Source organism: Hylobates moloch, unplaced genomic scaffold, assembly GCF_009828535.3.
Source record: "Hylobates moloch isolate HMO894 unplaced genomic scaffold, HMol_V3 SCAFFOLD_4, whole genome shotgun sequence".
In the NCBI taxonomy this organism is placed as follows: domain Eukaryota; kingdom Metazoa; phylum Chordata; class Mammalia; order Primates; family Hylobatidae; genus Hylobates; species Hylobates moloch.
In genome coordinates, this window is record NW_026652279.1 from 6176496 (window position 1) to 6305901 (window position 129406).

The 129406-nt window shown below is 42.4% G+C and overlaps 1 protein-coding gene, 1 long non-coding RNA gene and 1 pseudogene across 2 annotated transcripts; 2 read left to right on the plus strand and 1 right to left on the minus strand.

Moving 5' to 3' along the window:
• Window positions 1-13635: 13635 nt before the first annotated feature.
• PRICKLE2 (prickle planar cell polarity protein 2) lies at window positions 13636-115397 on the minus strand. The gene is made up of 7 exons (XM_032149436.2): window positions 115202-115397; window positions 78946-79059; window positions 75893-76030; window positions 73109-73312; window positions 69104-69290; window positions 62756-63628; window positions 13636-14980 (listed from the first exon to the last, which is right to left on the minus strand). The coding sequence occupies exons 1-7, from the start codon at window positions 115343-115345 to the stop codon at window positions 14106-14108; spliced, it is 2535 nt and encodes an 844-aa protein (XP_032005327.1). The 5' UTR covers window positions 115346-115397; the 3' UTR covers window positions 13636-14105.
• Window positions 90257-91032, plus strand: LOC116466626 (thioredoxin-dependent peroxide reductase, mitochondrial-like; annotated as a pseudogene).
• Window positions 103989-117978, plus strand: LOC116466627 (uncharacterized). Its single transcript, XR_004247612.2, has 4 exons — window positions 103989-104050; window positions 106718-106771; window positions 110619-110741; window positions 115127-117978. It is a non-coding gene; the product is annotated as an uncharacterized LOC116466627 (long non-coding RNA).
• The last annotated feature ends 11428 nt before the right edge of the window (window positions 117979-129406 follow it).

Consider the following 129406-nt stretch of genomic DNA (forward strand, 5'->3'; position numbering starts at 1 on the left):
ATTAGTCACAATAGGCTGGGTTATGCTGCAGTAAAAAACTAACCCTGAAATCTCTTCAATTTAAGACAACAAAGGTATATTCCTTGTTTAAGCAAAGCTCCTTACGGATGGCTGCTTCCACACAGTGACTCAGAGATCTAGTCTGCTTCTATCGAATGATTCAGCATCTAAATAAGTGGCATCCATGTTACCATGACTTGAGATCAAAGATTGTAGGAAAATACCTAGAGGCTGTCCACTGTCTTAGTCTGGAAGTGGCACCTCCACTTCCCCTCACAGTTCTTTGGCTATGACTAGTCACATGACCACATGCAACTGGGAGGGGGCTGGGAGGTGGGTGGGAACACATGGATATTTGATGAGCAGTAAATGCCTCAGCCACACTCATTCTTTACACAAAACTCCCCCTGAATCATCATTCTGAAGAATTGAGAAACAGCCTTGAAACAATTGATAGATGAGATTTAGAGAATAGATTCTTTAAATAAATGAGTCAATTTCCTTTCTAGGCTATTTATCTGAGACTAATTTTGAAATTAAAGGAATATGGTTAGTTATTCCTCTTTCTAGGTCAGAGGAATTCACTACTGACTTTGTTGTACATCCATCACTCTTTGATTTCTTTCCTAGGTCAGGAAAACTTCATCTTATGCTGCATATTTTCAGGTGGTAAGGTTGATTTTTTCATCCTGGTAAAAAGAGATAACACTCTAGATTGTAAATTTGTTTTATTATCTCTCAAAACTCTGTGGTAGTAGCATTACCTGCCTTCTGCATGCTTCCTTTGCAACCCTTTGTCTACTGGACTCCTATTTATAATAAATATTTAGCAGATTGTGTCTGAAATGTTAGAATAACATTTGCTTTTTCTAGATTCACTTTTTGTTACTGGATAGAAAGCATCAACTTGTTTCTTTGTGTTTCTTCTGCCACTGGGGCTTTTATTAAATTAAATGTTGTAGCATCTCATTTATTTCTAATTCGGAGGCAGATTTCTGCCTAAGTGTACCCTGATTGTGTTCTTGCTTGCTCAGGCACATTCTCCAATGGACTATAGTCCTGTAGTTAGCACTAGACCCATGAAAGAAATATGTTGAAATATGATAATTTATTCCATTTGCTAATATAAGTTTATTCCTTGGTAGCATTTTCCAGAGCCACATGGATTTGATTATTCTTAAATCTTCACTTCCTAGTGATGGTTCTTTCATTATATTATAAATTATCTGATTATAATTCAGTGGCATACACTCTTGACTTCGTGTTTTCTTTTTTTTTTTTTAACTCGTAGTTGATAGTACTTGAAATGTTGGTAGCTTCATTATGGAATCCAAAGGCGCTATTACTCTTTGAAATTGGAAAATGCTGTTGCCTAACTGGAGTTTATTAGAAAAGAAACCAACTTGGGGGAAATTCAGTAAAGCAAACTTGATCTCAGACGTAACCACTAATAGGAACTTTGAGTGAAATTTTGCCTTGCAGCAACTTATCCAGAGAGAAAAAGACTTCTCCTTGGAAGGAAGGCTGAAACTTTTTTTTTTTTTTTTTTTTTTTTAGTGTTTCACACTCAAAGGTTTGAGGTGTGTAAGGTTAAAGCCATACTCCCTCTTCTTCCTTTTAATTTACTGAACCAGAATTTTTAGGAATTTTTCTTTTGACACTCTCTTAAAATTTTTTGAATATCTACTATGTGTTAGGTCCCAGAAGAAAAGACAGCTGGGCTCCCTACCCCCATGGAGTACTGATTCTAACGAGGGGGAAAGGAAACTCGGAATTACAAGATGTTGCTAGCAGATATGCAGAATCCCATGGGGGCCCAAGGCAGAGATCCTATTTCTAACTTGCTGAGACCAGATTTTCATCCTAGAAGAAGCGTATCTACGTTGAAACCTGAAGAATAAGAAGTAGTTAACCAGGTGGTCAATAGGTGGAAAGGGGAAAGTACAAATATGAGTACTTTAAGCGGATGGAACAGGAAGTCCAAAGGTCTGGGTGCAAGGGACAGACCATGATGAGAAACTGAAAGATCGATTTGGATGGACATTGATGGCATTTGTTCATTGTATGCACATTATGCAATGCTTTCCAGCAATTGTGGTTTGTGTGAGAGGGGTGACGAGACAGAGAGAAGGTGCCAGACCTGTGACCTTGTCTACCATAAAGGATCCTAGAGGGTTTTGAGTCTTGACTATGAACAACAGACACAACTTTGCCACAGATATCCTCTTACCTGCCATGATGTCACCAGCTGGGTGGAATTCATACAGTCCATGAAGTAATAGGAAGAAGACCTCCGTGGTCCCTGCAGCCCAGGAGAAAAGAATTCATTCAGGGTCAGAAGTAACACAGTCCTGAGGGAGTCGGGGTATTGAGTGAAGCAGAGATGAAAACAAAACAGGACACAGTGGTGAATTTGATTTACATGATAAGAGCAGGCAAGGAAGACTGGCAAGTGTGACAGAAAAGACCTGTGCACTAAATGTCTTTGGGGGTGGAAGCTGAGAATAGGAAAGAGACAACTCAAGAGACAAGCTGGCATTCACATGCAGGGTAGTGACAGGGGCAGCAATGGTTAGAGAGACTTTTTTAATGTCTGCTATGCATTAAGAATTTACCTCCTCCTTTACTGTTTCCTTGATAGACAGGACAGATTTGAAATGCTGAATATAGACTTGTGATACTTGCTGGTTGTATTTGTATTTCTTTGAATGCAGTACTTGGCTGAGACTGGACCAGTTGGAACTCTAGGGCTCATAGGGTTGTAGAAACTTTCTCATGAGACTGTAGCTTCAACTTGCTAATTAGAGTGCAGATGACCGTTTAGAAATATAGCCAATAGATAATCTCAGTTCCTACTCTTGGGTTATTACTAGGATAGTTCCTAAATGAGATACACATTTGGGGATGTCTGCCCAGCCCATGAATTTCTGCATCCAAAAAACTATTCCCTCACCCATAAGAACTAGCACTCTGGCCAGGCGTGGTGGCTCACTCCTATAATCCTAGCACTTTGAGAGGCCAAGGCAGGCGGATCACCTGAGGTCGGGAGTTCGAGACCAGCCTGACCAACATGGAGAAACCCCGTCTCTACTAAAAATACAAAATTAGCTGGAAGTGGTGGCGCATGCCTGTAATCCCAGCTACTCGGGAGGCTGAGGCAGGAGAATGGCTTGAACCCGGGAGGCGGAGGTTGCGATGAGCCGAGATCGCGCCATTGCACTCCAGCCTGGGCAACAAAAGCAAAACTCTGTCTCAAAAAACAAACAAAAATAAAAAACAAAACAAACAAAAAAAATAGAACTAGCACTCTGCCAGCATGCTAGCGCCTAGCACTTCACCGCTGTTCCAACATTGGTTGATCAGACCAGGAATGAGTACCTGACCCAAACTGGGCCGATCAGAGTATTTTTTGAGAATAAGATATTAAATGAAGAAGACGGCAACTTGGGAGCTGTGGAGAACCACATATGTCCATGAGTTCCCCAAAGCTGAAAAAGCAAAGTAATAAAGGGAAAAGATTAAGCAGACTACAGGAGAGAAGCTGAACTTTAAAACTTAGGGTAGAAACTTTCTGATCTCTTGGTGGCTTTTCTATTTCGGGCTCCAGGCCCTCATGAAACTGTTTCCCTTAGCTTCTTGCAAGATATGCGGTATCTTTGAAACAAGCTTTCCTTTTTTTTTGTTTTTTAGTGGCCCAAGTTAGTTTGAAGTAAGTTTTGATTACTTAAAATCCAAAGAACCTAGCCTAAAAAAATTGCCCTTTATGGCCCAAATTCCTTAGGTTATTCAGTTTACTTTCTAGTATTTCTAGACCCATGTGTTTGCGAACTTCTTGTGTGTTAAGGACACAAGGCCATCCATCAGCCCTGATGATCTGTTTTATCTTCAGAATCAGCCAGCCATGCAGAGGAAACAAGTATCTGCTAGTATTTTGCTGAGAAAGCTCTTAAATCATCTCATCTCCTTCTGGGTATAATTGTGTCATTTAATAGCTTAACCATTTCCCCCTAAACTTCAGCCTGTGTTTGCCTTTATTTATCTATTGCATCTACTAATGAGCTTTCCTTTTTAGGTTCGTGACTGGATGTCTGTCTCCGTCAAAATTAGCTATATTTAGAATTTAGGCTGGGATGGGTTTTCCAAAGGGGCTGATGTTTCTCGTTCTAAGCTAAAAGTAAAACCAGTATCTACTTTACACACAGGGCAGATGAGTATTTGAGAAGCAGACCCTTCAACCCCAAAGCTCTATAACACAAACAGGACTGAGCCCTTAGCATACAAGGACTCACAGAAAATAAAGGCTTTCCCATGGTGAGAGGGGTGGCCCTAGATCTCCAAATGTTTTATGAAAAATGTGATGACCCAGGGCCCTACTGAATCAGACTCTCTAGGGATGGGGCTGGGGGATCCTGAATTTTACATAATCTACCCAGTTAATTTTGATGTGTGAAAACCATTGGCTATGAGCCCCAGTAGTAATTCTCAAATCCAAACATAATTGTTGACTGTGTTTTACAATAAGCTCACTCTCTTCTTCAGTGCAGCAGTGGTATACATCTATCATAAAAATTAAAGCCAATTGAAGTATGTTCCTTTTTTGATGACTGCCACTCCTGAAAAAAAGTAAACCCACTCCAGATCCTCCAGAATTGGACTGGAAGTCACTGGCTCAAGCTTCTTTATTCAGACTAATAAGCTTGTTAGATTCTCTTGAAGCATCAGGGACTAGGGGACGTGTTTTTGTTTGTTTGTTTGTGATAGGGGCAGGAGGCAGACAAATGTCTAGGCAGATAAGGGTGGGTCTCCAGCAAAACCCCACCTTCAAGCCACACATAGTCCCGGGTAAATCCTCGAACTGAATTGAGAACCCGCCTTTGCACTTGGCACATTGTCCCCTGATTTTTTTTTTTTTTTTTTTTTTTTTTGAGATGGAATCTCGCTCTGTCACCCAGGTTGGAGTGCAGTGGTGCAATCTCAGCTCACTGCAAGCTCCGCCTGCTGGGTTGTCTCAGGCTCTTGTCTCAGCCTCCCGAGTAGCTGGGATTACAGGCATGTGCCATCATACCTGGCTAATTTTTGTATTTTTAGTAGACATGAGGTTTCGCCATATTGGCCAGGCTGGTCTCAAACTCCTGATCTCAGGTGATCTGCCTGCCTCGGCCTCCAAAAGTGCTGGGATTATAGGCGTGAGCCACCATGCCTGGTGGCTTTCCTCTGATTGTTCCCCACCCTTCACCTATTTTACATATACCTACCCTTTCCTAATTGGTTTTCTACACTGTCATGCCCACCTTTGAGTGGTGTCTTTGCTTTAACCTTTTTTGCATGCTCACAAACCAATCAGGATGCACTCCTTATTCTGAGCCCATAAAAAACCTCAGATCCACTGAACCAGAACCTCTTTGAGGAGGACAAGGAGTTTTCATTAAGTTCTGTGGGCATTTTTTACATGTAGTAAAGATTCAGGCCTTCCTTGAATGTCTCTAAATCCTATTTAATGCTTACATTAAAAAAAGATAACAGCATTCTTAGACTAGATATGGCTCAGTCATATTAGGAACTCTCCTGCCTTCAGGAGAGTCCCCTCCCCTCCACGAGCTGTTGCATCACTCAATCAAACTTCTTGCCTAACTCACTCTTCGAGTGTGTGCGTGCCTAATCCTTCCTGGTGGTGAGACAAGAACCCAGGCCTAAGCTATGGCGCAAAAATACTGCATCATGTGTTTATTTGTTTCAGAGACTTGGAAGAAAACAAGAAATGCCAAGGCAGAATTTCTTGAGCTGTGATTCTCAAACCACCTAGATCATGAAGATATAAAGGGCATTGTTATAAAAGCAGATTCTGGGGCTCTACCTCAGATCCACTGAACCAGAATGTCTTTTAGGAGGATGACAAGTTTTCAGTAAGTTCAGTGGGCATTTTTTACACATAGTGAAGATTCAGGCCTTCCTTGAATGTCTCTAAATCCTACTTAATGCGTATAATAAAAAAAAAAAGAACATTATTAGATTAGATACCACTGGTATCTAGTTCTTGCCCGCCTCTCTCTTTGAGTAGACTAGAAATACTAACGACAGTAATAACAACAGCTAATGTGTTTTGAGCTCCTATAATGACAGGTAGCACTAAGAGCTTTACACGTATTATTCCAGTACATCAGCACAACAACCCAGTAATGACTCTTCTCTTATTATCTCGTTTAATAGATTAAGAACTGAGGCTCAAAGAGGATATGAACATTTCCCAAGATCAACAACTAGCAAGTGGCTGAGATGAGATTTAAAATGTTAAAGGAACATGGGGCCAAAATAAAAGGTGCACAACTGGCATTTAGTGCATATGGGATCCTTCATATGTTTTAATTAGGATTGCAAAGAACACTTGAGCCCAAAGAAGAGGTTACATAGGTGTGTATTGTCACAACACATAAGCACAATGGGGAGGGGTATGCGAAGGACCAAAATCAAATGGTAACCCTAGAGGGGTACCTCCAGGGCAGGAACTAGGATCTGTTTGGAGGTGAGGAAGTTCTGAGGACCAGTTCCTCTGGGTCCATTCTGATCTCTTATCTTTGCTCTTGGATCTGCTCTCAGCCTAGACTTTTGCTTATTTGTTGCTTTTGCTTCCTCATCCTTCCTCTCACCACGTTGCTCCTGTGCCGGACTCCATCTCCTGGTTCCTCCCCATACATTCTCTTAGCTTCCACTCCCACTGCCAGCTGCCTCATTCTCTCAGAATTTCTTAGTTTATAATCTTATTTAATCTTATTAGAGACAAAGTCTCTTACTGTGTCACCCAAACTGGAATGCAGTGGCACAGTTATAAGTCATTGCAGCCTCAAGTTACCTTCCTGCTTCAGCCTCCTCAGTACGTGGGACTACAGGTTTGCACCACTATGCCCAGCTACTGGTTTTTGTTTTTGTTTTTGTTTTTTTCCATAGAGACGGGGGTGGCGGGGGGCGGGGGCGGGCGGGTCTTGCTATGTTGCCCAGGCTGGTCTTGAACTCCTGGCCTCAAGTGATCCTCCCACCTCAGCCTCCCAAAGTGCTGGGATTATAGACATGAACCACTGTGCCCAGCCTGTATTCTTGAGAGATGGAATCTGATTAGTCCAGCTTATCATGCTTATAAGATTGCTGGTAGGGTGCTATACTTGACTACAATCATTTTGGCTGAAGAGGAGAAACAGGGAGGCTGTATATTAAAAACCATGGTTGCCTGCAGGCCATGCTCTACGGCAGGTCTGTAAGCAGAACAGGCACAATTGCCATTTCCAGTTCAAGTTTTTATTCAAAAGCTCTTAGAATGTCTTAGAATGAAACAACTCTTGTTGCCTGCCACTCCCAAGTGCTTGCGATTAGTTAGGGTGGGTAAGACTACATACTGTTCCAAATGTCTTGCCTTGTTGAAAGTAAAGTTTGTGAGCTCCTCTAAGGTAGGGATTTTTGTTTGTTTTGCACATTATTGTATTCCAAGCACCTAGAACAGTTCCTGGCATAGAGAAAGCCTTTGACAAATATTTGTTGAATGAATGAATAGATGATATTATAGCATCCAGCAACTCCCTAATGTTGTGGATCAGACACGGGGAAATTGAACTTACATGCTGCCTTGGTCCTGGCTCCCAGTCAATGTTAATGCCGCCCTAACCAGAACACAGACATGGATGTCATTCTCCAGACAGACCACTTATTATTTGCCTAAAAGCAAACACAAATATTTTTGGGTCATCTGCTGGTTTCAATTCTTGCTAGTAACTGAAAATTAAGTGTGTGGCCTGGGTAGGAATCAGTTTCAAGAATCCTCAAGGAAAAAAGATACTAAGAAGGCAATGCATTGAACCCAGTGGTTCTCAACAAGGGGCAATTTTGCCCTCAGGAGACATTGACAATGTGTGGAGACATTTTTAATTGTGGTTAAACATACATAATATAAAATTTACCATCTTAACCACTTTTAAGTGTACAGTTCGGTAGTATTAAGTTCATCTGCATTGTTCTGCAAGCCATCTCCAGAACTCTTTTCATCTTGCCAAAATGAAACTCTATACCCATTAAATAATAACTCCCCATTCCCTCCTCCCTTCAGTCCCTGACAACCAATCACTCTTCTACTTTCTGTCTCTATGAATTTGACTCTAGGTGCCTCAGATAAATGGAATCATACACTTACTTGTCTTTTTGTGACAGGCTGATATCACCTAGCAAAACGTCCTCAAGGTTCATCCATGTTGTAGCATGTGTCAGAATTTCCTTCCTTTTTAAGGCTGAATAATATTCCATTGTATGTATACACCACACCTTGTTTACACATTCATCCATCAGTGGACATTTGGGTTGCTCCCACTTTTTGGATATCGTGAATGCTGCTTTTATGAATATCAGTGTACAAATATCTCTTTGGAGACCCTGCTGTCAATTCTTTTGGGTATAGCCCAGAAGTAGCATATGGTAGTAATTCTATTTTTAATTTTTTTGAGGAACTGCCATACTGTTTTCCACAGCACTGCATCATTTTGCATTCCCATCAACAGCGTACACATGTTCCAACTGCTCCACATCCTCACTCACACTTGTTATTATTTTTAATAGTTGCCATCCTAATGGTTGTGATGGGAGACATTTTTAGTTGTCACAGTTTCCGGGGGCTGCTACTGGCATCTAGTGAGTAGAGGTCAGCGATGTTGCTAAACATCCTACAATGCACAGGACAGCCCTCTGCAACCGAGAATTAACTAGCACAAGATGTCAATATTGCTGAGGTTTAGAAACCCTGATTTAAACAATCAGGTTAATATTTCATAGTAAAACTCATCCCTCCATACCTGTGTCCTTTCTTTTCTTTGCTGAAGTGCTCAAAGGCAGAGACCACCCCTAAAATCTGGAAAGTGAGGGAGGGCTGAGAAGAATGGCAACATTTCTTTTATTCAAATTTTATTGGAAGTTTACAAATGTACTACAGACATCAGTAAAACATCATATCCATTTTACAGGGCACGGATCTCAAGCAAAGTGTTCAGAACAGTCTCTGGCAGAGCCCACACCAAAGGCCTGTTGCAGACCTTCTTAACAAACAGCTTGACACTCAACACAGAACACAGACTCTGGCCTGCCTCACCTTCCCAGGCCCTTTGAGGTTTTGTTTATGCAATTGAAACGAAAGCAGGAGATGGACAAAGCAATCCTGTGGAGGAAAGAATGAGTTTAGGAGAGGAAAACCTGCCAAAGTCCTAATTTGCTAAAAAAAATTTAATTAAAAAAATGGAGGACTCATAGTCCTTACAATGTTAAGTCAGGGTCCATGATAGAATCATGACAGTTTATGGAAAGATATGAAAATCAACTAGGTAGGTTTGAGAACAGACCTTATTGGTAAGTAACTCTCTCTGAAAAATTTAGAAAAGCTTGGTCAGTGACCTGTTGAACATCCATGGCCAAATGCCGAGCAGAGTGAAGGGATATCTCAGAGAACTCTCAGAATAGAACAAGAAGATTTTTCTCTATCCTATGGATTCATCATATTCAAAACACAGAAATGTTTTCCTAACACTACGTGACTTTCCCCTCCTTTATATTACCTTGAGGAAAGTTCGTTTTGTCAGCAGGAAGTAAGCTTATAAAATAGTATGGCTCCCAATAGTGAGTCGTATTTTATGGGAGTCTTGTGTTGACTAGGCTACTATTATGAGAAAATGGAAAAAGAATCCAATTTTTTCTTGATCTTAACTTTGAGGACTACTTCCAAATGGTCATAAGAATAAGCTCTGGTATCTGCTGAGGCACCAGAGGGACAAACCACTGGAGACAAGGCAAAGGCCATTTCCACTTCTCTTGTGCTTAAAGAAATGTACCTCAAAAGGTGGCCTTCCGAAACTGCCTTCAACAATTGGCAGTGGAGGCTTGGCTACTGAGTCTTGCATATGCAAATGCTATCTGCAGAGCCCATTTTAAAGCCCTGAAGGTGCAAAACAGTTGCTAATAGCAACTGTCCTGGCATGAAGTATTCAGATAACCGGTTCAGTTTTCCACTTTCCTTCGTCATGGACGGATCTTCCTTCTTAGGCTTAAGCGTCTGTTTTCTGCTAGAAATACACAAAGAACACTTCTCTTTGGAATTTAAATATTTATTTATTTTTTGTTAGAAGGTGGGATTACATGAAGAATAAGATGAAGTCTTACTTCACCTCTGCAAAATGAAGACTGTCTATAGTAATTGGCAGAGAACATGAAAATGGTAAAGGAGGTAAAGAGATTTTTTGTCCTTTAGCCTAAGAAGTCAGCTTCCTCGAGCCTCCACAACCTGGGATGGGCGAGGGGCGGGTGAATTGGAGTCTCCGAATTACTTACACATATTGGTTCCTAAATGTTCGTAATTATGCTTCAGGTCTGGTTCTATGGCAAGAGAACCAAGAGTGGAAAGACAGAGACGAATCAGTTCACAAATAAGATGTGTTATCAGACCAATAAGATCAGTTCTGATCAACTGGTCCTGGCTGGTTGGAGTGTTGCAAAGATCTGTGAGGCTGCACCCACATTCACAGCGAGAGTATACAGTGAGGCACTGGTTGTATCTGCTCAGCTTGCAGGGAGCGCAGAGCACATGCCACATATATGTCATCACAGGCCTCACCTAAATTCAACAATAGCTAGTAGTACCCAAGAAGCAGAAAGCTGCTGCAGAAGGAAGAAAACATTACCTTGTTATAGTGCAGGAACATCCTACAGGAAAAGAGGATTAGAAAGCACAACTTCCAGATCCTGTATTAGAAACACAAAATTGCTCATTTGCTTGACTGGTTGGGGGTAGAAAGGAAGGAATAAAAAAATAAAAGGTGAAAGCGGAAAGAAGGTGTCAAACAACCCACACCAGGACTTCTTCCTTGGACGTATGAAAAACCAGGGAGCATGGTTCTGATCTCCCTTACCTCATTCACCTTCACACTTGGTAGAGATCCCACAACTATATGACAGAAGGAAAGCGCCCTGAATACCATCCTCAATGCCACCTGGCTGCCAAGAAGCCTTTTCACAGTACCAAGGGTGGTATGGATTGGCAGAGCCACTCAGGAAACTGTCAATGACTTATACTTCCTGGGCCTGGGAACAAGCCAGCTATGTTGCTACTGAATTGAGCAGCAATAGGAAATGAACTGAACTCCGAAGTTGCAGTTCTAACCAAAAGACAAGAAGATCAATATTAGGAGAGGTAGGAAAAATAACAATCAGGGCATTGGAGAAGAGAGAACACTGGAAAAAGATTACTATTCTGGAAATCAGTCTGTTGAAGATGGAATTATGATCTAAGAGGAAGTGAGTACAGGCCCCACTCACAGAAGGAGCTTGTCCAATAAGAGTTAATGGTTGTGATGCAGGAATTAGGTGAGGACCTTAAGTTCTTGCCTCAGGAAAGAATGTATTGGGAGTGGGATTCTGGGATGTGATGTGTGAGCTATCACTAGCAGGTGGAATTCCAAATACAATGATGTCCTTCTCCTCAACAGGGCATTCGTTTGGAGGTTCTGCCATCATTGTAAGGAACTGGCCTTCCTCATTCAGCATTCTCTGTAAGGTTGCATTTGGGGTCAGAAGAAATCTGCAATGGTAGAATAGAGGGAGGGAATCTTGCTAGTAGACAGTTTTACCCTGAAGCTTGTATGTCATTTCATCTCAAGCTCTGAGCAGTTCAGCGCCTGGATGCTCTCTGGGCATCTAGACTTATGCCTCCAGACCCCTCTGGGCACTGGCCAGGTGTCAGTTTTTAGGCCACCTTCTTTCTGCTGATGGTGGTTGAAGCTTTCTTTGAGAAATGTAAGAGGTATTCTGAGAGAAACAGAGTTAGGAAGCAACTTTTACTGGGAGAATTTCTTTCACTGGATTTGGGGCCACAGAGGACAGACATACTTTCAACCGTTTGCTAAGATAAGTGATCTACTTTTCCCCCTCTCTTTTCTTTTTCCAAAATTGCCTTTTTAGTTTCATCAGTCAAGGAACTTAAAACTCCAAATTGGACTCGCACAATTTCTACCAGAAACCTGCCACTTTAGTAGCACGGTATTGCAAATTATTTCTTAATCAGTTTGCCAAGCAGTTTACAAACTTACTATACAAACGTAATAGAGTTAATTCTCCGGAGGCTCGGATAATTAATGAAGCATTTAGATATGAAGATAGCATGCGGAAAACAGCCACAACCAACATGTGCATTGCTTTTTCAAAAAAATCAGTGACAATGACAAATGTCATATTAATACCTGAAAAGCAAATTATTTTAATACATCCCGAATGGAGTGCCATTACCATGTCCTTTACAGCCTTCCTTTCCTCAGACCCATCTGGGACGGGGTCTGAAATGCCGCTTTTGACATTCTCTCCATAAAAAATACTAGAAAATGTTAACTACTATACTGAAAGAGATCACGCTCACCTCACCATGGCAGATGGCCACTGAGATACACCGGGCACTACATCGACAGTACACCTCACTACAGGTGGGTCCTCCGATGGATTATTTCAACTGCCACAATCCACTAAGGGGAGGAGGAGGATGGAAGAAACCAAGTGCTTCATTTTTAACTGAAGCAAGGTAGGGAGTTTTATTTTACTATAAACAGCACAACCGTTAAATGTCTTCATTAAGCAAACTCACTTTTGAGCCCATTTTCTGACCAACAGTCCTCAAAGTTCAAAATGGAAATATCGTTCCAACAAAGCCTGTTTTTCAAAGACATTGCACCACTGAAATCTCAGCAGCTCAACTTTCCTGGGTAATCCAGATACTCTGGTTACTAAGCTGGTTACACTGGATTCTTCCTACAATCTCTGGGAGCTCTTCGAGGTGGTTGTCACCTGCCCTCTGTTTCATTTCCAGTTTTTCTTTTCCCTGACCTGCCTTCAGATTCTCCTTTAACTTCTACCCTTGACCTGCTTTCTGTTTTCAAATAGTCTTGTTCCTTCTCCAGGCATGACACGTCACACACCGTCCCTCCCAGAGCCCCCTCAGAATCCTTCTGTCCCTCAATCCCAAATGCTTAAGTTCATTTGCTTTGAGGACAACCGGTTGTCAGGCTAAGGCAGCAGTTCTGTCTGCCTTGGTAAAGGAAAGCAGATAATACAATCCAGGAAACATGAGCACCAGAACATAATGCCACATTCAAAACAACGTCATGCTGACAGCACACAACGGCACCACTCACAGTCACTTTTACTTTCCCCAAGGGATAGATCAACATTAAGTAACTTCAACATTCCCAGCAGGGATGGCATTTCTCACAGAATTTTACTGACACCGGTTGGTTTCTCTAATTGGCAAAAATTACATTTGCAATTTAAAAAAAATTACTACCACTTTGTAGAAAATAAATTCTACTGAGGGTGGGAGCAGACTTAAGGATGGCTCCTTAAGACGGAACAGAGCATAAAATGCTTTGGGTCTAATAGTTATTTTTTTCAGCCACAAAAAGCCAAATTGAATATATTCCTTTGAAAAAGGTCTCACTGACATGTAACAAATTGGTATAGAAAAGAAAAAAAAAAAAAAAAAAAAAAAGGTGGTACCGGGCCACCTTTTAATACTACTCAAAGACAATGGTGCATGTGCATGCAGGTCCCCACTGAGTACTACGATATAGAAATTCCTTTGATATTACAAAATACAAAAATATTTTATCAGAACTCTCATTTACATTGCATTTACAATGGACATGTAAATAACTTAGTCTTGGGTCCTGGCTAATAAACAAATTACTTACTGAAAAAAGGGTCCTAAAAGTAAGAGAACCAGAGAGGATAAAAGCGAGCAGGAAACAATTTACCATCTTGAGAGATGGCAACTCAACACAGAACTGATGGGAAGGAAGTGACCAACCCCTGGCCTCGATAGAGTCTACTGTGTTTCCAAAGTGAAATGTGCAAATAATATTCAACATGCCAAGAACTGTGACTACCTATTGAGTCAATCTGTAACCTTGCCTCCATCTACTAACAGCGTTTTCCCTTTTCTCCCCCATAAACCACCCCCAAAAGCGCTTTAACGTTGAAAACAGTGCAAGTTTCTGAATTTACATTCTTAAGCTCCCATCTTCTCCCATTCCCTGATCCCAATCATATTAAGAAATGATACAGTTTTTGCTCTTCTGTCTTTTCCTGCTGTGCAACTGTCCTCTGCCACCTAATGTGGAAGATTTGGGGAGGCCGTAGGAGCTGTATTTGTGCAGCAGCTCATCGCTCGTGACGTATCGCAGGCGCGCTGGCTGGGGGATGGGTTCTCCTAGGAAATAGCCCTCGTTGTCAGACTCTGAAGAGGAGGAGCAGGTGGAACACCAATCATACTCGGCGAAGTAGGGTCCCCAGCGGTCCCCAAAGGCATTCTGCAAAGCCAGGTCCGACACAGTCCTAGGGCACTGGCCGTACAGGTCCCTCCGGGACCCGTGCCCCATGCTCTCCTGGAAGCTGCGCTGGCGCACGAATTGGTCATAGTCCTCCCTGGCTCTCAGAGGGGGCCTATCTTTTAACCGAGAGATGGCCTCGCGTTCGCTGGCCAGGTGGAGGGCGTTGTCGGAGCGAGAGCGTCGGGAACGCCTGGACCTGTGAGGTCGGAAACGGCGGTTGTCGTCGCGTGAAGTAGCTCTTCTCCGCGTGCGTTCGCTCATGGGCTGGATTCTCACGCCCTCCTGCCCTGGCAGCTTGCTGCCCGCCATCCCTCCATCAAAATCAAAGCTCTGATGCATCCTTCCGTGGGACTGCAGGTCTCTGTAGCCAATGGGGTTGCTGAGCTGGTGGAGGTTTCCCTCCATCTCCTGGTACTGCTGGGCAGAGAGCAGGCTGCGAACCGACTCTGCGCTCCGGAACTGCATGGACGAGTTAAGAGTGCCCATGTTGCTCAGCTTCTCAGACACATTCATTCCAGAGTCTTTGCTGAGGTCAGGCATGGAAAATCGGGATAGGTGCTCCTGGCGCTTGGCACCACCATCAGCAGAGAGGCCTGGGGGAGAGAGGAGGGGACCACAGAGATTAATACAGATGTGCAGCAATGGGTATCACTGTCACTGCTGGTCATCTATCTAGGGTCATTATATACTGTTGTGCAGTTGTGTGCTGCACAAAGGCCCTCTCAGGGGGCACATGTGCCTGTGAGGGGGTTCTCCCCACTCCACAGTAGGTCACTATCTACCTAGAGGGGGCACTTGCTTAAAATGCATCCAGAGATGTATTTTACCAGTTACTAGTTCCTCCAAAGGCTCATCAAAGTTACTAAGAGCCCACTGTGTATCTTATGCATGATGCTTCCTCTATTTGGAGTTTCACTTCGCAAAGTACTTTAATTACATTTTTGATTCTAATGATGCACTGTCAGCTCTGTAGGACAGATATTTTGGATGAGTAAACTTTAAGCTATAGAGGCTGGATCATGCCCAAACTGTTTCTGGCAACACCGAACACTGGTTCCACAATACTGGGCCAGTTCACTTCTCTGTTAGCCTGCAGCAGTTGCCTGCTTTGCCTGCTGTCCCTAAGTGGCAGGTGGCTCCCTATCAAAAGTGTCTTGGACACTAAGTGACTCCCTAGGTATAGATAGAGAAATATTTACTCTCTCAGACCATTCAGTGAATGCTCCAAGGTTGTAAATGCGTCCCTAACAGCCAGAAGATGTGGGTGGGACCCCAGGGGACCTGTCACATGGGGAGGGACTTTTAAAAGTAAAGCAGTGGGTCTGATGCTCTCTAACAGCAGGTGCCCCAGCAACGGACCTCCATTTCCTAACTGCTGTCAAATGAGCTCCTGACATCCCTGAGATGAAAACCATCTTGAAGGTAGTGGGAGATACTGACTGCAGTAACTTCCATGTTGCTCATCTTCAAGCAGAGCTCTCTAAGGAGATGTTTAAGAATGGGCCAGGTGGCAAAGTCTCAGCATTTTCCACTCATTATATATTGCAAGGATCAGCAATTTGCCATTTCTGGTCATACACAACATGCCTTTGGATTGCAATGGCCCATTATCGCCCCTGCTCCTGATTATTCCTGTCTCCTTCCAGGGCTTCCAACTTCCTCTTCCATGACAAAACCTAAAGCAGTGTTACGAGCACTGTGCAAAATTACTTGGCAATATTCACTAAAGCTAAATACACATATACCTATATGAATTATGAATAAAGCCACTCTAAATATCCTTGCCCATTTTTTGTGGACTTACGAATTTCTGTTGAGTGTATGACCAACAGTAGAAATTCCACAATTCTCCATCTTCACTCTTGGTTATATATTAAACAGAAGTTAGTAGGAAGATTCAAGAAATGGACAAGGGTATTCAGAGAAGCTTTCTTTTAAGAGCCCAGAAATGGAAACAACTCAAATGTCAATCATCAGGAAAATGGATAAATATATTGTGGTCTTTTCTACCATTCCCCACTAAAAGGAATCTAGGCTCTTTAGAAAAATGGCCAATTACAGGATAAAGGCAAGGAAATTAAAAGAACCAGGATCGTGTTATGCCATAAAGTTAAGAAAGTATTAAAAATAAGATATGGTAGGGGTTTGTCAGAAGAACACAGGGCCTAACTTGAAGGTGCCCCCACTGGCCAAATCTGAACAATCTGAGCATTAAAATACTTAAGGGAAGTAATGATTTATAAACCACTGAAACAAATAGGAATTCACAAGTCCATACTGATAACAGATAAATAAAAACATAAATAAATATACAAATGTGGAAAAGAGAGGGCTCTATGTATAGTGGAATGCCAACCGCTGTCAGTAGAGTAAGTTCACAAGGAGGAAGGGGGTGCCAGATTTGGAAAGTCATTTTATAACCATTGGAGGTAGAGTGCTTCACACAAGAATCAAAAAGTGTGCTAAATTTAGGGGGTAAAATTTGATGGGAGACAGCATTGTTTTAAAGTGTTTCCCTGGCTGGGCGCAGTGGCTCACGCCTATAATCCCAGCACTTTGGGAGGCCGAGGTGGGCGGATCATGAGGTCAGGAGATCGAGACCATCCTGGCTAACACGGTGAAACCCCGTCTCTACTAAAAATACAAAAAGTTAGCCGGGCGAGGTGGCGGGCGCCTGTAGTCCCAGCTACGTGGGAGGCTGAGGCAGGAGAATGGCGTGAACCCGGGAGGCGGAGCCTACAGTGAGCCGAGATCGTGCCACTGCTCTCTAGCCTGGGCGACGGCGAGACTCCGTCTCAAAAAAAAAAATAAATAAAAATAAAAAAATAAAAATAAATAAAGTGTTTCCCTACACGTTGCTTATTAGTTGCAAGGGAAGAATTAGTAACTAAACAACGGTAAAATCAGACAACACCTTGACCTTAAGTTCAAACTTAACATCCCTGGTGAGATGCAACTGCACCCTGCATGCCTCCAGTTGAGATGTACTGAGAAGGGCACACTATCCCTTATGTAGTATTCCAGTCAAGAATGTATTTCTTGAATGTATTCAGGAGGAAACATTAGACAGATCCCAAAAGGAGGGACATTCGTTATGAAATTTATTTTTTTATTTTTATTTATTTTTTTTTGGAGCGGGACTCTCGCCGGCGCCCAGGCTGGAGTGCAGTGGCGCAATCTCGGCTCACTGCAAGCTCCGCCTCCCAGGTTCATGCCATTCTCCTGCCTCAGCCTCTCCGAGTAGCTGGGACTACAGGCGCCCGCCACCACGCCTGGCTAATTTTTTGTATTTTTAGTAGACGCGGGGTTTCACCGTGGTCTTGATCTCCTGACCTTGTGATCCGCCCGCCTCGGCCTCCCAAAGTGCTGGGATTACAAGCGTGAGCCACCGCGCCCGGCCGGGACTGTAGTCTTAAGACCAGACAAGACTGAGAGAATGTTCTAGATGAAAGGGTATGAAGGAAACATGGCAATTACATATAATACCTGATCCTGGACTGGAACCTGCTCTGTAGGGAAAATAAATGCTATAAAGTAGGGGTTCCCATACCTCAGGCTACAGACTGGTTAGGAACCGGGCCACACAGCAGGAGGTGAGTGGTCAGTAAGGGAAGCTTCACCTGTATGTACAGCCACTCCCCATTGCTCCAACTGCTGCCTGACCTCTGCCTCCTGACAGATCAGCAGCAGCATTAGATTCTCATAGGAGTGTAAACCCTATTGTGAACTGCTCATGCAGGATCTAGGTTGTGTGCTCCTTATGAGAATCTCATGCCTGATGATCCATAACCGTCTCCCATTACTCCTAGATGGGACTGTCTAGTTGCAGGAAAACAAGCTCAGGTCTCCCACTGATTCTACCTTATAGTGAGTTGTGTAATTATTTCAGTGTATATTACAATGTAGTAATAACAGAAATAAAGTACCTAATAAATGTAATGCACTTGAACCATCCCAAAGCCATCCCCACCCCCTGGCCCCAGTCTATGGAAAAATTATCTTCCATAAAACTGGTCCCTGGTGCCAAAAAGGTTAGGGACTGCCTCTATAAAGGATAATTTTTGGTCAACTGAAAAAAAAATGGAACATGGGCAATAGATAAAAGTATTATGCTAAATTTACTGTGGTCAATTAATAATGGTGACAATGTGGGAGAAGATCTTTATCCTTGGGAAATATATATGGAAGGATATGGCAGTAAATGGCCCAGACGGATGCAATTGCTCTCAAATGGTTTATAAATAAAATGTGTGTGTGTGTGCGCGTGTGTGCGTGCATGTGAACATGAAAGAACAAATGTGGCAAAAGGTTAACAATGGATCAATCTACGTAAAGAGCACATTATAGGTGTCGTTTGTTCTATTTTTATAACTTTTTTTAAGTCTGAAATTATTTCCAAATAAAAAGTTTCTTTAACGTTGGAATATATTCATCTGATATGATGGTTTTTAATTCTGAAGGAAATTTGGAAACATCTGGACACATTTCTGATTGTCACTATTAGGATGGGATTCTACTGGCATCTAGTAGGTAGAGGCCAGAGATGTTGCTAAACATCCTACAATGTGAAGGACGGCGTCCTTGCCTCCACACAGAATTTTCCAAACCAAACTGTCAACAGTCTCAGAAGAAACCCTGATAAAATGGAATATTACACAATAATGAGAACGAATAACTACACCCAAGAACATGGATGTATCTCGTAGAAAATGCTTGGACATGCGAAAAGAATATGTGCTGTATGATTCCATTTACATGAAGTTCAAGAACAGGCTGAGGCTATCTATAGTGATACAGGTCAGGGCAGTGGGAAGGGGTATGAAGAAGGCTTTTAGGGCACTGCAATTGTTCTATAACTAAATCTGGATGTTGGCTATAAAACAACACACGTGTAAAAATTCACTGAGGTGTAGTTTTAATATTTGTTTGCTTTATTTTGTGTAAGTTATATCTCAATAAAATGGAGTAAAAGTAAAGCAACGTTTGGCCAGGTTTGGTGGCTCTTGCCTGTAATTCCAGCACTTTGGGAGGCCATGGAGGGTGGATTGCTTGAGCTCAGGAGTTTGAGACAAACCTGGGCAACATGGTGAAACCCTGTCTCTACTAAAAATACAAAAATTAGCTGGGCATGGTGGTGCGTGCCTGTAGTCCCAGCTACTCGGGAGACTGAGGTGGGAGTATCACCTGAGCCCAGGAGGTCGAGGCTGCAGTGAGCCGAGATCGTGCAACTGTACTCCAGCCTGGGCAACAGAACGAGCCCCTGTCTCCAAAAAATAAACAAGTAAATAAATAAAAAAGAAAGCAATGTTTGTTAAAGGGTCAAATTTTAACATTGGATATGCCTATAAAGAAATTAATCTGCTAAATGTCATATACTCCAGTCATTTTTTGTTTTAATTTCATTCCTGGGATAACTGTCAGGGCAATAGCATTTGGGCCCTCCAGTTGCTTGCTTACTCTGCTGCTTATCTCTGACATACAAATCACAAAAGCTGATTTACAACAGCCTAATCACTTCCAGAGCCTCCCCAGCATGAAAGCAGAGGGGAGAGGATAACAACCTAAGACGATGAATGAGTGGTTTGAGTGGATGAACTCTAGTAAGAAAGGAAAGAAAACGTCTTCAAACTCACGTCTAGAAACAAAAGGTGGACACAATGATCGTTGCAGGGCTTTCCACCCTAGCTCTTGAGCAGAATTAGGGTCAGCATAAATAACTTAGCAAATACTATTAATTCCCCAGCATGCTGTTTTCCCGAACCTGTCTTTCATAAGCCCAGAAGTGAAATGTTTTTGAGAGCATCCTGCTCGTGAACAGGTTCCTATTTCCGTGAAGAGGTGACCTCGAAGAAGAGCAGCTTCTATTCTGCTGGGAGGTGTACTGCCTTCTGGCATCAGGCTTCTGCATCCTGGGAAAGCTCGGGATACCCTGAGGCACCCCCTTGAAAAACAAAAGAGCTTGATCAGAGAAGGAGGGTCCTGTTGCACAAGCCCAGCATCTACTATCAGTTTTATCTAAATGTAAGCTATTCATGCCCCTGGAGTATGTGTGGGTGGGACTGGAAATACTACCTGCTCACTCTAGAGAGGAGAAATGCCTCTCTTCGGATTCATTAACTCAGATTTCCCTCCAGGGTCTTCTTGCATGCAGGGCATGAACAGAAAGGCCAGTGTTGACCAAAGATGAGCAATAATGTATACTTGCCTCTAAAAAGGGTAGTTCTGTGGTTACTTTCATTACTGGCAAAATCTAGAATCCTTATGCAGACCTTAAGGCCCTACGTGACTTGGCTCCCTTCTCTCTCTCCAAGATCATCAACTAAACACTCCTCCTCGCTTAACTCTGCTTCAGCTGTGCTTACATTCCTCCCCCTCACCCCAAACACAACAATAAGCTTATTCCAGCAGGCCGTGGAAAACTCTTCCCTTTGCATGCCTGACTTGTGTTTGTTAAAATCCTCGTGTAGATGTCACCTCCTCAGCAGTGTCTATCCTGAACACTCCTTCTAAAGTAGCAAAGTTAGTTGTCTTCTGGCCAACCACTCACTATTGCACTTGACCCTTTTTTAAACTACCCACCCTGACTTATTAAAGTCATATGTAAGTTTGTAGCTGAATGAATCCCCTGGGAGCTGGGATCTTCTCCCCACTCTTCACTGTATTCTTGCAGAGCTAGCAGTGCCCAGCACCCTTTGGTGCTCAATACATATTCATGGAATAAACGTAAATGGATTCTCATGTTACCCACAGCTTGGAAAAAAGCAACCACCCTCCGACCTGGAGTGGGTCAGTGCTGTGATCTACATGGGTGGGATTCCAAACATCAGGAAAAAAATACTGTGATCACACCTGTCAATCTCCATCTCTGGTGATTCATTATATAGCCCACCATCTGGGGTTTCTCCAATTTTAAAGTCAAAGTACACGTGATTTATAATGAGCTCCCTGCACTGCAGGAATGTTTTCTCCTTATTAATCACAGCTTTGTTGATGTGTTTAAATTATCAGCTGATACTCTCCCCAAGATGGAACTGTACTGTCACAGGTCACACTCCAACTTGAGAAACACTTCTTCCCCCTCTAACTACAAACAGAACTGGAGAGCTACTTTCTGGCTGGGTGACTTGGGGAAATTTTTAAACCTCTTGAGATGCATCAGTAAGATGGGCACAATGACAGGATGTGAGTACTAAAGCTGTAGTGATGATTAGATGAGGAAAAATATACCTTTCCTTTTTAAGGTTCATCATGACTATGGTGCATCTGTGTAGTTTTTGTTTCATCTCTGTCTTCTTGATAGATCAGCAGCTCCAAGAGGGCAGAAACTGTGCTCCTGTTTGCTAGCCCTGACCTCAGTACCTGGTATTCAGTATGCAGGAAGAAGGTTTAGTAAGGCCTAAAATTCCCCAAGGAAAGAAAGCATGCCTCAAGACTGTGAATGCCCTCCAGACATTTACAACTCATACTGATGATTTAGCTCCCTTTCAGTAGGGTCTTTCCTATATTATTTATCTATTATTTATGTGCTGGGGCAGAGACGTGAAGCAAATGCAATTGTTTAGAACAGGGGTTTGCAAACTACAATGGCCAGTGAACCAAAATCCAGCTCACTGCTCACTGCCTGTTTTTGTAAATAAAGTTGTATTAGAACACAACCATACCTATTCATTTGCATATTGTTGAGGATTGCTTTCTGAAGTTGGGAGTTGTGACAGAATGTATGACCTGCAAAGACTCAACTATGTTACAGGCAAACAAATACTCATTGAATGCATGATTGTATGGATTAACGAATTTGAGAAACAGGGCCTGACGCGGTGATATTCACTTGAACACCAGCCACTGTTGTAAATTATCTGTGCCTCCAAACCGTGGCTGGGATTCCTCCTCCACACAGATGAAGCCCAACTCTTCATTCCATTTGTCTGTGCTGAACAAGACACAGTGTCAAAATATTGCAAATCAATAGAATCCAACCTAATGGGTCTCTAACATGCCCTTACTCTCCTGTAATAAACACATTTTTCTTTTCTTGTTTAAGCCATGGGGTGTGTGTGTGTCTGTGTGTGTGTGCTCAAGCACATGTGTGATAGGGAGGTGGGAGCTGCAAGCTAAATTTGCCAGAGAACTCTGGCTGCAGCACATAGTCTAGGGCAGTATCAGTACCCCCACATCCTCTGGAGGATCTGGCAGAAGAATCTCACCTGATGGCAAGAAGACACAGATATCAGGTCATTTCCCTCTCAAGCAGAGCTCTGTTTTCTTAATTAACAGAGAGGGTTTTTCCTTGCCAAATAATGCAGGCTTTATGAGAGGTGCTCAGGGTGATGATAGAGTTAAACGCAGTGATTTATCCACATCCCAAGGGTCAGTGTGACTGGGAGCTACGCAAACGTCCACGCACCGCAGGGGTGCAGGTTCCCACAAGATCCTTGGCTGTCCTTCTACAAAGAGAGGTCAGCATCCAATTCAGCCTGCGGTTCTCCGTGGTTTAACTGCCAACACGAAAGTGCAGTTGGGGCATTCTATGGTACATTGGCATTTCTGTCTGAGAAATGTTTCCCTCTTTACAAATAAGAGGTCTCACAGAAACTGGCGTCTGCAAGAAAATCAATGTTCTTCAAAGAATGCACAAGGTCTGATGGAACAGAAAGAAAATCTTTGCTGGCTCCCCTCCCCCATGTCTTTGGGGGCAAAAGGTATGCATGCAAGTCCAGAAAGAAGAAAAAGACTAAGATTGAACGGCAGACTTTAGGCACATCTTTCTGTTCCTTATTTATTGTCCTGTCTCATCCCACTCTGCACCAGAAGACAGAGAGCTGTGTTTCTGCCAACTTCAAAGATACATTACCAGGCACGGTGGCTCACTCCTATAAGCCCAGCGCTTTGAGAAGCTGAGGTGGGAGGAGCTCCTGAGCCCAGGAGTATGAGACCAGCCCTGGAAACATACTAAGACCCCCTACCTACAAAAAACAAAAAACAAAAAGTTAGCCAGGCATAGTGGTGTGCACCTGTAGTCCCAGCTACTGGGGAGGCGGTGGCAGTAGGATCACGGTTACAGTGAGCCATGATGACACCACTGCACTCCACAGCCTTTCAAAAAATAATTTTTTTAAGCATTCACATGTCACATTTCTGTGCAGTAAAGAAAATAGGATCTATTCAACCATGCCCTCCAGACATTTACAACTTATACTGATGATGTAGCTCCCTTTCATTAGGGTCTTTCCTATATGATTTTTATTTTCTTTTTTGCTGAGATAGAAACATGAAGAACATGGAATTGTTAAGAACATGGAATTGTTTAGAACAGGGGTTTGCAAACTACAGTGGCAATGGGCCAAATCCAGCTTACTGCCTGTTTTTGTAAATAAATTTGTATTCAAACACAACTACACCTATTCATTTGCATTTGTTGGTGATTGCTTTCCAGATTTGGGGAGTTGTGACAGACTGCATGACCTGCAAAGCCTCAAATATTTACTTTCTGGCCCTTTATAGACACAGGTTGTCAACCTCTGGTTTAGCATGCTGCTAAACTGCTACACAGTTGAAGCCTCGCAGACCATGCAAAAAGTGTCCCGAGGTACAGATTTGTTTGTTTGAAGCATGTGTGGTGGTAGCTTGATCGGGTCTCTTGGGATCCTTTTTCCAACTAAGTCAATCGATTTCATCAACACCCTGAACTTCAAATTGGCAACGGCTGGAGAGATACTGTCATCTGGGCAGCAGAGCTTAAACGCCACCACATGTTTCTTGGTGACAGGGCATGGAATGGCTCAAACAGAGTATGACAAAGAAGGCTGGGTGTGGGGACAGAAAGAGGAGAGTGGGACAATATGAATGCACTCGAAAGTGTGATCTGTGGACCAACCACAATGCCATCCCTTGGGAGCTGGTTGCAGACTCTCAGGCCCTCACCAGACTTGCAGAATTCAAATTCACATTTGAACAAGATCCCTGGTGATTCTCATGTTCACGAGAGTTAGAGGAACACCAAGATGATGGGAGTTTCAAGGACGATTTTCTTTGCAACACAAGGGTGCCTCTACTCCAGGAAACAAGACCCTCATACTCTCAGAGACTCTAATTCAGGGTTTCCCAACCTCAGTACTACTGACAATTCTGGCTGAATAATTCTTTGTTCGGTGGGCTGTCCTGTGCACTTCAGGATGTTCAGCGGTCTCTCTGGACTCTACCCACTAGATGCCAGTTGCACATCCCTCTGGTTGTGACAGCCCGAAATGCCTCCAAACAGTGCCAAATGTCCCTGGAGGGCAAAATCGCCCCCAACTGAGGACCTCTGCTCTAACAGATCCTGTCTTTCACCTGCTGCTTGACCATAGCCCAAGGGGAGCTCTGTTCCTGCCCACCCAACTGTTGCAGTGAGTTAAACCTGCTCTACCCCACCCTGCAGACAGGAGCCTTGGCATGATGGGGGTTTCCGTTCCTTCTTTCTAGAGAAGGATTATCAGGGCTCTGCCTGGTCGGGTGTGGTATGTCCCCAAAACCGGGGAACTCTAAAAGTTATTTTCTCTCTAAACTCTTCTCAGAAAATTCACATTCCTTTCTCTCAGTGGGTATCAAGAACTCCCCAGGTAAGGCCTTTGCTGTCTAACTTTCCTGGCAGGTTTGAAGCTTTTGAAATCCTGAGTTTTGATGTATCTTTTTTACTTCCTTACTCCAGCCACCGGCCTATCTAGCAGGTCTCAGGTGATCAGCAGATCACAAGTTGGCTTGCAGTCAGCTACACATCTGCCATCTGCTCTGGTGCTACCAGGAGCAGCGCTGGTAGTCTAGGGAACGATTTCCTCTGCCAGCTGCACTGGGGAAGGGAAAGGGAAGTGTGAGGCCAAGCCCTGGGGCAGGGGTCGGGGAGGAGGGGAGTGTGCATAACTTCTTACTTCACACTCCCACCCCCCCAGGCGTGGCCTGCCTTCCCTCTCAGGGACGGGCTGTTTAGGCTCAAACTAAATAACAGCCTCTTTACAACCAGCTGCTTCCAAACAGGGTCATGGACTGATCTTGGTTTTCCCAACAATAGCGGCTTTGTTTTTTAGCAGCATTCATTCTAGGGACTTGCCTTTGAAATGGAGGTTGGGGAGTGACAAGCATTATAATGGGACTCGAATCACTTCTCTGACAGACCCAGTACAGTTACAAGGACAAGTCAGATAAAAACTTGAGGGTGGATTGGAGGTTTCTTACCTTCTATCCCTTTACTTGCTCATCCTATTAACTTCCTGATAAATCAGTGACCCCAACAAAGATGGAGTCAATTTTAACTAATACCACTTGTAAAAGTGAAGGAGGAAACCAGGAAGGGACATCTTCCAGAATCATGTGGAGTCAGTTTTAACTACTATCACTCAGCTCCATGGGGGATTCTGGTTGTATTGCCACAAAGCATATTGCTAATTGAAAGGATGCACAACAAATTCAGACCAGTTGAAGATTGTTTGCCAGAGTTTGTTCTGGGTTTACAATGACCCCACGCTGCTTTCTAGAACCCATTAGTCTGGGTCAACAAGCAGACCATGCCGTATTTACTTGGGAAACACTTGATTACATGAGAACAAAAGCTAAATGGCTCCCAAGTGGTAAAGAGTGGGCAGCCAAGAACCTGGGGACCCACTGAGTTGCTTCAAAGATCTTTGACAAAGCCCTGCTATTGCCAGGCACTGTGAGCACAACTGTGACCAAGGCCCTTTAAAAGGACATCGTAGCAGGATATGACCTAGTGCAGGGAAAACAGATAACCAAGTCAGCATAGCAAGGTGACCATTACAGATAATAATCACTAGGAAGGGAATAAAGGGGATGCTATGGCAGAGAATAAAGACTGGACCTACTTTGAGTGCTGGAAAAGAACTCTGTGTTGGTGATGACTATGGGGAGACCTAAAGGATGAGAAGGAGCCCACCCAGCCAAGGGCAGGGAAAAGTGTTCCAGGCAGAGGGAGCAAGAATATTTTGTACTAGAGAAGGTGCCACATGCTTTAAGATGTAGCAGAAGGGCAATGACACTGGAGCGTTGTGAGCAAGGAGGACAGCAGCACGAACGAGGCTCAGAAGGTGAACAGGAGCCACACGAAGGTTCTTCCTAGGCCACTCTGGGTTTTGAAAGTGTCGGGAGGCTGAGGCAGGAGAATGGCGTGAACCCGGGAGGCGGAGCTTGCAGTGAGCCGAGATCGTGCCACTGCACTCCAGCCTGGGAGACAGAGCGAGACTCTGTCTTAAAAAAAAAAAAAAAAAAAGAAAGTGTCTTTCATGTGCTGCTGACAAAGTTAAAAAAAGTAACTGGGAGGCAGCACAGGGGACTGGTGAAAGCATTGGCTTTGGAGTTCACCTTCCAGCTCTGTCCCTTGAAGCTGTGCCTTCTCAGGCAGGCCTGGACTGTTTTGTGCTCAGTTCCCTCATCTGTGAAACGGGAATAATCATACAACCTAAGGGAGAAGGTATTAAACGGGTTAAAACACAAAGTATTTAGAACAGTGCTGGTGCGGGGACACCAATGAAATGTTCAATCTTCTTACTGTCCTTTACTCCATATTTATCTGTCACTTTTAAAGCATTTTTATGCATGTTGTCATATATGAAATTGCTGGGCTTTGTTATACAATCTTTCTAAGTGGGAAAAGGGAGTTTGGATGATTTGCCCAAGGTCATACAGAAGCTATTTGAGAACTCTTCTCCCACCTCCTGCCTTTTATTACTGTGAATACAAAAAGTAAAAGGAATGTGGCCAGAGTGCCAGCAGTCAGAGATTTGAGGGGGCAGGAGGCAGAGAGAAGTACAGATCCAGTGACACTCCCCAGCTTCTAACCAGCAGCTGCAATGAAAAAAATCCTTTTTATTAATGCATAGTTTTCTATTGTATAAATATGAATTACATGCAACATGGATGAATCTCATAAAGTAAAAGATACCAGATATAAAATAACATGTACGGTATATCCCATTTATAGAAAGTTAAAATCCACCCCAAATCATCTATGCTGTTAGATGTCAGAATAGTGCTTACTTTGGAGAGGAAGGAAGAGCAGTGGCTGGGAGGGGGCATGAGGGAGCTTCTAGGGTACTGGCACTGCCTATTGCTTGACTTGGGAGATGACAGCATCAGTGTAATAATTCACTGAGCTGTCACTTGTGATTTTTGCATATTTCTATTTGTTATACAGCTATATAATGTTTATGAGAAATTATCACTGAGAGGCAAGAATGCACTCATGACAATGTAAAAGGTAAATATGCAGAACTCACTATCCCCTACCCCAACACACACACACTTCCTCAACAGCATGTCTCATACACTAGACTTGTATGGCTGGCACACATGGTTCCACCTGGTGGCCAACACACTAAGCTTTATTTAATCTCAAGGGTTAAATTTCCTTTTGCCTTTTTAAGTTGGGATACACCAGGACCTTTATCACCTATGCTCTTACCCCTGGCCAAATTTACACATTTATTATACCTGCTTGTCCACACCCCTCCTTTCCCCATTAGACATATGCATTTCCCAATGGTGTCAGCCAACTTGATGAGGTGGGTTAGATGTTTGGATAAAAGTGGTTTATGGATTTAAAAGGCAAAATACAATGTACTCTTTTAGGCTTGGGATCGTTGCTTCTCCAGATCTCCCTTCTCTACAGCTAGGGGTTGATAAAGTGCCATTTGTGGGACAGCAGTTCATGACCTCATGCACAAAAGAACCAATTACTAGATTGGCTGACAGATGGATAAATGGGTACAATGGACAAGAAGATGGAATAATTTTTAAATGGATGGGTATATGGTATGAAGGATAATAAAGGGTGGGGATAAATAAATGGAAGGATAACTGAATTAATCAATGAATGGGTGCAACAGTTATGTAGGTACAGGAGAGACAAAGTTTTGGGCTCTCAAAAAAAAGTTAATCTCCAAGTGAGACCTAATTAAACTAAAGAGCTACTGCACAGCAAAATAAACTACCAACAGAGTAAACAGACAACCCACAGAATGGGAGGAAATATTTTCAAAGTATGCATCTGACAAGGCCTAATATACAGAATCTATAAAGAACTTAACTGAATAAGCAAAAAACAACTCCATTAAAAATGAGCAAAGGGGGAGAAAGCAAGATGGCCAACTAGACGGAGACAAGTGGAACAGCTCCCACAGAGGGACTGAGATGACTGGCATGCTTTTAATAGATCTTCAGAAGGAGGGCACTGAGAATGGATGGAGGTAAGACACAGAAAGCTGGGAACCCTGCATGGGCTACCCTGCAGCAGGACTCACTTTTGAACAACAACAGCTCAGGGGGAATGGGTGAGTTGAACTGGCAAGGACCAACCTGCTCTCGTCACAGGCCTTGGGAACCCTAGAAGGAGGGGACCCCTTGAACACCATGGACACTTGAGGTAGCAGGGAGGGCTGCTTAGAGAAGTGTTGGGGCAACAAGCCAGCCAATGTGGAGCCCAGAGGGTTTGCTGTGGGGGTGTCTGTAGTGCAGCACAGCCAGGGGTGGCCATCCCCCTAGACTCAACTTGCTCCCATAAGAGACTTCAGCCATAGGAGAATTGTTGGACCTGATCGCTGAAGGGTGGTCTTGCACATCAGATGGAGCTGGTCTGACCTGAACACCCCTTAGTCTGTTGGCCTCTTCCGGGGCCCCAGCCTGGCCACACCTGCTTAGAGGGCAGTCTTGGGTACCTTGGGGGCCCACAGCATAGCTTCTGTGCCAGTGAACCTTGCCTGACTAGTGGAGAAGTCCAGTGAGGTGTGGCCTATACAGCCATGCATATGCTCCCTCCCCATACTGCAGCTTCCCTAGGGCCCATGGCAATGCCCTACATCACTTTGCTGGCACATGTCTGCACAGATAGGTTTTGCTTTCCTTGCCCCGCCAGCACACTGGAGTGTAGTCTGCACCTACCCAGCCCCCAGCCACCATTGCAGATGGAGCTTTGGTGGGCATAGAGCCAGCAAGCCCCACCCCTGCCAGCACCCTGCCCTTATACTAATACTGCACAGAGAACAGCAGATACCCCCACACCCTCAGGGATCACTCCTGCTTGCAGGGCACAGAGAAGGCACCCAAACCTGCCCCAGCCAGCACCCTGCCCCAAGCCAATATCACATCCAGTACAACCACACACATAATCTCCAGCAGGGGCCCCCCACTCCACCCAGCTGTGCTGCCTCTGTCATTGTGGTGAACACCCACAGGGAGGTAGGCACCCCTGCATCTGCTAGCATTCTATTACAGCTGCCACACCTTGGCACCTCCTGTGCAGTGGACTCCAAACATCACAGAGCCAGAGAACAAAGCTGGGGCCCAATACAAGTCCCCTGGAATAAGAGCACAGTCTAGGAGTTGGGAGCTGGGTGTTGGCCCCCTAAAATCTCCCCAAAATGAAGCCAGTCAGCTGAATCCATCTTATACCAAAATCGAACCCTCAAAGTCATCAAATAGGATTAAGAAAAAAAAAAAAAACCCATGCAAAGGTCAGCAACCTCAAAGATTAAAGGTAGATAAGCCCACAAATATGAGAAAGAATCAGGGCAAGAATGCTGAAAATATGAAAAGCCAGAGTGCCTTCTTTCCTCCAAACAACTGCATCACCTTTCCAGCAAGGGTTCATAAATGGGCTGAGGCTAAGATAGCTAAAATGACAGAAGTGGAATTCAGAATATGGATAGGAATGAAGATCATTGAGCTGAGTACACTGAAACCCAATGCAAGGAAGCTAAAAATGATGATAAAACAATGCAGGAGCTGACAGACAAAATAGCCAATACAGAGAAAAACATAACTGACCTTACAGAGCTAAAAAAACCCATTACAAGAATTTCACAACACAATCACAAGTATTAATAGAATAGATTAAGTGGAGAAAAGAATCTCAGAGCTTGAAGATTGTCTTTTTGAAATAAGACAAGCAGACAAGAATAGAAAAAAAAATGAAAAGCAATAAACAAAACCTTTGAGAAATATGGGATTACGTAAAGGGACCAAATCTATGACTGATTGGTGTCCTTGAAAGAGATGGGGAGAATGGAACCAACTTAGTAAACATACTTCAAGATATCATTCATGAGAACTTCCCCAATCTAGCTAGAGAGGCCAACATTCATAAGATACTTCAAAAGAAGATTATCCCCAAGACACATAATCATCAGATTTTCTGAGGTCAAAATAAAAGAAAAAAATGTTAAAGGCAGCTAGAGGAAAAGATCAGGTCATCTACAAAAGGAAGCCCATCAGACTTCTCAGCTGAAACCCTGTAAGCCAGAAAAGAATGGGGGCCAATATTCAACATTCTTAAAGAAAAGAGATTCCAATCCAGAATTTCATATCCGGCCAAACTAAGATTCATAAGCAAAGGAGAAGTAAGATCCTTTTCAGACAAGCAAATGCTGAGGGAATTTGTTACCACTAGGCCTGCCTTACAAGAGCTCCTGAAGGAAGTACTTAATTTGTAAAGGAAAGACCATTACCAGCCTCTGTAAAAACACACTGAAGTATACAGACCAGTGTCACTATAAAGAAACTACATAAACAAGTTTGCAAAATAACCAGCTAACATAATGATGACAGGATTAAATCTACACATATCAGTACTAACCTTAAATGTAAATGGGCTGAATGACCCAATTAAAAGACACAGAGTGGCAAGCTGGATGAAGAAGGAAGACCCATTAGTATGCTGTCTTCAAGAGACCCATCTCACATGCAATGACACACACAGGCTCAAAATAAAGAGATGGAGAAAAACCTACCAAGCAAATGGAAAACAGAAAAAAGCAGGAGTTGCAATCCTAGTTTCTGACAAAACAGAGTTTAAGCCAACAAAGGTCAAAAAAGACAAAGAAGGGCATTATGTAATGGTAAAGGGTGCAATTCAGTAAGAAAATCTCACTATCCTATATATATATATATATATATATATATGTTCCCAACATAGGAGCACCCAGATTCAAAAAAGCAAGTTCTTAGAGACCTTCAAAGAGATTTAGACTCCCACACAATAATAGTGGCAGAATTTATGGCCCCACTGACAATATTAGACAGATCATCAAGAAAAAATTAACAAAGATATTCAGGACCTGAACTCAGCTCTGGATCAAGCAGAACTGATAGACATCTATAGAACTCTCCACCCAAAAACAACAGAATACACATTCTCTCATCACCACATGGCATATATTCTAAAATAGATCACATAATCGGAAGTAAAATTCTCCTCATCAAATACAAAAGAACTGAAATCATAACAAACAATCTCTCAGACCACAGCACAATCAAATTAGAAATCAAGACTAAGAAATTCACTCAAAACCATACAATTACATGGAAATTGGATAACCTGCTGCTGAATGACTTTGGGGTAAATAATGAAATTAAGGCAGAAATGAAGAAGTACTTTGAAAGTAATGACAACAAAGATACAACATACCAGAATCTTTGGGACGCAGCTAAGGCAGTGTTAAGCAGGAAACTTATAGCACTGAAATGTTCACATCAAAGAGTTAGAAAGATCTCAAGTTAACAACTTAATATAAAAACTAAAAGAACTAGAGAATCAAGTGCAAAGAAATCCCAAAGCTAGCAGAAGACACAAAATAATCAAAATTAGGGCTGAACTGAAGAAGACTGAGACACAAAAAAGCTATTCAAAAGATCAATGAATCCAGGAGCTGGTTTTCTTGAAAAAATTAATAAAATAGATAGACCACTAGCTAGACTAATAAGAAAAGAGAGAAGATTAAAACAAACACAATCAGAAATGACAAGAAGGATATTATCACTTACCCTACAGAGATACAAACAACCATCAGAGAATATTATGAAAACCTCTATGTACATAAACTAGAGAATCTAGGAGAAATGGATAAATTCCTGGACACATACACCCTTCCAAGACTGAACCAGGAAGAAATTGAATCCCTGAACAGACCAATAATGAGCTCTGAAATTGAGGCAGTAATAAATAGCCTACCAACCAAAAAAAGCCCAGGATCGGATGGATTCACAGCTGAATTCTATCAGGTGTCCAAAGAAGAGCTGGTATCATTCCTACTGAAACTATTCCAAAACACTGAGGAGGAGTGACTCCTCCCTAACTTATTCTATGAGGCCAGCATCATCCTGATACCAAAACCTGGTAGAGATACAACAACAACAACAAAAAAGTCAGGCCAATATCCTTGATGAACATTGATGCAAAAATTCTTAACAAATTACTGGCAAACCGAATCCAGCAGCACATCAAAAAGCTTATCCACCACAATCAACTAGGGTTTATTTGTCCTTGGCAAGCAAGTTTGGTTCATCGTATGTAAATCAATAAATGTGATGCCTCACATAAACAGAACTAAAGACGAAAACCATGATTATCTCAATAGATGTGGAAAAAGATTTTGATAAAATTCAACATCTTTTCATGTAAAAAACTTTCAATAAACTAGGTACTTAATGAACATACCTCAAAATAATAAGAGCCATCCATGACAAACCCATAGCCACCACCATACTGAATGGGCAAAAGCTGGAAGCATTCCCTTGAAAACCAGCACAAGACAAAGATGCCCTCTCTCACCACTCCTATTCAACATAGTATTAGAAGTCCTGGCCAGGGCAATCAGGCAAGAGAAAGAAATAAAAGGCACTCCAAATAGGAAGAGGGGAAGTCAAATCATCCCTGTTTGCAGATGACATGATCCTATATCTAAAAAATCCCACAGTCTCAGCCCACAAGCTTCTTAAATTGATAAACAACTTCAGCAAAGTCTCAGGATCAAAAATCAATGTGCAAAAATCACTAGCGTTCCTATATACCAACAACAGTCAAGCCAAAAGCCAAATCGGGAATGAACTCTCATTCACAATTGCCACAAAAGAATACATTACCTAGGAATACAGCTGACTAGGGAGGTGAAAGATCCCTACAAGGAGAACTTCAAACCACTGTTCAAATAAATTAGAGATGACACAAACAAGTGAAAACACATTCCATGCTCATTGATAGGAAGAATCAACATCATGAAAATGGCCATACTGCCCAAAGTAATTTATAGACTCAATGCTATTTCTATTAAACTACCACTGAGATTCTTCCCAGAACTAGAAAATACTATTTAAAAATTCATATGGAAACAAAAAAGAGCCCAAATAGCCAAGACAATCCTAAGCAAAAAAGAATAAAGCTGAAGGCATCACACTCCCCAACTTCAAACTATATTACAGGACTACAGTAACTAAAGCAGGATGGTATTAGTAGAAAAACAGACACATAGACCAATGGAACAGAACAGAAAACACAGAAGTAAGGCCACACACCAATAACTATCTGATCTTACACAAACCTGACAAAAACAAGTAATGGGGAAAGGATTGCCTGCTAAATAAATGGCGCTGGGATAACTGGCTAGCCATACGCTGAAAATTGAAACTGGACCCTTTCCTTACTCAAAAATTAACTCAAGATGGATTAAAGACTTAAATGTAAAAACCCAAACTATAAAAACCTTGAAGAAAACCTAGGCAATATCATTCAGGACATGGGCACGGGCAAAGATTTCATGATGAAGACACCAAAAGCAATTGTGACAAAAGCAAAAATTGACAAATGGGATCTAATTAAACTAAAGAGCTTCTGCACAGCAAAAAGAAACTATCAACGGAGTAAACAGACAACCTACAGAAAGGGAGAAAATTTCTGCAAACTAAGCATCTGACAAAGGTCTAATATCCAACATCTACAAGGAACTTAAACAAATTTGCAAGAAAAAAAACAAACCACCCCATTAAAAAGTGGGCAAAGAACATGAACAGATACTTTTCAAAAGAAGACATATATGTGGCCAGTAATTATGCAAAAAACTCAACATCACTGATAATTAGAGAAATGCAAATCAAAACTGCAATGAGATAACTATCTCATACCCAACAGAATGGCTATTACTAAAAAGGCAAAAAATTACTGATGCTGGCTATTATTAAAAAGGCAAAAAAAATACGGATTATGGTTGCAGAGGAAAAGAAATGCTTGTACACTCTTGGTGAGGGTGTAAATTAGTCCAACCATTGTGGAAGAAAGTGTGGCGATTCCTCAGAGACCTAATAACAGAAATACCATTCAACGCAGCAACCCCATTACTGGGTATATATCCAAATAAATATAAATTGTTCTATTATAAAGAAAGATGCAGGTGTTTATTTTTATTGAGCACTATTCACCCTAGTGAAGACATGAAATCAATCTGCATAACCATCAACGATAGACTGGATAAAGAAAATGTGGTACATATACACCATAGAATACTATGCAGCCATAAAAAAGAATGAGATCAGGTCCCTTACAGAGACATGGATGGAGCTGGAGGCCATTATCCTTAGCAAACTAACGCAGAAACAGGAAATCAAATACTACATGTTCTTACTTATAAGTGGGAGCTAAATGATGAGAACACATGGACACACGGAGGGGAACAACACAAACTGGGATCTATTGGAGGGTGGAGGGTAGAAGGAGGAAGAAGATTATGAAAAATAACTAATGGGTACTAGGCTTAATAGCTGGGTGATGAAATAATCTGTCAACAAACCCACATAACACAAGTTTACCTACATAACAAATGTTTGCATGTAACTTTGTGAACTTAAAATAAAAGTTAAAAGAAATGGGCAAAAAACATGAAAAGACACTTCTCAAAAGAACACATACGAGCTACCAACATACATGGGAAAAAATGCTCAACGTCACTAATCATCACAGAAATGCAAGTCAAAAGCACAATGAGATACTACCTCATACCAGTCAGGATGGCTACTATTAAAAAAGTCAAAAAACAACAGATGCTGGCGAGGCTGTGGAGAAAAGAGAACACATGTACGATTGGTGCAAATGTAAGTGAGTTCAGCCACTGTGAAAACCAGCTTGGAGATTTCACAGAGAACTTAAACCAAACTACCGTTCAACCCAGCAATCCCATTACTGGGTATATATCCAAAAGAAAATACAACATTCTGCCAAAAAGACACATGCACTCGTATGTTCATCACAGCACTGTTCACAATAGCAAAGACATGGTATCAACCTAGATGCTCATCAATGGTGGACTGGATAAAGAAAATGTGGGGCAGGTACACCATGGAATATGATGCAGCCATAAAAAAGTATGAGATCATGTCCTTTGTGGCAGCATCGATACAGCTAGAGGCCATCTTCCCAAGTGAATTAAGGTGGGAACAAAAAATGAATTACCACATGTTCTCACTTGTAAGTGGGAGGTAAACACTGGGTACTCATGGATCTAAAGATGGCAACAAGAGACATGGGGGCTACTAGAGGGGAAGGAGGAAAGGAAGCAAGGTTTGAAAATCTAACTACTGGGTACGATGCTCAGTACCTGGGTGACAGGAGGAATCATACCCCAAACCTCAGCATCATGTACTACACCCAGGTAACCTGCACATGTACCCCCTGAATCTAAAATAAAAGTTGAAATTATAAGAAAAAGTCAACTTCTAATAAAATAGAAGCTATGGAATAAAGGTCTTAGGTAAGAATTAAGTTTTCAGATAATCATTAGTGCTTGTATTATTAACTTGCATTTATAGAGCTCTTTATACTTTTTAAGAGCATAAAATGCACTGGTGCTTCCAGAAATCTGGAAAGACAGCAGATGGACCATCATTTGGCAGATGAAGAACAGAAAACAGAAAAAAGATGAGCACCTTGCCCAAGGTCATGGGTGAGGGTAGGAGTCAGTGATGGAGGCAAGAATCAAAGCAGGTCTCCAGACTCTAAGGCAACCTCTTCTCAAGCTTCGGAAGCAGCAAGTCACCCAGGGATCTTCTTAAAATGAAAATCTGAATCCACTAAGTCTGAGATTCTGAATCTCTGAATCTCTGACAAGCTTCCAAAAGATACTGGTCCACAGACCACATTTGGAACAGCAAAGGGTCTGGGGTGCTTTCCTTTATGTCATGAGTGTGGAAAGAAAGCCTAGCTCCCCTCGTTTCTTATAACACATCCAGGAAGGCATATATCATAGAGACCAACCAGGGGCTGTACCTGAGCATGCCACATTCCTAGGCTTCTGGCCAGGCAGCTAGGGAACCTCAGGAATAGGGAGAGAAAGCATGGCTTTGCACTATGCTGTGTCCTACTTCCCTCTTCAGCAAAAGTGAAGCTGCCGTGAACCCATTATCCTGTCTCTGCCAACAAACAACAAAGCCAGGAATGGATTCTTGGAGAGCATAAAGACCTTGAACAAGGCCATGAAAACTTCTTTTCCTGCTCTTGGTCTCCAATTTCTGTCTCAGCCAGGCTGTGCCCTTCGTCTGGCTTCCTGAGGCAATGTGGGTTTGGCTGGGCTTCCCCTCTGCACAGATGGAGTAAGCAGCTGCTTACCTGGTAGGAGCTGAGTACCTGGAGAGTCCTCCCGGGCCCTCAAATCTCTTTCCTTCCACCTTGCAAATCTTTATATCGATCCAGCTCGTGAGCTAAGGAAGCGTTTCCAAACTATCTTCTCTGGATTATGCAAAAAATGATTGGGTTAGCAATTAGGTTTGGGAATTTCTACAGCACTTCTCAAAAACAGGCTTCAGTGCAGTAGGAATTTTCAGAAAGAAGATAGAAAATGCATTGTTTTCCATACTTTGGAAATAGAACCCCTTCTCTACCCAGCCCCACCCTGACTCAAAAACATGTTTTGAGAAATAGTGGTTTACCAATATTGATTCCCGTTAAAATCCAAACATATCTGCTTAAAATTTCTGTCTCAGTTACTGTGATTTGGCTGTGTTCAGCCAAACTGGAGCCTAAGGCAAAAGAAAAAAATATCAGTAAAACAGATCCTGTCTTTATTTACAAGTTGTATTTTTTTATTAGTCACAATTTTTTTGTATGAATTTTAATGCCTAAAATATTCCTTATCTTGATGGCTAAGTTTTTTGGCACCCCTTTAAATTATGTAGCCATGGGGGAGGGTGCTGCTTGCCTCACCCTAGTCCCATGCTGGCCAGAAAGGCCACTCCCCTTACACCTTAGTCAAATCTTTAATTTTCATTTGTGAAGTTCCATGTGTTGTATATTTGCTATAAACTGTCCTTTCTAGGGTAGCAGAAAAAAACGACTGGCTTGGAAAGTAGAGCACACTGCCATAAATACCAGTGAGATCCTGAATAAATCACTTCTCTCCTCTGAACCTTGGCTTTCTTCTGAACCTGTAGCAGAGACGCTCCAAGCTCCTCCCAGCTGAGAGTCTGATTTTGATTCCAGATACCACCCATTATCAGATCAGTCTGGATTATGGTTGAGGAATATCTGCAGAGTATCATTGCAAAGGGAATGTTATCTGGCAAAGTAAGTTTTCATAAAGGGGGTAAAAGGGAGGGAAAGAAGAGCTATGAATGCTGCCAGAGAGGTCAGAACAGAAAACACTTACGAGGTTCCTAGATAACCAGGGGGTAGTTTGTTGATAGAAAGGAACGTAAATGAGAGAAAGAGAAACCTAAACCCAAGATTTGTCTACCTCATCATCTGTCATTAGTCAAAACCTGCTACCAGGTCTCAAGTCGATGTCCCCGCTAACCCACCCTTTGCCCCCAAAAATTCACAACCCAATGGCCTAGGCTACTTCAGGGTGTCGTCTGGGAACCACTGCTGTGCCAGAATCACAGAATCACCTGCAAGTTCCTCAGTCCTCTCCCAGACCTAGTGAACCAGAACTTCTGGGAGTGAGGCCCAAGAATCTGAATTTTCAGCCAGTTCTTCAGTTGATTTTGATGCCTTTAAAGACCCAAAAAATGACTGCTTTGAAGTCATGTGGGTGTGAACAAATGATCAGGTTTCCCAGCACTGGCTGCCCTCACTTGTGGGTGACCTTAGAATTCAGACTCTGAAAAACTGCCTGTTAGGTAACTCTGCCTTGTCAGTGCCAAGCAAGGTGTGAGGATTCTGTGACCTGCCAAAGCCCCGGGCCACTGTCAGACGCAGGCTTTCCAGGACAATTTGTGTTACTCCTCCCGCCAAATCCTGGCTGGTGAAGACTGATGACTTAATTCCCTGCTCCTGTCACTAAATGTGGTCCCTATGCCAACCCAGCCAGGGTAGATGGTGACCCAGCTCCCCTGGAAACTGTTCAGATGGTCAGAACCCGAGAAACCCAACAGGATGCTAGAGACCTGGAAGACAGGGAGGAACTTTGCTTGGTTTGCCTCCAACTCTTGGCCATCAGAGCTGTTCTCTGCTCTGTAGGCACTTACAACCCCAAAATATCAAAGCAGGTGTGTGAACACTCTGGGAATGCTGTGTGGTGCCTGTCCTCAGCAGGATTTGTGGTTCTGTCAAGCACCCAACTCAGAGCTCCCACCCTTTTGATGGAAGTGCAACCAATCCAGCCTTTAGAAGGACCATTTGCTATTATCTGCACAAATTTATAATGCGCACACTCCTTGATCCAACAGTCTTATTTCTACGAATTTATGCTATGGAAAAATCAAAATATCCAACAAGAAGAGGTAGGTTAAAACAATTAGGATACAATGTAATAAAGCACAACTTCAGGTGACTTTGAGCTATATGAACCAGCAGTGAAGGATGAACAAGGTACAAGTTGAGTATCTCTAATCTGAAAATCCAAAATGTTCCAAAATCTGAAACCTTCTGGGTGACAATATGATACTCAAATGCTCATTGGAGCATTTCAGGTTTTGGATTTTTGGATTAGTGAGGCTCAACTGGTAAGTAATATGCAAATATAGATACCATGTTTTACTGAGCGTCACTTTATTGCATCTCGCAGATACTGTGATGCTTACGAATTGAGGGTTTATAGCAATCCTGCATTGGGCAAGACTATCAGCACCATTTTTCCAACAGCCTGTGCTCACTTTGTGTCTCTGTCATGTTGTGGTAATTCTCACAATATTTCAAACTTTTTCATTATTATTATATCTATTATGGTCATCTATGATCAGTAATCTTTGATATTACTATTGTAATTGTTTTGGGGTACCATGAATTGCACCCATATAAGATGGTAAATTATATCGTTAAATGTTGTATGTGTGTGTGTTCTAACTGCTCCACTGACCCACCATTCCCCTTTTTCCCTGTTCTCAGGCCTGTTTCCTGAGACAAAACAATATTGAAATTAGGCCAATTAATAATCCTATAACATCTTCTAAGTGTTCAAGTGAAAGGAAGAGTCGTGCACCTCTCACTTTAGATCAAAAGCTGGAGATGACTAAGCTTAGTGACGAAGACATGTTGAAAGTCAAGACAGGCTAAAAGCTAGGCCTCTTGCACCAGTTAGCCAAATTGTGAATGCAAATAAAAAGTTCTTGAAGGAATTTAAAGGGATACTCCAACACATGCATGAAAATAAAGTGACCTAGCCTTATTGCTGACACAGGGAAGGTTTACGTGGGCTGGATAGAAGAACAAACCAGCCACAACATTCCTTTAAGTCAAAGCCTAATCCAGAGCAAGGCCCTAACTCTTCAGGTCTATGAAGCCTGAGTGAGGTGAGGAAATTGCAGAAGAAAATCAGAAACTAACAGAGGTTGGTTCATGAGGTTTAAGGAAAGAAGCCATCTCTATAACATAAAAGTGAAAGGTGAAGCAGCAAGTGCTAATGGAAAAGCTGCAGCAAGTTATGCAGAAGGTCTACATAAGATCACTGATGATGATAGCTACACTAAACAGATTTTCAGTGTAGATGAAACAGTCTTCTATGGAGAAGATACCATCTAGCACCTTACTAGCTAGAGAGGAGAACTCAACGTCTGACTTCAAAGCTTCAAAGGACAGGCTGACTCTTTAGTTAGCAGCTTATGCGGCTGGCAACTTTCAGTTGAAGGTAATGCTCATTGACCAGGACAAAAATCTTAGGGCTCTTAATAATAATGCTAAGTCCACTCTAATTGTGCTGTATATATGGAACAACAAAGCCTGGATGGCAGCAAATAAGCTTCTAGCATGGTTTACTGAATATTACAAGCCCACTGTTGAGACCTACTGTTCAGGAAAAAAAATTCATTTCAAAATGTTACCACTTATTGACAACACACCTGGTCGCCCAAGAGGTATGATGGAGACGTACAAGGACATGAATGTTGTTTTCATGCCTGCTAACACAGCATCCCTCTTTAGCCTATGGATCAAGGAATGATTTCAAATTTTAAGTCTTATTCATTAAGAAATAAATCTAATAAGGCTGCATCAATAGTGATTCCTCTGATGGATCTGGGCAAAATAAACTGAAAATCTTCCAGAAAGAATTCACCATTCTAGATGCCATTAAGAACATTTGTGATTCATGAAAGGAGGTTAAAATATACACAATAATAGGAGTTTGGACGAAGTTGATTCTAACCCTCATGGATAACTTTGAGGGGTTCAAGATGGCAGGTATAGCGGAAATAGCAAGAACACTAGAATTAAGAGTGGAGGCCAGGTGTGGTGGCTCACGCCTGTAATCCCAGCACTTTGGGAGTCAGAGGCGGGCGGATCACGAGGTCGGGAGATCGAGACCATCCTGGCTAACATGGTGAAACCCTGTCTCTAGTAAAAATACAAAAAATTAGCTGGGCGTGGTGGCGGGTGCCTGTAGTCCCAGCTACATGGGAGGCTGAGGCAGGAGAATGGCATGAACCTGGGAGGTGGAGCTTGCAGTGAGCTGAGATCGTGCCACTGCACTCCAGCCTGGGTGACACAGCAATATTCCGTCTCAAAAAAAAAAAAAACTTAAAAAAAAAAAAAAAAAAAAAAAAGAGTGGAGCCTGAAGATGTGACTGCACTGGGGCCATCTCATGATTGAACTTGAATGGATGAATTGTTGCTTTTTATGGATGAGGAAAGAATGTGGTTTCTTGAAATAGATTCTACTCCTGGTGAAGATGTTACAAACATTGTTGAAATGACAACGAAAGATGTAGAATAGTACATAAACTTAGTGGATAAAGCAGTGGCAGGGTTGAAGAGGATTGAGTTCAATTTTAAAATAAGTTCTACTGTGGGTAAAATGCTCTCAAATAGCATCACATACTACAGAGAAATCTTTTGTGAAAGGAAGAGTCAATCAATGTGTCAAACTTCATTGTTGTCTTATCTTTGGAAACTGCCACAGCCAAGCCAACCTTCAGCAACGACTACCCTGATCAGTCAGCAGCCATCAATATGGAGGCAACACTCTCCACCAGCAAAAACATTACTCACTGAAGGCTCAGAGGATCATCGGCACTTTCTAGCAATAAAGTATTTTTAAATTAATATACACTTTTTAGACAGAATAGTATTGCACACTTAATAGACTACAGCATAATGTAAATAAAACTTTTATATGCATTGGGAAACCAAAAAATTTGCATGACTCACTTCATTGTGATATCTGCTCTATCGAGGTGTTTCAGAACTGAACCTGCAATAGCTCTGAGGTATGCGTGTATTGCAAAATCTGACAAAAAATCTGAAATACAAAACACTTCTGGCCCCTAGCATTTCAGATAAGGGATACCTAACCTGTATAATGTTAAGTGAAAAAACAAATTGCAAAACATTATCATGAGTCTTTTTTTTTGTTTTTAATTATATACGTGTCAGCATATGCCTAACGACAAATACCAAAGGAATAGTCAATGGTGGGAGAGTAATTATGGACAATTTCAATTTATACATTATATATTTCTGTAGTTTGTAATTTTTTAAACTATTTTTGCTTGTAATTAGAGAAAACAGTAAAATTTCATGAAAAAATTGGGCGCCCTATCCTTTTCCATCTTGGCCTATCTCCCAAGAGAATCTGAAGCTTTTTCTGGGGCTGAAACAGTCCGGGACAAGAATGTTTAGCCCACTATTTATCATTTCTGAAACACTAGGAGATGCAGCAAAGAAAAATTCCTCCCCAAATCTTGTGCTAAGTTATTCACAGCTGTTTTACAACAGAAAATCTAGAAGTCATGGCAGGTATGAGAAACCACGGCAGGTAGTTTCAGATCTTGCAGGCATCTTAAACCATCCCATCTCAACCCACACCTCTACCTCAAAGCTCAAAACCCAAAGAAAGGATCCACTGCCTCCGCAGCTGGTTTTAATGGTCATCGAGACTGACCAAACAACACTGCATGACCGTTAAAGGCTCTGGAGTCGGGCTGCCTCTCATTAGCCATATAACTGTAGGCAGGTTTCTTTTTATTTTTCCTTTTTTAGACGGAGTCTTGTTCTGTTGCCCAGGCTGGACTGCAGTGGCATGATCTCGGCTCACTGCAACCTCCGTCTCCCAGGTACAAGCTATTCTCCTGCCTCAGCCTCTTGAGTAGCTGGGACTACGGGCGCGCACCACTGCACCCGGCTAATTTTTGTATTTTTAGTAGGGACGGGGTTTCACCACGTTGGCCAGACTGGTCTCGAACTCCTGACCTCGTGATCTGCCCACCTCGGCCTCCCAAAGTGCTGAGATTACAGGTGTGAGCCACCGTGCCCAGCCTTGTAGGCAGGTTTCTTAACCTAAGCCTCTGTTTTGTCCTCTGTAAAATGGAGGCTCATTAATTCGCAAAGAGAAACCACTCATCTGTCAGGTTTATCAAATGCCTACTATGCATCAGGCAGTGCTCCAGCTGCTGGGGCAACAGCAGCAAAATAAAATCAGATAAAATTCCTGCCCTTAAGGAGCACTCATTCCAGTAGGGGAGACAGGCAATAAATAGAAAAATAAGTAAAATATACACTATGTCAAATGGTGCTGAGTGTCACAGAGAAAATAAAGCAGGAAAGGAATAAGAAGAGCAGTTCATGGAGGACTACATCCAGGCAATACAAACCCAGCCTTACCCAATAAGATAATGTGCAACATAACGCTCTAGGGAGAGCCCCCATCCCGTAGTCACCACTGTACGACTCATGCCATGACTACCATCACTACTATTACTACCACCTTTGTCCACGGGCACTCTCCCTCCTGCAGCCAACGCTGGTCCTCTGTAAGTTTTCCTCTATTGGTACTTAATGAGAGGTACCATTGTTGAGTATCTTCCATGGGCAAGGCATGGTGCTAGGCAATTTTACATACCCAACCTCATCTGACTCTCATGAACCCCCTAAGAGCAGGTATCATTATTCTCATTTTTTCAAAAGAGGAATCTGAGACTCAAAGAGGTTGGGGGCTGCCCTGATCACACAGGGAACATTCAAATCCTGGTTAGCCTGACTGAAGGCTTAAGCTCTCAGCTGGGGAGCTCTTCGGCCTCCCAGGTGCAAAAGTAGGGCTGTACCCAGCATCCATCTCAGGGCAGCCTCAGCCCTTCCTGAGGACCTGAGCCGTCAGCCCACGGTGCCCTCCAGCGCCATCTCCTGCTTGGTGAGCCATGCTAGGCCCCGATGCTCAAGATAACCTGTAAAGGCAACTTGGAATCTTGACTTGTTTTGTCTCTCTTGGTCCCATTTTGTGATTTTGGATCTCCCAATCAAAGAGACTCAGCTGCCTATCTTGAATGTTTTCCCCTACAGGAAGAGGGCAGCAGGCACTGATTAAACCAGAACGCTTGAAAAGACAGTGAGGCTTCAGCAAGGCAGATTTATTGAAGAGCTGAGGTCAAGCAACCAGAGGATTTCCTCATATTTTATATTATCAAAAAAAGTTCCACTTCTGTTCACTGCCCTTGGCAGCAGTTGGGGGTTGCTCCCATGGAAGGAACTCCCAGGCTTAAGGAGAGGAGGTGGCTTTGGGGGCGTTAGAGGTGGCAGGAGGAGTCACAGTGTGGGCAGGAAGGGCTGGCCTGGTGTAAGAGTGCCCACAGCAGATTCAGAGGGTGACAGGCGCCTATCGCTTTCTCTATACCTGAAACAACTGAATTACTGGAGCTGGGAAAGCATAGTAACTGAATGTCTCTGCAAGCAAAAAGAAATTTCTGAAAACAGATTCAACTTTAGCTGTTAACAGGATGCAGTGATTTTGCCAAAGCCAAAGCCAGGGATTCTCAAAGTGGGGAGTGGAATGGCTAATGCTTCCCTGCCTAGAGGAGAACTGTAGAGCAAGGGGAGGGGCATGAGCAATTTAAAAAGCGTATTTGGCCAGGTGCGGTGGCTAATGCCTGTAATCCCAACACTTTGGGAGCCCACAGCAGGCGGATCACAAGGTCAGGAGTTCGAGACCAGTCTGGCCAACATAGTGAAACCCTGTTTCTACTAAAAATACAAAAAATTAGCCAGGTGTGGTGGTATGCACCTGTAATCCCAGCTACTCAGGAGGCTGAGGCAGGAGAATAAGGTGAACCCGGGAGGCAGAGGTTGTAGTGAGCCAAGATCACACCATTGTACTCCAGCCCAGGCAACACAGTAAGACTCTGTCTCAAAAAAAAATTAAAAAAAAAAAGGCATATTCAATGTTTTCATACCATAATTACATTTTAAAAGAAAAAAAAAAGTGTTATTTTCACAATACATATCCCCTCCCTCTCCCCTCCACCAAACAAACAAACAAACAAACAAAAAACCTTAGTAGTTTGGGGTTATGGCAGGGATTTCTTTTTTTTTTTTTTTTTTTTTTAACCTCCACACTGTTGATATTTGGGGCAGGATAATTCCTTGCTGTGGAGGCTGTCCTGTGCATTGCGGGATGTTTAGCAGCATCCTTGGCCTCTACCCACCAGATGACAAGCCAGCAGCATCCGATTCTCTCTTGTGACAACCAACAATGTCTACAGATATTGTCAAATGTCCCTTGGGGCACGGATCGGGGGGGTAAAATCACCCAGGTTGAGAACCATCGGATTATGGTTAAAAATACAAGACTCAAGTGTTGAGATGCCTGGTTTAACCACTTGCTAGTCTGTGATCCTGAACGTGTTACTTATGCTCACCCAGTCTTGGTTTTCTTATCTATAAAATGGAGATGACATCATGCATATGCTTCACAGCATTAATGTAAAGATTAACCAAGATAACAATATGTTAGTAGTTAACACAGTGTTCCAGTTGGAAGGCTTCATAGCTGGTAGCTCTATGTATGACAGTAGATCTTTGTCACCTTGGGGATGAAAAGAGGATAGTCTCTGGACAAGAGATTGGGAATGCAAAGAATAAAAAATGCGGGAGGGTTGGGGGGTGCGAGTCTCATGTTTAGTTAAAAAGAGGGCATTAAAAAAAAGACTTGAGAAACACTGGTCTGAACCACAGCTGCTGAAAGCAGAATTGCAGAGGATCTTGCTTCTACCTGGAGTGACAGAAGGAACAAGGAGAGGAGAGACCCACTGAACCTAGGAGTTTAATCTTGCACTGGCAGCTACTGAGGTTGTTTGGGCTGAGACTTGGCTTCAATGTATAATCAGATTTATGTATTAGTCAAGGGCTGTGTCCTGGCTGCTGGGGGGTGCCACAGGGGCTGGAGAGGTGTGAGGAAAGGAAACAAACAATGAAAGCGAGGGAAGATGATTTTTGAGGTGTCTGTGGCAGTCAGTGGACCCAGCTCATTTTGGCTTTACCTGCTGATCCCTTTCTGGGGAACCCCTTCCCATCAGAAAGACTTGAGCTTTGTGTCAAGCCCCTTTTATCAGCCAAGATTAAGGGCTGATGTCACCAAGAGTTTTTATTTTATGGAGAGAAATGTGGAGTAGTGGTTCAAACTGGCAAACTGCTCTAATCCTCACTCATCCATTCACTAGCTGTGTGACCTTAAACTCTGTGATCCTTTGTTCGCTCATCCCCAAGATGGGGATAATCACTATCAATGTGGTTGACGTTTATTGTAGTTCACCTGACTTTTCCACTTCAACCCTTAGCTATCGCAACATTAACATCTGGATGTCCTGAGAGTATTCCACATCTCTGTTGGTGATAATTATGGCAAATGTTTTTGAGTGTTTACTGTGATCTAGGTGTTGTATTAAGTTTTTCTCACTTAATCCCATGAAAGAGTTTTCATAGGTGGGGAAATTCAGGTTCAGAGTTTACATAACTTGCCCATGGCCACAGAGCCAGTAATGGACAGAGCCAAGGGTGAAGAATGGCCTATCTAACTCTCAAGAGGCAATGTAATGCTGCACTCTGCAATTTCTAGGTGTTTTGGGTAGATTTTCGTAGGGCAAAGGTTACTAGAGGAGAGCATTTTGTGTGCTCACATATAAGCTCTCTTTCTCTTAGGATGAGTGCCAATTCTCTCTCACACATGTACATCCAGAATCAAACTAGGGCACTAGGAGCAGAACCACCCACAAATTTTCCCAGAAGCTGGAAACATAGGCACCTGATAAAGAATTTGGTTTGGCCTTAATACCATGGTTCTCAATATTGTCTGACTGGTAGAATTATTGGACAATTTTAAAACAGTCCCTCACCCAGGCCAAATACCAGACCAGTTAAATTGGAATGTTAGGGGTGGGGTCCAGGTATCAGTATTTTTTTTTTAAAGCTCCCCAGGTGACTCCAAGTGTGGCCAAAGTTGAGAACTAGTGCCTGAGTATTTTAGCCTCTGCCTTACATCTTTCCAGTGGGTACCCAATCTAATTCTCTCTTACAAGAGATGGAGAAGGCCTGCTGACTGTTTAGAGTAAGTGTGAAGTATTCACTCTAAACCTTTTGAGGTTGAGGTTGGAGTTCCAGTGAGATACTGTCTCCCTTTTCCATGTTGACCAGAGCAAAGCTGAGTGTGGTGAAAGGCCTCAAACCTGAGATGGCTCTTGAGATTTGTAAGGCTGGGCCTTGGTCCCAGTCACTGAATTTGCCTCAAATTGTGAGCCTATTTGGTCTCACTTCCTGTTTCATCACAAGCGATAAGATTGTAGGAGGACAATATTCCATATGACTTCCCCCCAATAATGGAAACTCTTCCTGCTGAACTCCTGGACCTCAACCTTAGAAAGGGATTTTTGAGGTAGGATGGAAGGATCCAGATCTTTGAGAGACAGGTGAAAACCTTCTGTAACTATGGCAATACTCACCTGGGAAAAATGACAACTGCTCAATCTTTCTTCTTAAGGACCAACAGATCTATCCAAAGAGCCCTGATAACAATCTGCCATGGCTAATACTGGCTAATTGGTGCAAGAGAAGAAGAAAAATAAGGGGATTTGTGAATCAACTTCTGTTTAGCCATATGTTTTCAAGGCTTACTGTTTACTTAAGGAAAGGTTTTGTGCTTTAATCAGATTTGTATATCAGTTACTTGGCTAAGCCAGGACACCTGGGGTAAAATTCGAATGTACTGTGTATATGAAATCCAGGATATAACCAAGAGAGAAATCAGCCTTGAAAGGAAAAATAAGCTATAGCAATAGAAAGAACAGTAGAAAGAGTTCACAGATCTTTTTTCTTCTGTTCTAAATGGAAAGTTCTCCACCCTGTACTTCTCAATGCACGTGATATTTCCGACCTACTGCCTCTTTGTAGTCTTGCATTTGCTTTCTCAATCCCCTCTGTAAATCATCTGACTTTTTCTACTTTAAGACATCCCACTAAAAAAGGGGACCAGGGCAGTGTTCTCAGAGGGATATCAGGAGGTGGAATTTGAGCCAGCAAGAAAATGTGAGTGCTTTACCACTCCAAATATAGCTCCTTCCTCTCGACAACTATACTCTCAACACACTGGCCTCCTTTAAGTTCCTAGAACTGGACAAGTTCTCTCTTGCCTCAGGGCCTTTGCATATAAGATAACCTTCTTCCTTTGCCAATTCTTTCCTTTACAAGGCCGAGTCCTTCTCATCCAAGTCTTAGCTCACACATCACTTCAGAGAGCTTCCTTGACCATCCTTTCAATGCAGTTAACCCTCAATGTTCGCTCTTCTTTCCTTTGCTCATTTTTTTCTTTGCAACTTATCACAGTCTGTCCTTCTCTGTGTGTTTGTATGTCCCCTCCTAGATTATAAGCCATTCTCCACCCTGCTCTGCCCTGAATGGCTCTCTTGCTCTCTGGCTGCTAGTTGGGTTTGACCAATGGGAAAAGATCAGAGGGCAGAAAGTCTTCATTGTCCTGGCTCCTTCCTGCTAGGCTGCAGCTTGGCTGTAGCATTCTACTTAAGGCCTCAGTTTCTATCTATCTCCTTCATTAGGTTTTCTTTAATTACCCCTTGAATATGGCATCTGTTTCCTGCTGGGGCCTGACCCACAGAAGGACTAGTCTGATTTATTCACCAATGTACACTTGGCAACTAGCAGAGTGCCTGGCACATGGTAGACACTCCATAAATATTTGTTGAGTACATGAATATAAAAACTCAGAATCAAAAATTTAAAACACCTTTCTCTTCTCCACTCTTTTTGTTTCCAAAAAGATCTTGATCAAACTCTGGTATAGAGAATAGATAAAACAGTGTGGCTGGGGTTGAGGGTAGATGGGGTAGCCCACCAGCATGGCCCCCTCTTAAATTGCTACTCTAGAAACCCAGTACATTAGAGATATATTTTGGGCAGATGCCATGTGGGAGGATGTGGCACCTTACACAGTTTCTGTAATTGAGGTACACAGTATTAGGGGCTGAGTTCAGACTAAATGATATTTACAACTCCATGTTTCCAGGAAGACTTTGAGTTCATCTCTGGAAGACAATAGGGGTAGGAGTGGGAATGGAAATGGTGCTTTATGAACCCACTAAGAGGATTTAAAATTCTTCTTTTGCAACAGTCCCTGGGCTCAGAGGAAGCTGGAATAAAAGATCTCCTCTGATTTGATGTGCTTCATCCAGTATTGCCAGATAAAGGTGTGTCATCCGGATTCCCCTACCCTAACGTGCCCCTATATTAAACAGCTTCAGAAGGCAGAAAGTGACAGAGGAAGCCATCTGCTTTTTAGGTAGTCCTAACTCCTGAGTAGAAAGAGAGGCACAATGGGTGACAGAGGACCTGGACATGTACGGCTCATGGTTCACTCAGGGATGCTGAGCCTTGGATTGTATAAAGGGAGCTTGATGGGAAGCTCAGGCCAGGTTCGAATTTTTCTCCTGGAAGAGGAGCCAGAGTTTGAAACAGATCTGCAGCCAAGGGCCTGGCTGGGCTTGTTCCAGGAGCTGATAATGATCTCAGTGGAAAACTTCCATTGTTGTACTCTCCTCATTGTCTTCCTCACTTAGGGACCAAAGCTGGGCCTGTTTCTCATCCACAGACTCAAAGAACAAATTAACTCCTCTAAGCTGTGGCAAGTGGGAATTCTCTGTGAAGTTAATTGATACTGGGGTGAGGGGCCAGGGGGATCAGTGCAGGGAGGCTGAGCTCTGTGAGCTGACAGTCTACTTTCTCACATGTGAAGGCTGGGCTCTATTAGCATTAATAGGTGTAACATGGGCATAATTAGACCACAGATTCTGGTAGCCTCTTTTGACTCAGACAAGGTTGTAAATCAGATTCAAGGAGACAAGGCTCATCTTTCTGGCTGCAAGCATTCCTAGAAATGCAAGCAAAGTGCTCCCCAGTTATGGGGGTCAACATGGGTCTGGATCATTGACATGTACAGAATCGCCAAACCTCACACTCATCCATTGATGCTCGTTCTTGCCTTCTATCCCTTTCTATTAGAATGATTCCTGAGTTCTGGTCAATCTTCCTTCTCCCTGTTAAGTGAGCAATGGGCTGAGACAGAGTTAAGAGGAAGGTGGCAGGAGGTCGGGGTACCAAATAATACAAGTAATAGTTACTCTCAAATAATGAATTTGCCCATGTTCTGGGCAGGCGGTGAAGTGCTCCACGCATGTTACCCCACACCACCCAGTAGCCCCACTGCAGCAAACATTACATTTACTCAGGAAGCTGAGGGATTGAGAGATTTAAGCCACTTGCCTGAGTCACACAGCTAGAGAGGTGGTACGGTTTCAATCAGGTCAACTGGGCCCTTAAACACTAAGTGTGAATGTGTGTTGCAGCTAGGGACAGAGCAAGAAGCAAAAAAAGCTCTCTCAGCTGCAGATGGGGCTTCCAAAGCACCCAGCTGAGGAGGTCCCTTCCCGTGACATCATACTCTCCTCAGATGTGGTTCAGAATGACTTAGATTGGGACTAATGATTTCCAGTGGAATTCCCTGTGTCTAGGCCAGGCTTTCTCAGTCTTGGCACTGCTGGCTTATGGAGCTGGATAATTCTTTGTTGACTGGGTGTAGGGGGATGATGTTTTGTTCACTGTAGGAGGTTTAGCGGCACCCCTGATCTCTACCTACCAGAAGCCTGTAGTGTCCCGCATCCCCAGTTATTACAACCAAAAATGCCTCCAAACTTCGAAGTGTTCCCTGGGTGGGAAAAATCACCACCCCTAGTAACCACCCCCACCCATCTCTGTTGAGAATCATTCATCTAGACCACTCTGTTTCCCCTGGGGTAGTGTTTATGGATGAGTGTGTACCTTATGCCAAAGGAATTTCCCCCCTCATCTTTTTACCTAGGACCCACTATTCGAGTATAAAGAAAGAAAAAGGGTGAGTTATTGCAGTCTGTTTCCTCTCCTCTCTCATTTCCAGCTATGAGCTCAATCTGCTCCCCAAAGTAAAGACTGAACTGGACTTTTCTGCCTTTTAAAATTGGCACCTTTGATTTCAAAGGCAGCCATTGCGAAGTCTGCTGCTGCCAGGATGAGAAACCCTAGCAAGGTCTGAACCGCTCACTGCTAGGCAGTAGAGTCACTGCCAGGGATGCTCTCACCAAAAGCCCAATGGCAGAATCAGAAACAAATCACTGCAGGTGTCCTTGGACTGATAACACCTGCAGGCGGGGCAGATATGAGTGGGTTGGATAAATGACTCAAAGAAGCAAGAATACGCAAGAATCTGTCAGACTTAGCACAGCTAAGAGTTAAGGATTTATTCCACGGAAAGACCCAGAGAACGGAAATGCACAGAGGTACAGTCTCTACTCTGCTGGGCAAGAAGCAAGATGAATGAGTATTTTCCTCTATTCCTTGTGCATGGGAGAAATAAGAGAGAAAAGAGGAGAAAGGGTCTGAATAATCTGCAAAGTAGAACACTAAATCCTTGGGTAACAAAGAGTTAAGAAAGGCAATTTTCTAGGAGAGAAAGAATGGGAGAAGTATGCCTGCTTTAGCTAAATGGATGGGGGAATTCTGGATGACATTTTTAAGCCATTAAAAGTTTTTGCACCAAGCACAACACTACGTGTTTTCTTAGTGACTTTGAAGTGGAAGACCCAGACTTTACTTTTAAATGGTGCCCTGCCTGTTTGCTCAGCCTTATTTGTGATAGCTGCCTCCCTGAGATGTGTCATGGTCTGATTTTGATTTGCGGTGGGCAGGCTGAAGGAGATTCCTGGCAGAACAGGACGAGGAACGATCACAGATCACACACACACCCGCGCACACACACACACAGAGCTATCTGGGTGCACAAGGTAATGCTGGTAGAAAACTGGGGAGAGTGAAACTTATTGGTGGAAACTATTCTAGGTTAAACAATCAAACACACAACAAACCAAGCTACCTTGAAATTTTATATGCAACCTTGGGCTCATGATCTTTTGATTTTCACATTGATTCTAGAGTGGAAACAGGTCCTATTTCAAGATTAGAGTGTTTTGTTGTCCACCTTTTCTGATGCAGTCAGTGACGATTCCAAAACCACCAAATGCTCTTGGCAAGTATTACCCTCTTTCCTATTTAATCCATACTATGTAATTAAGACATGTATCATCCACATGCTTCAGATAATGTGCTCTTAACTCACTAAGGTGCTATTTACTATACCAAGAGTGATTTGATGTCAAGGACATCTTCGGAAATTTTGAGAGGAGATATAATCCACTTTTTCTTTTGTCTCAGCAGGAGGCTAGACTCAGGGCTAAGAGAAGAGGCAGTGTAGGACAGATGCAAGTTCTAACTACAGGCGAGCTCATGAGTATGGTACCTCACCCAGATATAAGATGAGGAGTCTGGGTTTCCTTAGCTCAGCGGTCCTCAAACTTAGTGAATCTATGAGTTCTCTGGGGGCACGTGTTTGAAATGTTGATTGCTGAGTCTGAGCCCTGAGAGATTCTGTTTGTGGGTGTGGGATGTGGCCCAAGAATTTGCACGATTGACAAGCATCCTAGATGAATGCAGTGTAGGTGATCCCTGGAATACTCAAATTGATGGAGTGGATAGTTTACTGTTTACATGGAGAAATAGACTCCCCAAAGCCAGCTTAGGCTGCTTGTACTAGGAAGTGGGGTTTTAGTCATGTTAGTTTTCCACTGCTCTGGGAGGCACTTTACATATAGGCAGAGGAGGGGAGGTTAAGGAAGGTGATGGTCGGTGCAGAATCGCTCATAAGTCTCATGTGACCACTAGAACACTGTGGGATGGAGATGCTGAAGAAGTTTTGCCAAGTGGCCAGGTAGGAAGGTCAAGAATCTACCCTTGAGACGAGATATTTAGAAGGGTTATGTTTATAAAAAAGGAAGTCAAAACAGTATATTTTGTTGATGGCAGACAAAGGAAATCAGGATTTAAATACAGATCATTTAAAAAAACTACCTATATGTCCAATTCTGGAGGTGAGGTAACACCCATTCAATTGAATATTAATGCAGTCATTAAAAATGATGGTTACAAAAGCCACACACATAAGCTAAAGATAGAATGCAAATGAAGAAATGCAGGCTGCAAACGATTCACTATGTTTATAATCAAGTTAGAGAAAAATAGTGAACTAATACGTAGGGAAGAAACTTGCAAATTCATGAAAATATGAACACTGGTCAAGTGGTACGATTTGCGGTATATTTTCTCTATTTCCACCTTTTTCCAGAATTTTTCTTTTCTGTGTTTTCCTTACTCTCCATATTTTAAAAACTAAATGGCTTGAGTTTTAAAGCCATTTCCAAGTGGATAAGAGCTTTCTCATTTCCCTTTGTGAGATTAACAAATTCAAAAGTTCCAAGAGAAATGTTCATACATTCTTAAAAAAATTCACTCTAAAAAATCTTGCACCAGTCTGGGGAACCCATCACGACACACCACGCCCCAACCCCACCACTGCCGGCCTCCACGCTGGACCTGTTTTCTAGTGTTGCCTTTTCAGCAACAAAGTGAATAAAATCAGCAATCTTTTCTCCCTGTCAGCAGCCGTGGTTACTGACTGTGGGTATAGATGACTGCTCACGCCCAAGGAGGTTATAAATAAGCCTTTTGAACAGTTATCAAAAACCAGGACACTGGAAAAGTTTCTCCGGGCCCAAAAAAATGTCAGTGAGACCACAACATTGTAGCAGGGGTATATCGCCTGCTCTGGGCTGAGCTCTCTTCCAACTGCCCACTGATTCCCTGTTCTCCCACCTTGCTCTGACGTTGTCCTCGGCTTCCCACATGCCAGGAAAGCAAAGCAGAAAAAGAAACAAGGGATAGATTCTCCTGGGACTTTCACTCTGCTGGTTTTCATCCGGCCGCTGGTCTGTGAGCTAGGGGTAACGTTCAGAGTCATGAAATGCCAACAACAGGGCACAGCTTCCTTGGGGATCTATGGGACCAGTCAGAAGGTGCTCCTCAGGATGTACTAACCATTGAGTGAGAAGGCTGGGCTCCATCTAATCTGTCCCTCCAAAATATCTCCTCATAGCCTGAAACCCCTACATTAAAATCACCACAGGCCACACCCCAAAGACCAGAGCTTTGTCTGCAGAAAACCATAGCTGAAATACACAATGGCTGTTTGATGTTAAATTCAAATATGGCGGGGCTTTTAGAGGAGGGCATCAGATAAAAATGTCAGTCCTGGATGGATGGGATACTTATTGTGCAAGAATAGATGCCTGTGGTTTTACCTCCTTGCAGCATAATCCGTCTTCCTTTGAAAATATGAACTTGATTTCCCTTTGAACATCTTCCTTCTCCATTGTCAGTCCTGAAGTTTTGATGGGTTTGACCTCATTGCCTAGTTCCTGGGATGGGACATGACTCAGGTCTGACCTATCGGAGCTATCATTCTCCTGGCCACAGTGGTTAGTTTAAGAATTGTTGGATGACCAAAGTCAGGAAAATGAGAAGACTCAATTCTGGTACTTCTGGTGACACTACTGGGGAAGATCAATTCTTTTTCCCCTTCACCTGATGTTGATGGACATTGGTCTGCAGTGACCGACAGCCCTCCTGGCTATCCCTGGGAAGATGCTGCCTGAGACTGAAGCCAGTGTACAGGGAACAAGAACTCAGAGACAGAAAGAAACCAAGTCCTGATGACATCATTTGGGCCCCTGGAACTAAAGATCTGTGAAGTCTGAAGTAACTTGATCAAAAAAATTTTGTTAGAATTCTGACACTTCCAAACAAAAGAGTTCTGCAATACCAACAAACAAAGGCAATCTCTATGCATTTCCCAAGTATATCCCAGGCTGGCCCTGTGGTCAATGGATAGGACTCAAGGTGAGTTCTAGGTTTTAAAATCTGTGATTCCAGACTGGACCACACATCTTCCCCAGTGACGGGAATGAACAAAAAGATCTGGGCCACACAATTCATGAGCACATCTGAGGCGTGGCCAGTCAAGTAATCGGTGCCAGCTGGTTAAGAGGTTTTACCCAATTATTTAAATAAAGAAATTGGGTTAGAAGATGGTTATCCAAGTCATGCAGAAGAATAGACCTGTACCTTCCTTAAATATAGAAATGTTTTGCATTACAGGGATTAAAAAACATTTCAGACTTTCTTGGTAAAGTGAATGGTTCTAGTTGTTGCTTTATATCCTCATGTTGTTGTTTTCTGGTTCTTTCCCAGTTTGCCAGCAACGCTGAAAAATTACCCTGTTACCTTGTGGCATTGCACAGCTAAGTTTTCCTTGTCAAGGTGTGTAGATGAGGTGTGTAAACGGCATTGCCTTGACACAACAATGCAACACTGATCAAAGAAGGCAGGAAGCCCTTTCAGATTCCTGCTCCGTGTCTCCACTTATTCAGGCCAATAAAACATGCACTTGCAGCTGATGCTGGCCTGAGTAAAAAATCACAGAGTAGCCAAACCTTTATCTATTGCTAATTTTTTCATATCTATTTTCCTCTGTCTCCCAGGACCCACTCCCCCTGGGACACTGTAGACCTCTGCCAATTTCCTCTCCTAAGTCACTGTCATATCCATCCACTTATTTTGGACTTTGCCATTAACCTTCACCTCTAGCCTGGGCTACAAAGCCCCAGATTGCCTCCTAACAGGTCTCCCTGCGTCAGCACTTGCCCTTTTCCAATCAATTCCCCACACAGCAGCTGAAGCCATCTTTTCAAAATGCAAATTGGATCATGTCACCTCCCTCACTGCAGGGCCTGACATTTTAAGGGCTTTCCATTGCCCTTATTAGAAAGGCCTACACCATTAATATAGCCCTAAATGGCTCTGCACCATCTGGCCCTTGCTTTCCTTCCAAGTCTTATTACTCTATGTGCTCACCCAGACATAGGACCTTCTGTCAACTCTTCATATATTCCTACCACAGGGCCTTTGCACATGCTGCTCCTGTTGCCTGGAATGCCCCTTCCCTTATCCCTGAAGCATCACTTTTTCAGGATGTCCTTTGACTCAGCCACATCCCTCTTTGTAAGCCCTCCTAGCCTCACACTTACTTATATCATACAATTGGATGGTTACTGTCTATCAACTTCAATAGACTGTGAGGTACAAGAGGGCAAGGCCCATGTCCAATTCAGCTCAGCATTGCCTTCCCAGCACCTTGCATAGGTGGCACCTACAAATATTAATACCAACCAATATTCAATGAGCACTTAGAGGGTGTGAGACACTGTTCTAAATTCTTTCTATGAACTCACTCATTTAATTCACATTACAACCCTGAAAAGTAGGGTCATTCCATTTCAAAGATGAGGATAGTGAGGTGCAGAATAGATAAATCAGTTGCCCAAGGTCATAGAGCTATTACACTATAAGTCCAGTTTCCAGCTCTGGCATACTGGTCTACAGCCCATGCTCTCATACTATTCTGCTATAACTCACAGGGTAGGTGCTCATGTCATATTTGCTAAGTGAATCAAAAAATAAACAGAAATGTTCTTTCCCCTTCCCTCGCTCCCATCCTTACCTGGAGGTTCTTCCTATGGGACCCAGCTCTCTATGACCAGCCACCCCTTACAGAATGTGGCTGATCCTCAAGGAATGGTCGTGTTCCCAGCCTCATCATTCCACACCAGCATCCTTCACCAGGGACCAGCTCACAGTCTCCAGTTGTCCTGTGGTGGGGCCTCTGCCTAAGGCAGCCAGTTCCAATTCCAGCTCTACTATATACCTGGTCCCAGTGTGTGACTTGAGCCCTGACCTCTAATTTGCAACTAATGCCTTGGTCCCCACCTCTGCCCTTGGTGTCTCTTGCCCGGGCGCCAGCCCCTGGACCATCTCTGCTTGTCTGCCTTGTCTTTCCTACCTCTGACCTTGGCACATCATCTTGGACTGCCACTTCTGACTTCTGTCATTCACAGCTGTGCTCGCATGCTTCTCTTTAGCATTGGCAAACAGACAAATCAACAAGCCAGCCATCACAGGAGAGAAAATGCCTATCCCTTCGGCTAAAGCCATTGTGCAAATCTTCTGACTGTGATTATGACCCTTCTTGTGAGGAATATCAGGCCAGTTAAGTGCATGGCTTTGCAGTCGATCACACCTGGGATCAAGTCCTGGCCATCTGTGGTGACTATAAAAAGGTGACTTCTATGCACCTTAGTGTACCCATATGTAAAATGGGTATAATGATCAGATTTATCTCACAGCATTTAAAGAGGCATTCTACACGAAGCCATTAGCGTGTCAGGTCATAGCCAGTGGTCTATTATGATTATCATTGGTTACAATCAACATCAGCAGCAGCAGTACATTTACCATAGTCATTCACATCGGCCATAGCATAGTGTTTAAGGGCACAAGCTCTGTAGCTAGAGAATGCCCAAGTTTAAATTCTGCTTTTCTACTTCCAAGCAATGTGGCCTTGGGCTACTCAGCCTCTCATGCCTCGTGTATACCACTTGTAAAATGGGAATAACAACTGTGCCTACCCCATAGGGTTGTTGTGAGGACTGAGTGAGTTTAGTTTATGGAAAGTGCTTAGAAAAATGTCCAGTCCATATAAACACTCAATAATGTTAGTTGTTCTTGATGTTGTTATTATTTCTACTTCTAATGCTATGATTACGCAGGCTGCAAGCTGCTTTACAGGCATGTTTAGGGACTGGCAAAGTTAAAGCGCTTCTGCAAGGCTCCTGCATTGCAGTGCTATAAATGGTGGCTGTGCCTGCCTGACTCACTCTGTGTAAGCATAAGGGATGAATTGTGTTTTCCAAGGAGAAGGGAACGGTACACTCCCAGTTCTAAACACATCGGGAGGGGCCAAATCCCAGATCTGAGGCTGACAAGCCACTGCAGCTATCTTTTTTTTTCCAGATCTGTTCTGAGGAAAAATGCTGCCCACAGAAAGATCACACTTCATGCCAGATTAAACACTACAGACTTATTCAATAACATAAGTTACTGACCATGGAAGAAAAAAGAATCCATCATCTTGAAATCTAGCTTTATCTGAAGGATCAAGGTGCTTTCACTAAGCCTTTTGTGGCACGTACCTGGTATTCAGACTGTGATTCTAGGATTTAAAGATATGCAGATAGTTTAGAATGCTACTAAAAAAAAAACTACTGAATTTTCCAGCAAAATTCAAATGTAAACAGTGAGGGACAGCAGCAAAAACACCAGCTTTCGAAGTCTAGTCGTCGGTGTATGTATGCGCAGCGTAGGATGTGAAAGGCTATTTAGGGTCTGCTCCAGTGAGGAATGATGAAGCTGTGCTTAGAATATTAGCCACCATCTTTCTTCGACACTGTCATATCTGACAGAACCATAGAAACGCACACAAAATGACTTTCTTTAATTCCCTGTTTTTCATAGTTTTCTCAGGCTGGTTAGGAAAAAAGGAGCCTGCAGGAGTATTTTCCTTTTTTTTTTTGACAGAGTCTTGCTCCGTCAAAAGGCTGGAGTGCAGTGGTGTGATCCTGGCTCACTGAAACCTCCGCCTCCTCTGTTTAAGTGATTCTTGTGCCTCAGCCTCCCAAGAAGCTGGAACTACAGTCGTGCACCACCGTGCCTGGCTAATTTCTGTATTTTTAGTAGAGATGGAGTTTTGCCATGTTGGCGAGGCTGGTCTTGAACTTCTGGCCTCAGGTGATCTGCCTGCCTCGGCCTCCCAAAGTGTTGGGATTACAGGTGTGAGCCACCATGCCTGGCCCATGCAGGATTATTTTCAAATGTAAAATGCAAACCTGCACAGCTGGTGGATGGTGGGAGAAGTCAGCAGCCACAACAGGTCAAAACTTGAATCAGTGTGTTTGGGAGGAGAAAGAATTACTACTAATAAAAAGTAGCAGGAAACCATTACAGAAGGTCATATGTGTCAAAGACTATATTAATGATTTTAAATGCATTTATCATTTAATCCTCACCAAAGCTATACAAAGGAAGTACGACAGGAACACCTTTATCCATTTATTCACAAAATTCCATGGATGAGGAAATTCAGTTTTGCAGAGTTTAGGTGACTTGTTCAACGCCACACAACTCCTAAATGATGAAGGTTTGATCTCATCCCAACAAGTGTGACTCCAGAACCAGTAATCCTAACTATTAATTAATTAGAAAGACAAAAAATTAGGGCTCATGTAAGAACTTCAGAGACTAATGATGGCTTAATATCATGCCCATCTTATCAGTTCACTCTGTCATCTGCACCTTCTAGTAGGGTCACCGCTAACCACAGGAGGCTACTGAAATTTAAATGAATTAAAATTAAATAAAATTTAAACTTCAGGCCATTGCTGCTGAGTACTTAAAATGTGTCTAGTGCAAGTATTGGCCTGAAATTTTAATTACATTTAATTTTAATTCATTTAAATTTCCACAGCCCCATATGGCTGCCATATTAGACAGTGTTGATCTCAGGAGTTTTTTTTCCCTCAGTTTTATCAGGCATGGTCAGGGTTGCTTCCCAAAAATCTGAGGCAAAGGGGCATTCGTTGCTTTGCCCAAAGATCCTAGAAAATCATGAGAGTAAATCTCCCACGATGTCTTCTTTCGGAATGGAAACTGCGTCCACTCCCTCCTTAGGAAGGGAAATTGAGTGTCTTCCTCACTCGCCCTTTCCAGCGTTCCTCAACCTCTAGCCCTCCTGATTTCCTCATGAGCCACAACGTGAGGATGATACAGTCAGAGCAGACAAACCCAGGCACATCTCCCCTCAGACAATGGTGCACATCCGCCTCAGCAGAGATCTGCTTAACACGCAGATTCCTGGGCCCCACCTCTTTCGAGTTCTGATACAAGGGGTTGGGGGAGGCCCAGGAGCCTATGATTGAATCAAGCACCCCCAGGATTCTAATGCAGGTGGTCCAGCTTTGAGAAACTCTTCTTCAGAGGCTGAAGTATATATTTATCTGCTGTCCTCTTAAATAATTATAGCACATAAATCTTTCGAGAATAACATAACCTGGGCTGGAAGCCAGGCAGTCATCACTCTGCACTAATTGCTCACTTCTAAGACATCGGGCAAGGCGCTTAGTCACCAAGGCCTCATTTTTTTTTTTTCCATCTGAAACATGGGGATGAGGATATCTACTCTTTGTTCTTGGACAAATGGGAATACAGATGTGGATGTATTTGAGGAGGATAGAAAGTAAAACCCACTGCATGGACAAGCTACAACTCAGAGCCTCGTTTTGTTTGTCCAGCAGTGTTGAAATAGATTTCATATTTTAAAAAATCCACATTTTTAACTTCTCTGGAAAAACTGGAAGATCTGACAGGATGGGGCTTGTATTAGACTGGCAGCCTGGTGTGATTAAGAGCAAGGTTCTGGAATCATATGCACAGGTTCAAATCCCTGCTCTACCACTCTAAAAGCTGAGTGACTTTGGGTGAGTCCCTCAACCTCTCCATTTCTGTTTCTTCAACTCTGAAATGAGAATCGTAACAATATTCCTCCCTCACAGTGTTATGACAATGTAATTAAGCAAGCTAATATTTATGACGTGCCTAGAACAATGTTTGACACACTGCAAGAGCTACATAAGGGTTAGGTGGATACATAAATATCCCGCACGTGGCAACAAGCAGCTGGAGCTGAGCAGTGGCCGTCCCCTTCGAATGGGGCTGACATTATCACAGTCTCTACCCAGACACCACCGAGTATGGAACCTTGCTGTAAGGGGCAGACGTATGTCTCCCTCCTCTGGTACCCTGCCCACAAAGGGGCAGATATACTTAGCGCATCTTAGAGCACTACTCTTCTCCAGCTATCAGTGGTGAAGGACCAGTTTGTTTTTATTTTCAATCCCTTGTGGACTGACATATGGCCCTGCTGAGCATGTCTGCGACACAGCACAAAGCACAAAGAGCTCAGTATGTGAGTTCTATAACACCCTGATTGGTCTACACCCTGATCAATATGACAAGCCTGCTGAAAACGCACTTGGATGGCAGCGCAACATCGAACTGCTCTAAGAGTTTCTAAACACTTTGAGTTTCAGTACTAATCTCGCTGCTGATGGGTGATAGTTCTCAGCCAGTGTTATCCTCAGATTCTGCTTTAAGTAGCACCATCACAGAGAAAATCTACATTACTCTATTTTTCCCACATTGAAAAATATTTTTAAAATAATATTTAAAATATTAAATCAATAATATTAATTTTTTTTTTTTTTTTTTTTTTAAGAGACAGGTTGTCACTCTGCTGCCCAGGCTGGAGTGCAGAGGTGGGATCATTGCTTAGTGCAGCCTCAACTTCCTGGGCTCAAGTGATCCTCCTGCTTTAGTCTCCTAAGTAGCTGGGACTATGAGCACGTGCCACCAAGTCCAACTAATTTTTATATATATATTTGTACATACTATATCATATATATTTAAATATTATATATAATATATACACACACGATATATGTTATATATAATACATAATATATATATATGCACAATATATGTATTTTATATATATATATACACACATACATGTTTGTAGAGACAGAGTCTCACTATGTTGCCCAGGCTGGTCTCAAACTCCTGGCCTCAAGTGATCCTCCTGCCTTGGCCTCCCAAAGTGCTGGAATTACAGGCATGAGCCACCATGCCTGGCCAACATCAGTCTTCCCACACACACAAAACCAGCTGGACAACTTCACTGGAGAGAGAAGCATGCCATTATCTCTCTCTCCACTTCTGTTCTTTTCAGCCTGCCTGTCTTCTCCTTGTCTAGCCAGACATTTCTTACGTCTTTATCTGCACTTTGAAGCCCGTTTCCTGGTGAGAAACAGGTTCAGAACAGTCTCAGAAGCTGTCATGGATGCTTTGGTGCCCCAGGCAGCACCAGGCTGGGGCAACTGGGCTCCAGGTGCTGTGAGTACTGCCATCAGCTCACAGCTACACCTTCTCCACCTTCATATGGTAGGAGGGGCAAACAAGTTCCCTTGGGCCTCTTTTATAAGGGCATTAATCCCACTCATGAGGTCTCCACCCTCATGACTTAGTCACTTCCCAAAAGGCCCCATCTCCTAATGCCATCACCTTGGGTTTTAGGATCTTAACTTAGGAATTTTGGGGAAAACATTCAGACCATAGTATTTTCTTTCTTTAATGCTGCCTTTGGCCAACAGGAGCTGCCTTGCCCCAAGCCCACATAAACAATCTCATCCCCTTGTCACTCCTCAGCAGCCCAAAGCTGATGACCAACTGACACGATGGTACAAAACATCAGCCCCTTTGTCACAAGAAGCAATGACTCTATAGCGCAACTCATCCATCAGAGTCCCCTGTGGGATCAGGCAGAAGCCAGACCCCAGTGGAGACACCATTCCTCACTTGGCTCCTCCCCATGCCCTGTCCTCTTTCTCTCACTCCCCTTCTCTTGGGAGCACTCCCTCAATATATCACAGGCATCTGGACCCGTCTCAGGCTTTGTTTACAGGGAAGCCCATCAAAGATAGAAGCCATCCCAAACTTGGGTTTACCTTCCTCAGCAGCCTATTGGAAGAGGGCACATGGCAGAAACAACATTAAAATCCTGAGGACCAGGCTGGGCACGGTGGCTCACGCCTGTAATCCTGCCACTTTGGGAGGCCAAGGCAGGTGGATCACGAGGTCAGGAGATCAAGACCATCCTGGCTAACACGGTGAAACGCCATGTCTACTAAAAATACAAGAAATTAGCCAGGCATGGTGGCGGGCGCCTGTAGTCCCAGCTACTCAGGAGGCTGAGGCAGGAGAAAGGCGTGAACCCAGGAGGAGGAGCTTGCAGTGAGCAGGGATCGTGCCACTGCACTCCAGCCTGGGAGACAGAGCACGAGACTCCATTTCAAAAAAAAAAAAAAAAAAATCCTGAGGACCAGCATCCAGTCATCCAGAGATTACCCTCTTGCTATCTGTTTTCGAGGTGAACAGGACCTACCTGTTGCATTAGACAGGGCCAGGGATTCCATGGAGCCCCGAGGGGTCTGCTCTGTGGGCGTCATGTCCTCTGTGTATTTCAGGGAACTGATGGGATGACGGGTCCGACACTGCTGAGTGGACATGCCCCCTTCCTCTTCCTCTTCCTCCTCATATTTGGGGACTTGGATGCTGCCTCGGGTCTCACTGAAACTCTGACTAGACATATCACTGTAGCTCTCCTGAGATCTCAGCCTGCCCGGGTAATAGTCTTCTCGGCATTCCTTGATGAAGCTGCCAGCATGTCCTGTCATGGCCAGTGACGAGCTCCTTTTGGGGTTGCTGAAGTGCTTGCCCCACATTTCGGACTGGGCCCCAGCCCCTTGCCCTCCTGGACTGTAGGAAGTTCTGATGTTGCACTGGCTGAGGAGCTGCAGAGGGCTCTGGGACTGGTTCTGCTCCATCTTGTTCCCATAATGGTAGGGCTCTTCCCGGCTCCTCCAGATGGGGTCCCGGTTGAGGCTGGGTGTCTGGCTGGACAGGCTGAGCATGTCCATCTGCAGTGACAGGGGGTCTACATCGGCTGACAGCCGGTTGGAACTCACTTGCAGCTGGCTGTGCTGGTTCAGCATGGGCTCCTCCGTCTTGCCCTTGTTCTTGCCAATTTTGGCACTGCGCCGGGACTCCTTGGCCCTGGCGTTCTGGAAGGCGGAATCGGAGGAGTCAGAACCATTGGGGTCTTCCCCAGCACTGCAGGCCCGTGAGCAGAATATCTGGCCCTGCTTTGGGAGGAATGGCCGCCCCAGGAGGGATTTCTTGCAGTGAGCACAGCAGAAACAGGTCTCGGTGGCGTGCCAATGTTGGCCGTCATAGGTCATTTGACCTTGGTCGATACCTAAAAAAATGAGAGACATTGGAGAGGCTGATGAGCTGGCTCAGAGCTCCGCCCTGGGACATGAAACACACAGCACCGTGGTTTGTCTCAGGATTCCAGGTGTGGCAGGATAAGTGGTCAATAAATCAACAATCAGACCCTTATGTAAATGGTATTCATGTCCTATGACGAGAACTCCTTGTTATACTAGAATGCACCTTAACTCATTTCCTCCAAGCACAAAGACTCTAGGTTAAAACGGCTTGTCTATGAATCCTTCTGCCTGGGACACATTTTCCCCTGACAAATAGCAATAGTAATATTAACATATGATCTTGTACTGCTTTAAGAGCTTTATATATGTAAACTCATTTAATCACTCAGCTCCTTGAGCTAGCTTTCTAATACTATTCGCAGTTTTCACATGAGAAAATAGAGGCAGATGAGGCTAAGTACCTTGCACAGGGTAACATAACTAGGAACCAGAGACGAGATCTGTACCCAGGAAGTCTTATTCTCAACCATGACATTGACACTATCTCCTTCACTCTAGTTAGGCATCTGCTTGAAAGCCAACTCCTCTGAGAAGTCTTCCTATCCACACTAAATAGGGATTCTCCATTACTCTCCACCCTTACCTGCTGGAGTTTTCTTGATAGCATTAATACCGCTTTACATTGCAACAGTATACCTATGCATCTGTTTATTATTTCGCTCCCCCACTAAAAGTGAAGCGCTATGAGGACAGACTCATTGAGTTTCTACAGCATCTCCAGGACCTGGAACATGGCCTGGTGTATGACAGGGCTCTTTGTGTATAGATAGACCGAGTGAATCCCATTACTAACATATGCTATTCCAATGGGTAAGTCACAGCAGCAACTCAGTGGATGCTACGGTGAATGTTTTCTCCAAAACTCCTAAGTTGAAATCCTAAATCCTAAAGTGATAGCATTAGGAGACGGAGCTTTTTGGGAGGTGACTAGGTCATGAGAGTGGAGACCTCATGAATGAAATTAGTGCCCTTATAAAAGTGGCCCAAGGGAACTTGTTTGCTCCTTGCACCATATGATGACTCTGCCAGAAGGCATCATCCAGGAAACAGAAAAAAGGCCCTCAGCAGACACTGCATTTGCTGGTGCCTTGAGTTTGAACTTCCCAGCTTTCAAGCTGTCAGCAATACATTTCTGTTACTCAGAAGCCACCCAGTCTGTGCTATTCCGTTAAGGCAGTCTCAACAGACTTAGTGGGAAATAAAAATGTGGATTTCCACTCTTGTTAAGGAAAAATCCGCTTTTGGTAAAGAAAAACCTAGACGTGGTATTGCCAAAGCTATTGCCCCTCTGGGAGCATAAGTACCCTTTGCTTAATTTCATCAGGAAAGGAAGAGGTACAATTCCTCCCTGTGACAGGACTGTGCCAAGTTTATACAGCCTGGCCACACTGCATACTAAGGGAGACTCCCACAGCTCCGGGGGTTCTGCCTTCTCATCATCTCTGCCCTCTTCTGGTTATAGGACTTCATCTCCCTGTGGGACACCATTTCCCTGCCATCTTCAGGCCGTGAGCTTTCGGTGGGGCAAAAGCTGACCTGGGGCCCAACATAGGCCAGCAAAAAAAATCTGCTCTCCTGGCACCCAGGGACTGATTCAGGGGTGGGCAAGTGACCTGCACTAAGCCAACACCTCTCATTGCTTTTTCTAAGGCAGGACTTTTGCTAAGGCAGTCACACAGCAGGCTCTTTTTATAGCAGTTGTAAAACTGGCAGAATGGAAACTGGGAGCTGCTGGGGCCCGCTCCCGTGGGGAGGGCCTGCTGGGAATATAGCCTCAAGCTATGACTGTAGGGTGGACCAGGACCCTTGCAGTCTCCTGATGCATAATGATACACGGCTTCCCAGAAAAAAGGACGAATGTGGCCTTTATCTTCAGTGGTTCAGAGTTCCTGAGCCTGGACTTTCAAGGAAGAACTTCTGGAAACTTGTCTAAAGAGGCAATGAACAAGAAATTAGGGAGAAGAAGAGAAATGCAAGAACAAAAGGCCACCGGCCCAAGCAGCCTACATTTCTCCTCCGCTGTCTATCCCCGGACTCACTTCTGTGTCTATGGAGCCCAGGGAGACAGGAATGAGGGCAATTCTTCTTGTACTAGCTCTTTCCCAAACTATGGGATTCTCTTTTCATTTTGGAACCTGGCCTTAGAGACTAAGAGGGGATTTTTTTTATAGGGATAGGAGCAGCCACAAGGGTCACCCCAAGTGGGAGAGAGGGAACTGTGTGAATCAACTGAATCAACTCCATCTTTTTTTTTTTTTTTTTTTTGAGACGGATCAACTCCATCTCTCACAGCACCAGTGCTCCCCAGCAGAGTGAGAAATAGCCAGCTGTGGTGGGGCTAGAAACAGACAACCCCAAACGCCATGGACACTTCCTCCCCAGACTCTTGAGAGAAAGCCAGGGCAGACATCACAGGGACACGGGACTCTGCAGTAGTTAAGCATAAGGCTTCGGGACCATGATGAACACAGGTTCAAATCCCACCTCCATCCCATTGCAGCTGGTTGTAAAGATGCTGAAGGCCATCTGCTTGGGTTCAGATCTTGACTCTGCTGCATTCCAGCTGTGTGACCCTAGGCAAATTGCTTCATCTCTCTTTATTTTGGTCTCCCCATCAGTACAACGGGGATAATCACAGTACTTGGTAACTGAGTTAATAGGCATGGAGTGCTGAGAACTGGGCCTACTGATCACTCTTCTTTTATTGCATTAGGTCTGAAAGCCTGTCTCTTTGCTGAGGGTCACTGCCCAGATGCAGTCCAAGAAATAACTATGAGGCTGCTCTGTCTCCCCTGCTCTCTCCCACCCTCCTTCTTCCTTCTCCTCCTTCTCACTCTCTTTCTCAAATGCCAAGAGTGCAGAGAGCTCATGAGGGCATCCCTGGGTCCTTTGGTGAGCTCTAATCAGCACAGCATCCAGAGCAGCTGCGGCTATCCCCACTCCCTGTTAGAGGTACACAGGAAGTCCAGTACCTCGGGTCTGTCTGCCACCAGCTGCTTCTCCACACTTTGGCAAGGACATATGCTCAGATGCAGCAGCAAGGGCCTAGTTCCTCAGGATGGGGGCCTCATGGAAGGAAGGGCTCAGGTTGGGAGAGTGGAGGGGAGGCATATCATAAAGCGGCCTGGCAGGCAGCTGAACGTGGTCCCCGATAAACATTGATGTCAGATGGTCCTGTGAACTGTTCCTGAACTCTAAACATCTGGAAAAGGGCTCTGCTGTTCAACATCTAAGCGTTCCTTTTTTATTCCTTCTCTAAGCCCTTTAAGTACTTCTTGGAGGGTGTGTGTGTCTACTGCTGCCACAGCCTCGGTCTGTTTATAGGACTGTTTACTCTGCTGTGCACAGGCAAAAGTACTGTTGCCCTAGCAACGGCTGCCTGACGCAGGGCCTGCTCTGAGCGGCTGTATAAATATGGAATATTTGTACAGTATGGTCAGAGGTAAAGCACCCAGTGACTGAGGTATGCATGCTATATAGAGCGTGCTCTTTCACTGTCACAGGAAAATTATGTTTGGTAGAAAAGTGGATTTAAAACAAACATTAGGGACAGCATTTTAACTATAGCAGCAATAATACTGCAGGCCACCCTGGTCACCTTTTCTGATAAAACACTGACACCCTTTTATGGATTTAATAGGAAAGGAGGAGGGAATGCCAATAAATGTGCTGGGCAGCCAAAGGGAGACAGTAAGAGAAGAAAACCAAGGGGCTATCTGAGGTGTACATGCAGCAGCAACAGAGAGATTTTTCTCTCTGCCAAGCACTGAGCAAAAATTCTAAGTGGCAGTTTCTGGAGAGGCTCTTAGCCTCCAAGGACAGAAACAGGAAAAACAGAAATATGGATGGGAAGGGGTATTGTTGCCATGGGCTGGTATTCCGCACACACGGCCCCTCTCATCTGAGCAAGTGTGCACTTGCGGACTTGAATCCTCAGTTGGGCAATGCCGAGTCAAGACATTGCACCATTTTCCCTGACACTGTCTTACCTCTCCCCTTCCTCACACGTCTTGCCACTTGTCACAATTGATCTTCGCATTTCCTAACTCTTAGTAAAAAGAAGGTTTATCTGTTTGACTACTTTGATCTTGCGAGACATGAAAGCTCCTGGGTACTGAGTTGAGGCAACAGGCTGTGAGAGGGGTGAGGTTTTTAGAGGTTAGGGGATGGGGAATTTGCCATCACCTAAGCCCCCAGAAGGAAATGCAGCTGCACAGAGGTCTTCACAGCAGAGCTTAAGCCCAGGCCTGAGTATGTGGGACAAGAATGCCCAATGACAAAGCACTGTTGAGCACACGATAGATGTCTTGTCTACAAAGCCAGAGTTTTTATCAGCACACAGAGCTCTCCAAATACTAGCTAATTTTTTATTTGAATACATCACTTCTTATGAACTAGGAAGACAAAGCCACTTTTTTTTTTGGTCCTAATAAAACCTTTTAAGTGGGGCAAAATGGGCTCCAAAATGGATTATCTCTATATCTGCTCACTCTAGCTAAGAAATTGGCAGCTTCTGAACAGACTTCTTGGGATTGCACAAGCCACTGGATGATCTGGCTGTGATCTCACAGACATTCAGCCACTGCCAACCTTTTTTTTCCCCCCAAGGTTGGCTCCTTCCCAAGGTGCCAGAAAAGGAAAGTTGAATGAATAAGCCACAATGCAGTATGATCTGGAACAGCGTTAAAGGGTTGAACAAATTGGTTATTTGCAGAGGGAAAATGATGTTCACCATCTCATATCTGCCACTTATTGGGGGAGTTAATAGTTTACGAACTATTTGAGGTTCATTTGCTTTGCATTTGGCTGGAGCAGCTTTTGCTATTTTTTTTTTTTTTTTTTAAAGAAATACTTGCCAGAAGCCACTGGGTTTCCCACCAAGAGGACCACTTTGGTTCTTCCTCTGCAAATCCCCGACTTGTCCCAAGGAGGCTATGGAAGATATCTGTTTAGATTTTCCTTCTGAGCTTCCCCCACTGCCCTGAGCCTCGGTTGTGGGACTGTATGGCACATAGTCCCCACTTGGAGGTGGGCCCTTGATCAAAGCAAGGCTGATAAGATTCTTATTTAGAAGAACTGACCTGAAAACTGGAAGAGACACAGTTTCTCTCCTTTTGAGAATGCAAATACTAAGACTAGTATCACCAGTGAGTCATCTCAACCATTAGGTGAAGACAGTTTCTCCCAAATGATGTTAACAGAAGGCATATTAAGTTGAGATACAGAGAAAAAAATCGGTTTTGTCTGTACCCTTGATCCACCCCTACCTGAAGCCAGTATACTCCTTTGCCTTTCTAGTGTTGTGAATCAAGAAATTTCCTTTTTCAGTTAAGTTAGCATGAGTTGGGTTTCTAACATTTGCAATCAAAGATATATTAACTACACCCAAAACAAAGGTGACCCCATCACAGGACCAAGCTGACTGCCAAGTATTGCCTCACCTATATGTTGGGCACAGGTGTCACAATATTCTGCATACAAGGACTCGAAGCAGTGGCAACAGTAGGGTCTTCCCTCCTTCATGATGTAGCGCTGGCCGCCCAGCACTGTCTCACACTCGAAGCAGCAAAAGTGTTTCATGTGCCAGTGTCGCCCCTCAGCTTCTGTGCATTCATCTGCAAAGATGATCTGGAGATGGGGAAGCCAAATGGTCAGTGTGTAAGACCCATCCAGAACATACTTTAAAGGAAGAAAGCTATGGGGGCCTTGAACTAGAAGGGTAAGAAAGCAGATCCCACTCACAAATAATTAAACAAAAATCCATATGGATATGTTTATTCTATATGTATATCAGTTCCTATACATGGATTTACCTAAAGCATAATTAAACATGATTTCTGGCCTAGCCAGTAATTAACCACATTTAATAAGAGAAAGAATGTTCTACCCTGGAGAATATAAGGCAGGATCAAAAACTGACAGCTCACAGGCACATTGGACATACATATCTGCTTCATTTGGCCTGGACATATTATTTTTTTAAATGGAAAATATCGTATTAACACTTGTAATCCTGGTTTATCTTTTGAAAACACAACATTTGCAATGCTCAGTGCACATTCCTACATGGCAATAATAAACTAGAGCTAAGAAGAGAGGCTGCTGCTTTCTAATGAGTGGCAAGTTCTCCAGTTTGTCATATTCTTCACCCTTCCCTATTGCCTTAAAATAAGTCACCTTCATTTACAGCACCTGCCAGGCCCTCACAAGTGTTTGCATTTTCCCCCAATATAGAGTTTTTAAAATTTCAAAATTTTAAAGTTTTTTCAAGTTTTTAAAGATTTCAAAATTTACCATAAAGCTACAGTAATCAAGCCAGCATGGCACTGGCATAAGGCTGGGCATGTGGATGAATAGGTATCCAGATTTAAACTCATACATACATGGTCAATTAATTGTTGAAAAGGAGGCCAAGACCATTCCACGGGGAAAAGAATAGTCTTCTCAACAAAGGGAGCTGGGACAACAGGAGAGCCTCATGTAAAATAATGAATTCAAACCCCTACCTTACATCATACATAAAAATTAACTCAAGGCTGGGTGCGGTGGCTCACGCCTGTAATCCCAGCACTTCGGGAGGCTGAGGTGGGTGGATCACAAAGTCAGGAGATTGAGACTATCCTGGCTAACACGGTGAAACCCTGTCTCTATTAAAAATACAAAAAAAAAAAAAAAATAGCTGGGTATGGTGGCGGGCACCTGTAGTCCCAGCTACTCGGGATGCTGAGGCAGGAGAATGGCGTGAACCCGGGAGGCGGAGCTTGCAGTGAGCTGAGATCGCGCCACTGCACTCCCGCCTGGGTGACAGTGCGAAACTACGTCTCAAAGAAAAAAAAATTAACTCAAATGGGGTTAAAGAGCTAGGGGCAAAAAAACAATAAAACGCTTAGAAGAAAACACAGGTGTAAATCTTTATGACCTTGAACTAGGCAATGGTTTCTTAGATATGATGCTAAAAGCATAAACAACAAAAACTAAAGTAGACTTCATCAAAATTAAAAACTTTGTGCTTCAAAGGACATCATCGAGTGGGTGAAAATACAGCTATAGAATGGGAGAAAATATTTGCCAATCATCTGTCTGATGAGGGACTAGTATATAGAATACATACAAATCACTCTTACAATTCAATAATGAGAAAAATAGGCCAAGTACAGTGGCTCACACCTGTAATCCCACTGCTTTGAGAGGCTGAGGTGGGTGGATCACATGAGGCCAGAAGTTTGAGACCAGCCTCACCAACATGGTGAAATGCCACCTCTACTAAAAATACAAAAATTAGCTGGGCATGGTAGTGCATGCTTGTAATCCCAGCTACTTGGGAGGTTCAGTCAGGAGAATCGCTTGAACCTGGGAGGTGCAGGCTGCAGTGAGCCAAGATCATGCCACTGCACTCCAGCCTGGGTGACAGAGTGAGACTCTGTCTTAAAAAAAAAAAAAAAAAAAAAAGAAAAAGAAAAATAACCCAATTGAAAAGGTAGTCAAAAAATTTAAACTAAAAAATTTTTTTAGACATTTCTCTGAAAAAGAAGATACACAAATATCTAATAAACACATGAAAAGATGCTCAACATTATTAGCTGTTGAGGAAATATGAATCAAAACCTCAATGTGATACAACTTCATACCCATTATGATAGCTATAATGAAAAAAACAGATAATAACAAGTATTACTGAGAAAGTGGACAAATTGGAATCCTCATTCACTGATAGCAGGAATGTAAAATGTTATACTTGTTTTGGAAGACAATTTGGCATTCCCTCAAAAAGTTAAACTTAGAATTATCACATGACCCAGCAATTCCATTCCTGGGTATACACTCAAGAGAACTAAAAATATACGTACACACAAAAACTTGTACGTAAATGTTCATAGCAGCATTGTTTAGAGTAGCCAAAAAGTGGAAACAACTTAAATGTCCCTCAATTGACACATGGCTAGACAAAATGTGATATATACATACAACTGAATATTATTCAGCCACGAAAAGGAATGAAGTACTTACATATACTACAATATGGATTAACATTGGAAACATGCTCAATCAAAGAAACCAGACTTGAAAGGTCACATATGATTTCACTTACATGCAATGTCCAGAACATGTAAATCCACAGAGACAGAGATAGATTAGTAGTCGCCAGGGGCTAGGCAAAGGGGGGAAATGAGGAGTGACTGCTAATGGACGCAGAGTTTCTCTTTGGTTGATGAAAATGGTCTGGAATCAGCAGTGACACTTGCACAGCTTTGTGAATATGCTAAAATCCACAGAATTATTTACTTTAAAAGGGTCCTTAATGCTATGCAAATTAGATCTCAATAAATTTCAAAGTGTGTGCTTCAATCATACTCTAATTGCCATTAGACAACACAAAGTTGTATTCTGAGAACCAATTTTCAGATGTGGAAACTGAGGCATGAAGGTAAAAAGGTGTTCTAGAACCACAGAGTTGGACCTGAATTTAGTTTTCCAGCTATCTTTCTAGAAGGTCTCTCCAGAACATCACCATTAGTGTTAGAATCCAAATTAGTTAAGTCTGACCAGCTTCCTCCTAGAAAGTGAGTCCCTCGTAGGTAGTTTGTAAGAAAGAAATGTCCTTGTAACAGTAGGCTCTCTGGCTGAAAAAAGGGAGTGTTACTCACCTCCCACACTGCTATTTACAGGGAAAGACAGACGCAAAAAACTCCTTTGCACAGGAGGAAACCTCTGTCTAGGACTTTTACCCAAATTACTCCCATAAAAGTGGTCAGATTTAGAACATTCTTTTTTCTGCTCCCAACTTATAAAGCTAAACCAGGTTTTCTATTCTGTCAGCTTACACGGTAGGGTGTGCTTCTAGTAGGGGAAGAAGGCCAGGCAGAGGTCTTGCGTTCTATCCTGCTTTCTTACATAGGGTACTTCTTAGAGCATGGGGCAGAGACATCCAAATGAAGTATCCATCTGCCTCCTGAATTTTCACCCAGAACTTTTATAAACTGTAGAAAAATCAAATAATGCTACCCACTTTCTTCCCTTTTCGAATCATTTTGCAGCACTGAATCTTGGAAAATGAAACAATTTTAAGATGTAAGTGGCACTCCATTACTGATTATTCCATGAGATTAGGGTTAATATCTAAAGATGCACAACGCAATTTTGTTTTGTTTTGTTTTTAGAGTTCTGAACTTACTTAGGGCCAGTTATATGTCACTTGGGGATCTTCATGGATATAGAAAATGCCTTCCCAACAGGAAGCTATGAGACCTCCACGCTCAGTAAAGCAGGCCACACCCCCAGACATTCTAGTAACCAGGGATGGGTGGAGCTTCTCTCCCAAAAGGGTTAATTCAAGAAAATGAAGTTGCCTATGGCTTTCTTCAGTGCAGAAAGCCAGAAGACCACGTGTTGGCTATGGTGCAACGAAGGCGTGATGGGCAGGTAAACCTGCTGGAGTTTGCTCTAACCTCATCGCAGGCAGCACAGCGCGGCTTCAGGCACTCAGCATGGTGCCTGCCACAGTATATCTTCCCATCTTGGTAAAAGTAGATCAGATCCACCAGGAGCTCACTGCAGACAGTGCATACGAAGCACGGTGGGTGCCAGCAAACGCCGTGGCCAGCGCGTGACGCAAACACAGCGATGTCTCCACCATTGATCTGGCCTCCGCACTGTGAGGCAAACAGAAACATCAGTATTCACACTAGCCCCCATCTCCCCGTGCTGTGCATAAATGAAAAAAGGACAACCACCATTAGCTGGCTACTGAGTGCTTATGTTCAAAGCAGTCACTATGCTTCCTGCTTTACACAGGCAGCAGGGCAGGTTTTTCTTGTCCTGCCTGAACTCTCCTTCCCTAGGGCTTACAAATAATGTAGAGATAAAGTCATTGGGAGAATGAGGAATCACAAAGATGGGAAAGAAAGAAAAGCTCTTTTAGCACAATAACGTACAGGGGCTCTGCAGGCAGGAGGCAAACTGGCACAGAGGAAAGCCTCATTATCTTTTAGATACTTTAAACTCCATGCAGAGACACAGCCAGGTTTAACACCAGGAAGAGTGGCTGGGGAGGGGGGTGGGCGGGAGGACGGGGCTTGGAGGAGGTGGGGCCTATACTTTTAGATGGGAGGGAGGGTGGGTACATGACAGCACGCTCACCTTTAACTACCTTCTCTGTGTGCCTTTCAGACATGCTTTTAGTCTGCTTCCTCTAACATCTTTCTACATAGCCTTGATTGACACGGCACCACTTCTAAGGCCAAACTATGGAAAGGGTTTCTTCCTATCCCTTCCCTACCTTCTCACTCATTTTCTCAAGTTCCCTCTTGATCCTGAAAGAAAAAAGGCAGAATCACTGGCCACCTATGCTTACAGTTGGGGTTGGGACAAAAAGAATATGGTTTGAGGGACTCTGAGGGAAGAATAAAGCGTGGAAAGTGGGTCTAGGGAGATACTCCTGCTGACCATGGCATGGGCCATGAGGTTCACAGGTTGAGTACAGTTCTAGGGTCCTACAAGACTGGCTGAGCTCAGGGGACAATGTCTAAAGAGCAGACAAGCTACCTCCAAAACTTTCCCATGCTATGCATTGAAATGCATCTTAGAAAATCAAGTAAAGACCCCACAAATAGTCTCTGGGAGCTCATCCACATGTGTGACCGGAGAAAAGAAAGGCATCATGTTATCCTTACCTTCCGCGATAATGTTAGCAGAGCTAAAGCATGCAGACATAATCCTATATAACCCTCACATGAGTCATCACTCACCCATTCTATAGATGACAAAACCAAGGAAAAGTAACATGGTCAAGGTCATCTGGAAGAAACATGAGTCAAACTTATGAAAGCTCTTTCTGCCTTCACACTCTTGGCATTATTCTACACAATTCTTGGCACCTGTCCACAAAATGCCCAACCTTCCTTCTCCCTTAGGCAAACTCCGCTTGCCTGGTTCCAGGAGACTGATCTGAGAGTAGCAAGGATTTCAGCTTGTCTGGATGGAGCACAGTGAATCTCAGATCACAACCACTGACCACCTGTACCTTAACGGTGGGTCCCAGATATATTTCATAAGAATAAAGATCCTACTGCCAAATCTCTGGTCAATTAGCTCCCCCATCCCATGCAACTGAACCTTCTCAGTCTACCCCTCTGGAAATCTCAAAAAAGGGCCTCAAATGACATCTGCTTCCCTTGGGCAGCATCCCATCTCCTCTTCGTTGATCCAGTTAACATATCTTCAGCTCTCAAGGGGTCTATGCAGAGCTTAAGGAGTTAGATAGGAATGTTCAAAAAGCTGTAGGACTTAGAGAAGTACCAAGAATGACGATCAGCACTGGAAAGCCTGTGGCAGCTGAGAGGTGGGGCAAGGTGTATTCCTACCCTGCAGTCTCTAAAACTCTTCTTCACCACACCCTGAGCACTCAACAGGAGCAGAGGAGACAGGAAATCCAGAATCTTGAACTCAGTGAGGTCCCAGGGAGAATGCCTCTTCACTGCCCTGAACCCACTCTCACCTGTTCACAAATAGCTCCTGTCAACATGACTGGGAAGGGCTTCATGCACTTCAATAAGGAACTCTCAATTCTCGGGAGAAGATCATTTACCTCCCCTTTAAATGGCTCTGGTTCTGGGACGATCCTGGGAGGGAGGCTGACCCATGGCCCAAGCCAACTCCATTTTCTAAAGGTCTCTTTTTAAAATATAAATCTATCATGCCATTGCTCTCTCAATCCTTCCAATGGCTCACCCAGAACTCTGACTTTATCTGAATTCTCTCCCTTCACTCCCTCTGCCCCAGCCCACTGGCCAACTCACTGTTCCTTGAACATAATAGACACCCTCCTGTCTCAGGGCCTCTAAGCTGGTCATTCCTTCTGCCTTAGCATTCCCTCTGCCCTAAAATCTGCAAGACTCACTCCCTCTTGCACATCTGTGCACATCTTTGCTCAGATCTTCTAAGTGGGGTCTTCCCCATCAACCTTCCTTAAAACTGCAGCCTCCCCACACTTCCAGTACATTCAAGTCTCCTTCCTTGCTATATTTTTTTTCTATTTTGTTGATTACATATATTGTCTGACTTCCTCCCCTAGAATCCAACTCCTTAGAAGGGCAAGATGAAACTTTCCCGTCTTTTGTTCACTACTGTATCTCAGGCACATAGTACGCACTCAGTAAAACAATTGTTGGATGAATGAATGGGTGAAAAGATGCCAGAACAATGCCTCTTCACTCCCCTGAATCCATGCTTACCTGTTCACAAATAGCTCCTGTCATGGTGACCGGGAAAGGCCTGACATTCCCGCGGCCCAAGTTTTCGCGTTTCCTCTGGCTGCTGAAAAGCTTCAGCTCCCTCTTCTCTTCCTCATCCAGGGAGTTGCAATATCGAACCTGAATAGACACAGACAATGGCATGGAAGAAGGCACCCTTCCTCCTTAAGATTTCTGAAGCCCATGACTCTGAGTTTTCTCATAAAATACACTCTCATTTGGTTTTATAGCCCTCGCCTGAACTTTAACCACAACAGCCTTGGAGAGATTTAAGGTGAGTCTCTACTAAGATTGCTGACAGCCAAAAGAGCTTACCAAAGGCTCTGAATTCTGGATCCCAAGCCTTGGGCAGGCTAAAGGTTCTGTGGCTGCTCCTTATCTTGACTGCCTCACTCTGCTCACCATGTTAAGATCAAATCATCTGGGGTGGCTCAGCTGCCAGGAAAGAGCTGAGAAGTTCTCCTTCTTCTAAACTGCAGGAACCTGATACTTTCATCTCCATGTGCCCAAGCAAGTGATCCTTGACACCAAGAACGACTCTGAGTCAGTGAGCTAGAGCAGGTGTCCATGTGCTCACAGCTTCTGTTCTCCCGTCTCATTTTGGAAAAATTGGGAAACAAAGGTGTGAGCCTGAGGAGTTGGACCAGGCATCTGTGATGCTGCACGAAAGTCTCTGCATATTTATCTTTGTAGAGAGGGGAACAAGCTGCCTCCTAGGCTTCAGTTGAGTCGACTTGCAAGAGACATCTTCCTTCTTGTTAAATATAGAAACTCAGAGAATTAAAGGAGGAACATTAAAGATAATTTGAATCCAGTATCTCCCCTTACTTATGCACATCTTGGGAATTGTGCTATATTCTTGTACTGTTATTTACTTAATGCTATTTTTAATACTGACTCAGTTTTTTGGAAACTTGGATGCATTTATTTCAAAAGAAAATATATTATGACTATAAATGGAAAACCAATATTACCTGTAAAACCAAAACCAAAACCAAACAAACAAACAAACAAAAAACAGAAGAACCCTAAATAGAGTGGGAACAGAACCATGTTGTTAGATTCTAGCTGGTCACTTTGCTTGCAGGAAATCCTCAAACAGAGATCCCTGATGCTCCTACTTAAAAGTGGAGGCCAGTGTGAGTTAGAGAGATATGAGGCACCTGCTAGCACTAAATAGAAATTTCCTCCTTGATTATTCAACTACTCCATCACAAGGAATACAACACAATTTAAAAGACAGTAACTCTCTCAATATGTGGTTTCGTTTCATTTACTGCCATGTCCACGTAACACTCAGAGACATGTATATACCATGCTTTGGGAAACACGGTCCTAATCCCGTCTCCTGTCATACTTTGGAGTAATCTGGACATCAGAAAGGTTAAGTGAATTGCTTGGATGATTTGTTACACAGATGGTTAGAGGGAAACCTTTGAACTAGGACTGTCACATCCTAATTTGAGAACCAGGACAGCTGTGGATATCAAAATTGTCTTATCTATGCAAAAAAGAAAATGGTCAAATATTTACTTTAGAATCACAATCACCCTTTGTCTTCAAAAGAGCCATTTCAAATAGGCTAAACCTGCCCACTGGATCACACACACACAATTCCTACCAACAGGACATTGTAATCTGAATGGTGTCTCTTTTCATAAAAGCACAGTTAACCACAAACACAACAAACCACTAAAATCAGAGAAGAGCCAATCCCTTCTCTCTGTCAAATAAAAAGAGTTAAAAAAAAAAAAAAAAAAGTCTTCATGTAAATGTCCCAGAGAGAACTGCAGTGACCTGAACAGCCCAGAATATATGGTTACACCACTGACATTTTAGGGACATGCTTTCAAAGGAAGGCACACCCTTCCTGCTTGTAAAAACCCGCATTTTCACTTCTAAATTAGTTAACCAGGCATCAGATTACAATGCTTGCTCTCAACTTTAAAGGAGAAAGCACTATTTATATTTGCTTTATGATAGCTGAAATAAGCAGCAGTAAAGAGGATCATAGCTCTCTTTCTAGGGAACTGCTTCAGTTTTAAAGTTTTTGTCCTGCTTACTCAAACTTATTTTTGAGGCTCTCAAATGATCCTCTTTCATTCTAATGTGGGAAAATAAGACTGAAAAGCACTCATTTCCCCTGGGACAAAGCTGCTGGGCTCCAGCTCGTGGGTGGGCGAGTTGGTGGAAAGCTGGTGTCCAGCTCTCTAAAGGGGTTATTTCTCCTATCAATTTAAAATTACATTTTTGTTTTAAATGCAGTCAAAGTAGACAGTTCAGTTCCATAGGATTACTATTTTTAAAAACCAGATACCTAAAAATGAATTTCTAGCATGTAAACTGATTTCCCTTCCAGCATAATGACCTTTTAAAACCACGTTAACAAATTTCTCTTTATAAGCAATCAGATTTCAAGGATAAGAGATGCCCACTTACAGTGCCATGTCTCTGGGTTCAGAAAAAAGGACAGTCTGCTAGTCCACACTTTCACGAGTACAAAGAACAACCTCGGCAAGTCAGACTTCACCATGACAAAAACACAGATGTTCAAAGCTACAAATCTGGGCACGTAATTCTCCTGCAGTGTAGTGTGGAAAACTTGCACACTCATTTAATATGAAATGATGCTGAAAATTCAGGAGAGTCACAGAGCTTTTGTACGGCTTGAAGTGGTCCAGGGGATCTCAATCATCTCTCCAAAATACACAGGCAACCCACGTGGCATATTCTCCAAGTAAGAAAACTTGGAATCATAGCTTTTGAATTTTAGTGCTCCCTGGTTACCCCCAGATAGCTAGTAGTGACAGGCATAGAGACCAATCCAGTTTATAAGGAGATTCTGCTTTTTTAGTAATATTCTCTAGAAGTAAATTGTTGGCCAACTTATTTTGGCTCTAATTAAGGAAGCTAAAACCTAAAATAAATTGCCAGAGTTGTTCTTCGGCTACCTCATTGGTGGCAGATTATGAACAAGGTAACGATTCATGGAAGGCACTAAGAAAACTCTGCATAAGCCCCCTCTGGCCCCTTACCTCATTGTCATGTGGCGGCAGCTGGTGTAGTAGCTGTTTGATTCGCAGTTTCTCTCCAGGACTGTTGACATAAGGGACTTTCTCTTCTGGGAGACAGCTATAGTACTGGTGTACCTGAAGGACAGAAAGCATATAGATGACTTGCCCATTACTCAAACCACGTGCCTATTCTCACTTACTGGGAAGATGATTCCCCCAGCAGGATGTAACTGACTTCTGCAGTCCTGACCCTTTATGAAAGTCAACAGCAGATGAGTTTCCTATGGTAAGCAGAGAAATTCATCCTTAAAGCAAGAGTCAGGCAAATCATCCATATCTGGGATTTTTCCCTCTCTCTGTGAGGGAAAAATAAAGCCAGCAAATTTTCCTAGAAACAGAGAATTCAGCAGACACGCTGGTGAACCAGAGGGTAGGGCTTTCTCGGCAGACTCCCCTGAGAGCTGGCTTTACCATTTTCTCTGTTAGTCTCCAGCATGTGACGTGCCTCCCTAGCCAAAGGGATATGTCAGTACCTGCCTCAGCAATGGAGTTAAAGCCAGTCTTTGGCACTCGGCAAACCCCTAGGTACCTCAGCCTCCACCTACATTTAAAGCCCTCCAGGTTTCGAGACTTTTGTAAGGCAGGCAGCAGCTGACATCCATCAGAAATAGACTCGCTACATCTGGGATGCAGAGCATGTAATTAAAAATTGTCGCTAACATGAGGATTTTTGCATATCCCAGAACATTCCTGTTTACGACTGTTAGGACATATTCTTGTACTTTATGAGGCTCATTCAGCCCTAACAACAACTGGAGAAAGCACCAAGCTGCTAATTTTGCCTGAGAAAAGAAAACAGACATTCCACCATTCAGCCACATGCAAAACTACAGAAAGAAAAAACTGGCTAATACAGAAGGTATGTTATTATATAGGAGAGGCAAAAAAAAAAAAAAAAATCCCACAAGCCCAGATGACATCATGGAAAATACTCTCAAGTATCCCTTATTTAACAACATGACCACCTCTTGCGAAACACGGCATTCATTCAACAAATGGAGAACATGGAAGACTGGGGGCTCTGAAAGTCATCATATTTGGCTGGGCATGGTGGCTCACACCTGTAATCCCAGCACCTTGGGGGGCTGAGGCAGGCGGGAGAGCCACCTGAGGGCGGGAGTTTGAGACCAGCCTGGCCAACACGGTGAAACTCCGTCTCTACTAAAAGTACAAAAATTAGCCTGGCCTGGTGGCGCGTGCCTGTAATCCCAGCTACTCAGGAGGCTAAGGCAGGAGAATTGCTTGAACACGCCACAGCCTGGGCAACAGAGCGAGTCTCTGTCTCAAAAAAAAAAAATAATAATAAATAAATAAAATAAAATTTGTTACATTCTACAGACTTGGTCTAAACTTGGTCTAATTCCTTTGCATTTAGGCAGCCGTGGGTATGAACACATGTTTTGGGAATGCTGGGGTGAAGAGTTGCGAAAGCTCTGTCTACTTTGATCTCCAGAAACTAAGTCATAAATGTTAGAAGAGGGGTGAAAAGGCTTTGTAATGACAAGGCCTTAAAAAATGTGAAAGCTATCTTTATTTTCATAACTAATGATGGTAACCATTAACCATCACGTGCCTATCATCCTTTTAATCAAATCCCAGAGGCAACTATAAAAAGAATTCTTGTCCTAGACTACCTAGATTTCCAAAGGCAGGGTCTGTATAAGCCCCTCCCTATAGGCAGCTGGCAGAGAGCTATGCCCAGGGGCAGGAATGAATGGTGCTGGGTTCTGAAGACAGCCCACTGTTGACCAGTACTCTGAGAAGAAGTAAAAGCCCAGATCACTAGTTAGTTTGGGATTAGAAGCTGGCAATTTGCCTACTGGAGACTTGCATAGCATTCCATCCTCAGAAGAGTCCCTGTGCCATATGCCTCATCAGACAAAGGCCAGATATAAAAAAACAGGCCGAGTCTCATGTCTTGGGGAATGGGCTTTGACTCCCAAGTCAGAAGATTGCTTGTAGAAAGGCCTTGTTCCATCATTACTTTGTCATTCTCACAACTTCCATTGTTGTTATGGAACATTAGGGACAATTGCTAATATGAGACGAATTACTATGGATGCTTGAAAATGCAGAGTCTAGTTGCGGTTCCATCGACCCTCCTCTTAATCACCTCTAATGACTCACATACCCCCTGTCCATTGCCTAGAGCACAGTCAGGCCTGAGAGCCCTTCTGAACTGGTACTTTGAACCAAGCCCTTTCTGATGCTAAGGCTGGCCCAAGTTGGAATCTTCCCTGCACCCTCTAGGGCACGGCCGGTAGATCTGGACCCCAAGTCAAGGCTCTGTTGTTTCCCATCTCTGGGTTCCAAGCAAGTTAGTGGCTGTTCAAAATACTCATCATAAGACTGTGATGATTAAATGAGAGTGTAGGCACAAGCATGCAGCTCTTAATAAAAATAAGTAACACGAATACATGACAATAGTTATACTATCAAGCCTGACCTACTCTAAATGGAACAATCCAGATGCTTGCTGGACTAGGTCTTGCTCTGCCACCCAGGCTGGAGTGCAGTGGCACGATCATGGCTCACTGTAGCCTTGACCTCCTGGGCTTAAGCACTCTTCCCACCTCAGAGTAGCAGGAACTACCAGCGCATGCCACCATGCCTGGCTAATTTTTAAAATATTTTGGAGAGAAAGGGTTTTGCTATGTTGACCAAGTTGGTCTTGAACTCCTGGGCTCAAGCTATTCTCCTGCCTTGGCCTTCCAAAGTGCTGGGATTACAGGTGTAAGACACCCCATCAGGCCCACTTTTGAATGGGCAGCAACACTGCTGGCTTGTAGAGTGAGACCAAACCCTGAAGCCACTTATATTAGTCAAAGCAAGAAAAATAGGGTGCAAGGAATACAATGATATTAAAGCTAGTTTGACTTCAGGGGAAAAATGGCAAACTGTTATAAAGGTGTGTGTGTGTGTGTGTGTGTGTCTATGTTTTGTTTTTGTTTTTAGAAACTTAGCCATGTATATAAAAGGGTCTCATGAGGAAAAAGAATATGCCACTGGAAGGTGATTGTACCAAGTTTCTGTTTTCTCTGAGCCCAGTGTCCTCTTACCTCTGCTCTCTTCTCTTCCTGCAGATCTGCTTCGCACCTTCTCAAAGGTTAAGGTTTCCCACAGCACTAGAGTTTGCACAGCATCAGTTCAAGAGTCTGTCCTAGAGTGACTTGCTTTTCTCATTTCCAAATTCCTCAGAGAAGGACCCTGATTACCCCGTCTTGGGCAGCGTCCACACCCAGAAATGAGATTAAAGACATTCGATACTTTGAAAACTGGAGAATAAATGAATCCCAACAGACATGACTGAGTGAAGGTGCAGCCAGCAGTGATGGAGGACTCTGGAGAAACTTAAGAGTAAATAAGTCCCTTGGTGTGCTGAGATCCATCCTAAAGACTGAATTCTGAAGTCAACAGAGGCAGTGACTACCCTTTGGGAACACTGCTCTATCTTTCCTGGACATCTTTTGTCAACTTTTATAATTCAAGCCTACTGATAACCACTCAAAATTATTTCAGTAATTCCTCAAAAATAGAATATGCTAGAATATCTTCTCACAAGGCAACTAATGATTTGATGGATGACTTAAGAACTTACCTAGGTAGCAAGATGCCCCATTTCTAAAATAAATCAGTTAATATTAATTAACAACCTACCAAATAACTCCCATATCACATGGTAGGTGATGTGGCTTGCTCTGAGGAAGGAGAAAGAGTTACTCCTTTTAGGACTTCCAATTCTCTTCAAAGTCCATTGAAGTCCAGGAGAAAAACGCATCCCTCTAATGTTAGCTTTGTGTCGCCTCCTGGTGTTTAGATGCTGGACTTTCCAAATTTTTCATCGAGCAAAGGGGATTAACAGATGGATGGGAGGGAGGGAGAAACAGCTCTCCTGAATTCTTTGGCTGGATACAGGAATGCTGCCTGCATTTTCCTCTGGCATTCTCCATAATGAAACTACTGTATAGCCCAAAACAAACATCAAGTGAACCAAGGGTAATGGGAAAATACTGAGTATACTTTCTGGCACTACAAAAATTAAATTTGGCACAATCCCTGAAAATCCTGCAGATTGTTCATTTTAGTCCAAACATGTTTCACTTGTTCATTTTTTGGAGTAAATAAGCAAATCCAATAGAATTTTGTCAATGATGATCATTACCAAGCTATTACCCATTATGCTGATAACTGTATTTTTCATTCTGTGTGTATTGAGCATATTTATTCAAAAGCACGCCTCTTGAATGTGCTAAAGACTTTGCTCCATTTAGACATTCCCAGATAAAGGTGCCCTGTGATTCCACCCCAGGTGAAATCATACTAGGTACCTTTCCCCTAAACAAAAGCATTTTGAACACAATAAACTGGCTTATGAAAATGAAATAGCTGAAGGCCTTTATTTAAGGTGTAACTCTGCAACAGGAAAGTTTGGCAGCAACTTCAGTGTGTGTCAGACAGATCGCAAGCGCTTTAGTCAGTGCGCAAATAAAGTCTACAAAGCAAAGCCTCGCCCAGCTGGAAAGATGAGGCTTGTTGGAAGGAACTGCACGTTTGATAGCATTTCTGCCTGGGCAGAAAGATGGAGGCTGGAGAAGCAATGACTCTGCATTTGGGAGAAAAGTGTACTAAAAGTAAGCTGATTTTTTTTTTTATAAAGAAGTATGCAAAGCACTTTATTTAAAGCACTGGTTCTCAAACTATAGCATGCATCAGAATCACCTGGAAGGCCTGTTAAAACACAGATTTCTAATTTAGTAGGCCTGGGATGGGGACATTTGCATTTCTGACTCCTCTTCAGGTCCTGCTGTTAGTCCAGGGAACACACTTTGTGAGTTTTAGAGCTTTCTACTGTTTTCCCTCAACAACCAGCATTATGCAGTTGCCAGGCAAATGGTAGGATTCCCATTTTCTTCAACAGATCTAGGAAGCCCAGAAAAGGGAAGAGAACTTGTTGGACCTCACCCAATTTTTCAGGTGTCTCCTTCCACACCTAGATATATGACTCAGCAGGGGATTCCACCGGCTCTGGCAAGAACAAGAAATCCTAAGGGCAAAGTGCTCACATTTTTGGGTGGCAACATTTTCCTTATCAAAAGCATCCTTATTTTCTTGGAGCAGAAACCCACAAAGGAGAAGTCAGACTTTCTTGGCCGATTTCAGAATCAATTGTTCTTCACCACCTAGATGGGGAGGGGGCCCAATCTTTTGGCTTCCCTGGGCCACATTGGAAGAAGAAGAACTGTCTTGAGCCACACATAAAATACACTAACACTAATGATAGCTGATGAGCTTTAAAAAATTGCAAAAAAAAAATCTCATAATGTTTTAAGAAAGTATATGAATTTGTGTTGGGCCGCATTCAAAGCCATGCTGGGCTGCATGGGGCCTGTGGACCACGGGTTGGACAAGCCTGATCTGAATGAAGGAAGCAGTCATTGAACTATTGACTTACTGAGTGACCCTAAGGCTTGAAGCATTTTTATATACAGTATTTCATAAACCTTCTGCACACTCTGGAGGTGGGTATATCACACTCATCAGATTGAATATCACATAGTTACAAAGTGACAGAGCCACCTTTGAGCTTGACTTCCCCATCCTCTCCTTCTGTTCTCCTTTATCAAGGAAAAAAGAGACTGAAGAGACTGGCAGATGGATGGGAAAGAAGGAAGAAAAAACCAAATCACACCCAGATACAGTAGATTCCCAATAGGTCTGCATGGCTGACCACAGAAACGATGAACACATTTTCCTTTGGTATTCTCCAGAACATAACCAACACACAGCTCCAAAATAAAGCCAAAATGAACAGACAGTAAGTCAAAAATCTCCAAATTACACAGTCTTTCCAAAACACCATGGCATGATGGTAAGAGAGTTGTGGCAGAGTTTTGCCACCCATATCCATTTTTTTTCTTCCTTAACAATACCCTCATTTTACTGAGAGCATCAATATACTCAGCTAAGAATAATATTTCTGCAGCTCCTTAGTAGCTACATGTGGCCTTATACATTCTGGCCAATGATATGGAAGGGTGTGACTTCTGGGAGGCTCTTTTAAAGGAGGCTAGACAGCTGTTAGCCAAGACCTTTTTTTGCCCATTCCCCCTTCTTCCTGCGTCCTGTCTGGAATGTAAACATGATGGCTAGAGCTCCAGCAGCCATCTTGTGCCATGAAGTAACCTTAAAATGGGAATGGAAGCTGTAACCTGAGGATAGTAGGACAGAAAGTTATGAGCCGGGACTTCAAAAAATTTAAAAAATTTTTATACCATGGAGCCGCCAGACCAACCCTGGATTGCCTCTCTCTGAACTTGTGAGTGAGAGAAATAAACTATTTCTTTATTTACAGTCTCTGCTGCTAGGAAGTGAATGCAATTCCTAAATGATACAGCAGTGGTTTTCAAACAGTAGCACACTTTGGAATTATCTGAGGCCTTTATTAAAGATGATTGCCATTTTCATCCCTCTGGGTCTGAAAAGGAGGCCAGAACTATGCACTCTTAACACCTCAGACCACACCAGGAGAAACACTAGTTTCAGGAAAAGGCAAACACAGCCACAAGGTAAAGGCCAACCCTCCTGAAGTGTAATCTCAGATATGAGCTGGTACATTTGGAAGGTTTTATAAAATCCAACTTAACCCAGGGACTAATTCGAACACTGAGCCTTTATTTCACATTCCCCCTCACCTGCAGTTTGAGAAGCTTGGAACCTTGTTTAATCTACCTCAATTCGGGGAGGTAATATCTAAAATGCACCTGAGCATCTCAGAAGGCAGGTTGTACAGAGAAGGGAAGGATGCTGCCTGAATTTGCTGCACGTGGTGGTCTTTAAAAAAGTACACAGCGGTTCCCAAATGGGGACCTGGAGGACCATCAGGTAGCATTACAGCTGTGAGCAAATAGGGATGGGCTGCTGATGAGGGCCCCTGTGTTCATTTTGCCCCTATTTGCCAGAATTTCATTACCCAAGCAATAGGAGAAAAGTGCCGTTAAGTGGCATTTAAGAGGTGAAATTGTACCAAGTTTGGCTCCTTCCCTTTTCTCCTGGAGACTCACATTATAATTTTAATTGGTTTACTCAGGAAGCAATTTAGGAAACAACAGTCTAATGCCTAATGCCTAGACAATGTCTCCATCATGTTGAACTCCCCTAGGATCAGGATCAAAATCAGAAATAAAAGCTCATTTGCAGTATTTTCATAGAAGAATCTTTCAAAGACTCCTTTCTTTTGTTAACACTTGATGTCTAATTCAACAGTGATTCTTGTTGGATGTCGGTTCAAAACATATCCAGAATCCAGTCATCTTCCACCACCCCTGCAGGACCAGTCTAGCTATGACTAAGTGCTCGCCTGAGCTATTGCTGTGGCTGCTTCTGGACCCGGCTCTCACCTTTGTGCCTCTGCAGTCGAGTTATTCCGCAGCAATAACAACTCCATTGGAATATAAACCAGGGTGTGTCACTGCTCTGCTCAAAACCCTGGATGGTCTGGGTGCAGTAGCTCATACCTGCAATCCCAGCACTTTGGGAGGCTAAGGCAGGATAATTGCTTGAGCCCAGGAGTTCGAGACTGGCCTGGGAAACATGCCTCTAGAAACATTAAAAAAAAAAAAATAGCCTGGCTGTGGTGGTGCACACCTGTGGTGCCAGCTACTCTGGAGGCTGAGCTGGGAGGATCACTTGAGCCTGGGAGGTTGAGTCTGCAGTGAGCGGTGAACGCGCCACTGCCCTCCAGCCTGGGTGACAGAGTGAGATACTATCTCAAAAACAAACAAACAAACAAACAAACAAAAAAAACTCAAAACCCCCCAAAAACCCTGGATTATCTCCCACGCCTCTATGATGCAAAGCCAAAGTCTTCACTATAGCACCATGACCTCACCTCCTTATAACCTGGCTGACTCTGTCTCTTACTGTATTCCTTTTGTTCAGGTCTTTTGCTCTCAATGACCTCCTTGCTGTTTGTTTCACCTCACGGCCTTTACACCAGCCATTCCCTCGGCCTGAAAGGTTATTACCCCAGATATTTACATGGTGTCATCCTCCTTTCTTCCAGTCTTTGCTCAGTGGCCACCTTAGCTGCCTTCCTTGACTATCCTAATAAATTAGCACCTCTATCCCTTATCTCCCAACCCAGTACTTCTCAAATGGGGGCAGTAATACCCCCCAAGAGATATTTGACAATGTCTACAGACATTTTTTGTTATTGCAACTTGGGGAGAGGGCCGCTTTGGCATATATAGTGGGTAGAGGCCAGGGACGCTGCCAAACTTCCTACAATACATGGGTCAGCCCCAACAGCAAAAGATCTCCATCAAAATGCCAACAGTGCTGAAACTGATAAACTCTTCATCTGCTTTTTGTCAAAGAACTTATCAGTTGTTGACAAATGATCTATTTGTTTGTTGACTTTCTCTTCCCTCTAGAATGTGAGTACTTAGGACTGTGTTTGCTGTATACCCCCAGAAGAGGGTCTGGCATGTACTAGATACTCAATAAGTGTTGGCTGAATGGATGCATGCTGTATTCAAACCTTACCTTTCTAGCAGTCTGGGTTATCGGAGGATCTAGACAGACACATATAGCAAGAGAACACACAAGTGAGATTTCAAGAGGAACCAGAGTAAAACTCATTAAGTTTCTCTTCCATTCCATCAAAGCATTTGCTTTTTCACCAAAGATTAGTGCTGTGGGGTGGGTGGAGGAGATGCTAAGTAAAGGATGCATGGAATAACTGTCAATATACTGTTTATTTCAGAGGAAGTGACAAAAGCGACACCCATTTGTATTTGAAGCCAGAGAATTTTTTCAAGTTGAGTTAACTTTGTTTGAACAAATTAAGGAAAATAATTATGTTATGCCCTAAGCCGGTACCATAATTCAAAATCACATGAGTTGCTTTGCTCCTATGCCTGTTAGTTCTCACATGCCCACTCTTTCCAACTCTGTTTATTCTTTTATTTAGAATATTAAACTTCAATGTTTTGTTAGAAAATACATTCCATTTAGTTTGGAGCATTATCTCACATTTATTTTATCTTGTGTTAAAGAAAAGGTTGCAGAGATGGAAGAACTTGGGGTTTGAACATTTTCTACTTAAGCTACACTTAAATAGAATCCCTCAACCCAATTTTATCAAAACACCCCTTGCAGATTGTCTACACATCTGCATATATGCCCTATTAAAAATTCCCCAACAGTGGCTAACTTCATTTGACAATAGTTTCAATACTGCCTTTCGATAAAATACACACATACATAAGAAAGAAAAAAGCAGGATGGCAGTTTCTTACAGGGGTTACCTATTTGGACTCTGGAGTCAGATTGTTTGGGTTCCACTAACAGATGTAACACTTACCATCTGCATGTAGTTGGGCAAGTTATTTTATCTCTTATAGAAAGTTAATATTTCCATCTGTAAAATGGGGACAATAGTATCTATCTTGAAGCATTAATAAGAGGCTCAAATGATATCATGTAACTAACAAAGAGAGAGGCACAGGCTGAAGGCTCTATATTTCTTGGCTTTGAAGCAGTCTAATGCATAATTCGTAGAGGTCTATGTTATAAACAGAATTGTGTACCCCCTGTGATTCACATATCAAATCCCTAACCCCTATATGTGACAATATTTGCAGACGGGGCCTTTAAGGAGGTAATTAAGGTGAAATGAGGTCATAAGGCTGGGGCCCTATTCAATAAGACTGGTGTCCTTGCAAGAAGAGGAAGAGATAACCAGGAGTGTGCACGGACAAAAGGCCGTCTGCAAGCCCAGAAGAAAAGCCTCACCAGAAATCAACTCTGCTGACACCTTGATCTTAAGCTTTTGGACTCCAGAACTGTGAGAAAATAAATTTCTGTTGTTTAAGCCGCCCAGTCTGTGCTGTTCTGTTATGTTATCTGTGACACACAAGCGTAAGGAACTGTTGCGTGCTTGTGGGGAAAGCACACACACATGAATGAGAAACCACCTCTAGGTGGAAAGAAGTTATATTTGGCAGAGGGTATAAGACAAGTAGACAAATGACTACAATACAAAGTTAAAATAATGCAAAAGCCATAAGAGGTAGACAAAAACACTACAAAGATTCAATAAAAAATAAGAGGTACCGATTTGTAGCATTTGCCAATTTCCATAGGGTATGTGATCCCACTATGAATCCCACATTCAAGCTACCAGTGTGATGTCATCAGATGTGGAATTGGGAAGAGCTATACATAGCACACCACCACACAGCACTCCCACCATACAGATATAATAGGCAAAACAGTCTCAGGAACATAGACAACAGTGGAATAGGATAAATTAATTAGGAAGTGATGAATTTCAAGTATTTATCATCTTTAAAAAATATAATTTATTTAATTATAAGTTTATATAATTAAATTTTCATCATGGCTGTATTTAACAACTGATTTACAAAATTCCTGAAAACTGACCAATTGGCTCTTGCAAGGCAGTATGAGGCCGGCTCTAGCATATCACTGTCAGAAGCTTAAACGGCCAGTATCCTTGGCAAATTCTCTTTTAAAAAGTAAAAAGAGCAGTAGAAGAGCTATAAAGGAGATTAAACAGCTAAAGAGCACTTCAAAGAGTATGATGACAACTTATCTGTTGCCCAACTCTGTCTTCAACAGTCCCAGCAAATCACACATTAAGCCAAGTTGTCTATCTCAGCTGACACATACTTCAGAGTAGTCACAGCTCTTCTGTCTCCCAGTCTTTTCCAAATCCCCAGAATTTTGCCCTTTCTCTAAACTATGCTTTTCTTTTCTCCCTTCATGTTTTCTTTCTAAACTCCCAGGAATAATAAGAACTGATGAACACTCACAATTATTTATGTATTGGTGGGTGTTGTGTTTTCTCAAAGTAAAGAGGATGTGAGTTAAACATAGTGTAGTTCCCCATGAAGAAGAAAAACAACAACAAAACCCCCACCCAAACCTTAATAAAACTCCTTTTTTATGCCAGCATGTTGTTATCAAACTGTTTTCTAGTAGGTAAGTGATTCTTACTTAATAGAGAAAGAAAAGATTCTCCACTTTGGGAATAGCTACTCCAGTATCAACTAAGTTAATATTTACCTACAGTATAGAAGAAAGAAATTGCATTTGACGTTGAATGTTTAAGCCCTAACCATGACAAGTTCTAAGTGTGCAACTTTGGCCAAGTTAAGTACCTTCTCTGGGCTTCAGTGTCCTCATCTCTAGGACTAGAATAATTGTATTCATCTCATAGAGTTATTGTGAGTATTTAAAGTGATGAAAAGGTGGTTCCTGCATGCACTGAATATGGTGGCTGCTGGGGGAAGGTTGTTCCTCGCTTTGGTTGCCTGACATGTGCACACCATCCTGTCTCTGCAGTCCTTAGGCCTGTGGCTTCTGGGGAAAACATGCTTGACAAACATATTGTGGTCTGATTCTGGTCCAGCAGAATTCACCTTTGGCACAAGTTTCCTCATACCATGCACTTGCTGTCACTCTATTTTAAAGGTACAGCCTTTGTCAATGGAAGAGTTCAAAGATCTAAGCCTTGATGATAATAGGGGGAAATGTTTGGTGCTTTTCTTCTACCCTTTGGATTTCACCTTTGTGTGTCCACAACAATTTCTTGCTTTTAGTGATAAAGAATGAATTATACAATGTGAACTGTGAAGTTGTTGCAGTCTTAGTGGATTCTAACTTTAGCCATCTTGCTTGGATAAATATACCAAGAAAGAATGGTGGTTTGGGCCACATGAGCATCACACTTTTGTCAGATTTAACTAAACACATTTCCCGAGACTATGGTATGCTGTTAGAAGGTCCTGGTTTGCACTAAGAGGAGTCTTCATAATTGACCCCATGAATTTATCAAGCATTTGAGTGTCAGTGACCTTCCAGTGGGCTAAAGCGTGGAAGACACCCTCTGCTTGGTAAAGGCATTCCAGTTTGTAAAAAACCCATGGAGAAGTCTGCCCAGCAAACTGGACACTAGAGTCTCCCACAATCAAGTCAAATCAAACTGTTTCCAAAGAATACTTTGAGAAGGTAAATCAGTAGATCACCCCATGTGTTTGTGCACCTTCTCACCACAGAGAGGAACCCCAGTTGGAGCCTGCTTTTAGCATTTCAAAGATGATTATTTTTGTAGAAGGCAAGGAACCTATTATGGTTGTATTCATAAACACTACTCTACATGTTTTGTTTTTGTAATACTGGCTAAGGTTTTTTAAACATGGTTAGTTGCTAGTATAAGGAGTCTTCAGTGGAAATATCTTGATGGCTAGCTAGTTAGTTTCTACAGAACACTAGTTCACCTTTTCTTAGATCACGTCTTCAATGGAAACACTCTTCTTTCTTAGCCTTATTTGAATATTTGTCTACACCAAAGTAGTACAACATGCATTGAAAGCTTCTGATCAAGGGTCCTGAAATTTTCTTCCTGAATTTCTTCATATGAAACTGAATTTTTTCAAGTTAACAAAGATCACAGCTTTAAGTTCCTAGCTTTATAGTTTAGTCATTTTGTTCATTACATCTACATACATTTCTAGATATTGACTGGTATAATTGATTATATAGGATATTTATTGAATCCAGGTATTGCATTTTGAAATTATTACAATTATTTTCTTTGCTGGTGTTCAATATAAAATATAATAAAAATAAACATTTTTAAATAAAGTGACAAAAGAATGAAAATGCACTGTGAACTATAAGGCTGTACATAATTGTCAGATTAGTTTTATTATTATTAAAAATAACAACAAAACTAGCAATTAGAATTGCTTTGGGCTGCTAGTAATCATGACCTGAGAATAGTGGCCTAGGACTGGTTTGGCATTTTATAAAAACCATGAAGCATCTAGGCTCTTCCTGTCTTTCTGTACCCACCATCCATGTGTTAGTGACATCTATGCTCAAAATTGCAAAATGGCCACTGGAGTCTCAACCATCACATTCACGTTCCAGGTAAAAAGGTGGTAAGAGTAAGAGGCAGATGGATCAACAACATTTAAAGAGTTTTACTAGAAGTAATAAACTCCTATTTATAATTCTTTGAATAGGACTAGCTGCAAGGGAAGCTAGGAAACAGGGTCCTTAGTAGGGCATACTGCTGCCCAGAATGCAATCAGGTTCCGTTAGTAGGAAAGGAGGAGATGCTAAAACTGGGTGACACCTAGCAATCTGTCTGCAAAGAATATCTGAATTTTGAGTTATCTGTTTCTTATGTTTCTTATTAACACTCCTTAGGAGTGTCCTACATGGTATCTTTTCTGTGCATTTTAAATCATTGTTTTTGATTCTGCACTTCACATGTAACATAATTAGTCCATTATCCCCCTCTATTATTATTAGTTTCACAGGGTTATGCAAAGCCAGTTTGAATAAAGCTTAGGATGCAAAGACAGGAGGAATTCTAGGACCAATTCAAGTTTTCAAGTGTCCAAAGTGATTCATAATGACACATGCTATAATCCAAAGAAAGAATTCTTTTTGCAAGAGACTGGAGCTTGCTGATCACAGGACGTTGTTGGAAACACATTTTAGAATACAGGTAACCTTTGTTTCAAGTCAGTACATTTAAGGCAGTTTCATTTCTGAACATTAAATACATGACTGAGAAATGACCAGAAAATATGAAAATGAAGGAACTCACTTATATATTGCAAAGGATATATTTCTGACTACCATGGCTACTTTCAGCCTGAGTAACTTGCCTTGCCCACTAAGTTTCAAATGTATCGTAAAAACAATTGTGAGAATTCAGTCTTTCCTGTCCCAAAATGCCAAAAGATCAGTGAAGGTAATACCTTGGCCTGCGGGTTATAGTTTGCATATAGCCATAAAACCCTATAGGGTCTATATTATGCCACTTTAGAGAAACAGACAGGAAAGAAGGTTTGGTTTGGATGAGCTAGAGTATGCCACAATATCTCAAATACCACCAAAATATCACTAGTTTCATACTGCAGTGTTTTTTAATTAAAAATTTTTATTGTGGTATACATATCACAAGATTTGCCATTGTAACCTTTTTTTTTTTTTTTTTTTTGAGATGGAGTTTCACTCTTGTTGCCCAGGCTGGAATGCAATGGCGTGATCTCGGCTCACTGCAACCTCCATCTCCCGGGTTCAAGTGATTCTCCTGCCTCAGCCTCCCCGGTAGCTGAGATTACAGGCACTCACCACCACACCCGGCTAGTTTTTTGTATTTTTAGTAGAGACAGGGTCTCACCATGTTGGCCAGGCTGGTCTCGAACTCCTGACCTCAGGTGATCCACTTGCCTCAGCCTCCCAAAGTCTTGGGATTATAGGCATGAGCCACCATGCCTGGCCTCATTTTAACCATTTTTAAGTGTACAATTCAGTGGCACTGGGGACATTCACAATGTCATGCAATCATCACCACTATCTCATCACAAAACTTTTTCATCATGTTAAACAGACACTCTACACCAAATAAATAATAATTCCCCATTTCTCCTCCCCTCAGCCCCTGGTAACTTCTAATTTACTGTCTGTCTCTATGAATCTGCCTAGTCTAGATACTTCATATAAGTGGAATCATGCAATGTTCGTCCTTTGTGTCTGCTTATTTCACCTAGTATGTTTCCAAGGCTAATTTCTTTTCTTTTCTTTTTTTTTTGAGACAGAGTCTTGCTCTGTCGCCCAGGCTGGAGTGCAGTGGCGCAATCTCGGCTCACTGCAAGTTCTGCCTCCCGGGTTCACGCCATTCTCCTGCCTCAGCCTCTCCGAGTAGCTGGGACTACAGGCGCCCGCCACCACGCCCGGCTAATTTTTTTTTTTGTATTTTTAGTAGAGACGGGGTTTCACCGTGGTATCGATCTCCTGACCTCGTGATCCGCCCGCCTCGGCCTCCCAAAGTGCTGGGATTACAAGCGTGAGCCACCGCGCCCGGCCTTCCAAGGCTAATTTCTGTTGTAGCATGTGTCAGAACTTTGCTTCTGGCTATTATTTCATTGCATGTATATACCACATTTTGTTTATCCATTTTTATCAGTTGATGGAATTTGGGTTGTTTTTACCTTTTGACTACTGTGAATAACGCTTCAGTGAACGTTGGCCCCCAATTATGTTTGAATCTCTGCTTTCAATTATGTCGCATATATACCTAGGAGTGGAATTGCTGGATGATATGGTAATTCTGTTTAGCTTTTAGAGAAACTGCCAAACAGTGCTTCAAAGTGGCTGCACCATTTTACATTCTTACCAGCAATGCACAGAAAGTCCAGTTTCTCCACATCCTTACCAACATTTAGTTTCCAGTTTTTAAAACTATAACCATCTTAGTAGGTGTGAAGCAGTATCTCATTGTGGTTTTGATTTGCATTATATTAATGACTAATGATGTTGGACATCTTTTCATGTGCTTATCAGCCGACTGTATATCGTCTTTGGAGACACGTTGATTGAAGTCCTTCAGTCATCTTTTTTTTTTTTTTTTTTTTTTTTTTTTTTTTGAGATGGAGTCTCACTCTGTCGCCCAGGCTGGAGTGCAGTGGCGCAATCTCGGCTCACTGCAAGCTCTGCCTCCCGGGTTCACGCCATTCTCCTGCCTCAGCCTCTCCGAGTAGCTGGGACTACAGGCGCCCGCCACCACGCCCGGCTAATTTTTTTTTGTATTTTTAGTAGAGACGGGGTTTCACCGTGGTCTCGATCTCCTGACCTCGTGATCCGCCCGCCTCGGCCTCCCAAAGTGCTGGGATTACAAACGTGAGCCACCGCGCCCGGCCCAGTCATCTTTTAACTGAGTTGTCTTCTTGTTGAACTGTATATATTCTGTATCTTAAACCCTTATCTATAGCATGATTTTATTTCTGTCTCACACTGTATCCTCCTATAGGTAGGCAGAGACCCAGGTGATGGGGGCTCCATATGGAGATATGCCTCCATGAGGATGACAGCAGAGAAAAGGATGGTTGGAGCTGAACACTGGCAGTGAAAAGCTTTTTCCTGGATATATGTGACTTCTGTTCACATTTCATTGGTGAAAGCAAGTCTCATGGACATGCCTAACTTTAAAGGGACTGAGAAAGTACATTCCCCCTTTGTGCCTGGAAGAAGAAGGAACCAACCATTTGTAAATAGCCATGATCCCTGCCACAGCAGGGAAAGAATAGAGTACTCTGTAAACAGGATATGACATTTTGCAAAGGTAAACACAAGTGATTCTCTTTATTCATGGCAGTTATGTGCTATAAAATCACAGCAAACACTGAATTTCTGAATACTAAACATTCCTCCTAGGAGAAATATGGGGTTAGGTTCCTGTGAGCCTCTGGTCCCAACATTTTCGTTAACCAATTAATCCATAACCTTGTTTCATGTGTGTTTCTGTTTAAGGGCAACTTACTTAATATGTATTGCTGATTCATTAACATTTAACTCATGCCCAACAGCACTATAACTCATGCCTGACTGAAGATTATCTAACATACATATTTTCTTTCTTTTCTTTTCTTTCTTTCTTTTCTTTTTTCTTTCTCTTTCTTTCTTTTTTTCTTTTCTTCCTCTCTCTCTTTCTCACACTCTCTTTCTTTCTTTCTTTCAGACTGAGTTTTGCTCTTGTCATCCAGGCTGGAGTGCAATGGCACGATCTCGGCTCACCACAACCTCCACCACCTGGGTTCAAGTGATTCTCTTGCCTCAACCTCCAGAGTAGCTGGGATTATAGGCATGTACCACCATGCCTGGCTGATTTTGTTTTTTTAGTAGAGATGGGGTTTCTCCATGTTGGTCAGGCTGGACTCGAACTCACTACCTCAGGTGATCCGCCTGCCTCAGCCTCCCAAAGTGCTGGGATTACAAGTGTGAGCCACCGTGCCTGGCCTAACATACATATTTTCTCCATAAAGCACATCACAGCCTTCTTGCTTTTAGAAACACTAGATGGCACTTCACTATGCTTGGGGCTATTTTAAACAGTGAAATCACCAACAAAAAGCATAAGATGCAAAAAAGTGGCCCTAAATAGATCACTTGTTTATTCAGTCTGTGAGCTGGAATAAGAAAGCACAGAATTAGCTGTTCTACCTCAGCTGGCCATGTATGCATTGGGCAATTCAAATTTTTTATCCGTCTGTGTATGCCTGTTAATGACCATGAGAGTGCTGCAAATATTGATTTTGAGGTTACAGGTAAAGTCTGCAAATGACCATGAAAGTGCTGCTGCAAGTATTGATTTTGGGGTTACAAATAAATTTTGGCAAGTGGGCACATCTGCAAATACAGAATCATGAAAAATGGGGATCAACAAAATTATAAACCATTTGATCATCAAGGAGTAAAGGGCTGAGCCAGGATTTAAATTTAGGTCTGACTTCAAAGCTCATTCTCTATCCATTTCACCCCACTGTCTCCAAAAACAAGTCAAAGGATTATACTCTGTCCTACGTATTTGATGAATCAATGAGCAGTGTAGTCACAGTTCATTCTTCAAGTTTGCAATTCCTGCTAAAACCTTAAATACTCAACAGGCCAGAGTGGCTGCTTAATCATGAAAGCCACATGGATCAGTTTGAACTCCAAAGAAGGCAGAAATCAACTGCATTATTGAGTAACGTGCATGCTTTGAATGTTCTGTGCGTACATTATATAACGAGGATTATGGGAACTAACTCAGGCTTGGTGAATTTGTTTCCCCTTTGGTCTGTGCAACAGAAGTTAACGTGCCCAGGTTCGTCCCCAACAAAGGCCATGTGGTCCCTGAAGGGACTGCTCCAATTCCTGAGAGTTATTTTATGTATGTATGTGTTTATTTATTTTGTGGTAAAATATACAGAACATAAAATTTAGCATTTTTACCATTTTTCAACAGCATTAAATACATTCACATTGTTGTGCAACCACTACCATGATCCATCTCCAGAACTTCTTTTACCTTCCCATACTGAAACTCTGTACTCATTAACCACTCACTTCCCATTCTCCTCCCCTTCAGCCCTTGGAAGCCACCATTTTCCTTTCAGTATCTACGAATTTGACAATTTGAGAGTGATTTCTTTTTTTTAATAGAGTCTCACTCTGTCACCTAGGCTGGAGTGCAGTGGCACTATCTCTGCTCACTTCAACTTCCACCTCCCGGGTCCAAGCAATTCTCCTGCCTCAGCCTCCTAAGTAGCTGGGATTGCAGGCATGTGCCACCACATCCGGCTAATTTTTGTATTTTTAGTAGAGACGGGGTTTCACCATGTTGGCCAGGCTGGTCTCAAACTCCTGACCTCACTTGATCCACCCACCTTGGCCTCCCAAAGTACCAGGATTACAGGCGTGAGCCACCGCCCAGCCGAGAGTGATTTTTAGTATGCGTTGGGAACAAATGTTTTTCTGTGGTATATTCTCTGAAATTACGGTGAAAATCAATGGGGAGAAAATGAGTCAGACAGTGTATCTACACTTAGATTTAAGTCCTTTCCTAAGCAACTTTCCTTCTGTTTTTAATAAGACAAGGATCACGGGGAAGATGCTAGCCCCAGCCATTAGAATCTATAACAAATGAAATGATCTGGGAACTCAGTTGAGTGTAGCATTTTCATTGAGAAGACCTAGGAAATAAATCACCACTGACAATTCGGCAAGTTATAGCTTCTGAATTTAGTCTCAGGCCATTCACTTTATTATATTTTACAGATTATAGAATTCCGTTTATACAGTACCTCTTCCTGGCTCACGACAGAGTCTTCTGGTTGCTCTAGGAGTGGCATGAGAAGCAACGAAAGGTGTTAGCCAACAATTGTGAGAGACAAGCACTCAGTATCAATGAGGCTCAGGCCCAAAAAAGCAGTTCTGGCAGGCACCCTTCCGCATCCCGACAGTCCCAACATCCAGCCTAAAACAACGCTCATCCTCATGCTATCACAGTCTTCATCCAAAACCGGAGATACTGTTAGGTGGGTAGCCAACAACCGTGCCTCACTCTACTAGTGCACTTTAGTTTTGGTTATCGATTATAAGTCTGTCCTTTCTCTTTGTCGCTTATAGCATGCTTTCCCCTTGTTTTAGTTATTCTACTGACAGCTCTTCTAGACCTCTTTCTGAAAATAGGCAGACAATGGATTGAAAAGAAAAAAAAACAATCTTAACTTTTCTACCACATGTTTAGGAAGTAACCTTTGAAAATGGGAGTTTCAGAATCCGTCGTTATGTGTTAAGTGAAAAGAGCAAAGATGTGCGAAAAATAACAGACATAAAATGATCTTAAAATTCTTAGTATTCATACGATTTCGTTTTAAAGAGAAACTACCCCAAATTATATTTTACTTTGGCTTGAGTGAATATGAACCCAAGGTCTGGTGAATTGGTTCAGAAGTATATTGAGATGCAGGCTACTCAAGATGGGAAGAAAAATCTTTCATGGGTAATCTAAGATGTGGCACTAAAACGTGTGTCACAGAAGATCACTATTAAGAAGGAAGACAAAAACGCTGAATAACTGGAGCTTTGTTAAAAGTGAAAGAAGGAGGAAAGCACAGCAAGTGCAAAGGCATGAGGTTCCGGAGGAAGCTTGGAGTTCTTGAAGAGTGGCCCTATGATCTGAATGTGTTCCCCCAAATTCATGTGTTGGGAACTTATTCCCCAATGCAACAGTGTTGGGAGATGGGACCTTTTGGAAGTTGCTTGGAACAGATTAATGCCGACATAAAGAGGATTTGTGGCCAGGCATGGTTGTGGTCACTCACACCTGTAATCTCAGCACTCTGGGAGGACAAGGTGGAAGATCCTTTGAGTCTGGGTGTTAGAGACCAGCCTGGGCAACATGGTGAAACCCTGTCTCTACAAAAAATACAAAAATTAGCTGGGAGTGGTTGTGTGCATCTACAGTCCCAGTTACCTGGGAGGCTGAGGGGGGAGGATGGAGGATCATCTGAGTGCAGGGAGGCTGAAGCTGCAGTGAGCTGTGATTGTATCATGGCACTCTGGCCTAGGTGACAGAATGAAACCTTGTCTCAGAAAGAAAAAAAAAAAAGGACTTGCTGGACAGTGGGTTCATCTCTTCTGCTCTTCTGCCATGTGGAGACACATTCCCTTTTTTGCCCTTTTGCCTTTCACCACCTGAGGATGCAGCAAGAAAGCCCTCACCAGATGCTGGTGCCTTGATCCTGAACATTTCAGCCTCTGGAATTGTGAGAGAATAAGTTTCTGGTCTTTATAAATTACCCTGTCTCGGGTATTCTGTTATAGCAGCACAAAACAGACTGAGACAAGTGGCTAACAGACTAAGACAAGGATCCAGTGTGGCTGGATGTTTAGAAATGGCGAATAACTACTCTAAGAATAGAAATATATTCTACAGCTTTCCACCAAGCAAAGGAAAATGAAGAAAACTGGGAAGGCTTCATTAAAAAAAATAGAACCCAAGAAAACAGGAAAAAGCAGAGGAAAAAAGATAGCAAATAGAAAATAAAGTGGTAGGAATGATTACATAAGTTATCATAATAAATTTAAATGTATTATACCCATCAATTAAAAGATGGATTATCAGTTTGGAATAATAGGAATGCAATATCCATCATGTGCTGCTTGCATAGTCCCACTTAAAACCATAAGAAAAGGCTTAAAATAAAAGAATGGAAAAGCATAGTCTTGCAGTTACTCACCAAAAGAAAGCTAGGATGCAATATTAGTATTATGCAAACCAGAATTTGAACAAATACATTTAGGCAGTATATAAAGGGATGTTATAATTAATAGATCCTTGGTCATTTCAAAATTATTAGTGATACAATTTATTGACCAGTTTTATAATGGCCACCAGTTCACTACTTCTATTCCTGAAAAATATTATGTAGCTGTTCATAAACTTTTTAAAAGTTATTTTATGTTAAAATAAACTAAAAATAAATAACATATTTATGTATAAGGAATGTTACAAAAGAATAATCTATCAAAACTATAGTATAACCATAGGTTATGTTATATATTATATACTATAACTTGTAGGCACCTAAAAACATAGCCTCAAATGCATAAAGCAAAAACAGAAATATAAGGAAAAACAAATCTATAATTACAGAGAAAGATTTTAAGTTGCCTTCGTTAGGCATTGATAGGCCAAAAAGGCAAAAATGATGAAAGCTATAGAGTGTATCATAGCAATAGTAATCACTGTTCATGAACTCTATCATCTTTCTTCTAACAATTTGGAAACATTGCCATGTTTATTTTTACTTTATAATGGAAAGAAAATATTTCACATCTTTACATTCCAAATGGGAAATAGAAGCTAGAAGACGCAAAGAAACTTGGTCAAGGCCACTTGATCACTGTCTGAAAAAAAACTTTTCTGATTCATGACTTTTTCTGCACTTGAATGTTCTCTTTTCTGTGTATCTTCCCAGTCTACATTCCTTGGGTATTTCCCCCAATGTCGAAGGGGAAGAGTGGTATATTAACTGCTCCCTAAGCACTGGCCCTATGTGACAATGGGCAAGTCACGTATGTTCTCTGAGACTGTTTCCTTAAATATTAAATCCAAGGTTTGGGCTTAAGAATTTCTGTTCTGTCTTGTTTCGCTTATATCTTAGAATGCTGTAATTCTTGCCCCCAACATCTATGGACAAGAACTTCAGACTTAGATCTCAGTCTTGTTTCCCCAGATAGGCCTTACCAAGAAAAGTGTTTTCAAAACAATTGGCCATTCTAGTCTGGAAAGATATACGTTTCTTGAAATGCCAGGTACTGATGAAGTGCTCTGTAAGGCAGGAAACATTACTGTCTTCATTTTATAGATGAGAAAGAATGACCTCAACAAGGTAAAACAACTTGCTCCAATCATAAATATAGCTGGACAGTGGCAGAACTGGATCAGGTCCCAGCTGCGTCTGATACCACAGCCATGGCTCTTAATTACTGTGCTTGAGAAAGACCACAGTAAATGGTCCCACTGACCATATTTCAGCAGAACTGTTTCTTTTACTTATGTTAGTTATTTTATTTTTTTAAGACACAGGGCCTTGCTTTGCCACCCAGCTGTAATGCAATGGTGCTATTATAGCTCACCGCAGTCTTGAACTCCTGAGCTCAAGCAATCTGCCAGCTTCAGCCTCCTGAATAGCTGGGGCTACAGGCCCACACCAATGACTGACTGATTTAAAAAAAAAATTTGAGATGTAATCTTGCTGTGCTGCCCAGGCTGGTTTCAAACTCCTAGACTCAAGCCATCACTCAAGTGATCCTCCTGTCTCAGGCTCCAAGTAGCTTGGATTACAGGTATGAGTCACTGTTCCAGGCGAGAAGAGCTGTTTCTCATGGCATATTCACCATCCAGATGAATTCTTGACTATCCACACAGCAATGGGGCACAAAAGAAGATGGATGTTTCAAAACTATGTTCAAGCCCAACCTCAAATTTGTCCATGCCATTTGACCTTCTCTCTGAACACACATAGAATTGCTAAGTGGTTGGCAAACTTACTTGGTTGGCACTGCAGCTTTTTTCCCTGGTTGCCTCTCTAAGGCTATGATTCTTGCAATAATTTACAGAATGATGGAAGAGAAAGGAGACTATAATAAAAGCCCAAATGTTAGGGCCTACATGTTGGATATTGTCCTTGGGAACATACAGAGATTAAGTGTTCACAATTTTGACCATCAACCCTGAGGGAATTATCACCCTCTCACCAAACCCCGGATCCAGTGAGGATGGAGACACCACCTCTTTTTTCCTAACACCCTTTGGCAAGAGTCAGAAAGGTTTCTCAGGACCCCAGGATTGTAGGGAAGTTAATGTTTACAGACCCCCTTAGGTTGCTGCTAGAATTTTGGGTATCTTTCAGTAAGTTAGGAAAAGACAGCCTTCCCAACTAAGAATTAGAAAAAGTCAGTCCCCAAGCTAGATTATCTGATAAAAGTAATGGCAAAAACAGCAATTACTTTTGTACCACTCTAATAATTGCCATAGCAATAACAACTACCACCACTATTTACTGAGTGCCAACTACGTGTTAGTCACTGTCCTTGGGAGCTCAGAGATTATGAAATGAGCCAATCTGTGGAACTCATTTTTTTGTGCCATCCATCTGGATGTTGATGAGTTTCTACTCCAAATCTCCTTTTCATTGTGCATGATTAATACTGAGCAGTTCTTTCTGACAAAAGCTTGGCAAAAGACTTAGCTACTCCCTGAGGCAATTGATGAAAACTTAGGAAGTCTCCACCATTGGCATGGGAGGAAGTTTGCCTTCCTGTTTGCTAAAGAGTAACTTCATTCATTCATTTATTCAATCACTTTATCGAGGTATCAACATATAATAAATCACATGTAAGTATACAATTTGGTAAGTTTCAACATATGTATATACCCATGAAAGCATCAACATAATCAAGATAGCAAATGTACCTATCACCCCCAGAACTCTCCTCGATCCTTCTGTCGTTCCTCCCTCTCATTTCCCCATCCCCAAGTAAGCACTGATCTGCTTTCTGTCACTATAAATTAGTTTGTATTTTCTAGAGTTTTATATAAGTGAAATCACATAGTGTATACTATTTTGCCTGGCTTCTTTCATTTGGAATAATGATTCTCAGACTCTGATTCACTTTGCATAGATCAACAGTTCATTCACTTTTACTGTAAAGTAGTAGTATACTACATGGATATAATACAATATGTTTATCCATTTACCTGTGGATAGACTTTTGAGTTATTTCCAGTTTTTGACTATGGAAAAGAAAACTAAGAGCAGCCACTTTAAAAACCCCAAATGTTTAAAGCATTGTTTCATTTAATTCGCACAACAATGCTGTAGTTAAGTACTGACATCCTTATTTTTCAGAAGATGAGATGAAAGTTTGGGAAGGTGAATTAACTTGGCCAATGTTGGAAAGCAGCACAGCTAAAATTTGAACACAGAGCTAGTTATCATCAAAGCTTAGACTCTCAAACACTTATGAGCCCAGAAGGATAGCTGTTCAAAAGACAGAAGTTATCGGAGGCCAGCACAAAGTCTGATGCCTGCATGGGTCTTCCGTGAGACACTTTGTACATCTACCTGTGTATGGCTCCAGGCCACCTAAAGCAACATATAAAGACTGGGGTTGGAAAGCTCCAGTTTTTGATTGGACCTGGAAAACTGCTATATTGAAATCACACCTATAGTAACAGCTTGCACATATGGGTACTTAATAAACAACTGTTGAACTAATAAATGGCTGAATGCACAAATGAATGAATAAATGAATGCACAGGCAGATAAATAGACTGAGGAAGGAAGTTAGTTACTTGCTGATTTGGTGGTGGATTAATCCAATCATCCCATGAAATTACTCAAAATATCTCCTGCGTCATAAGGCAGAGGAGATCATCTTGATACTACAACAACTCTCACACCAGGCTACAGTGTAGACTGCCCAGCCAGCAGAAAGGGTGTACAGCTGTGAATTTATGCAGGAAGTCTAAGTAAGGGGCCAAGTCTGAATCTTTAGGACCCCAGAGTGAATTTTCTGTAAAGGTTGGAGATATCTGTCTTGAAAGCTAGAACTCCAATTGCAGGTCTCTCTTCCTGTATTTGCAAATGAGCCTTGGCCTCTCCAGGCCTCATAATCTGCATGCGAGCCTTGACAAGTCCCTGCTGGTGGAATCTGGCCATGTTGCTGCTGACTTCATCTGGCAGAGGCCCTAAAGCCTGGGAACCCGGGTTCTAGTCCCAACTCTGACAGCTCCATTGAAAACAAGTTTATTAACAGGCAGTTTTATTGAAAGCTGCACACACAGGCATATTTCCCATTGCCATCTGATGACATCAGTGTATTTCTGGAGCCAAGATAAATACAGCATTGTTCATGTGACTACCTTCCCGAGAAGAGTGAGGTGGACTGCTTTGAAGCCTCCTCCTGCCCTGCCCCCTTCTTCCCTCCCTTCCCAACTCATCTCTCGAACTGCATTGAAAACACCGAGGTCAGTGACAGTGAAGGCTAACTAGGAGATGCAGCTTAGGGGGAATTTAATCCAATTCAGTTGGAGAGACATGCATCTTCCTGTACCATGAAATTCCATTTTGATCTCAGCATGTGCTGATGGAGTAATGAAATAAAGACAACACTCTGCAAATGGCTGGTGAGTCTAATGATGGTTTTTATGGGGGTTTTAGAAGGGCTATTAGATTGCGCATTCCTTTCCTATAAGGCAAAACCACCCAGCAGACCTTGGGAGATGAACCGTTTTGTCATTCTTCTCTCCCTTCCCCCAGCATCTGCCAGCCTTTGTCCCTCCTGGTATAAATAACTTCACACATAAAAGAGCAAACTGTCAGTAGCCTGAAAGCTAACGGTAAAGCTGGACGCCTGGCACTGTGGCCCCAGCCGGATGGTGGTGAGTCACAGCTGTATAATTCATGGTCCTGCAGTGAAAAGGATCAGCGCATGCTCTAGGTTAACAGGCCAGAAAGGGAGCTGAAGAAACAGGGCCAGTGAAAGACTTTTAAAAGCATCTTGAGTTTTCCTTTAACAATCAGCCTTGTATTTGGGTGATATCCAGGGCATGCCAGTAAAAGGCAAAAAGACAGGAATGGGATCAGGTAGCTTCTGGAGCACACCCTTCATCAGTATCTGCACGCAAATCTGCTTCAGTGTCTTGAAGATTCAAATAATGATTCTGATGGGGACAACAGCTACCATTTGCTGAGGACCTATTTTGTGTCGGCTTTCTCCTAGGATCCTTACAAAGATGAATTCACTTCTTCTCTGTTAGCTACTTTAGACTTGGGCAGAAGCATCCCCATGTTACAGCTAAGAAAACTGATGCTCGAGATGCCCAAGGTTACAGAGTTAAGTGACAGAGTCAAGATGTGGCCTCATCTATTCCTCGCAATGTGGCTTTTCCATTAGCCAACAGTAATGGCTCTCAAGCTTTGTCATGCATGAGAAACACCTAAAAGCTCTCTTGAAACAGATTGCTGGGCTCCATCTTCAGAGTTCTGGTTTATTTGGTCTGGGGCAAGTCCCAAGAGTCTACATTTAACACGTTCCCCAGTGATACTAGTGCCACTGGTCTGGGAACCTCATTTTGAAAATCACCGGACGAGGCAGACCAAATCTGCGTAATCAAGCCATCATTCCATGTAACGACCCCGCTCAAATGTCACTTCTGCAGAGAGACTTTTCTTAGCCATCCAATATAAAGTAGATAGATTCTCTAAATCAGGGGTCTGTGTTTCAAATCAGTCCCCCTTCCTGTTTTTGTAAGTAAAGTTTTATTGTCACATGGCCATGCCCATTTGTTCACCTATTGTCCATGCCTGCTTTCATATTACAACATCAGAGTTGGGTATTTGCCACTGAGAATGTATAATCCATGAAGCCTATATTTACTATCTAGATCTTTACAGACAAAGCCTGTCAACTCCTTGCTCTAGATCATATCTCCCTTTCTTATTGCTTTGTTAATAGACATCAGTCTCTGAATGTGTCTTGTTATTCAGCTATTAAGTTGTCTGTCAGCTCCACAAAGGCAGAAGTACTTGTTTTTCTATTCACAGCTGTCCCCTAGTGCCTAGGAAAGTACTTGGCATACAGTTGGCAGTCAATAAATATTTGCTGAATGAATGCCACTATTGAGTGCCCAGGTACGTGACGCTGTCTGTACCAGTAACATGAGAGCCCCTGGAGGAAGTACAGTAAAGCCAGGGTAAGAGAGTGAGAAGAGATAAGGATAAACAGAGATTTGTCGATAGGGAAACAAATCTTTGAAGCAATGCCATGCTGCTTCCTGCAGTGGTGGGGAAACTGGAGGTGGGGAAAAGATGAATTCCTTAGTCACCAAGGTCAACCTCAGATTAGGAGAAATTTCCCATCCCTAAGAATGAAAGAGCCTGTGTGACTCATGCTGCTCCCCTCCTCCAACTCACACCAAGTCTGCTCTCTTGGATCTGATTCCCCGAGTGGAGCAATGTGCACGCTCTTCACTGTGCATGAGGAAAGGGTGGAGAAGAAAGAGCCTGCACGGCACCGGAATCAGACAAATGGCCAGTTTAAGTCCCGTCTTTGTCCCTCGCTGACTGTGGCATCTTGGTCAAGTTTCTGATCCTGTGAACCTCAATGATTTCAACGGAGAAATAGAAGATTTTGTACCAAGGATTAAATGGGATTGTTTATTCATGCAAACCCTGTTTATTAAATGGCTAGTATGTGCCCAGCATTATTTTTGGTACTGAGCATAGAGTGGTGAATAAGACAATGTCCGTCTCTAACAGACTCACATTTTGGAAGGTAGTACGGACATAAATAAATGTAAGTAGAGTACTAGCTATGAATTTAACATATGGAAGATGTTACCTCTGTAGTCAAATGGGGACTCTCTGTTGCCCTATCTGCACTTGGGGCAGAAACATCAAGGGGATGGATGATCAAGCGCCTCCAATTTCCCAGGGGCAAGCAAGGTAGTAGGACTGTCCCGCCTTCATGTCCAGGGGTGTCTTGGCAAGCACTGAGCACTGCATGGGCTCCATTCATTTCTCCCCAGTCTTCCAACATTCTCCCCAAATTCTTTGTGCACAAAGTTGGTACTGATTTTATTTCACTTCTGAGTTTCACTCAAATGAATACATTAACTTCTGTAACAAATGAGATCTCTGCATAGTAGGCTTCTTCAGTAGCAGCTCAAATACTGCCTCCCCAGAGATGCCGGACCTGACCCATCAGGCTAAATCAGCCAATCCCCCCAGCACCCTGCTTCACATCAATGATCTCAGAAGCTGTTTATTTTTGTTTTGTTTTGTTTTTATAGGATACATTAAGTGAGAAGCAACTTGTAAAGCACCCAGGAAAATATCTGACACATGTAAGAGTTTTCTAAATATTTACATCCCTATTCTTAATATCACTATGTTTTTCTAAAAAAATCACAACCTGAAATTATCTTATTTATTTGTTTTCTAATTATTTGTCTTTACTCTTCACATAACTGCAGTGCAGCAGAAACCTTAAGTCTCTTGTTTATTGTTTTGTCCCCAGTGCCCAGAACACTGCCTGACACATAGTAGGTATAAAATAAATATCCTTAAATAGGTGAATGAGTGAACAAAAAAAGCCCAATGACCATTTCCTTTTCACCCAATTTTCTAGCATGCTCTCTCATTCATTCCTTGGACTCTCACAGGGAAAATCAAGCGGAATGCTGCCAAGAAGCCCATAGCCAAACCATTAGAGACAGGTACTAACAAGGTTCCAACTGGCACAGAGGCCAAATCAAGGAGCCCCTGCTGACCTGTTGATCCCCTAAGGGAGATGTGTAGAATATTCTTTGTGGGAAGACTCCCTTTGCACTCTGAGAAGCCTACAGAAAATTCCCCAAGGACTCATTCCTCCCAGGTCTGAGGACTGTGATGTTACAGGAGATCTCAGGCACCAAGGAAGGTGGGTGGCAGAGCTCAGTACTTCAGCAGATAGTCCCAAAGCCTGCTTGGGGCATTAGAGAATTCAGAATCAAGAGGCTCCATCTGGGGCCCTGAATAACTTCTTCAGGCTCCACAGAGGCAGAGAACTTCACTGGGACAAACTTGTATCTTTATAACAATCCCGCAGCAGAAGGCCTGGGAAACAGAAAGCTTCCCATATTGGCAGAATTCAAAACTACTTTATGAAAACCTTTTGAGAAGGCTGAGAAGGACTCTAGGATTCCTACAGACCCTATGCTTAACCCGCCTTCTCCATCTCCATGTAACCTTCCTCTTTCGCGGAAGCCAAACGTTCCTTCTGCTCCTCTTTGAGCTGGCTCAGGGCAATAGTCATTAGTTAGTCACACACTATACTATTTCACAAGAAAGGTGGGAAGGAAACAACTGACGTATTGAGCAACTTCTATGTGCAGACAGAGGGCCAGGAGCATTATAAGCACTCTCTCATCCGTGGCCAGATCAGCCCTGTGATCTCCAGGTCTAATAGTACCGGCTCCAAAGTCAGGTTGTCTGAGATTGTATCTGTCTCTGCTACTCACTAGCTGTGTGATCTTGGGCAAGTTATTTAACTTCTCTGAGCCTTGCTTCACTCACCCTACAGTGAAGACAGGAAGAGTAATGACTAAATAAGGTCGGTTGAGTATTAAACGAGATAACACATGCAAAGTGTTAAAAAGGATGGTGGGTCCATAGCAAGTGTTCAATGAGAGTTTAATAACTTTTCCATCATCATTGTCATCTTCATCAAGAGGAAACTGAGGGTCCCAGAGATTTAACAACTTTACTGTGGTCAGAAAGTGGTGGAGTAGTAGAGAGATTTGCCTGATTCCAGCAGCAAGGCTCTTCCCGCTGGACCGTGCTGTTTCCTCCTCATGCCATGGCTCCCACTGGGCTCCTGAGATTCGGATTGGGACATAAATGGTGCCTGGGTTTGGATACACAGTGGGCTTCTGCCAGACCCACTGCTCCTTCCACCCTGCTCCAGACCCAGAGACTTGGAGCTGGTGGAGCTGCCTCAGGTTTGCTAAGTGCAGCCCTTGGCAAGATGTCACCCTCTCTGGCCTTTCACAACCTAAGCAAACTCTGAAGCAGTTGGGATGGTTAGGGGAATCTGCTTAGAATACAAATCTTTAGGAGCAGCTGAGGGAACAGAAATAATTGATATGGAATAATCCTTTATGTCGAAAATAATGCCACAGGCTTTTATCTCTTCAGTGTGATGCGACCTGAACATTTCTGCTTCTACAGAGGACCCCTGTCGTCGGCCTATCTCTTAACAAATGTTTGCTGGGTGCTGGCCATGTGTCAGGCACTGTGCCAGGTGCTGGGAGGATTCCTAAACAACAAAGCATGCAAGATTCCTGCCCTCCTGGACCTTAAAGGAAAGTAGGGAAGCCAAACATTAAACAAATAACTATACCAATAAGTATCTAATTACAAGTTTTCTAAGTGTTAATAACAAAAATTGCTGGGTTTGCTACAAAGCATGTAACAGAGAACCTAATCTTGAATTAGGGGCTAGCCAAAGTAGTTCTTTGAGGAGATACATTTAATCTGACACCTGATGGATGAGTAATAGTCACTAAAATAAAAGCCAAATAAAGAATTTTATACACTCTCAAAAGAGATATTTTATAGCTTTACAGGGCTCAAATCCAACTAATTCATACCCCTGTCTCTGGGTAGTACTGGACGTTCTATTTTACCACTTACGAGACAATGCTTTGGAAAGCCAAAAACTAGGCAATCACACCTGGTATCTACTCTTCATCCTTCCTGCGACAGTTTGAAGTGAAAGTTGAGTGTTCTGGATGATGAATCTAATTGCAACTTATTCTGTGCTAAAACATAGTTATGGTCAAGGTAAAATTACTAACCTTTGGAGATATTCATATTTGAGAACCCTCCATGAACACTTGGGAGTATCCAAAACATCAATGAAAAAGACATCCACTCAGGAGAAGCAATCTGATGGCCTCTTCAGAGTTTCATGGAGCAGCAAGGAGGAGAACTAATATAAAATCCACAGGCATCCAATGAAAACTATCCACCCACAGGACACACCAGTTATGCCCTTCCTGGAGGGTGGTGTAGCATCATGAATCTAAAACCTTAGAGAAGCTTACACATGACCACTACACCTCCAGAAACTAAGCTTATGGAGAGGAGCAGGCACATGTATAAAATGCATAAGGTTAGCTGCTGCTGTCTTGTAATATAGAGGAAAGCCACCAATAAATGCAAGTGGTCAAAACTAAACCCTCAGCTCCATGGTGCTCAATGATGGTACTCTTAGCATTTGGGATGGGTCCATTCTCCTTTGCGCAGGATCATCTGGTACTTTTTGGGATGCTTAGCATCTCAAGGCCCCATGCATAGGCTAGTGGAGTCCTCTAGTCATTTAGACAGTAATTGCCCTCTCCCAAACATACATTTCCGAATGCCCTCTAGAGGTAGTGGTATCACTCCAGGTTACAACCTACCAACAGAAAACTATCGAACCATTACAAAGGATAATCCAGATCAAAATATACTGATGCAGAAAAATGTTCACAATATATGGCCTAGAAAAGACAGCTCAGGATAAGTGGAGAGCATCATCACATTTTTGTCCAAATCAAAGCAGAAATATACTTCTACACACATAGAAACTTGAATATACAGGCTGATATGGTTTGGCTGTGTCCCCACCCAAATCTCATCTTGAATTCCCATGTGTTGTGAGAGGTACCGAGTGGGAGGTAACTGAATCATAGGGGCAGGTCTTTCCCATGATGGCCTTGTGATAGTAAGTCTCACGAGATCTGATGGTTACTATAAGGGGGAGTTTTCCTGCACAAGCTCTCTTTGCTTGCTGCCATCCATGTAAGACATGACTTGTTTCTCCTTGCTTTCTGCCATCATTGTGAGGCCTCCCCAGCCATGTGGAACTGTAAGTCCAGTTAAACCTCTTTCTTTCGTAAATTGTCCATTCTTGGGTATCTCTTTATCAGTAGTGTGAAAACAGACTAATACACAGGCAAAAAGGTTGAAACACAATTTTCCTTGGTTGGTGGAATTATGAGTGATTTTCATTTGCTTTCCTGGATGTCTCACATTTTTTTCTTTTCTCTTTTAATGAACAAGTCTTCCTTTTATAAAAGATGAAAAAGTTATTTTTGGTTCAGAGAACAAAAAGGTGACTCTCCACGGCCAGCTGGTCATGCAGTTCCAGTTCTCATTTTGATTTAGTGAAGATGGCAGGATCTGCCTCAGGGATCTCCTCAAGCAGCGTGGGATCCCCACTTTTTCACTCTGCTGAATATTCGACCATATTACAAGGCAGCAACTGTTGTAAGCTGGAACTAGAGCATGGTAGGTGCTCAATAAATACTTGGTAAATTGAGTCATCCTTTTTTATCTTGATTGGGCCAGAATTCTGCTGAGATATCCTCCAGTTTTTAACATCACTTTCACCCAGTGGTTCTCCTATTCCCCAGGAACATTGAGTAATGTCTGGAGACATGTTTGGTTGCCTCAAATGGGAAGTGCTTTTGGTATCTAGTGGGTAGAGGCCAGGGATGCTGCTAAGCATCCTACACAATGCAGAGGACAGTCACCACAGAAAAGAATTATCCTGTCCAAAATGTCAATAGTGCTGAGGCTGAGAAATCCTCTTCACCATTTGCCCTTCTTATAGCTTGTTAATTATTTTCTAAGTTCTTATATTAATATTATCTACTGTAAATGTTTCATCCTAGCACCTCGAAGAGATAGGGTATACACTATTCACTGTTTGAGTTTGAAATGAAATTGAAGCCTTAAGAATGTCTTCAGACCAGGCGTGGTGGCCCATCCTGTTATCTCAGCACTTTGGGAGAACTGCTTGAGGTCAGGAGTTCAAGACCAGCCTGGGCAACATAGTGAGACCCCCCCTCTTCTGTACAAAAAATAAAAAAATTAGCTGGGTGTGGCAGCATGTGCCTGAAGTCCCAGCTACTTAGGACTGAGGCAAGAGGATTCCCTTGAGCCCAGGAGTTCAAGGTTGCAGTGAGCTATGATCGTACCACTGCACTCCAGCCTGGGTGGCAGCAAAACCCTGTCTCTTAAAAAATAAAAATTAAAAAAAATTAAAAAAGACTTCAGATGGTCAACTAGGGGCAGATTCCAGCCCTCTGTTCTGCTACCATTAAACACCTTATTTGGAGTGAGCAGAGGCAAAGGATCTGAACAACTTCTCTGATTAGTTTTCAGTTCAGTCATTAGAGATCACAGGATAAATGCCTTTCCGTTCTGGCATCGTCTGTTATATTTATTATTTTCCCACTATTTTTAAAAGGTTGGGTTTTACAGCTAGAGAATTTTTATGAAATTAAATGCCCATATTCAAGAACACTTCCCTAAAAGGGAGGTGACTTTCGTTTGCATTATATTCAATTGAAGGCATTTCTCAGGAGAAATAAAATAATAAAGAGTATCACCTGAAGGTATATTACCAACCTATGACCTGGGAGTGAAATGAAAGGTTTCTAACAAAAATAAAAGTACATTACTCTCAACCCTAACTAGTCTTTAATATTTTTGCCTCCAGGACAAAGCATTTTTACACTCACTATAATTTCTCTTGATATAAAAACAGACTTTCTCAGACAGCTAATATGATATTAAACATCAGAATTTTTATTAGTGAAGGGCATTTAGGAACTCAATTTTTTCTTACAGCATACAGCTTTCTAAAAAAAAACCTTTAAATTCAAAAACAGTGCTATACGTAATAGACTTTAAAAGATCTTCCAATTTAAAAATTTGAAGCCCATTTCTTACATGCAGTATGACCCCTTCAAACACCATTAATATAGATGCATATTTTATTAGGTGCTATAGAATTCTTAAAATAACTTGAGAAGATTTTCTCTCTCTGCGGAGCTATTTCCTTTTCTAATCATTCGTGTCATAAAGATTTGAGTAGGTGTAGGAAATAGGGAAAACCATCCAAAGAACAACAGAATTATTAGAGATAGGACTACCCGTTCATTTGACATAATTCAAACCACTTGTTCAATGGCACTAATCATTTTCTTTCAAAACAAATTGAAGAAATTTCAGATTTATGCTTCCCAAAGACATTCATTTTGGATGAGTCAAGGGACCTCCAAAAATACCATTAGCACTCACTTTTGAAATCATAAATTTAATCAAAACCCTACCTCTGCAATTGTCTTTTTTCTTGGGTCAATATGAGTAGAAAGTTTTCTCTGAATCTGCATTTCATAGAATGACGTTTAATGGTCTTAGAGAAAACTCTATTTAAGCAGGAAACTGACAAAAGCTTAACTCTAGAAAATTCAGAGCCCAATTTAGCAAGAAGCAACATCCTTCAGGTAAACAAAAGAAAGATGGGCTGCTTAAAGCAGAAGTTGTTGGAAATAAGGTTAGCAAGAAAATGAAACAAGCTCCCAGGCGTATCTAGGTATGAAAACACACTTCTCAAGTACTGGTGGTAGAATGGCAATGTCAAACAAAGTTATGCAGTCAGCCACTACCTCTCTGAGTGTCTAAACTCAATCAAACACTCTCATTCTTCTTAAACTAATTATTTAATATTAAAATCTTTACTAAAACAGAAGATATAACCTCAACCTACAAACTGGGAGAAAGCACTCATTTCTTCCTGTTAATAACCCAACAGAGAATTGCCTTCAATTCTCATGGAGATTATTTTCTGGAAGTGTTTCTATTCTAAGACATTTTCTCCCCTGTAGTGAGAATTAGAACAGAGATCACAAAATGGAAGTGCCTGTAGGTTTCAGGAAGGTAACACAAAAGAATAAAAAGGACTTTGCAGAGACGGGAATGATTTGGTATAATCAAGTTTTGTTTTGTCTAAAAGGAATGGCCATCACTCAACTCCAACCAATTATATCCTTACAGGAATGAGATTCCAGATCTTCAAAATTTCAAGACATAAATATAAACTTTTACATGAAAAAATCTCTAATTTTGAAGTATTAGTAGCTAATTAAATTTTAAAACAATACCTTGCTGGCTAAACAAATCCTGCCTGTGTCCCTGATTTCATCTGCCAATTTGCAACTTCAAAATTAGAAGAAAATGAGCTATGGCTAATCAGTGAGTTTATATTAGTATCACTACTCTTAAGTTATGGGTGAATTCTTGGGTTCTCCTTTATTATAAATAATTTTCTCTATCCAGTCTATCATTGATGGGCATTTAGGTTCATACCATGTCTTTACTATTATGAATAGTGCTGCAATGAACATACGGGTGCATGTGTCTTTATAATAGAATGATTTATATTCCTTTGGGTATATAACCAGTAATGGGATTGCTGGGTCAAATGGTATTAATATTTTTAGGTCTTTGAGGAATTGTCACACTGTCTTCCACGATGGCTGAACTCATTTATGCTCCCACCAACAATGTATAAGCGTTCCTTTAAGTATCTGTTCATGTCCTTTGCCCGCTTTTTAATGGGGTTGTTTGGTTTTTCTTGTAAATTTGTTTAAGTTCCTTATAGAGTCTAGCTATTAGAATCATATACACAATGGAATACTATGCAGCCATAAAAAAGTACAAGATCATATCCTTTGGAGGAACATGCATAGAGTTGGAGGCCATTACCCTTAGCAAACTAATGGAGAAACAAAACCAAATACTGCAAGTTCTCATGCAGTAGGAGCTAAATGATGAGAACACATGGACACGTAGTGGGGAACAACACACACTGGGCCCTATCAGAGAATGAAGGCTGGGAGGAGGGAGATGGTCAGGAAAAATAACTAATGGGTACTAGGCCTAATATCTGGGTGATGAAATAATCTGTACAACAAACTCCCATGACACCAGTCTACCTGTGTGACAAACTTGCACACGTACCCATGAACTGAAAATAAAGTTAAAAAAAAAAGCTAAAAAAAAAAAAAAAAGAATTTTCCCTAAAAGCATTATCACACCTAAAGTTTCCAAGTTAAAATTTCAAGGGCTGACGGCCGGGTGCGGTGGCTCACGCCTGTAATCCCAGCACTTTGGGAGGCCAACAGGGGTGGATCATGAGGCCAGGAGATCGAGACCGTCCTGGCTAACATGGTGAAACCCCATCTCTACTAAAAATACAAAAAAATTAGCTGGGCGTGGTGGCAGGTGCCTGTAGTCCCAGCTACTCGGGAGGCTGAGGCAGGAGAATGGCGTGAAGCCGGGAGGCAGAGCTTGCAGTGAGCCAAGATCGCGCCACTGCACTCCAGTCTGGGCGACAGAGCGAGATGCCATCTCAAATAAATAAATAAATAAAACAAAAAAAAATTTCAAGGGCTGTTTAAACTTTAAAACGTTTTTGTCGGACATAGAGAAGATGTCCTGAGAAAGAAATTTTATGTGTCAGAGGAAGTCGACAGTGGTCAAATGCTTCAGATTCTGGCACTTCAGATTCTCACAGGAAACATCATGAAAATACCCAGCTTATAAAATAGCTTCTTAAATCACATGGGGCTGGTGGAGGAGAAAATTTTAAGTACCAAGAAATATAAGAGGCCGTATGTCACTGAGAAAAATGTGGTACACCTCTGAGACGTTTCTAGACAATCCTGGTAACAGTTAATAATGACAACACAGAATGAATTAGCAACGGATCACTCCTGGCTCAATTTCATTTCCCTTCCTCATTTTCCACTGGGGCCCCTGGCATCTTCAACATATTTAGCCCTGCCACTTCTCTGAATCAGCAAAGTCTACTCTTCCTACAGAACTGGAATGAGGAAGGACCAGTAAGACAAAGTGAAACACCCAAACCACCAGCACCCTCCCATCCAGAATGGTACCTGTTCAGGCTTCAGACCCGGCGGGACCCAGGCATACTCTTCCAAAGCACAGCCTGAGTCATCATCTGAGGTCGAGTTTCTTTGAAAGTCAAACATGAGTTTGCTGATGGTCTTCTCCATCTCCAGAGGCATCACTGTCACCATGTGCTCCTCCTGGGGACACTTGCAGTGCAGGCAGATCTTCCTGCAGGCAGTAAAGGTATAAGGTGAGAAAGAAGAAAAAACCTTTTTTTTTTTTTTTTTTTCCCAAGAGCCTGCCAGTCACTAGCCCTTGGATCCCAAACCATAAACACATTCCTCGGCAATGGGCATCAGGCAAAGGCATCGCGAGCAGTGTTCCAGAACATGCCTGTCTTTGCAGAGGGCGTGGTACACGCATGTGAAAACAGCATGAAAGGTCAGAGGCCACCAGGTATGCATGCTAAGGGTGTTTACATGTGGACCCCAGCCTTCTCTTCTAAATCAATACCCCAAGAGGAATGGTAATGTAGTTTTTATTTTACTAAGTAGACCACCAGATATGGCCCATGACCACAATTTCCTTCACTGTAATAGCAATTAAATATACATAATACATATGTTGACCAGAAATGTCACTTGTAGATTTAACAAATACCGACAACATACTGCTTTTATAAAAAGCTCCTAAGCCCCGGAAAATGGAGAAGATGGTTTTAAAAATGCACGTAAAATGTTCTTTAAGAAGAAGAGCAAACATACATATTTTTTCTCATGAAACGTATCTGGCCCTAAGATCTCATTGGAAAGACAATTTCACCTCCATTAAAGATCCCTGTAGGTTTGGAATTCTAATTAGAAACCCAAATTTTCCCCACGTTGGTGAGGTTTTTTATATACAAGAAGATCATGCATGTGAATTATTTCAAAAGGTAGCAGCCAAAGATAAAGATCTCCCAAACTGAACATTTCTCTTTTAAGGTTACCATCTGTTCTCTTATCCATAGCTACAGAAATGATGAAGCAATAAATATGTTGATGTCAGCAACATAAAAGCATTTCTAGCTTCCACCAATAAAATAAAAAGAGAAAAAAAAAGAATAGAGGAGGAAAATTTTAAGGAAATAAGTTATTCCATGTTCACTCTTTTTAAAATTATTAGTTTCAGTAGCACCTTATAAAGGTGATAAAAGAGCCCAGAATTTTAATCCCCAGATGTGCCTGAAGGTTCTGATAACAGCTTTGTGAAGATACAATGTACATACCATAAAACTCACCATTTCAAAGTGTACAATTCATGGACTCTTAATACATTCAGAGCTGTGAACCATCAGGAATTTTCATCCCCCCCCCAAAAGACACCCCAGGAGCATTGGCAGTTATTTCCCATATCCCTCTGCCCCCAGGCTCTGACAACCACTAATCTATTTTCTGTCTCTATGGTTTTGCCTCTTTTGGACATTTCATATAAATGCAATCATACAATATGTGGTTCTTTTGAAGTTGGCTTCTTTCACCCAGAATGACTTTTCAAGGTTAATCCAAGTTATAGCATGTATCAATCCTTCATTCCCTTTTATTGTTGAATAACATGCCATTGTATAGATATACCACATTTTCATTGATCAGTTGTGGACATTTGGACTATTTTCACCTATGGCTTTTATGAATAATGATGCTCTGATTACTTATATATAATTTTTTGTGTGGATATTTGTTTTGTTTTGTTTATCGAGACAGGTTCTCATTGTTTCCCAGGATGGAGTGCAGTGATGCAATCATGGCTCACTGCAGCCTTGACCTCCTGGGTTCAAGCGATCCTCCTGTCTTAGCCTCCCAAGTAGCTGGGACCACACAGGTGCATGCCACCACGCCTGGCTTTTTTTTTTTTTTTTTTGAGAGAGAGTCTTGCTCTGTCACCCAGGCTGGAGTGCAGTGGTGCCATCTCAGCTCACTGCAACCTCTGGCCTCCCAGGTTCATGCACTTCTCCTGCCTCAGCCTCCTGAGTAGCTGGGACTACAGGCACGCACCATCACACCCAGCTAATTTTTGTATTTTTAGTACAGACGGGGTTTCACCATGTTGGCCAGGCTGGTCTTGAACTCCTGACCTCATGATCCACCCGCATCGGCCTCCCAAAGTGCTGGGATTACAGGCGTGAGCCACTGCCCTCAGTCAGATATATGTTTTTAATTTTTTTTTTTTGAGATGGAGTCTCGCTCTGTCGCCCAGACTGGAGTGCAGTGGCGTGATCTCGGCTCACTGCAAGCTCCACCTCCTGGGTTCATGCCATTCTCATGCCTCAGTCTCCTGAGTAGCTGGGACTACAGGTGCCTGCCACCATGCCTAGCTAATTTTTTGTATTTTTAGTAGAGACCAGGTTTCACCGTATTAGCCAGGATGGTCTTGATCTCCTGACCTCGTGATCCGCCCACCTTGGCCTCCCAAAGTGCTAGGATTACAGGCGTGAGCCACCACGCCTGGCCAAAGTTTTTAATTCTTTTGGGTATATTCCTAGAAATGAAATTGCTAGGTCATGTGGCAACTTTAGATTTAACATTTTGAGGAACTCCCAAATTGTTGTCCGAAATATCTGCACCTTCGTACATTCCCACCATTGATGAATGAGCGTTCCATTTTCTCCACATTCTTGTCACATTTGCTATTGTCTGTCTTCTTTTATTGTAGCTACTATAGTGGGTATAAAGCAGTATTTAATTGTGGTTTTGATTTGCATTTCCCTAATGGCTAATGATGTTGAATATCTTTTTATGTGCGTGTTATGTATCTTCTTAGAATAGAGACATGTCTATACAAATCCTTAGACCATTTTTTTCATTGGGTTGTGTTCTAATTGTTGAGTTATAAGCGTTCTTCACATATTTTCTGGATACAAGTCCTTTATTAGATATATGATAGGAACATTTTTTCTTCCATTTTGTGGACTGTCTTTTCACTTTCTTGATGACATCTGTTGAGCACAAAAGTTTTTAATTTCGATGAAGTCTAATTTTTTTGTTGTTGCTGTTGCTTTTGTTTTTTAATCATTTCTAAGAAGCCACTGCATAACTCATGGTCATAAAGATGTATTCTTACATTTTAATTTAAGAGATGTATGGTTTTGGCTCTTACATTTAGGTCTATGGTCATTTTGAGTTAATTTTTGTATATGGCACTAAGTAGGAGTCTACCTTCATTCTCATGTGGCTATCCAGTTCTTTCAGCACTATTTATTGAAAAGAATAATCTTTCCTCTTTGAATTGCCTTGGTACCCTTGTCAAAAAATCAACTGACCATAGCTATAAGAGTTTATTCTGGACACTCGGTTCTATTCCAGTGGTCTGTATGTCCATCCTTGTGCCAGTACCACACTGTCTTGATGACTGCAGTTCTGCGGTAAGTTTTAAAATCATGAAGTATATATGAGTCATGCAATTTTTGTTCTTCTCTTAGAAAACTGTTTTGGCTCTTCTTCATCCCTTGCATTTGCATTCATAAAATATGAATTTTAGGATTAGTTTGTCAATTTGTGCAAAAAAAAAAAAAAGCCAGCTAGAGTTTTGATAGAGATACACTGACTTTGTAGATCAATTTATTAATTTGAAGAGTATTGCCATTTTAATGATATTAAGTCTGCCAATCCATGAACACAGGCTACCTTTCCATTTATTTCAATCTAATTTCTTTCAATGATATTTTGTGGTTTTTAGGCACAAGGCTTGCACTTCTTTTGAGTTTATTCTTAAGTATTTTATTCTTTTTGATGCTATTGTAATTAGAATTGTTCTCAATTTCACTTTCAGATAGTTATTGTATAGAAACATAAATGATTTTTATATTGATGTTAAATCATACAATCTTGCTAAAATTATTTATTAGTTGTATTAGTTTAGGTACTTGTGTGTGTGCATGTGTGTGTGTGCGTGTGTGTATTCTTTAGAATTTTCTATATATAAGACCATATCATGTGCAAATAGAGAGTTTTACTTTTTCCTTTTCAATCTGATGTCTTTTATTTCTTCCTCATGTCTTATTGCCCTGGTTAGAACCTCCAGTACAATGTTGAACAGAAGTAGCAAAGGTGGACATCTTTGTCATGTTCTTGATCTTAAGGGAAAGCACCGGTCTTTCAGCATTAAGTATTATGTTAGCCATGAGTTATTTGTAGATGCTCTTCCTCAAGTAGACGAAGTTCTCTTCTATGCTAGTTTGTTGTTTTTACCACAAAAGGGTGTTGGAGTTTGTCAAATGCATTTTCTGCATCTATCAAGATGATTATTTTATGTCTTTATTCTATTAATGTACGTTGTGCCTGAATTTCGACATAAAAATGTACTTGAAGAAACAAAATCAGTTTAGTCTAACCAAACTGATTTTGGCTTGTCAGATTCCCCCATTTTCTGCTTCTCATCAGATCAGAAATATACACAGACGGAATGCACACCTTGGATCTGGTTGGCATCTCCAAACTCAAAGAAGTTCCATCCAAACCCTGGTTGTTGCTTTTAAAAATAGTCAGAGCTCATTTGAACAGTAACTCTTTAATTAATCAGCTACTGCACAATGGTCAGGTCTCTTGGGAAGCAGTCAGTTTATTTCTGCAAGAAATTTTTATGCCAGTTTATGACTTAAGGAAAAACAAGTTTCAGTGTGTTTAAGTAAGTTGACTAAGCTCTTTGGTGACTAATGCTTTTTACTAGAAAGTCATACTTGAACGTCAAAATGTAGAAAACTTTTACTAAATTCAGTCCCAAAATATCCACCAATTAAACTCATTTATTCACATACTAATTATGCAGGGAAGAGCACACTAATGCTGGACGGACATGATTTAACGAACTGAGGCTCCAGGAGAAGGAATAAAGATAAGAAGAAAACAAAGGAGGAGTGCAGACTCAGATCCAGAATGAGCATCAACAAGTAGAGGGACTAACAGAAAAGAGAAGATGGGGAGGGCTAAGGCCCTATGTGGTCATTTAGCAAATAACTCGAGGTGGATGGATCACTTGAGGCCAGGAGTTTGAGACCAGCCTGGCCAAATGGTGAAACCATGTCTCCACTAAAAATACAGAAAAAAAAAAAAATCAGCTGGGCATGGTGGCGGGCACCTGTAGTCCCAGCTACTCAGGAGGTGGAGGCACCAGAATCGCTTGAACCCAGGAGGTGGAGGTTGCAGTGAGCCCAGATCGCATCACTGCACTCCAGCCTGGGTGACAGAGTGAGATGCTGTCTCAACACACACACACACACACACACACACAGACACACACACACACACACACACACTCTAAAACAAAAACAAAACAACAACAACAAAAACCCAAATAACTATCAAGCACTTACCATGTACCAAGGCCTGCTCTAGGTACTTGGGTACCCAACCAAGACAAAGATCCCTGCCCTCTTGGCCTACGTTCTCAGAGGGGAGAAACATACAATACACATAACAAGCCATTCAATCACAAAATATATTAAAGGCAGCAAGTGCTACTGAGAACCAGAAAGAAGGAGGATATGGGAGGTCAGGATGGGGAGGGGACATACACCGAGCCACATGCCTGGCATTTGAGTTGCTTTATACCTTACAAATATGATCCCAGACTCTTCCATCAGTCCTCCCAGGAAAGAAAATATTATCTCCACCTCCCACAGAAGAAAACAAAGGCCCAGAGTGGTTAAGTGGCTTGTAAGCAGTTAAGCAACTGAACTATTCAGAGCAGTTGATCAACCCTAAATAGTGAGCAGAACACGGACTCAAACTAGGCTCTATGTGACCACTGAACCAAAAAGTTACTTATAGAAAATCTATCTGATTCCAACCACAGAATACCCTTTTACTTCTGAACAACAACAGCAACAACAACAACAACAAAACCTCACACACGCACAAAAGCAAAACCAAAGAGGGGGGAAGAAAAGGAAAAAAAAAACCCAAAACCCTAAATAGTAACTCAAAGCCACAAGGACCTTATCTGTTTTCCATGCTAGCTGCCTGCCTTCCATTTCTCATTTATAATTAACTGGCACTCCCGTTGCAAGACATTTTTCTTTGTAAAGAATTTTCAACCTTTGAGTGATTCCATGACAACCTTTGATAATGGCTAATTTAATAACCTCCATCTATAAATTGGGAACCCAAGCCCAGACTCTCAGAAGGGGGCAGAGGGTCAGAAGTAACGCTAAGAGGATTTCTCTTCATTCCTGCATCTCTCCCCCTTTGGCAAAATGCACACAGCAACACCCAACAGCTCTCTTTCAACACACTGATTAAAGCTTTTAACCTGAATGAAACATATTCAGAAGTGTGTGGGGAAATATATGATTTGGCTTTTTTTTTAAAAAAATAGACATTTATGAAAATAGAACCTGCTAGTAAAGCAGGATTTCGTTAAAAAAAAAAAAAAAATACAAAGGGTGCATTGGTTTCATTCTGTCAGAGTTGACATTCTACCTGCACATAATTGGGTTTGTGAATGACAGGTTTCTGAGGAATAAGCCATGATTCAGAGAGGGGAGATTCTGCATTCTCCTCTACCCCAAAACAACCTCTGCAAATCCTCCACTCCAAAGTTGCAGCATTAAATCATGGCTTCCATATCTCAGAAGCCATAATCGGCCCTTCCATGGCATACACAGTATTGTCAGGTGGAGGCCCTCTATTTAACTATCTCCAAGTAGCTTGGTCATCTGCACCAGTGAACGTTATCATTTGGAAAATGACTAACAATCTATACCAATTAACTTGCCTGCCGTTACATGAAAGGATTCATCATGAGTAGACTGGGGACAGGGTTGGTGGCGGAAATACTTACCCTTGAGATTTTGACAGGTTATTTACAACACTGAACCCTGAACCACAGGTCTTGTTTTATGTGAGAAGTGATAGGATGAAGGCAAAAAAGGGATCTTCCTTTAGAACATGATTTTTGACAAGTTCAAGTAGCAAACTGTAGAAATTGAGATTCGAATGGGATTGCAAACATCATTAAGCCTGTTTTTCACTTTTCTGTTTCTTTTATTCCCCCCCCCTTTCTTAATAAGAGGAAAATATATTTTGTAAAAGAACTCATAAGTGGCAACTCAAAATAGAAAACAGGAATGTCCAAGTTGATGCGGAGAAGAAGACTATGAGCCCAACTTCTCCCAAGCTCAACCTCCTCCCCAAACTCCAGGCACATTCATGGCCTTGAAGTCCTCAAGGTTCCAAAGCCACAAGGCTAAAAACCACCATATTTCCTAGACTCCACGAAGTCATTTCTAGCATGTGCCAAAATACGAAGTAGGTGCTTGGTAATTTGCTAGATGGAAAGAAGAAAAAATATAGAGGCTATTAATGGCTTTTAAGAAATAAATAATTCCTAATCATGAAACTCTTATATAAATAATAATTCTAGTCATGAGAAACTGTATATCTGGTTGCCAAGACATTACATGGAGATGCATGGGGAATAGTAGGATGTCCCAGTGACTCTAACTGGATAGGTCTGAGGCAGGCTCAGGAATGTGCATTTTCACCAGTGTGCCTGGTGATTGTGATGCAGCTGGTCCTCCAAGCACAGCTCAAGGCCACTCTTCTGTAGTAGCCTCCTAGTTAGAAAGGAGCACCTTAGAGTGTGGTTTAAAAACAGGTGTGGGTTTTACCAATATACTCGATGGTCTCAGCAACTCTGGGCAATGTACATTTTCAAACTGTCCCAAAGAATCTATGCCAGCCCTTCCTTGCCACCATGTCTTAACCTCTTGCATCACTAGGCCTTCCTGCCACTCAGCTGGGTACCCAGTGGGGTGTGAAAAGGCACTGGTGACAGGCAAGACTACATCAGACATGAGAATAGTGTCTCTTGTTGCCAGCCCTGCCATCTGTCTTGACTTCCACCTCGCTTGTGGTGTGGGCTCCTCTGTCCCAAGTCCATGGCTAGATCAGGTTCAGGCCACTTTCATGCACAGGGACAAGGGGCAGACTGCTTAAAGAGTGGTTCAGCCCCAGTACAAACCAAGTGATTGACAAGGAATGCACAACATAGGATTCAACATGGCTATGCCCAAGGCAGGCAAGGCCAGAGGTGGGAAAAACACACTTTTGTTAAAAACAAGGGCTAAAATAACCCAAAGCTCTCCATTGCTTTTTGCTAAATAACAGATGTATCCTAGGTATTTAAATTCTTCCATAACTCTAGCTCACTAAAGGCAAAAGAACAAATTTTTTTTGAGACAGGGTCTGTCTCTGTCACCCAGGCTGGAGGGCAGTGGTGCGATCATGGCTCACTGCAACCTCGACCTCCTGGGCTCAAGTAATTCTCCCATCTCAGCCTCCTGAGAAGCTGGGACTAAAGGCACATGCCACAATGCCCAGTTAATTTCTGTATTTGTTGTAGATATGAGGTTTCACCATGTTACCCAGGCTGGTCTCGAACTCCTGGGCTCAAGCAATCCTCCTGCCTCAGCCTTCCAAATTGCTGGTATTACAGGCATGAGTCACCGTGCCCAGCTCTCTTTTCATTCTTAATAAGAAAAAAAAGAGGAAAACATTTTCCTCCTTATTATACTTATTATAAAGTTATTACTTCCTTATCCTTAAAAAGCAATATACAACTAATGTAGAAAAAATCAGAAACTACAGATAAGCAGTAAGAGTAAAAAAGTTTCAAAACACTCACAATCCCAAAGATAATCACCATTAAACAGAAACAGCTGCTGGTCCTCTTTTCCCTTAGTGTTAAGAAACTGGAGACCAGACTTCATTCTACGTGTTCCTCATCAGCCAGACCCAGGGGATAAGACTCTGGCCGGTAATGACAAGACATGAGCCAGAGCCACCCACAAATGCACACACAACACTCTCAGCAAATAGATGTGCATTATTCAATCCAGATAAGTGGGTCTGTTCTGAACTGGTGCCCTGTAGCAGGATCAAGAATCCACTTATGTAATGTGAAAGATACCTCCAACGTGGGAATTACATATAACATATACTCATGGGTATCATAGAGCTAAAAGTTAGGTCCCTTCGATAAAAAAAAATCTCACAACCAGATTTCACTAGCTATCAACTTGCAATTTTCTGTGCAAGTGGAGAGAGATGGGGCATGGATAATTTAAAACCACTAAGACTTGGCTTTGAATTGTGTCTTTGTACACTAGTCATATAACCTCCAATGCTGCGATAACATACATCACTTCAAACCATATAATAGATTTCTGGGAAAGGCTGACGCAGGAGGAGCTGGGCAGCGGCCCGGCTTACTCCATCTGCTCTGTAGCCCATTTTCCCTGAGTTTCCAACGAAAGCATCAACTCTTCACATGCACGCATGACACCAGCCTAAAATGAACCAAACATTCTTTTCAAGTGCACTGTCCTTTCGTAACACCTCCCTCAGGTTTTAGGAGGCAATTAGGTGTTTGGGTAAAGAGAGTTTTTTCTAGACTGCAGGCTGCCTAGAAAAGGTAAGCAAATGAAACGACAGTGGCTGTTGTTAGCAAGAAAGGCATTCCCCGGTTGTGTTTCACCGAGTCTGTAAGAACTGGAAGCAAGGTCTGCCTGCCCTAAGATATTGCTGAGACAATCCTGCCTTGAACAGGTCAGAGTTGTTAAAATTGAGTTATCACAAAAAACACAAGCATCCCTCCTCAAAAACTGTATGGATCATGTGACCCCCCCACACAGGGCTTCAGCTCCTACCTTATACATCGGTTGCAAAAGGGGTAAGTGGAGAGTCAGAATGCCAGAAAAGAAGGAAGGAAGAAAATATATTCGTAGAGGCTGGCCTGAAATCAAATGGGAAAGTTCCAAGAGGTAAAAATCTGCTCCAAAAGATCAAGGCCTCCAGATGGCAGCTGTGACCTCCAGGCCCTGACTCCTGTTGCTCTAGCCCAACCTGTGGTTTGACTGAGGATGGCAGGTAAGGGGTGAACAGAGCAGCTATGTTCTACTGTTAACATAATTGCTCATACTTGTGAAGGTTTATAATATTCAATAATTTTCACTTAATTTATCTCATTTCTCTCTCAGCAGTCCTATAAAGTTGGCATTTTTATCCATTTCACAGATATAAAAATTTAGCTGATAAACTCATAAGCGACTTGACTGAAGTTAAGGACCTATGTCATCTGACTCTAAAACCAGTGCTTTCTCCTACCTTGTTTTAGGTACAGTGTCAAAATATTCCTTCACTTATTCCATCCATATCCATCCATCTACCTATCCATCCATCCACCCACCTATCCATCCATTCATATCTATACATACATCCATATCCATCCATCCATCCACCCATCTATCCATTCATACCCATAAATACAGCCATATCTATCCACCTATCCACCCATCTATCCATCCATTCATATCCATACATACATCCATATTTATCTATCCATCCACCCATCTATCCATTCATTCATATCCATACATACATCCATATCTACTGATCCATCCATCCACCCATCTATCCATTCAGTCATATCCATAAATACATCCATATCTATCCATCCATCTACCCCATCCATTCATATCCATACATACATCTGTATCTATCTATCCATCCATTCATATCTATAAATACATCCACATCTATCCATCCATCCACCCATCTAGCCATCCATTCATATCCATACATACATCCATATCTATCCATCCAGCCAACCAACCTACCAACCAACCAACTGCCGACCCACTCACCCACCCACCAACATTGACTGAGCAGCTACTGTGTGTTAGGCACTGCACTAAGATGCTGGGCACACAACAGTCATTAAGACAGACAACATGCCTACCTGTGTGGAGCTTTGAACCAAGTGAGGAAGACAGTCAACAGTTACGTAAACAAACAGATAAACCTGCCATTTACAGATTGTGATAAGTGTTATAACAGAAATAGGGAAATCAGAAAGAGAGGAACTGAGGATGTCTGAGGACAGGCCTCCCACTGAAGTGACATTTGAGTTGTGATGAGAAGACTGACTATGAGGCAGATATGAGAAAAATCAGAGTACGAGTTTTCCAGGCAGAGAAGAAGTGAGCACACAGGTCCTGAGGTGGGGAAGAGCATTGTGTGAGTCATTCTCAGAAGGTGATATTGTGGCCTCCCTCCTCCCCCACCACTGTCTAGATTAATGACAGTGACCAAACTGGCTGGGCCACTGCCTGTCCCAAAGCCCAAGCACAGATGTGAAATTCAGGGGACGGTGCCATTTTAGTGGGTGTAGGAAAGCTCCCATCCTCCCTAACCCATTTCTCCTTGGAATTTCTATATCCCTCTGTCTTGATATCCAGACGTCAGCATATCCTGTTATTTGCAGCCTTACTGGCTCCTTAACTCCCTCCCCCTAGCCACAATACTTTGTTTTTCCCCTTTTTTGGCAAACGCTCTGTCTGAATGAGGGACCCAGGCATGAACCTTGACACTTGCCATGTCTGGGAGCAAGATTTCTATCTCTGTGAGAAAGGAAAAATGGTTTCCTAATAAACACAGAAGCTCAAGGGCGGAGACTGTGACGGGGCCAGCTGGGTATGAGGCTGCTGTGTGCTGAGTGCCAAGACCACACTGCCTGGTCCTATCCAACTCCCTCCCTTCCGGCTGGGCTCCAGCGGCTCTGGCCATCTGCACCAAGAAGTGCTTCTCTCTCCCAGGGGTTGCTGAAGTTGGTACAGGGTAATTTTCAGGGGCAGTTGTTTCCTCTTTTTAAGACGCCAATTCATGCTTCAATGAAGAATTATATGCAGTGCCCTCCTTTAGACTAATTTATCTTGTAACTTTTGAGCAGTGGAAATGCCCTCCCTTTTAAAAATAAGCCTCCTGGGTGACTTTGCTTGGAAACATATAATTTCAAGATCTCTTACTGTACTTTGATTTGCAGAAATGATGCCTCAGTCATTGAGGGGCAATATCTTAGATTGGGTTTCCCCAGAATCAGACTCTTGGAAGGTAGCTGAATCTTGTGGGAGATGATCCCAAAAAGGCCTGACAGGGAACAGAAGAATCAAAGTGGGGAAGGGTAGGACGCCAATAGAGTGTAAGTTAATGAACGGGTAGCAGCTTTGAGCAACCAGAACTCATTTCAGCTGAGGACCTATGGGAGACAGTACAGAACATTCCTCAGATATGTTCCCCTTGAGAGCCAAGAAAGTAGGGGTACTTATCCACCAATTCTCAACAGCCATTGGTTGAAGACCACTCCTTGGTGCTCTTTGCCCTCTCCCACAGGCAAGACAAGCAGGCTCAAGCAACAAGGTAGAGTTTCTACAGAAGCAGGAACCATGAGTCCAAAAGGCGGAACAGAGGCAATGCTGAAATACTTGTGGCAGTGAACTTCATTTATTAAACAATAATTCACTGAACATTTACTATGTACCATGTATTGTGGTAGGTGTTGCAAGGAGTTAAAAAAATAAAAATGAGTTTCTATCTGACACAATGATATAGCCAGAAATAGCTAGAGCATAATTTCAAAGTGGAGAGTTCTTGTGAAAAAGATATTTAAAAGAACGTTCTTGTTCAGAAGAGAAAGATGCTGAAATATATACAGATAAGGGATGATGTTTGCAATTCATTCTCAGATGCTTCAACAAAAATGATATGTGTATATGCCTGTGTGTGTGGAAACAGAGAGGAATAGAGGGAGAGAATAAGCAGCACAAATGTGGCAAAACGTTAACAGAAAAATCTAGAAGGGTGTTTGGGAGTTTGTTATACTATTCTTGTAACTTTGATCTAACCTTGCAATTTTACAAAATAAAAAGTTTTAAAACAAAGAAAGTAGTTGGTGCTGCGACTCTGTTGTTAGGCCATCATTAATGTGTCAGCCACTGTGCTACAGAAGGTTCCTGGTTAACAACAAACCAGGGAAGGCCTCCTTGAGAAAGCTGGACCCAAAGGTTGCTGAGTAGGAGAGGTTTCTAGGCAAAAAGATAATGAAAGAGTAGTCCTAAGAGGTGAATAAATTCATGGCAGGGAGAGAGAACATACTGTCACTGAGATGTTGACAGGAGTCTAGGATGGTAACAAGATGGCAGCTGGGAAGGAGTTTTGGCTTTATTTTAAAAGCGTTCACAAGCCAGTGAGGAATCTGACTACCAAGCACATAGAGAGCTAATTCAACTTCGTGATGAGTAGACAGAGTGAGCCCTCCAAAGGAGAAGAGCTTGGCCATTGATGGTGTCTCCATGGCAACACTACTACCTGCATCCCCACATCACTGTATCCCTGTGCAAGGCTGTGGGGTATCTAGAAAAGCTCTGATTTCCTTAGCTGCCTGTCAGACCTGCTGCTCTGCAAAGAATAAACCAAGGTAGATAGAGTTGGTTACTCCTTCTAGATATATTTCTCCACTTCACTTTGTCTACATGCCACCTGTGATTTTATGGCATGCACATTTTTGCTTCATTGGACATTTATCAGAGCAAGTTCTAAGAGCCCTTCCTTTCCAGATAAATCCTTTGGGGGAACAGTTTCTGAGGAAATGAATGAAAACTGAATTCTAACACATTTCATCTCCAAACTTCAAGGCAAGGATCAGAAGACTCCACAAAACACCTCTTTGTTTGCTTTTCTCTTCCATGCCACCTGCTGAAGTACTTGTTTAGTCTCTACCTTCTTTGTGGACAAGGTTGGCTAAACTTATACAGACAAGATCTGAGGCATAAAATATTCCCTAAGTACTTAAAGGCAGTATACCACAGTGGGTTAGGATCTTAGATTCTGTGGTTACAATAACTTGGGTTCAAATCCTAACTTCACTGAGTTGCCACTAGGATTTAACAACTTAATATATACAACATTCTTGGTATAATGAAACTTGACTATGTGCCAGTGTGCTAGGTCCTACCCAATGTCTAGGGATACAAACAAACAAACAAACAAACAAAAGTAGTTAGGGTTCTTGTTCTCTAGAAGTCAACCTAGACCCTACTAATCTATTCCAGCTGGGATAGAAAGAGATCAATGGAAAACAGACAGGTGGTGAACAATTCATTTTGATAAATCTTACCAAATCCTTAGTGTACACTTAAAGGCGTGCTGGGCTGAGCAAGGTAATTTTATTATTATCCCTACCAAAGGATTATGTATCCTTGACCAAGTTTTTAATTCTTCAAGGTCATACTAATGACTGTTTTTTGTTTGTTTGTTTGTTTGTTTTGAGATGGAGTTTTTCTTTTGTTGCCCAAGCTGGAGTGCAATGGCAGTCTCGGCTCACTGCAACCTCCGCGTCCTGGGTTCAAGCAATTCTCCTGCCTCAGCCTTCCACCA

Excerpts from the sequence above, each read along its gene's own strand:
- PRICKLE2 (XM_032149436.2), bottom strand. The coding sequence starts at position 115,345 with ATGGTGACAGTGATGCCTCTGGAGATGGAGAAGACCATCAGCAAACTC. Across the intron at positions 73,313-75,892 it reads CAGGAGCTATTTGTGAACAG|TGCGGAGGCCAGATCAATGG; the intron begins GTAAGCATGGAT and ends TTTGCCTCACAG. Across the intron at positions 14,981-62,755 it reads GGCCCTGTCTAATGCAACAG|GCCTCTCTGCTGATGGTGGT; the intron begins GTAGGTCCTGTT and ends TCTCTCCCCCAG.